The sequence below is a fragment of the Microcebus murinus genome, chromosome 5 (assembly GCF_040939455.1).
Source record: "Microcebus murinus isolate Inina chromosome 5, M.murinus_Inina_mat1.0, whole genome shotgun sequence".
Taxonomy (NCBI): domain Eukaryota; kingdom Metazoa; phylum Chordata; class Mammalia; order Primates; family Cheirogaleidae; genus Microcebus; species Microcebus murinus.
The window spans coordinates 53,074,164-53,218,342 of record NC_134108.1 but is presented as its reverse complement, the minus strand read 5'-3'; the positions used below and the strand labels follow the sequence as shown (position 1 = coordinate 53,218,342).

General features: G+C 35.5%; 1 protein-coding gene and 1 pseudogene across 2 annotated transcripts; both read right to left on the bottom strand.

Moving 5' to 3' along the window:
• Window positions 1-38,897: 38,897 nt before the first annotated feature.
• Window positions 38,898-129,536, bottom strand: HACE1 (HECT domain and ankyrin repeat containing E3 ubiquitin protein ligase 1). Of its 2 annotated transcripts, none has more exons than XM_012753184.2 (24): window positions 129,406-129,536; window positions 123,035-123,089; window positions 120,661-120,750; window positions 119,765-119,869; window positions 114,104-114,179; window positions 108,328-108,459; window positions 96,096-96,178; window positions 89,059-89,155; window positions 88,790-88,891; window positions 88,034-88,140; window positions 82,800-83,046; window positions 77,094-77,428; window positions 76,517-76,585; window positions 76,190-76,277; window positions 69,388-69,499; window positions 69,195-69,292; window positions 68,928-69,015; window positions 65,119-65,268; window positions 64,405-64,601; window positions 52,002-52,133; window positions 46,173-46,271; window positions 45,824-45,894; window positions 41,212-41,325; window positions 38,898-40,675 (listed from the first exon to the last, which is right to left on the bottom strand). In XM_012753184.2, exons 1-24 carry the CDS (start codon window positions 129,479-129,481, stop codon window positions 40,573-40,575), a joined length of 2,826 nt encoding a protein of 941 aa, XP_012608638.1. In that variant the 5' UTR covers window positions 129,482-129,536; the 3' UTR covers window positions 38,898-40,572. The 2 variants fall into 2 exon arrangements, with proteins under 2 accessions (XP_012608638.1, XP_012608639.1); XM_012753185.3 differs by having other exon boundaries at window positions 82,896-83,046.
• Window positions 129,537-137,713: 8,177 nt separating this feature from the next.
• Window positions 137,714-138,097, bottom strand: LOC105864906 (succinate dehydrogenase assembly factor 3, mitochondrial pseudogene; annotated as a pseudogene).
• Window positions 138,098-144,179: the final 6,082 nt, after the last annotated feature.

Below are 144,179 nucleotides of genomic sequence, written 5' to 3'. Positions count from 1 at the left end.
CTGGGAATCAGGATCAAAATTTGGACCACTTCCTTTAGCATTTATTTCTAATAGTTCACTAAGCTCCATATCTTGTTTCAGAACATATACAGTGGACAGTTCAATCTATGGAGGTAATCTTTAGATTTTCTTTAAGTTCTTCTGGAAGATTCACACTTTTATAGTTGAGAAAGGAAATGAATGATTTCTGTCAAGGATAGAAAAAAATATATTTATAATGGGATTTAAGGGGCAGGAGCTTTGCAATTAAAAATACCATTTAAACATTTTACCTAAATCCAATGAAACTAGAGTGTCAGCGCAATTCCATTCGTTAATTTTGCCACGATTTACTGAATATAATCCCCTTAAGTCAGAAGCTGACCTCCACAGTATTCAAGCTTCCTGTGGGATCAAAAGGAATAATAAGAAACATGTTACTACTGTAAAATAAGCAAGACTGCTGTTGTGTGCCGGCTTGTTCCAATGTTGTCAAATAGACAAGTGTGCAGCAAATACTCAGCAATAACAAAATAAATGTCCAGAGACCTTTTTCCAACCGACAAGCAGACAACTCAGCACTTCAAACAGATTTTTTCCTTTTGGAGCCAATTCACTTGCACTGTAGGCTGATAAAGCAGTATTAATCTCCTGCTCTAAATCAAGTTTCTGTCACTGGGCTCCATTAATCTCCCCCCTGTTATCAAGTGTCTCCATGGCAGGAAATTATATTTCTAAATTGAATTTTGTTCTGTTTCGATGTAGTAAGAAATATTTTCCAGACTACTAATAGGATGCATAAAGATTGTGACTCTGACAATACAGTTAGATAAATAAAAGCTATAAATTAAAAGCACCTTCATTCACTGGCTAGCATAACAGCAAAATAGAAAACATTGATTACCTGGAAAGAGTAATCAAATAAAAGATTTTAAATGAAAAGTGAGGTAGCAGATGGTTAACTTTTTAATTTACCTTTTTATAGCAATTGCCCATAAATGTAAAGAGAAAAAAAAAATCAATCCAATGAGTCTCTTGGTGCTAATAAAACACATATTGATTCTTAGTGCATATGCTTACTCTACAAAATGCTCAAACTTGGTTCTACCACAGGTAATGGAAGCAGATACTGTTTACGAGCACTTCAGTGCAGACAAATTTACAGTAAAGAAATGTCTTTGGGCTAGATTTATTACAAAAGGACAAAATCTTATAACCACAAGCAACAAAGAGATTTCATTTTATGGGCAGAGATCCACTCACGGTGAGGCCAGGACAATTCAGCCAAATGGCAGCTCAGTCTCTAGAGAAGATCTTAGAATAATAGTCTACCTTTTCATTGGTGAATAATACTGTGATTTCAATAAAGTTTAGATTTTTTTCATTGATATAAATTGCTTTGTCCTCCCTTCTTTAACATAAGGTTCTCTTTAACAAAAGCAATTGGGGAAAAGTTTGTTTAAAATGTTATTGAAAGTGTGGTCCCAAGTGCTCCTTTAAAAGTTCCCATATTTAAAGAAACACTGAATGAAAGAAGCTTTTCATTGTGCATCAATGTAAGGAGCTTATAGAACATATGATTAATGCTACCAATGTACCAAGATGCTTGAAGAATAAGTAGGATTTGACAAATGTACAAAGGAATAGGGTAGAAGTTTCCAGACAGAAAAGGTGTGAATAAACACCTACACCCCTTTCCTACTCTAACCTATAGATTTGGGCCTAAAGAGGTAAGATATGTGGGTGAAATCATGACATTCTATTCAACTTCATATTCAGAACATTTTAAACTTAGAATTACCTCAGTAGACATAAACTACTGTTACCCATACTGTTTTCATCAATTTAAGAATTTTGAAACCCCAGTAGATTAAACATTTAAAGGATATTAATAATGGATAAATGAATACTAATAATTTAAAGTCACAAATCTTAAAGTTTACAAAAATAAAACTAAGGATCTGATGGGTAATTATAAAAAAAGACCTTCATAATAATATAATAAATAAATATTAACCAGAACTGCAAAGCAAAATGAAATGGAATAAGTTACTTTCAGAAGAGGAAGAAACACCACATGTTCTTTGATATAAACAAAAGCAGTGATGAAGGGAAATCGGCATTTGGAAAACATACGTCCTCCTCCTTTACCCCTTGAGCAGTTCTTACGTATGCGTATAAGAAAGAAAGAAAGAAACTGCTGTATCCCAAAGTAGAGGTCATAAGTCACATTCCTTAAGAGCAACTGAGACTGACAAGTTTGGAAAATGGTGAAGCTTATTTTTTATTATTCTTGTTCAACACAATTGTGACAGGAGAGCAGACAATAATATGCTCCTGGGAGAAATGGCAGCAAAAGAGAATGACAATTATTATTTTTCTATATGCTGCAATTTGACAATGTATTTTGCATAAACAACACCACCAGATGTCTAGCCTCTGGACTCACTTTCTGTTAGAAAGGCCAGCCATCTCATCAAGTGTGATGTACCATAAAGCATTTACACCATAATCCATTCAACGCTTAAAGGTTTGGTGGGGTCCACATGGAATTAATCTGGGATTCTGAAATTAGAACTATTAAGGACAGTCCCAATTTTAAGCTGAGTCCATCTGCCAAAATACTGCTTCATATGTGAAATGTACTTACTGGTGGCTAATTTTCAAAAGTATCTCATAGTAGCCTCCTGGTATATAAAATGTATAACTCAATCGCTATTCATTAATAGGGGAAAAAATCAACATTGCCTAAATGGAGTAAAAACAGAAGTCACAAACAAGGGTATAAAACACTTCAGTCTTTCAGTAGAAAGATTCATATACTGCATTTATTGAATTTCTCCTGTATCAATCATTCTCCAGCCTGAATTTTCAAGATTTTCATTTTCACCATTAAATGGCCCCCTTTCAAGTGGATATCTTCACTTGGCAAAACATATTTACACACCCAGTTGCTCTGGTTGAAAGGCTTCTAGTTCTAAATGTCTACAGGAAAAAAAGAAGTTTTAGGAGCTGACTTCACTTCACCTTTTCCTGAGATCTGAAAAAGGCTGCTCCGCCACATCCAAGAACATCAGGATGTGGTCAGAGGCTTCATTCCTCCCCTGTAAGACAAAGTTTCCTCAGGAAGGAAATCTTAAGTAAGAAAAGTATCAGGAAACTAAGGCCTATGCCAGTCATCTGTAAAGAGCTCAAAATACACTTCAAAGAGCAAAATGTCCAACCAAGCTCTTTATTTGAATAAAGAAATCAAATCCTGAGATTAGCCAAGGAGAAAGAGAAAAAGATCACAAGGGATATTCTATCTTATCTCCCAAACAAATAGTACTCATTCCCAATTTTTAAAATGTGAGTATCTTCAGTCACTTCCAAGTATGGCTTTAAATATGTTGAGAGCTTGGCTTTGAATAATGGTGCTGGATTCACCACAGCTATGTTTTCCAGGCCATTCTCCCTGAATGTCAAATGCCCAGGATGCCTCTTTATGAGAACCTCATTTCCAGAAGATACCAATCCTTAAAATTTGAGCTAAATAGGAGAAGAAATACTTAATTTTAAAGTATCTCCTCAATTTCTAGCTACTCGAACAGAAAGGACAACTCCCAGGCCTAACATAAAATGTCTTTGAAGATCCAACTTTATAAATCAGGTGTAAAAGCTTAAGGAAGTTAGAAAGTTCACCGACATGGCTTCTTAATACCCACCTGGTTCCAAATAGTATTTATATTTAAAAAGCTGGACCTAATAACTTTTTTCTTATCTATGTCAGCCTTAAGCCCTAGCAAGACCTACAATCTCCCAGAATTCCTTCAATGAAATTCTTCAGCACCATCAATCCCCAATCCACAGCATGCTGAGGACAAGTCAGGATATAAATAAACTAAAAGAACGGGGTCCTTGACCTTAACAGAGTTTTTTTGCTTTTTTTTTTTTTTTTTGAGACAGAGTCTCACTCTATTGCATGTGCTAGAGTGCTGTGGCGTCAGCCTAGCTCACAGCAACCTCAAAGTCCTGGGCTCAAGCGATCCTCCTGACTCAGCCTCCCAGGTACCTGAGACTACAGGAATGCACCACCGTGCCCAGCTAATTTTTTTCTATTTATTTTTAGTTGTCCAATTAATTTCTTTCTATTTTTAGTAGAGACGGGGTCTTGCTCAGGCTGGTCTTGAAGTCCTGAGCTCAAATGATCAGCCGCGTCAGCCTCCCAGAGTGCTAGGATTATAGGCGTGAGCCCCTGCGCCCACCCGCCTTAACAGAGTTTTAAGAGTTTTGAACTTATTGCTGTCATTTAAAAATTTGGAGCCTTCCCACAAATACACAGATTTCTGTCTATTTCTAATTGGAAGATCCAGCCATACTGGGTCCAGCCAGGCTGGATCCAGCCATCTGGCAACAACTGATTCGCACTGAGTGGCTGCTGCTTAATCCTGGGTCAGATGATCACCAAAATCCTTCCAGGAACAAAATTCTGAGTGTCAAAATATGACTGTAGGAAGTTTGTTGTTAAACTCGGAATTCAAATAGAATTAACAAAATAGGCATCCTAAGCGTGAAGCTCAGAACACTTCTTTCAAGGAAAGTGAATTTCCTGCATTGTGATTATTTAAGATGATAAAACTGGAGTCAGTAGCGCTACAAACGATGGGGCAAAGATACCAAAGGAACACACACAGTCACTGAGAGGTACTTCCTCACTGGACGCCTCGATTAGATTTTAGAATGAGAGAGAGATACTGTATCCTGAAGGGCAAAGAAGAGGATGGACATAACTGAAGGATAAAAGGAAGAAGGGAACAATTCTTAAGGAGAAGTTACATCTGGAAAGACCAAGAAATAAGAAGAAAGCACTTTCAGGGATTTTTGTTTAATTTCTATATTTAAGCAAGCTCTACACATAGAAGTCCTACAGATAAAATACTATTGTATTAATAACCTATATGTAGTCTGACCAATAAAAAAAACAAACACTCAAATTATAAAAATCAGGAATAAAAAAGGGAACATCACTACCAATCTTACAGAAATAAAAAGGATTACAAAGGAATACTACAAATGATTGTATGCCAATAAATTAGATAACAGATGAAATGGACAAATTCCTAGAAAAACACAAACTATCAAAAAAACCACAAACTATCAAAACTGATTCAAAAAGAAAAGAAAATTTGAATAGATCTATAATAGGTAAAGACCTTAAATTACTAATTAAAAACTTCCCACAAAGAAAGCCCAGGACCAGACAGCTTCCCTGGGTGAATTCCACCCATCATTTAAACAATGAATACCAACTCTTTATACTATTTTAAAAATAGAATAAGAGAGAATACTTCACAACTCATTCTATGAGGCCAGTATTATAATGATTCCAAAACGAAGCAAGATTACTACAAAAAACTATAAACCAATATTCCTTGTAAATACAGATTTGAAAAACTTCAACAAAATACTAGCAAACCAAATCCAGCAACAAACAAAAAGGATTGTATGCCATGACCAATTGTGATTTATCCTAGGAATGCAAGGTCAGTTTTGCAAACAAAAATTAGTATATATAATTCACACTTGCAAAGATGTTGAAACAACCCAAGTGCCCATCAATAATAAGTGGATTAATAAAATGTGGTATACATATACCATGGAGTTCTACTCAGCCACAAAAAACAAAGGTGATCTAGCACCTCTTATGTTATCCTGGACAGAGCTGGAGCCCATTCTACTAAGTGAAGAATTCCAAGAATGGAAAAACAAGCACCACATGTACTCACCATCAAATTAATATTAACTGGTCAACATTTAAGTGCACATATAGTAATAACATTCATCAGGTGTAGGGCAGATGGGAGGGGGTAAGAGGGGATGGGTAGGTACACACCTAATGGGTGAAGTGTGCACCGTCTAGGGGATGGACATGTTTGAAGCTCTGACTCGGGTGGGCCAAAGGCAATATATGTATCCTAAACATTTGTACCCCCGTAATATGCTGAAATTTTTAAAAAAATTTTAAAAATTAGTGTATTATGATAAACCATATGAATAAAGAACAAAGACCTCATGATCATTTCAATAGACACAGAAAAAGCATTTAACAAAGTCCAATACCCCTTCATGATAAAACCACTTAGCAAACTAGGTTCAATTTCATTTATTTATTTATTTATTTGTTTATTTATTTATTCGAGACAGAGTCTCACTCTGTTGCCCTGGGTAGAGTACAGTGAGATCATCATAACTCACTGCAACCTCAAAGTCCTGGGCTCAAGCTATCCTCCTGTCTCAGTCTCCCAAGTATCTGGGACTACAGATGCATGTCATGAACCCCAGATAGTTTTTCTATTTTTAGTAGAGATGGGGTCTCATTCTTGCTCAGGCTGGTCTCAAACTCCTGAGTTCAAGCAATCCTCCCACATCGGCTTCCCAGAGGGCTAGGATTACAAGCATGAGCCACTGTCCCCAGCCCACTTAACAAACTAGGAATAAATGATGTCTCTGTTCATTTGCACTACTGTAACAAAATACCACAGACTGGGTAATTTATAAACAATAGAAATTTATTTCTCACAGTTTTGGAAACTCCAATGAGGGCCTTCTTGCTGTGTCCTAGCATGGCAAAAGGGATGAATGCTTTATCCTCACATAGCAGAAGGTTAGGGTAAAAAGGCCTTAGGTAGTTCCCCCGGCCCTTTTACAAGGCACTAATCCATTCATGAAGGCATAGCCCTCATGACTTAATCACCTTCCAAAAGGCCTCACCTCTTGATATCATTATAATGGGGATTAAGTTTCAACATGAATTTTGGAAAGGACACATTCAACCCATAGCAGAAAATAACTTCAAACTTGAAAAAGAGCATTAATGAAAAACCTACAGTTAATATCATACTTAATGATGAAAGATTGAACGCTTCTCCACTAAGGATAAGAACAAGATGAGGATGTCCACTCTCACCACTTCTATCCAATATTATAATGCAGATTCTAGCCAGGGCTAGGCAAGAACAATAAATAACACATTCACATTGGAAAGGAAAAAGCAAAACTCTCTCTCTTCACAACTCTCTCTTCACAGATAATATGATTGTGTATATGTAAAATTCTAAGGAATTCACAAGAAGCTATTAGAAATAACAAACAAATTCAACAAGTTTGCAGGATGCAGGATTGATACACAAAAACCAATTGTATTTCTATATACTAGCAATGAACATTCTGAAAACAAAATTAAGGGAAATTTCCATTTAAAATAGCACCAAAAAGAATAAAATACTTAAGAATAAACCTAACAATGTATAAGTATAAAACTTATACACTGAAAACTACAAAACATTGTTAAAATAAAGAAGCTCTAAATATATGGAAAGACATCCCATGTTTGTGGATCCCTAAAAGATTGTTATTGGTAGACAGCAAAACTCCTCAAACTGACCTACAAATTCAATGCAATATCCATCAAAATCCCAACTGGCTTTTTGGTAAAAATTGAGAAGATGATTTTAAAATTCATATAGAAATGCAAGGGACCTAGAATAGCCAAAACAAACTTCACAGAGAAAAGCAAGTTTAGTGGACTCACGCTTCCTGATTTCAAAATTTTTCACAAAGCCACAGTAATAGAGCATAGGATAAGCATGTAGATCAATGGAATAGAATTGAAAGTCCAGAAATAAACTCATATATCTATGGCAAACTGATTTTCAACAAGGGTGGCAAGATGATTCTATGGGGAAAGAATAGTCTTTTCAATAAATGGTGTCAGGACAAGTGGATATGCTTATGAGAAAGGAAAGAAGTTGTACTCCTTCCTTAAACCATACACAAAAATTAACTTAAAATGAATTATAGGCCTAAATGTAAGAGCTAAAACTGTAAAACTCACAGGAACACAGGTATAAATCTCTGTGATTTTGAATCCAACAATGGTTTCTTAGATAGAACACCAAAAACAATAAAAGAAAATATCACTAAATTGAACTATGCCAAATTTTAAAACTTTTATCCTGAAACTGACATCATCATGATAGTGAAAAGACAGCTATAGAATGATAGAAAATATTTGCAAATCATGTATCTGATAAAAGGACTGGTATTTAAGATATAGAAAGAACTCTTTTAACTCAATAATAAAAAGACAACCCAGTGTTTAAATGAGCAAAAGGTTTGAATAGAAATTTCTCCAAAGAAGATATAAAATGGCCACTGAATACATGAAACAATGCTTAACCAAAGTCATCAGCCACTAGGGAAATGCAAATCAAAACCACAATGAGATAACATTTCACACCCACTAGGATGGCTATCATCAAAAAGATAATAATAAGTGTAAGCAGAAATGTGAAGAAATTGGAATCCTCATACATTTCTGTTAGGAATGTAAAATGGTCAGCCCTTTGGAAAAGTTTGGCAGTTGCTCAAGAAGTTAAACATAGAGTGGCCGTATGACCAGCAATTACATTCTTAGGTATATACTCAAGAGAAATAAAAAATTGTATATGAACATTCATTGCACCATTATTCATAATAGCCAAAGAGTGAAAACAACATACATCTTCATCAGCTGATGAATAGAAAAATCAGACGTGCTATATTCATGCAGTGGATATATAATTCTTCGGCAACAAAAAGGAATAAAGTACTGCTACATGCTACAATATGAATGAATCATGAACACATTGTACCCAGTAAAAAAAAGATATTGAAAGATCACATATGATTCCACTCATATGAAATGTATGGAATAAGCAAATCTATAGAGGCTGAAAGTAGATTAGTGGTTTCCTGGGACCATGGGAAGGGAGATGGGAGTGACTGCTAATGGGTAGCTGAGTGTCTTTTGAGTGAAGTGATGAAAATTTTCTAAACTTAGATCATCATGATGGCTGTTCACTCCATGAACATACCAAGAGATGGCCATGGTAACGGTGTTCTTTGTCGTGAGGATAATGAACACCAAGCTCGCTACAACTGGAACTCTGTATAACCAAAGCTTTCTGTAGCCTGGGTCCATGCAAGGGTTATACTCTCAGGGGATCATACTTCCAAGTGAGGAGAGGAGCCTATCAAGTCAGGCTTCTCCTCTTCTCCAGTTTGAACATCCCAGTCAGCCTCCATATTCAAAGAGATCGAGGAACCTAAATATAAAAGAAAGCTGTGATAAAACTAAGGCTGTGTACAAAACCATCCTCTTGCTCACACTAGTCTCGAAACTCTATTTGCTGATCCACCACAGATAGATTGGATGTCAGCTTAATGTCATCTCAGCTTCCATTTCATCTACAGCTCATGCAGGCTAGCAATGTAATTTCAGGCATTAGGCTTCAATTTCACTTAAATCAGATGTTCCACTCAGTTTTTTAAGACGGGAGTTAGATTTTAGCATGCTGTTGTTTCATTCCTCTTGATGTTATTGTTTTTTCTATTAAATTCCTGGGTCCATTCATAAAGGGGAAAGAAGGAGATGCCTATATCCCAAAACACCTTTCATTTTCAACCCAGAAGACAAATCTTCTCTACACCAGTTCTACTGGTGGTCTATGTTATATGAATGTAGAGCAGAGCGGTACTTCAAACGTTGTTATTGACTGAACAGTACACTGGGCACAGATAAAGATGCTATTAAAAGCAATGTACTCCTGCCTCCCTCACATATGCCTGGGGTCACTTTTGTTTGGCATTTACGCTCCTTCACATTATTACAAAACCATACCCTGGCGTCTTTGCTAACTCAGTTTTCTCTTTACTACATTCGATGTAATTTTCACATCAAGGTGTTTCTATAGACTAGACAGAGTTAAGAGTTCAGCTTCTTCTAGCCAAAGTGTTTAAATTTGACTAGACAGCAGCAATTGCTTTTTAATCTAAGCAAACTGATCTGTCAAAGACAATCAACTCAGGGAAGTTATTCCAGGAGGATCCTAATACTCCTGATGAATCACACTGCCCTATGTGAAACTTAGCCACTGAACTCTTGACACAGCGTGTCACAAGTACTTAGAGGAATAGGTACATACAGCTGAACTCTGTGTTGACACACACACTCTAGCCTCTCGTGCATAAGTTAATAATCACCGCATTTAGTCTGGGGAAGGAGCACACTGTTGTGTGTGGTGATGTCAATTTGTGTTTGAGGATGTTATGGCAGTGAGGCTTCATGTTGCATAACTCACTGTGCTCAAAAGTGCTGATGAACAGTATGTTTGAGTCCTCCAGGTGTAAATGAAGGGTGGCTGTTGTTTTTAAATCACCTCTTATCTTTTAAACAAGGGTCTCCAACCTCTTAATGATACCTGTACCAATTCAGAGCTTTACAGAAACCAAGAACTTCAAGACCTTTACCTTGTTTAATTATTGCAACGACACTGAGAGGTCAGTAGATAGTTAATATCATTTACATCATTAGTAAATCACAGAACTGAGACTCAAACATGGATCTGATGGTTTCAGGTTTTAAGGTCTTCCTGATGCTGTAAATCATGTTATTGGAGCTTTTGTTCTGTTGATAGGGTTGTCGGGTGCTATGGTTTGAATGTTTGTCCCCTCCTGAGACACATGTTGGAAATTTAATCATCAATGCAACAATGTTGAAAGGTGGGGCATAATGCGGCATGTTCAAGTCATGAGAGCTCCGCCTTCATGAATGGACTAATGCCACAATACAAAGGCTTTTAAGAGTGGGCTCCCTCTTCTGCCTCCTGAGGAACAGCTTCAGGCTGACCCCATCCCGACGATGCAGCATTCCAGACACCATAGTGGAAGCTGAGACTACCAGGACCTTACCAGAGACCAAACGAGTTGGCGCCTACCCCTAGGACTTCCCAGCCTCCAGAGCTGTGAGGAATAAATTTCTGCTCTTTTTAAATTACCCAGTCTCAGATATTCTGTTATAGCATCACAAAAGAAACTAAGACACTGAGGTAGGTGACAGGGGTAGGGTATAGGGTGAGACAGCAGTGTTGAGAGCTCTGTCCCTGAGTGGGGTCATGCTGCTGGGGTCCCTCTGCTCCCACAGAGAACCCTATCAAACTTCATATAAGGAAATGAAGAAAGTGGGTGGGGAGTCAGCCGTAATGAGTGGGGTCTTACTGGGGCAGGTCTGAAAATTCTCCCTACGTGATGAGCCAGGTGTTCTTTGGGAATGACCTCCTCTCATTAACAGTTGGAGGACTATTTTAAGAGAAATAACGACATGCCCTCAGTTCAATCAAAGGGCAATGAAAGAGTAGATTGGTTAGAAGGTAAGTTTGAAAGAAAAAGAATAGTAATTATAATAGATCATGTATATTGAGCATTTAATATTTCCACTAGTCTAAGTGCTTTTGTATATTAATTTATTAAATTCTCATCACAATCCTATGAAGTGAGTACTATTGTTCAGATGGAAAAAAACTGAAGCAATGGGAGGAGCTTCATTAACTTACCTGTGACCCACACAGCTAGTAAATGTTAGAACCAAGATTCCAACCTAGGCAAACTAATTCTCCAACTTGGGCTCTGATTATGAAATGACAGTAATGATGAATTTGGGAAGGCTTCCTGAATTATGAGGAATTTCATTCGTTTTCTGATTTAAAAGGAATAATGAATATTTTCAATCTAGGAAGTATTACAATCTATATTGTCTATATCAACCTAGGTTGTCTACAACCTAGTTGTCAATGTCAAGATGGGATCCCTTGTGTCAAACCCAAACAAAATAGTCAGGAAGTTAAGAGGGAGGGCCATCACACACAAGGTAAAAACTATTGGTAAGAACTGTTACAAAGACTCTCGGAAGGGCTCTTATGTACATATGCCTAAAACAAAAACTTTTGCCAAGGACTTTCAAATTTTCAGCTTGCTATGTGAGTCACTAGGACAGCTAGCCAGACACACAAGAACACTTGCCTGACACATTGTCTCCACAAGTGAACTGACTTCACCTCCTGAGATAAGCTCCTATAACCAATGTTCTCTTTGTTTCAAAACAAATTATGTGTACTTCTTTGTTTGTCTTTAAAGGCTTCCCCTTGCCTTAACTGCTTTGGATCTGCCTGCCATACCCATAGTCCGCATATCGTGAATTTGCAAATCTCCTGTCACTCTGGAATAAACTCATTATCTTTGGAGAATCTGTCTGTTATTTAGGTTGATAGATGCCTGGCAGAATATTCCCACAGATAAACTACCAAAGAATAAAAGCTCAGAGCAGAATATCACCAAGCACACAAATAAACAAAGCACCATGAGTGTAGAGCCTAGAGAAATTATAAGAATCAGACCCCAAAAGACATCAGGTAATGCAATTATACACTAGAGAATGACAGACATAACCTGGGAGTGCTTTGTACTTACTTCTTGCTCTGTCCCTGGGCCCCTCTGGTATCAGGAGGCCTTTGGAAATCAAGGAGGCACTCACACACATCATGTGGAAGTACAAGGAAGCTGTCATCCTTACGGCAACCTTTGACCAATGAGGTATGAAAGCTAATGGATAAGTGCTCCCATCTTTCACCCGTTTAGTGGACAATTCTGAGACATCAGCTCTCCAAGGAATCCTGATGGAATTAAGACCCGGTTTCCCACAGTGCAGATCAATCTATAAGGCACTTTTGTGTTGCCTTTCTCTTCCTCCTTGTTTCACTTTCTCCCATCTCGTACTTTCATTCCCTGAGGGTTACTTTCCACTGTTACCTGCGAGTGATCTTCCTCAGTCCTTGTATCCGGTGACAAAGAATTGAAACCGAACACTAAAGTAGCAAGGCATAAGAAAATTTTATTTAGCAAATCCAGTCCCAAAAGCAAGCAGGGGAGAGTCCGTTCCAAAGGGGGTTGAGCAGTCACATGTTCAAGCAGACAGTGGCCTGGGGGTCCCATTAGCTTTCTCCTTTTCTTTACTCCTTCCTGCATCCTTGCCCCCCCTCCAGGCCAATGAGAATGTTATCTCCTCCCATGAGTAGGCAGGCGGAGAAGTTTTTCACTTTATTTGTTCAGACTGGGAGGTGTCATAGCTTCTAAAGCCCATTCAGGTGGGCAAGCTGCAATGCTAACCCATGGTAATGATGGTATAATAAAGTCAAGGTCACTTGAGGACAATCCTCCCCAGCATCTGTGCAGGCACCTCTTGCGGGGCTTCCCTCAAACTGGAGCAAGCAAGGTGTTTCTACAATGGTTATAAACCTGGCTTAACCACAACTTTTGTTCTCGTTGGTCCATAACCCTAATTTTGTTCCTACCTTTCTGCCCCACCTATGTTCCCCATTCTGATCTCCTGCCTCACCACAACAAACTACTTGTCTAAGAATTTAAAATATGAAAAGGAACAAAAGCCTACAAAACATGAACAGAACAATTTGGTAAAAAAAAAAAAAAAAAAAAAAAAAACAAGTAAAATTTCTAGAAATAAAAAATAATTTTAATTTAAAATTCAAATGGTGGTTAAACAAAAGAACAGATACAATGTGAGAAAGGATTAATAACCTAGATGAATCAGAATATCATACATAATGCAGACAGAGACACAAACATACAGAAAATATTAAAGAGACAGCAGAGTAGAAGTATCTACAAAAGTCAAATTGCCATTCCTGAAGGAGAGAACACGAAGACTTTGAGGAGATAATATTCAAAGAGGTAATGGCTAAATTTTCCAGATTGAATGACTCAAATATTCAGCTTCACGAAGTCCTAACTTGCAAAAGAAAAAAACATAGAAAATCTGGACAAATAAAACATATAAATTAAGATATGAAAATAAATCTAAATATATGAATAAGTACATAAATGCAAAAGGAAAAATAAACCTATCTAAAAGTTAAGATTATTAGATTGGGTAAAAATTTTAAAATCCACCTGTTAGGTGTTTTAAAAAGCAGTCTGTGACATAAGGATAACAAATGGTTGAAATTAGAAGGATGAAAATATATACATACAATACAAATAAGCAAAATAAAGCTGATGTTACTTTCATAACATCAGACCAAACAGACTTTAAGGCAAAAGGCATTGAAACAAGCTACATAATGAAAAAAGGTTAAATTCATTAACCAGATATAAAAATTCTAAGCAAAATAATACAGCTTAAAACTATATAAAATAAAATGTAAAAGAATTACAGGGAAAAAATAGCATTTCCAATAAAAAATGGTGCTAAACAATTGAATATCCTAGGTAAAAAAATGAACCTTTATGTTTAGCTTTCACCATATATAAAAATTTGCTCAAAATAGATCATATAGACTTAAGCAGAAAAGCTAAAATTATAAAACTTCTAAAACAAAATACAAGAATAAAAATCTTTGTGACCTTGAGTTAAGCAAAGATTTCTTAGGAAATAAAAACCATAAAACATTAAAAAAAACTGATAAATTGAACTTCATGAAAAATTAAAAACATATTTCAAAAAAACACTTCAAAAAATGAATAGACAAGCCCGAGACTATGGGAAAATATTTGTCGAATGCATATTTGATAAAGAATTTTCCCCTATATATATATATATACAACTCTTATGAGTCAATAATAAAACAAGCAACCCAATTTTTAAAAGGTCAAAATGTTTGAACTGACACTTCACAAAAGATATATAAATGGCCAATGAGCACATGAAAAGATGCTAAACATCATTATTCATTAGAGAAATGAAAATCAAAACTATAATCAGATACCACCATACGTCCATTCATCAGAAAAGCTAAAATTAAAAAGAAATTATAACATTGGTAAGGATGTAGAGCAACTGGAACTCTCATGCATGTCCAGTGCAAATGTAAAATGGTAGAGTCCCTTTGGAAAAAAGCATGGCAGTTTATTACAAAGTTGAAACAAACATTTACCATGTGCTCCAGCAAGTTCAATTCCAGGAATATACTTAAGAAGAATTAAAATATATGTCCACACAAATACTTGTATTCAAGAGTTCATAGCAGCTTTATTCCAAATAGCCAAAATAACTCAAAAGTCCATCACAGGTAAATGGATAAACAAATAGTGGTACATCCATCCACAGTTGAACAGCACAAGTTTGAACTACATGGATCCACTTATACGCAGATTTTTTTCAATAAACACGGTTGGCCCTCCACATCAGTGGGTTCTGCAAACGCAAACAAATGCAGATCAAAAATACAGCAGTCACAGACACCTGCATTTAATAAGGAGGACTCACTTTCAGTATCCCCAAGTTCAACAGTGCGCGCTACAAGACTTGAGTATTCATAGATTTTGGTATACTCGGGAATGCTGTAAGCAATCCCCCGAAGATACTGAGGGACAAACTATAATAGACTACTATCCAGCAATACCAAGATACAAGCAACAAAACAACAGAATCTTAAAAGCAAGGCACAAATGACTACATTCTAGAAAAGGCAAAATTATTGGGACAAAAATCAGATCAGTTGTTGTTAGGGGCTCATGGTGAGGGAGTACTTGAACTGTAAAAAAAAGGTACGAAGACTGTTTTTTATATATATACAGCTATACCATGTTTGTATTTTAAACTGTTATTATTATAAGAGGGGATGTTTTAGAGTGATAAAAATGTTCTTTATCTTGATTGTAGTATTGGTCACATGGCTGTGTGCATTTGCAAAAAGACATCAAGCTAAACATTAAAAAGGTAAACTTTATTTATATAAATTATACTTGAAAAAAAAGAAAAACAGAAAAATCTATCAGCTCATTTCACAGAAAAAAATTCACAGAAAAAGCCTAGAGGTTCTGAAACTATACATATCTAATTATTGAATAATGGCTGATTTAAGGAATGGAATAATTGCTATCTTGCTCTATTCAAAAACTTTCTTTCAAGAATACCAAAGTTTCCATGGCACCTTTATTTTTATTGTGATTTTTTAAAAATCATTGTTTAAAATACATTTAAGATGAAAGTATAACATTTTACTCAAAAGGGTGTGGCATGGGTCATTAATTATTAATGTAATGAAAGTGGCTGCTCATGAAGATGAATTATCCTAAAAAGAAAATACTTCCTTTATTAATATTTGTATCTCTTATGATATATGACATAATAAGATTATTGACACATTGAAAGGCAGCCTAGTGCAGTGGTTTAGTGAGGACTCAGAAGCCAGATTGTCTAGGTTCAAATTTTAGCTCTCGTTGTTCCCCCTCCCCCAAGATGGCAGACTAGGGTCTTCATTAGCTACCCTCATCCACTTGGAAATAGCCAAATCATGTAGAGGTTAACACTGGAAACTTTTATTTAAGATAGACAGGGATTCACTGAAAAAGCGAAGGACACACCAGATCCCCAGGAAGAGAAGATGGTGGCAGTGGCTGAGAAAAGTGAGTGCAACCCCAGTATATGAGAGGGGCAGAGAATCTCCCTCTGTGATTCATCATTCCACAGTGGATCCTTGCAACCCAGGCCACAGAAGACCACTGTGATTCTCCCAAGCCCGGGAACTTAGGGAGAGGCTGGGAGACTGTGACCAGGCTAGACACCGGGAAAAGCTGCAGCCATTATTCCAGACCTGGGACCCCGAGGAGGATGCCATTGTCAATTGGGGGTCATACCAAGCGGGTCAGTGTTTGAAAATTTGGTAGCTGCAGCTGTTGAAAGCATTTAAGTCTTGGGCCAGAGAGTCAAAGACCAGATCTGGAGGAAGGAAAGGCTCCCCACAACCTTGGATATGAATAGGATATGAATAGAGTGGCAAGTGTGGAGTGCGTTCCAACCATAGTGCTAGTACTGGGCTCTTTCCCCTGGATTGGGAGGACATTTGCAGAAGCTGCAGTTCCTCCTGGGCAGCGAGACCTGCAAACAGGGATGGCTTTGTGGCCTGGCTGGTTTGCCTGTGATATTGCTGGGCACTCCAGCCGGCTCCCTTCCTCAGTCAGGGGAGTGAACCCCCAGGGAGTGGCGCTCCTAAGGGAAATCAGAGTACAACACACCAACCGGGCACCCCTTGGGACAAGAGCCCATCTCAGCAAGGGGGGAGGATAGTTCCATCCCAGTGGCCAGGTGACCTCAGCGCTCCAGGACAGATGTGGGGAGTGGGACTTCTCCTTCTGCCCATTGCTGCGGACACAGCCATGGCTGCTCCCATGGGAGGTCCACACAAACGTGTCAAAGGATGGTCATTCTAGGGCTACAGTGTGGCCTCCTCCACTTCCCAACAGAGTCCGTGGTGCATCCTGCCACCTCTGCCATGGTTGGTGCTTGTGCCGCCATAGGGGTATCCGAGGGTGGACTAAGTGGTTCAGCTCCGCCCAGCTTTGCTCCCACCTCAGAGGCTCAAGAAGGGAGCTCAGCCACTGGGCATTTCACAGACCAGGCCACTGGTTGAAGCAGTGAAGAGCTTCATCTGGTAGACAAAGAACAAGCATGTACCCATCTGCTTCTACTGTAATCAGCTGTTACCCATAAATGCCACCTACTGGCCTAGGAGTTGAACTGCACATATCAGTACAAAAACCTGCTGACACAAGTATGCAGCACTGAGGAAAGAGACAGCTTCCTGAGATGCAGGTCATCACACAACCACAGGAGGCAGTGAGCCTGCTCAACTGCCCAGTACACTACTGCTATAGCCAGCATTTGGAAAAGCCACCACACAAAGGCCACCTATAACCAATGAACTCATACAGAAGCTTTGCCACTGAAAATACCAAGAACCAAAGACAAACGACCCTACACAACATACAATAAAATCACATCTTCCAGCGGGAAAAATACCATCCAAACAAAAGAAATTGAAATATAAGAAGAGACAGTTTATCCAGATGAGAAGGAACCAGGGAAAGAATTCTAGAAGTATTACTGTAAAGAGTGTTATATCACCCCCAAAGGATCACACTAACTCTCCAGAAATGGATCCTAATCAAAATAAAATCTTTGAAATACCAGAGAAAGAATTCAAAATATTGATTTTAAAGAGTGAGGGCCAGGTGCAGTGGCTCACACCTGTAATCCCAATGCTTTGGGAGGTAAAGGCAGCAAGATCACTTGAGGCCAGGAGTTTGAGACCAGCCTAGGCGACATAGTGAGACCCTGTCTCAACAAAAAATAATAAATCAGCTGGATGTAGTGGCACATATCTATAGTCCCAGTGACTCAAAAGTCTCAGGTGAGAGGATCACTTGAGCCCAGGGGTTCCAGGCTGCAATGAGCTATGATAATATTACTACATTCCAGCCTGGGCAACAGTGTAAGGCCTATCTCTAAAAATAAAAAGAAACAAAGAAAAAAACAATGAGATCCAAGAGGAAGTTGAAAACCAACAAAAAGAAATCAAAAAAACAACTCAGGATATGAAAGAAAAAGTTACTAAAGAGATGTTAAAAAAAAAATCCAGAACCTCTGGAAATGAAAGACTCATTGAAGGAATCAAAAACTACAATTGAGAGCTCTAAGAATAAAATAGACCAAGGAGAAGAAAGAATTTCATAGCTAGGAGATAAGTATTTCAAACTAACCCAGACAAAAATAAAGAAAAAAGAATTTTAAAAATGAACAAGGCCTTTACGAAATATGGGATTATGTAAAGTACCCTAATATATGCATCATTAAGTATTCCTGAGGGAGAAGAAAAAGTAAAAAGTGTGGAAAACCTATTTGAGGAAAACTTCCCTGGTCTTACAAGAGATTTAGATATCTAGATACAAGAAGCTCAGAGAACACCAACAAGATACATTATAAGATGGACTTCTCCGAGGCACATAGTTATCAGGCTATCTAAAATAGGTGTGAAGGAAAAAAATCCTAAAAGCAGCAAGAGCACTTCATCACATATAATGAAATCCCATCAGACTACCAGCAGACTACTCAGCAGAAACCTTACAAACCAGGAGACACTGGGGTCCTGTTTTCAGTCTTCATAAACAAACAAAAAACTGTCAGCCAATAATTTTGTATCTAAACTGCTAAACTAAGCTGTATAAGTGAAAGAGAAATAAAGTCTTTCCTAGACAAAGGCTATTAGAATTTGTCACCACTAGACCAGCTCCACAAGAAATGCTCAAAAGAATCCTAAACGTGGAAACAAAAGGTTGATCAATTCAGCATCATAAACACACATGAAGGTATAAAACTCCCAGGTTTTATGAAACAATTACACAATTGAGACTACAAAGCAACTAGATAACAGTTAGCATTATGACAGGAAGAGAACCTCACACATCAATATTGACTTTGAACATAAATGGACTATGTGGTCCACTTAAAAGATATAGATTGGCAGAACAGATTTTTTTTAAAAATCCAACCATATATTGCCTATAAAAAGCTCACCTCTCTCGTAAAGAGTCTTACAAATTCAAGGCAAAGAGGTAGAAAAATACAAACGGAAACCACAAGTGAGCAGGGCTAGCTATATTTCTATCAGATAAAACAGACTTTAAATCAACAACAGTAAAAAAAGACAAAGAAGATCATTATATAATGATAAAGTGATCAATTAAACAAGAAGATATAGCAATCATAAATATATATGTACCCAATACCAGAGCACCCAGATTCATAAAACAAATACTACTAGACATAAGAAAAGAAATTGAGAGGGGTGGAGCAAGATGGCGGATGAATAACACCGCCAGACAGAGTGTCTCTGCAGAAAAGACAGATTCTAGCAGATTAGAGGAAAGAAGCAAGAAGACGAGCATACAGCAGACGAGGGCTGGAAGGAGGGGTACCTGAGACCCCGGGAGACTCCACGGGAGGAGGCTGCGGAGGAGAACTGGAGGCTGAGACCACCGGAGCAGCCCGGAGACCAGCGGCAAGGGTAGGTGGATCTGCTGTTTCCCCTCCCCTGCATTTGGGACTGCTGGTGGGCTCCCCAGCGGGTGGAGAGACCTGCGGGCATCAGCCCAGAGACGGCCGCCGCCAGCCAGCGGTGAGCCTGTAGCAGATGTGGCACCAGGTTCCAAACTTCCTCCGGGCACCTCCGTGTGCATGGACCCGAGCCGCGCGGCAGGCGCCATATTGCCTCCTCCACCCCTCGGCCGACCCTACCCGCGGCAGCCCAGAGAGACAATACAGCCACCAGCCAGAGGCACCTCCAGGGAACGGGACCTTCCCTTTTGGGACCCTACAGCTACTCAGGGGAACTCAGACTGTGAGCTCCTTACCCACCCGCCCTCCCAGGTGCTGCTGGCATGGTGTTCCCAGGAGAACGGTGCCGACTCAGAGGCTGAGAGACATAGACCCAGCTTGGGCTCCCTGTGGGTGAATTGGGACCAGAAATCCACTCCCTGGTGGGGATACAGTATGAACTCCGGGACCCAGAGGTCGGACCTGCAGACCAGATCCCCTGCACCGAGGGCTAGCATTGCCCGGGGCACAGAAGGGTTATACGTGAACAGCCTACTGAGGTGTGTGTGCCTCCAAGGGCGGATCGGCATCCTAGAGGGCAACCCTCCTCCCAGGAGGAGGCCGTGTACCCAACCCAGGTGGTGTTCCTGTGCAGGGAACCTCCCTGCCGGCATCACAGTCCGGGGAGGCCTGGTGGCTTGTGGTCTGGCCTGCTGGCAGAGGCCCAGGAGTAGCTGTGGAGTTGGGGAGGGTGGAAAGAAGCGAGGCCCGCTCCAGACTGCGGGTCTCAGACAGCCCCACCCCCACACCCAGACTTTCTGGCTGAGTGGGACCATTCCAACCCCGCCCTGACAGCTTTCCCTGGAAGCAGAGGACAGAACTTTGACCCCTGCTAACGGCCTGAGGGCAGGCTTACCCAACCCAGCTCCGCCCAGAACAAGAGCTGTTAACAGGACACAAAATCAACAGCATAGCCTGTTCCTCCAAGCAAACGCCACCTACTGACAGGGACGGCATCTTGCACAGCCTTTCCACGGCACCCACTGACTCAATATACAGGGAGTGGTCCAATTTCACCCACAGACACCACCTAACGCCTCAGAAACTAAGCAAGGTGTGTGAATACCCAAACAATAACTTAAGGAAAGAAACAACAACTCATCGACATGGGAAGAAATCAGTGAAAGAACTCAGGAAATATGAAGAACCAAACGGAAAACACACCCCCAAAGAGGAGCACCAGCCCCTTAGAAACGGACAGCGACCAAAATGAGGCAACCAATATGACAGAAGAGGAATTTCATATGTGGATCATAAGAACACTCACCCAGCTGAAACAACAACTCAAAAACCAACACAAAGAAACCACAAAAAGCCTCCAGGACCTGGAAAAAGAAATAGACACAATGAAGAAAAGTGTAACCGAACTCCTGGAAATGAAGAGTCAATTCAAGGAACTACAAAATACAGTGGAAAGTCTCAAGAACAGGGTAGATCAAACAGAAGAAAGAATCTCAGAGGTTGAAGATAACACCCTCCAATTAAATAAATCAGTCACAGAAATAGAGCAGAGAAACAAGAGAAAAGAGCAAAGCCTACAAGAGCTGTGGGATTATGTGAAGAAACCTAATGTGAGGGTCATAGGGTTACCAGAAGGGGAAGAGGACAACACTCAAGGGTTGGACAAGCTATTTGAAGATATAATAGAGGAAAATTTCCCAGGCCTTGCTCAAAATCTTGATATACAAGCTCAAGAAGCTCAGAGGACCCCTGGGAGATTCAACGCAAACAGGAAGACGTCACGTCATGCAGTCATCAGACTGACCAAAGTATCAACTAAAGAGGCCCTTCTAAGAGCTGTAAGACAAAAGAAGCAAGTAACATACAAGGGAAAGCCAATTCGAATAACATCAGACTTCTCTAATGAGACTTTACAAGCAAGGAGAGACTGGGGCCCCATTCTCACTCTTTTGAAACAAAACAATGCCCAGCCTAGAATATTATTCCCTGCAAAACTAAGCTTCGTATATGAAGGAGAAATAAAAACATTCTCAGACAAGCAAAGGCTCAGAGAATTCACCAAGACAAGACCAGCCCTACAAGAAGTACTTAAAACAGCGTTATGCACGGAACATCATAATAATAACCCACGGATATAAAAACAACCAAAACCCAAAGATATTAAAGGCCAGATATTACAATGGCTCAAGACAGAAATCATAGCAACAACATCCAACCCAACAGAATGATCAGTAATCTACCTTACCTATCAGTTCTCTCAATAAATGTGAATGGCTTAAACTCTCCACTCAAGAGACATAGGCTGGCTGAATGGATAAGAAAATACAGGCCAAGTATATGCTGTCTTCAGGAAACACATCTAACCTGCAAGGATGCATATAGACTAAAAATTAAAGGGTGGAGATCAATATTCCAAGCAAATAGAAGCCAAAAGAAGGCTGGTGTGGCAGTTCTAATTTCAGACGATTTAGTTTTTAAACCAACAAAAGTAGTGAAAGACAAAGGGGGTCATTATATAATGGTGAAGGGCACAGTTCAACAAGAAGAGATAACAATTTGAAATTTATATGCACCCAACTTAGGTTCACCCAGATTCATAAAGCAAACCTTACTGGAGCTAAGCAAATGGATTAATAGCAACTCCATAATTGCCGGCGATTTCAACACCCCACTGATGGCACAAGACAGATCCTCCAAACAGAAAATTAATAAAGAAAAATTGGACTTAAACAAAACTCTAGAACAATTGGGTCTGACTGACATTTACAGAACATTCTACCCAAAATCCACTGAATATACGTTCTTCTCATCAGCTCACGGCACATTCTCTAAGATTGACCATATCCTAGGACACAAAGAAAATCTCAAGAAATTTAAAAAAATAGAAATCATACCATGTACCTTCTCAGATCACAGTGGAATAAAACTACAAATCAACCCTAACAGAAACTCACATTTCTACACAAAAACGTGGAAATTAAACAACCTCTTACTAAATGATTACTTCATAAATGAAGAAATCAAGACGGAAATAAAAAACTTCTATGAAGAAAACGACAATGGAGAGACAAGTTATCAACTCCTCTGGGACACAGCTAAAGCAGTTGAGAGGAAAGTTTATCTCCATAAATGCACATAAGCAAAAGACAAGAAGATCACAAATAGACAATCTAATAAAATGACTCAAAGAGCTGGAAAAAGAAGAACAGACCAACCCTAAACCCAGCAGAAGAAGTGACATCAACAAGATCAAATCAGAACTAAACGAAATTGAAAACGGGGAAGCTATTCAGGAGATTAATAAAACAAAAAGTTGGTTCTTTGAAAAAATAAACAAAATTGACACACCATTGGCTAAGCTAACAAAAAGCAGAAAAGAGAAATCTCTAATAAGCTCCATCAGGAATAAAAAAGGAGATATCACAACTGATCCCAAAGAGATACAAGATACAATTTATGAATACTACAAAAATCTTTATGAACACAAACTGGAAAATGTGGAGGAAATGGACAAATTTCTAGAAACACACAGCCTCCCTAGGCTTAACCAGGAAGAAATAGATTCCCTGAACAGACCAATCTCAACAGCTGAAATAGAAACAGCAATTAAAAACCTCCCTAAAAAGAAAAGTCCCGGTCCAGATGGCTTCACACCTGAATTTTGCCACACTTACAAAGAAGAACTAGTACCTATCTTGCAGAAACTATTCCACAACATCGAGAAGAACGGAAACCTCCCCGACACCTTTTATGAAGCGAATATTACTCTGATACCAAAACCAGAAAAGGATGCAACAAAAAAAGAAAACTACAGACCAATATCCCTAATGAATATAGATGCAAAAATTTTCAACAAAATCTTAGCTAACCGAATCCAGACACTTATCAAAAAACTAATCTATCCGGCCTGGCGCGGTGGCTCACGCCTGTAATCCTAGCTCTCTGGGAGGCCGAGGCGGGCGGATTGCTCAAGGTCAGGAGTTCAAAACCAGCCTGAGCAAGAGCGAGACCCCGTCTCTACTATAAATAGAAAGAAACTAATTGGCCAACTGATATATATATATAAAAATTAGCCGGGCATGGTGGCGCATGCCTGTAGTCCCAGCTACTCGGGAGGCTGAGACAGAAGGATTGCTTGAGCCCAGGAGTTTGAGGTTGCTGTGAGCTAGGCTGATGCCACGGCACTCACTCTAGCCCGGGCAACAAAGCAAGACTCTGTCTCAAAAAAAAAAAAAAAAAAAAAAACTAATCCACCACGACCAAGTGGGCTTCATCCCAGGGATGCAGGGATGGTTCAACATACGTAAATCTATCAATCCAATTCACCACATGAACAGAAGCAAAAACAAAGACCACATGATTCTTTCAATAGATGCAGAAAAAGCTTTTGACAAAATTCAACACCCTTTCATGATACGAACACTTAAGAAAATAGGCATAGAAGGGTCATACCTAAAAATGATACAAGCCATATATGACAGACCCATAGCCAACATCATACTGAATGGGGAAAGATTGAAATCATTCCCACTTAGAACTGGAACCAGACAAGGCTGCCCACTATCTCCACTTCTGTTCAACATAGTGCTGGAAGTCTTGGCTACAGCAATCAGACAGGAAAATGGAATCAAAGGTATCCAAATAGGGGCAGAAGAGATCAAACTTTCACTGTTTGCTGATGATATGATATTGTATCTAGAAAACCCCAAGGATTCAACCAAGAAACTCCTGGAACTGATCAATGAATTTAGCAAAGTCTCAGGATAAAAAATTAATACACAGAAATCAGAGGCATTCATATACGCCAACAACAATCTAATTGAGAACCAAATCAAAGACTCAATTCCCTTCACAATAGCAACAAAGAAATTAAAGTATCTAGGAATATATTTAACCAAAGAGGTAAAAGACCTCTATAGGGAGAACTATGAAACACTGAGGAAGGAAATAGCAGAGGATGTAAACAGATGGAAATCCATACCATGCTCGTGGATCGGCAGACTCAATATCATCAAAATGTCTATACTACCCAAACTGATCTACAGATTCAATGCAATACCTATTAAAATCCCATCAGCATTCTTCACAGATATAGAAAAAATAATTTTACGCTTCGTATGGAACCAAAGAAGACCCCGAATATCAAGAGCAATTCTAGGCAACAAAAACAAAATGGGAGGCATTAATATGCCAGATATCAAACTATACTACAAAGCTGTAGTAATTAAAACAATATGGTATTGGCACAAAAACAGGAATATTGACCAGTGGAACAGATGTGAGAATCCTGATATAAAACCATCCTCATATAGCCATCTCATCTTTGACAAAGCAGACAAAAACATACGCTGGGGAAAAGAATCCCTCTTCAATAAATGGTGCTGGGAAAACTGGATAGCCACCTGTAGAAGGCTAAAACAGGACCCACACCTTTCACCTCTCACAAAAACCAACTCACGCTGGATAACAGACTTAAACCTAAGGTATGAAACTATTAGAACTCTAGAGGAAAAAGTTGGAAACACTCTCCTAGACATCGGCCTGGGCAAAGAGTTTATGAAGAAGTCCCCAAAGGCAATCACAGCAGCAACAAAAATAAATAAATGGGACATGATCAAACTACAAAGCTTCTGCACAGCCAAAGAAATAGTCATGAAAGTAAACAGACAACCTACAGAATGGGAGAAAATTTTTGCATCCTATGCATCCGATAAGGGACTGATAACTAGAATATACTTAGAACTCACGAAAATTAGGAAGAAAAAATCAAATAACCCCATTAAAAAGTGGGCAAAGGGGGGTCGGAGCAAGATGGCGGATGAATAACACCGCCAGACAGAGGGTCTCTGCAGAAAAGACCGATTCTAGCAGAAACTAGAGGAAAGAAGCAAGAAGACGAGCATACAACGGACAAGGGCCGGAAGGAGGGGTACCTGAGGCCCCGGGAGACTCCACGGAAGGAGGCTGCGGAGGAGAACCGGAGGCTGAGACCACCGGAGCAGCCCGGAGACCAGCGGCAAGGGTAGGTGGATCTGCTGTTTCCCCTCCCCTGCATTCGGGACTGCTGGTGGGCTCCCCAGCGGGTGGAGAGACCTGCGGGCATCAGCCCAGAGACTGCCGCCGCCTGCCAACGGTGAGCCTGCAGCAGACGTGGCACCAGATTCCCAACTTCCTCCGGGCGCCTCCGTGTGCACGGACCCGAGCCGCGCGGCAGGCGCCATATTGCCTCCTCCTCCCCTCCGACGACCCTACCCGCGGCTGCCCAGAGAGACAATACAGCCACCAGCCGGAGGCACCTCCAGGGAATGGGACCTTCCCGTTTGGGACCCCGCCCGCCCTGCCAGGTGCTGCTGGCACCGTGTTCCCAGGAAAACGGTGCCGACTCAGAGGCTGAGAGACATAGACCCAGCTTGGGCTCCCTGTGGGTGAATTAAGACCGGAAATCCTCTCCCTGGTGGGAATACAGTTTGAACTCTGGGACCCAGAGGTCAGACCTGCAGACCAGATCCACTGCACCGAGGGCTAGCATTGCCCAGGGCACAGAAGGGTTGTGCGTGAACAGCCTACTGAGGGCTGTGTGCCTCCAGGCGCGGATCAGCGCCCTAGAGGACAACCCTCCTCCCAGGAGGAGGCCGTGCGCCCAACCCAGGTGGCGTTCCTGTGCAGGGAACCTCCCCGCCGGCACCACAGTCCGGGGAGGCCTGGTGGCTTGTGGTCTGGCCTGCTGGCAGAGGCCCAGGAGTAGCTGCAGAGTTGGGGAGGGTGGAAAGAAGCCAGGCCTGCTGCAGACTGCGGGTCTCAGACAGCCCCACCCCCACACCCAGACTTTCTGGCTGAGTGGGACCATTCCAGCCCCGCCCTGACAGCTTTCCCTGGAAGCTGAGAACAGAACTTTGACCCCTGCTAACGGCCTGAGGGCAGGCTTACCTAACCCAGCTCCGCCCAGAACGAGAGCTGATAACAGGACTCAAAATCAACACCATAGCCTGTTCCTCCAAGCAAACGCCACCTACTGACAGGGACAGCATCTTGCACATCCTAGCCACGGCATCCACTGACTCAATATACAGGGAGTGGTCCAATTTCACCCACAGGCACCACCTAACGCCTCAGAAACTAAACAAGGTGTGTGAATACCCAAACAATAACCTAAGGAAAGAAACAACAACTCATCGACATGGGAAGAAATCAGCGAAAGAACTCAGGAAATATGAAGAACCAAACGGAAAACACACCCCCAAGGAGGAGCACCAGCCCCCTAGAAACGGACACCGACCAAAATCAGGCAACCAATATGACAGAAAAGGAATTTCGTATGTGGATCATAAGAACACTCACCCAGCTGCAACAACAACTCAATAACCAACACCAAGAAAACACAAAAAACCTCCAAGAAATGGAACAAAGGTTCAACAAAGAGATTGACACAGTGAAGAAAACTTTAACCGAAGTCCTGGAGATGAAGAATCAACTCAGAGAACTACAAAATACTGTGGAAAGTCTCAAGAACAGGGTAGATCAAGCAGAAGAAAGAATCTCAGAGCTTGAAGATAACACCTTCCAATTAAATAAATCAGTCACAGAAATACAGCAGAGAAACAAGAGAAAAGACCAAAGCCTACAAGAGCTGTGGGATTATGTGAAAAAACCTAACGTGAGGGTCATAGGTTTAGCCGAAGGGGAGGAAGACAACACTCAAGGGCTGGACAAGCTTTTTGAAGATATAATAGAGGAAAATTTCCCAGGCCTTGCTCAAAATCTCGATATACAAGTTCAAGAAGCCCAGAGGACCCCTGGGAGATTCAATGCAAACAGGAAGACGTCACGTCATGCAGTCATCAGACTGACCAAAGTATCAACTAAAGAGGCCCTTCTAAGAGCTGTAAGACAAAAGAAGCAAGTGACATACAAGGGAAAGCCAATTCGAATAACATCAGACTTCTCTAATGAGACTTTACAAGCAAGGAGAGACTGGGGCCCCATTCTCACTCTTTTGAAACAAAACAATGCCCAGCCTAGAATATTATTCCCTGCAAAACTAAGCTTCATATATGAAGGAGAAATAAAAACATTCTCAGACAAGCAAAGGCTCAGAGAATTCACCAAGACAAGACCAGCCCTACAAGAAGTACTTAAAACAGCGTTATGCACGGAACATCATAATAATAATCCACGGATATAAAAACAACCAAAACCCAAAGATATTAAAGGCCAGATATTACAATGGCTCAAGACAGAAATCATAGCAACAACATCCAACCCAACAGAATGATCAGTAATCTACCTTACCTATCAGTTCTCTCAATAAATGTGAATGGCTTAAACTCTCCACTCAAGAGACATAGGCTGGCTGAATGGATAAGAAAATACAGGCCAAGTATATGCTGTCTTCAGGAAACACATTTAACCTGCAAGGATGCACATAGACTAAAAATAAAAGGGTGGAGATCAATATTCCAAGCAAATAGAAGCCAAAAGAAGGCTGGTGTGGCAGTTCTAATTTCAGACGATTTAGTTTTTAAACCAACAAAAGTAGTAAAAGACAAAGAGGGTCATTATATAATGGTGAAGGGCACAGTTCAACAAGAAGAGATAACAATTTGAAATATATATGCACCCAACTTAGGTGCACCCAGATTCATAAAGCAAACCTTACTGGAGCTAAGCAAATGGATTAATAGCAACTCCATAATCGCCGGGGATTTCAACACCCCACTGACGGCACGAGACAGATCCTCCAAACAGAAAATTAATAAAGAAATAATGGACTTAAACAAAACTCTAGAACAATTGGGTCTGACAGACATCTACAGAACATTCTACCCAAAATCCACTGAATATACGTTCTTCTCATCAGCTCACGGCACATTCTCTAAGATTGACCATATCCTAGGACACAAAGAAAATCTCAAGAAATTTTAAAAAACAGAAATCATACCATGTACCTTCTCAGATCACAGTGGAATAAAAGTAGAAATCAACCCTAACAGAAACTCACATTTCTACACAAAAACGTGGAAATTAAACAACCTCCTACTAAATGATTACTTCGTAAATGAAGAAATCAAGACGGAAATAAAAAACTTCTATGAAGAAAACGACAATGGAGAGACAAGTTATCAACTCCTCTGGGACACAGCTAAAGCAGTTCTGAGAGGAAAGTTTATCTCCATAAATGCCTATAACCAAAAGGCAAGAAGATCACAAATAGACAATCTAATGAAACGACTCAAAGAGCTGGAAAAAGAAGAACAGACCAACCCCAAACCCAGCAGAAGAAGTGAAATCAACAAGATCAAATCAGAACTAAACGAAATTGAAAACAGGAAAGCTATTGAGGAGATTAATAAAACAAAAAGTTGGTTCTTTGAAAAAATAAACAAGATTGACACGCCATTGGCTAAGCTAACGAAAAGCAGAAAAGAGAAATCTCTAATAAGCTCCATCAGGAATAAAAAAGGAGATATCACAACTGATCCCAAAGAGATACAAGATACAATTTATGAATACAACAAAAATCTTTATGCACACAAACTGGAAAATGTGGAGGAAATGGACAAATGTCTAGAAACACACAGCCTCCCTAGGCTCAACCAGGAAGAAATAGATTCCCTGAACAGACCAATCTCAACAGCTGAAATAGAAACAGCAATTAAAAATCTCCCTAAAAAGAAAAGTCCCGGTCCAGATGGCTTCACACCTGAATTTTACCATACTTACAAAGAAGAACTAGTACCTATCTTGCAGAAACTATTCCACAACATCGAGAAGAACGGAAACCTCCCCGACACCTTTTATGAAGCGAATATTACTCTGATACCAAAACCAGAAAAGGATGCAACAAAAAAAGAAAACTACAGACCAATATCCCTAATGAATATAGATGCAAAAATTTTCAACAAAATCTTAGCTAACCGAATCCAGACACTTATCAAAAAACTAATCCACCACGACCAAGTGGGCTTCATCCCAGGGATGCAGGGATGGTTCAACATACGTAAATCTATCAATCCAATTCACCACATGAACAGAAGCAAAAACAAAGACCACATGATTCTTTCAATAGATGCAGAAAAAGCTTTTGACAAAATTCAACACCCTTTCATGATACGAACACTTAAGAAAATAGGCATAGAAGGGACATACCTAAAAATGATACAAGCCATATATGACAGACCCATAGCCAACATCATACTGAATGGGGAAAGATTGAAATCATTCCCACTTAGAACTGGAACCAGACAAGGCTGCCCACTATCTCCACTTCTGTTCAACATAGTGCTGGAAGTCTTGGCTACAGCAATCAGACAGGAAAATGGAATCAAAGGTATCCAAATAGGGGCAGAAGAGATCAAACTTTCACTGTTTGCTGATGATATGATATTGTATCTAGAAAACCCCAAGGATTCAACCAAGAAACTCCTGGAACTGATCAATGAATTTAGCAAAGTCTCAGGATAAAAAATTAATACACAGAAATCAGAGGCATTCATATACGCCAACAACAATCTAATTGAGAACCAAATCAAAGACTCAATTCCCTTCACAATAGCAACAAAGAAATTAAAGTATCTAGGAATATATTTAACCAAAGAGGTAAAAGACCTCTATAGGGAGAACTATGAAACACTGAGGAAGGAAATAGCAGAGGATGTAAACAGATGGAAATCCATACCATGCTCGTGGATCGGCAGACTCAATATCATCAAAATGTCTATACTACCCAAACTGATCTACAGATTCAATGCAATACCTATTAAAATCCCATCAGCATTCTTCACAGATATAGAAAAAATAATTTTACGCTTCGTATGGAACCAAAGAAGACCCCGAATATCAAGAGCAATTCTAGGCAACAAAAACAAAATGGGAGGCATTAATATGCCAGATATCAAACTATACTACAAAGCTGTAGTAATTAAAACAATATGGTATTGGCACAAAAACAGGAATATTGACCAGTGGAACAGATGTGAGAATCCTGATATAAAACCATCCTCATATAGCCATCTCATCTTTGACAAAGCAGACAAAAACATACGCTGGGGAAAAGAATCCCTCTTCAATAAATGGTGCTGGGAAAACTGGATAGCCACCTGTAGAAGGCTAAAACAGGACCCACACCTTTCACCTCTCACAAAAACCAACTCACGCTGGATAACAGACTTAAACCTAAGGTATGAAACTATTAGAACTCTAGAGGAAAAAGTTGGAAACACTCTCCTAGACATCGGCCTGGGCAAAGAGTTTATGAAGAAGTCCCCAAAGGCAATCACAGCAGCAACAAAAATAAATAAATGGGACATGATCAAACTACAAAGCTTCTGCACAGCCAAAGAAATAGTCATGAAAGTAAACAGACAACCTACAGAATGGGAGAAAATTTTTGCATCCTATGCATCCGATAAGGGACTGATAACTAGAATATACTTAGAACTCACGAAAATTAGGAAGAAAAAATCAAATAACCCCATTAAAAAGTGGGCAAAGGACTTGAACAGAAATTTTTCTAAAGAAGACAGAAGAATGGCCAACAAACATATGAAGAAATGCTCAACATCTCTAATCATCAGGGAAATGCAAATCAAAACCACAATGAGATATCACTTAACCCCAGTGAGAATGGCCTTTATCAAAAAATCTCCAAACAATAAATGCTGGCCTGGTTGCGGAGAGAGAGGAACACTCCTACACTGCTGGTGGGACTGCAAACTAGTTCAACCTCTGTGGAAAGCAATATGGAGATACCTTAAAGCGATACAAGTGAATCTACCATTTGATCCAGCAATCCCATTGCTGGGCATCTACCCAAATGATCCAGTGACACTCTACAAAAAAGACACCTGCACTCGAATGTTTATAGCAGCACAATTCATAATTGCAAGGCTGTGGAAACAGCCCAAGTGCCCATCAATCCAAGAATGGATTAATAAAATGTGGTATATGTATACCATGGAGTACTATTCAGCTCTAAGAAACAATGGTGATATAGCACACCTTATATTTTCCTGGTTAGAGCTGGAACCCATACTACTAAGTGAAGTATCCCAAGAATGGAAAAACAAGCACCAGATATATTCTCCAGCAAACTGGTATTAACTGAGTAGCACCTAAGTGGACACATAGGTGCTACAGTAATAGGGTATTGGGCAGGTGGGAGGGGGGCGGGTATATACATACATAGTGAGATGTGCACCATCTGGAGGATGGTCATGATGGAGACTCAGACTTTAGGGGGGAGGGGGGGAAATGGGCATTTATTGAAACCTTAAAATCTGTACCCCCATAATATGCCAAAATAAAAAAAAAATGTTAAATGAAAACACCACTAAAAAAAAAAAAAAAAAGTGGGCAAAGGACTTGAACAGAAACTTTTCTAAAGAAGACAGAAGAATGGCCAACAAACATATGAAGAAATGCTCAACATCTCTAATCATCAGGGAAATGCAAATCAAAACCACAATGAGATATCACTTAACCCCAGTGAGAATGGCCTTTATCAAAAAATCTCCAAACAATAAATGCTGGCGTGGTTGCGGAGAGAGAGGAACACTCCTACACTGCTGGTGGGACTGCAAACTAGTTCAACCTCTGTGGAAAGCAATATGGAGATACCTTATAGCGATACAAGTGAATCTACCATTTGATCCAGCAATCCCATTGCTGGGCATCTACCCAAATGATCCAGTGACACTCTACAAAAAAGACACCTGCACTCGAATGTTTATAGCAGCACAATTCATAATTGCAAGGCTGTGGAAACAGCCCAAGTGCCCATCAATCCAAGAATGGATTAATAAAATGTGGTATATGTATACCATGGAGTACTATTCAGCTCTAAGAAACAATGGTGATATAGCACATCTTATATTTTCCTGGTTAGAGCTGGAACCCATACTACTAAGTGAAGTATCCCAAGAATGGAGAAACAAGCACCAGATATATTCTCCAACAAACTGGTATTAACTGAGTTGCACCTAAGTGGACACATAGGTACTGCAGTAATAGGGTATTGGGCAGGTGGGAGGGGGGAGGGGGCGGGTATATACATACATAATGAGTGAGATGTGCACCATCTGGGGATGGTCATGATGGAGACTCAGACTTTTGGGGGGAGGGGGGGAAATGGGCATTTATTGAAACCTTAAAATCTGTACCCCCACAATATGCCAAAATAAAAAATAAAAAAAAAAAATCAAATAAAATGGAATAATAGTGCTACCATTCAAAAAAAAAAAAACTAGAGGAAATGGATAAATTCCTGGAAACATACAATCTCCCATGACAAAATATATCTATGTAACAAATCTGCATGTGCACCCCATAAATCTATAAAAATAATTTTTAAAAAACAAATTTTAGCTCTGCCTCTATGTGTAAAATTGGCAAACTGACAATCTATGCCTCAATTTCTCATCTGTAAAATAGGTATAAAAAATCTTCAATAATAAATGTACTCCAAGACTGCCATGGGCTGTAATGGTGCCCTCCACACACACACACACACACACACACACACTTGTCCATATCCAATGCCCTGGAACCTGTGAATATGTGACATTACATGGCAAAAGGGAATTAAGGCTGCTAATCAGCTGACCTTGAGATGAGATTTTGCTGAATTACCTAAGATGGACCCAATCTAATCACAAGGTTCCTTAAATGTGGAAGAGAGAGTCACAGGAGTCAGTGTCAAGAGTAATGTGATGTGACACTCAGCTGGCCATTTCAGCTTTCAAGATATAAAAGAGCCATGAGCCAAGATATGCAGAAAGTCTCTGGAAGCTACTAAAGTAATAGATTCTCCCTCTAGAAAGAACAGAGTCTGCTAATACTTTTGACTTTAGCCCACTGACACCTATTTCATACTCTACCTCCAAAACTGTTAATGTGTGTTGTTTCAAGGTACTAAATTTGTGGCAATTTGTTATATCAGCAATAGGAAACTAATACAATATATAATTAGTTTACATCTCCATTATAAATTGTGGCAGAGAGGTTAAGAAATTTATCCAAGGTCACAAAGCTGAGGACTCTGACTCCTGTAGGAGGCCGAGGCAGGTGGATCGTTGAGCTCAGGAGTTTGAGACCTCGTCTCTACCAAAAAATAGAAAGAATTGGACAGCTAAAAATATATAGAAAAAAAAATGAGCCGGGCATGGTGGCACATGCCTGTAGTCCCAGCTACTTGGGAGGCTGAGGCAGAAGGATTGCTTGAGCCCAGGAGTTTGAGGTTGCTGTGAGTTAGGCTGACGCCATGGCACTCTGGCCTGAGCAACAGAGTGAAACTCTGTCTCAAAAAAAAGGTCTATGTGTGATTTTTCAGACCTAACTATAGACCTGAAAAAAGCTTTACCTAGAGTCCTCATGAGGGAAAACTGCCCTTCCTACATTGGACTTGATGCACAGCAAATGCAGTGCAGTCTTTGAAGGCAGTTGCAGTCAACGACTCAGAATTTCCTGTCCAGCTATGCTCTTATGCAAACGTGGGTATTTGCTTTCCTAATTCAGGCACCTTCATTCCCAGGTCTCTTTATCTGAAGCCTTGGGCAGAGGTCGTCTTTGGGCGTGCCTCTGACAAAGCCTCCTTGTGGCAGATAAGGGGAAATCTTATAGCCTTTTTTTATACCATCACAGTAAGTGATCAAAGACTTAACTCTCATTTTTTAGCTTGTTTAAATTGTCTACTCCAACACCTGACAGCTCATACTCTCCCAGCTCAGCTGAGCTCCCGGCAACAGCTAATAGTGTAAAAGCTGGAATTCAAATCCAGGCAGTCTAGCTCAGTCTGTATCCCTATCCATGATCTCCACTGCCCTCTTTTGTGTTAGACTATTGTAGTCCGAGGAACTGATGGTGGCAGCTTGGACAAAAGAAATAGAAATTGACTAACTTAAAACATATATTGGACAGGTAAATTCAACAAGAGTTGGTGATGGGTTGAATGTACTAGATGAGAGAAAGGGAAGAATAATCTTGGTTTATGGCTAGAGCAATTCGGTGGTACTCATTTGCTGAGATAGGAAAGATTGGGTTGGGATGACAGTTGGCTATGGGGAAAACCATATTTCAAGTTTGTGATTCCTACTAAACATGCAAGTGAATGATGTCGAGCAGGCTACTGTAGACAGAATTTTGGAATTTGAATATCATTTTGTTTTCTAATCATAGACATTAGGAAAAGAGAAATCCTACATAAAGGAATACTGTACAAACATCATTTTAAGCACTCTTCCCCACTCCTACAATATGCTTCTTTCAAAAAGAAATCAGATATTGCTACTCTTCTGAGAAAAATGTAGAGTCCTTTCCAAGTATGGTTGCTACAATGACACATAACAGTTTCCAAAGAGTGAAAACAACCAGGATTATCATAATTCAAAAGAAATGACCAGAACCTAGAACTGAACAAGCTAATAAATCACTAATTAAGAAGTTGAAAACCTGACTGCCACATATTAGACTTATTTTACTATAAGTTTATTATTTTTGTCCTTTTCAGTTATTTGTTCAATCAACAAGCTGATCAATTCGTCTCCAAATCTGAAGAACAATTTAGTAACCCAGGACAAATATTTAAAGTTGCCTTGGACACTGAGTTTACATCAAACCCTTTTTCACCTGCAATAATATAGTTCTGTATCAGGTTTTTACTTAAATGTATGCCATACCACATAATTTTAAACCCTGTTTCAAATATACCTTTCATCTGCCCAACTGAATTTTATTTCCTTTGAGAGTAGGAACTGGGTTACAGTCCCTAAACCAGAGTTGAGTACATAGGAGGCATTTAGTGGAATTTGTTTAATTGATTTGAAAAGTCTCCATTAACTATACATCCAGCATCCACTTAGGATTGTTTTCTATTTCAGTCAACTAGACTAAACTGACTCACAAAGTACTGCATATAATAATAGTCATTAGATTCTGTTTATAGCTTTAATGGTTTTGCAACATTGGAGGCACAACATATTTCGAAGCACCAAGTATGCTTGAAATTGAACATTTTTATAAAGATAATAAAAGTTAATGACTACCCATGATCTATGGTCTGACAGTACATCTGTTCTTTCTCATTTTGAGATGATAAAATATCCACCCTAGCTTGTTGTGGCACAGTGGGAGAGAGGAAATATAATGCTATTAATCACTCTTAACTATCATCTTATTAAGTTATAGTTTCTCAACAGGCTTGTCATACATGACTATTAATAGGCTGCAGGTGTTTTTCTAAAAGTCTTTTTATAAGGCAGTTATATCATAAAGAGACAGCATGGAGTAACAGGAAACCTAGTGGACTAAGCATTAGAAAATGTAGGTTTTAAATTCTAGTTTGGTTAACAAGTAGCCCTGAAACCTTGAACAAGTCACTAACTCTCTGGTCTGCAACTCTCTCACCCATAAAATGAAGGGATTAATTATAAATTAAATAAATGTGTGCCAATTTGCACCATACCAGTAAGCAGGTAGCAACTCAGAACCTAAGAATTTCACAAAGACATTCTAACAGAAATCTGCCCACATTGAAATAGCTTAAAGAAAACTGCAAAATTAGTATTTCTGTTGCTATTCTTAACATTAAAAGTGAATTTTGTGTTCTAACAGCTGTGGAAATGTAGAGGGACAGAAGGACCATGTTTCACATGAAAAAATCTTGACTAATGAAACACACTGATACACCTTAAATTGTAGTGAGAACAACCAAAATGTTAATATTAGCTAAGTACCTACTGATAAAGATACCTGTTACATACTCTCTGACAAATCCAAAAGCCTGTAAGTCTACTTTTGGGGAACATTATAAATGGAGGCTAGGTTTCTAGTTTAGCACACAAGCATGAGACCCTTGACACAACTGAACCATACAATTTAATAGCAAATGCTTGAGTTCTAATTGGGCTTGTGTCATATTGAAAATGAGTTTCCTCCCCTGTTCTTGGGAAAAAGACTGAAGTTAGCAATTATTAAAATAACTACTTTTGTCATACACTTCTACCTTCCTTTCTAATCCTTTTACACTAGCTGTGCTGCTACAGCAAGCCCACTTGGTCCTACCTACCAAAGGGCTCTATGTTTCAACAGCCCCTTCTTGAGCCTTCAAGCAGTAATTCTATGACCATAGAGATGGCCATTTCAACAATCCAGATAACATTGCCATTCCTAGACTATAAGCAGTTTTTAATGAGACTACCTGTTATTTATATAATAAAAGCAAAAGTATTAGAAATCTAAATGTTAATTTTAGAGACATGGTCAAGTATATGATAATTCCATATAACAGAATATTATGTTTATAAGCAAGTTTAAAATAAAATACTAAATGCTACCTTCTTTATGAACTCAACTATGTAAAAAAATACACTGCAAAAGATTAGAAGGAAATACAATTGTTGGGTAGTGAGATTATAATTTACTGCTTTTTATCAGTTTGTGCACTAATGTATGCTTTCCAGATTTTCCCATATTTAGTACCAATTTTGTTATTAAAAAAAGAAAAATCAGGGAAGAAAGTGTTAATTCAAATAAATCTCTAATTGGTAGAATTTCAGAGCACTAAAAATTACAGCTCTAATTATCAGGCAATGTGGAAATAGAGATTTGTGGGCAAAGAGCATTCCTTTTTTTGCCTGTTTACAAAAGAGTTTAATTAGGAGACTTAAACACATTAATTTAACTTGAAAAATTATAAGTTTTGTGATGAAAATATTGCTTATCACTACTGCTATGGCATTTTACAGATTCAGCCAAACCTGTTACTACTGACACCTCTTTTCTGGATTAAAGACAGCAGATGTTTATATATATATATATGGCAGGGGAAGAGAGAGAGAGAAAATAACACAGGCATATGATTTAGAGAAATAGGAAAAAAAAAGGCTATGCAGTAAAAAAGTCCATCCCATCATACAACTCCTTCCCAAATATAGCAATAGTCTCTTGCCCATCTCCCAGAAATTTTTCTTGCACATTACCCCATGTACATTGTATCTCACACTAATCACTCTTCTATACACCTTATTTCACTTAACATGCCTTAGAAACATTTACATATCAGTATGTATTGATTCATTTCATTCTTTGTAAATACTAATTAATATTCTATGGTTGTAACACATTATTAGTCAGCCCCCTACTGATAATACATTGAAATTATTCCCAGTTTTTCTCCATCACAAACTTCAGTGAACATTCTTGTACAAATATCTTTATGTCCACAAACAAGTGGATCTGTAAAATAAATTCTAAGTAGAACTGTTGGGTCAAAGACTATGTGTATATGTTTTTAAATCTGGTGCCACCAAATTGTCTTCCAAAGAATTTGTACCAATTTATACTCCAGGGGAACATTTCTGATCAACAAAGGTTCTTTAAAGGAGACTCCAATGCTTTCAAAGGCCAGGAAAAAAGTAATGTAAATTACTGAAGTAAGCTGGGATAAGAAAATGGCAAAATGGAGAGCACAGTTATTCAAAGCAGCAGCTTTTACTCAATTCCAACATACTAATAATGCTTTGCAGGAATATGTATTCAATATTGTCAGGTTGTCTTATTTCTCAAAAAGAAGCCAAAACTCCAGAACTTCTGTATGAAATCTCCAGATTTTTAAATGTTGATAATTCATTAAAAATTCTAGAATTAGCATGACAAACAAAACACACATATGAGTAAGAATCATCTCTTGGGCCTCCAATTTGTGACCTATGCTTTAAAACTTGCATTTGTCCCCAATTCCCAAACATGCTGTCACAATAGTAGGGATGCTGTGTTCAGCACAAAGCTGGGATTTCCTTACATTTTGTTTTGGGATTAACTACAAAATGGATTTTATTAACTATGTGGTCACTATTGCCTCAAACTATCTGGATAACTTAAATCTACTCTTGCCCAGATCTTTTCATTAATCAGCTTCCTATGATATGTTTCCTTGTTTCATATTTTTATTCCTTTAGAGCACTGTATTTTTGTTTTCTTCCTCATATGAAACTACCACATTTTAAGAGCTGAATCATTTTCCTACTAATATAATCTTCTTTTACCCAAACAGAAAGAAAATCTTTCTAATCACTTTTCCATACTACCTTGCATTCAACATATTCATCTACTCACAGAAGAAATTGTGGGAATGGAATAAATTAAAAAGACTTGCTGCCTCAAGTTTAAATAGTATTTTTAATCCATGTAAAAATCTTCTTACATTAACTACATTCTTATAAAAATAAAGACTATGAAAGAATAAATTCTGAAATTGCCAGATCTATATTAAAAAACATTCAAATTCATGGCTAAAATACCATGAAATACATAATACTATCAACTATTTCACACAAATACTTACAGAAAAACCAAGCTGAGAAAACCAATGTTTTGTATGATTATAAACATAAATAGATGTCTGTAAACATTAAAATTATAAGCAATGTAGTATGAAATTAGTCAATTACCTATTTGAAAATTCAAAAGGCAATGACTTTTTCTACAATTAAGTTTCAAAAAATCAGCTTCAGTTATTGTATATAAAACATTTAAATCTTCATTTTAGAGCTAACAGTAATTTTTAAAGAATTCCTAAATTTCATGTAATCTGTTAAGATATACTTTCTTAATATTAAGAAAAAAAACCAACAGTAACAAGAAAGGACCAAAAACAAAGCATTAAAGAAGCTTTATAATTTAACAAAGCTTTCAACATATATGTCTCTCAATTAAATATCACTGACAAATATACTGGCTGCTGATGAGAAAATGTGCACATGTCATTTTACCAACAGTAATGTCATTGAATATTCTATTTTTAATTTCCAGAGACAAGGTCCTAATCATTACAAATTCCGTTAGCATTTCTATGAGTGTTCCCACTTCCCATTCAAAGGTATCCTGAAACTACTCCAGTGTGTCTTTTCAAAAGAAAATTGATCAGACCACTCAAAACTTCAAAAACCCTGTATTAGGCATGTATCACTTGAACTTGATATTTTAATCACAAAAGCAAGTTTAAGAAGTAAAACATTACATATTAAACTGTCATCTGCACATCAGATTACTTCTTCAGATGTATCCTCAGCACTCACAAAGTAATGAAAAAATATGGAAAATATATTTTAATTTGACCTTCATTATAAATTAAAATAAGGCATAAGAAAAACTTTGAGACCACAATACATACATATGGAACTAACCACTGAAAAGATGCAAATAATTCACACAATATAGTATAAGCTTTAATATATACATTAGATGTCATTTTATCAGCTGTTAGTCACAATCTAAATTCTGTATTATATATTAAAATATTACAAAGCTAAAAAATCATTGCAATATAGAATACAATGTGGGAAAATACATATTTGTGGCTTTATACACAATCTAAATTAATCCATCCTATACAATAGTTTTCCAAATATAAATGGCACTTTACATGCAATAAAACGACATACCAGCAGCTGGATGTACTTATATAATTTACTATATAGAAAAATAAAGAGAAAATACCCTTTTAACAAGACAGTTATAAACAGAGGTGGAATGTAGACCAAGATTTTCCTTAACACAACGTTAGATAAAATTAAATATGAAAAGAAGAGTTTCTACTACTTTCAATTCGCATTTTTAAAAAGTCTACTGTGATTTTATATTTTCTAATTGTGTCACAGAGAAAACATAAAAAAGAAAAGAGAGAGAAAAAAACAGAAAACCTGATCCTTTATGAATTTTAAACATTGGCCCTGCCTATGGGTTGCATTTAGGCTGCTTTTCTGTTGACAGTTTCCTAAATTACTTCTGCCACTCTGAATTGTGCATCAGTAGTCAGATGAGTTTTCTAGACTTCATTATGCCATTGTGTAACCATAGCTGCCACAATGCAGTGCCACAAGAAGTCTGTCCTTGAGTATTTCTTTACTTGGGTATTCAGGTAACTTGAGCATGTTGATGCTTTAAAAGAAAAATACACCACCATTAAACAGGCAATCTATGCAATTTCTGATTGTTTTGTCTAGCAGTGAAAACACTACTCATAATTAACATAAAACCATACTCTCAAATTTGCATTCAAATTGAAAAACCCTGTAGTAGTATTTAAAAAGAAGAAAAAAACTGCTGCATTGCAGTTTCTTTTAGCATGCAAATGTAGCAGAAGAAAATAAGTTCCTTTCAGCTTAAAATAAATGAGCAATAGGGCAATTTAGTTTAAAAAAATGATAGTGTAACTCAGTGATAGTTATGACAGTGTAACTTTAGTGACACTTGAATCATATTTCAATTAAATTATAGGTATTTGGGTTTCCCCAAACATTTCCCCTACCAAAAAAGGGAAGCAAAGGACTAAAGATAAGTGATTCCCAAATTCTGAGTAGAGATCACAGATGAGGTCTTCCTCTCAATGCAGCAATACAGTAATTAGATTTCTGATCATTCCAAATTAATCAAAACAATTTGTAATACATGTAAAGACAACCAATTTAACATACCATGTGCTTGAAGTCGGTAAAAGATTGGGAGTATATGGCACAGCAGCAATTGTAAAGTTTTGTAATCCACTTCCACCCATGATATTAGCAAACCCACCATGCGGGACCCTGGAACTAAGAGTTTACATTTTAACATGCTGTGATCATGAAAGAAAAATATTTGGGACATACATATTTCAAGTTCTAAGTTACTGTAAAGAATATATTCAACTCTAGGACAATGACAACATGACATTTTGAATCTACAAAACTCCAACTCATTATTATAAATTACATTGTGATCATTTAGCAAGCTTCCATGAAGACACCCCTCCACATTTCCCTAACATACACTATGCTTTCAATTGGCCAAAGCACATACCTCTACTATTACATTTAGCATGTTACATTTACAATTATTTGCTTTTATGTGTCTCCCTATGAAACTGGGACAAATTTGAGGGCCCAAACATCTGTATTGCTGGTGTTAGCAAAGTGCCTGGCATTTAACAGATATTCATCAAATATTTGCTAAATAAATGAATGTTTGATTAATTAATTCAAGCAATAAAGGCTCTAACATGTAATTCAAATGAGTTCCCTATTTGTGAAAAATATCTAGATCTAAAGGTGTTTTTGTTCTGTTTTGATTTTCATAGTGGGAAAACTAGAAAATTCTTTACATTACTCTTTCCAGATATTCAGTATATGAAACATATTTTTTAAAATGTCACCTAACATAATGAGACCACAAGAAGGCTAACATTTAATGCATAACACATCACTACAAAATTTAATCTTAGGTACATGACTGCAGAGAATGTAATGACAACTTCTCAAGTTCTGTACATTTGAAAGAAAATTAATATTTCAAATTAGCCTGTGTATGTATCATGATTAAACAAACTGATCCTGGAAAAAAAAATTTGTTGCTTTTAAAATGAAAATGCTGTAGTGCGTTTTGATATAAATTAGAATGAAGGCAAAGAAACATTTAGTGTGTAAGTATTAAATGCATACTCAAAGACTAAAATTAAAAATGATTTCTAGCATATGATTCACAGTATGAAGCATAATTCAGTTCACATAAAAAAATGTTGAACCTCACATAGCCAAAACAATCTTGAAAAAAAAGAACAAAGGTGAAGGCTCAAACATCCTGATTTCATAATTTATTACAAAGCTATGGTAATAAAAACACTGTGGTACCAGAATAAAGACAGACACATAGACCAATGGAATAGAATAGAGAGGCCAAAAATAACCCCTCACATATATGTGGCCAAATGTTTCTTGACAAGAGTGCCAACGTTACTCAATGCAGAAAAGACAGTCTTTTCAACAAAGCATATTGGGAAAACTGAATATCCACTATTATAAAATGAAGTTGAACCCTTACTTTACACCTCATACAAAAATTAACTCAATGGATGAAAGACCTAATTGTAAGAGCTAAAATTATAAAACTCTTAAAATATAGGGGAAAGTTTCATGACATTGAATTTGGCAATGACGATTTCTTAGATATAACAACAAAAGCATACACAACAAAAGAAAAAATAGATAAGTTAGACTTCCTCAAAATTAAAAACTTTTGGCCAGATAGAGTGGTTCACACCTATAATCCCAACACTTTAGGAGGCCAAGGCAGGAGGATTGCTTGAGGGCAAGGAGTTCAAGACCAGCCTGAGCAACACAGGAACACCTCACCTCTATCAAAAATTTAAAAATAAGGCCAGGCGCAGTGGCTCACGCCTGTAATCCTAGCACTCTGGGAGGCCAAGGTGGGCAGATTCCTCGAGGTCAGGAGTTCGAAACCAGCCTGAGCAAGATTGAGCCCCCATCTCTACTATAAATAGAAATTAATTGGCCAACTAATATATTTATAGAAAAAATTAGCCAGGCATGGTGGCACATGCCTGTAGTCCCAGCTACTCAGGAGGCTGAGGCACTAGGATCGCTTGAGCCCAGGAGTTTGAGGTTGCTGTGAGCTAGGCTGACGCCGCAGCACTCACTCTAACCTGGGCAACAAAGAGAGACTCTGTCTCAAAAAAAAAAAAAAAAACAAAATTAAAAAATTAAAAAATTAGCCAGGCATGGTGGCGCACTCCTGCAGTTCCAACTAATCAGGAGGCTGAGACAGTAGGCTCACTTGAGCCCAGGAGTTTAAGGCTACAGTGAGCTATAAAGACACCACTGCACTCTAGCCTGCGTGACAGAGCAGACTGTCTCAAAAAAGAGAATAATAATAATTAACACTTTTATATGTCAAGTGACAGAATGAAAAGGCAACCTATGAAATGAGAGAATGTATTTGCAAAGCATAAATCTGATAAGGGACTGACATACAGAATATATAAAGAATTCCTACATTCCTATACCCTCAGCTTCCTTGGCTATTCTTTACCTACATCCCTCACCTCCATTCAAGTGAATATGGCACACTTCATGACAGGTTCAATAATAAACAGTGCAGTTCTTTTCAGCATTGCTAACAAGGACTATACTATTTAAAAGGGAGGGACATTTTATATTACTAATCCTAGTGGGTTTTTTTACTCTATGAGAGCAGCAAGTTAACAGACTTAATTATTAAAGAACCTGAGTAACTTTTCTGTATCTTAAAGACTCATACCAACCAAATCATAGGGAAAATATAATAATTCGTTCAATAGTTTTGTGGAATAAACCATTTAGAAAAATAATAAAAGTTACATGGAAATCTGTAGATTTAACTTAAGAAAGTTAAAAGGCAAATGATAAACTGGGAAAAATATTTGCAGAATTAATATCCCTAATATACAAAGAACACTTAAAGCTAAATTTTTTTTAATGACTATGGTATACCAAAGAATAAAGACAGGCAATTCATACTACACACACAAAAATGACATACATTATAAAAAATTATATGAAAATAGAAATCATTATACCCTGTGTGATACAAATAAAAGGAGTAAGCCCTCTCATTCCTTGCTGATATCAATACTGATACCTTTCTGGAAGGTAAATGAACAATATATATCAAGGTTGTAAAAATTCACATACTCTTCTACCTAAAGATTTCCCTTCTAAGAATTTATCCTATATAATCAGATTAGGCCCCTACAAGGATATAAGTACAAGAATCCCTTATTTATATACAGCATTATTAACAAATGGGAAAACTCAGTAATAAAGGACCAATTAAAGGTAGTCTATGAATGGAAAATAAAAAAAGAATTTTAATTACATAGATCTATAAATGGAAAAACTTTTAATAACATAGTGCTAAATTCAAAAAGTTATAAAATAATAACAATGGTTTTAAAAAGTAAAAAGTTATATATGTGAGAAAAGTTCTAGAATAACCAAAATGTTATCAGTGATTATTTTTAAGAATTAAGAGCCGGGGTGACTTTTTTCCCCCTTATTTGAAACGTCTAACCTTCCTACATAGAAAATATAATTATTGTTTAATTCTTTTTATTAGATTACTCAAATCTCTTGAGTATTTCTTGGCACTCAGAGGCAAAATAACAAACAAGAAAAAACTAACAACAAGGTTTTCTTTCATATCTTTAGCCTATAATCAGTTAACAGTCAAGTTTTATTCTTCAAAATTAGATTTATAGTGTGACTCCAACTATTTTCCTAATTACATAATTAAAAAACTAAAACAAGAAAACCAAAATGCTAATTGTGGTTATCTCTGAATAGTAGGATTACTTAATGAGATTTTCATTTTCCTTTATTTTCTCCAGTTTTCAAATTATTATATACTACTTTTAACCAAACAATGGTTATGCACTACTTTTAAAATTAAAGTCTTTAAAAATTATATATATGTGCATTTTATACAGATACACATTCACAATTCTGTTTTTAAATATGCAGAAAAACTAGCGAAATAAATACAACAGATTGTTTATAGAGGTAATTGCTGAGGGGCTGTGGTTTTCCTTATTCTAATTTTCTGTGTTTTCAAACTTTCCTAGATGATACCTGTACATTCATAAAGAAAAAAACTGAACGACATTTTCATAAGTAGAAACACATGAAATCCTAAGTTACCAAAAATGAAAATCAGACTTTTTTTTTACATCTTTCAGAAATATAAGTTAAAAGAGAGTTAAATCTTTGAGTTTTCTAATATCTATTATGTTTAATTGGCTCCAAAAGTAGACTTTTCAAAAAAGTGTGGTATCAAAAATTATTTCTTAGGCCATGAATCTTGACACTTTAAAGTGTGATAAGAATTACAGAAAAAATGCTGTGTATGGGTAGTAATATATAGTGTGTGTATGTGTTATCCAGGGCAAACTGAATAGCCTCACTATTAAACCAAACCAGCAACAAACAAATATTAAAAATTTGGCTACTATCACTGACCTACCTGCAGAATGAAAAGATTACTACCAAATTATAAAGTACAATACAAGTATAGCCCTGATTGGAACTATTTTTTTTTAATACATTAAATAAACATTTATGGAGCATTACTACAAATGTTTTTTAAATACCTAAATGAATCTTTGTTTAATACCTAAAACAGTGGAAAGGGAAGTAAGATACCAACATTTTGGTTATCTCTAAGCTAGTAAAAAAGGAATGCTTTAAATTCTTTCCATATTATCATAAAAATACTTCTTACCTGCCAGTAACAAACTGCAAGAGAAGAACTCTCTCCTCTTGAGTAATATCTTCCACAACTTCCCAGAACCACTAACAACAAGAACAAAAAACTTAGCTCATGTTTTAGTGCAACTGCAGACTTAATATCATAGAAATATGCAATATTCATAAAGCATATTTTATTCTATGAAATTCATTTATCAAAAATGATTTCATACAGAGCTTTCATATGCAATATTCCCACAAGAATAATTTAGGGAAATATTTTGCTTTGTTAATTAATGTAGGTCTTCATCCAACAGTGCTGAAAAGCTTACAAAATTAAATGGCAAAACTTAACTTCATTCTAAGCTCTAGAGAAATTTTACCTGAATAACTGGATCTTCTCTTTCATAGCCACTTGTGTATTCTGTATTTTTTATCCAATCACTCACATCAATTTCTGGCATGCCAGAAAGCAGTAGCTCCTTTGGGAAAGAAGGAAAATGTTTCAATAATCTTCTTTGGGAAAAAAAGTTATTACATTTAAATGGTAAATTTGCCTTAATTGGAAACTAATCCCATGTAAAACTGCTATGTTTTTGTGACAGTTCCTGCATGTCATCAATAACAAGCACTACTTGGGAAAGAATCCTTGACACTGATAATCTCAAATATTGTGAGATGTGGAGACATTTCCACATTGATACAATTTAATTAAAACATAAGAAAATATCACAGTTTACATGTTTAAATATAAACATATGCAACAACAGTTTATATGTACAACAATTTTATGAACATTATCTTTGGTTTACTTTATGTTTATTTTTATTTTATGATTTTTTTGCACATTTGTTAAATTCTATAAGGAGACAGTATTCTCAACATGAAAGTGACAACAAAGACCTGAATAACTACAGGATTAAACGAGGTAAAGATAATCAAGAAATCTTTATCAATAAGAAAAAGGAGGTAATATAAAATGTTACTATTTAAAAAAAAGGATTTAGGCCTTTTAGAAATTCTATTCTGGAATAATTTGGATCCTTTAAAGTCAACTTTCCCCAAAGTCAGAAAAAAATGCAAGTTTCCTAATGACTCTTGATAGGTTTCTTTGTTCCAGGAAGATTATCAAACACACAAAATCTCAATCATATAACTAAAAATAAAATTAAGAATGGCAAAGTATTTACCATTATGCTTTCCAAGGGAACAAGAGAACACAAAAAGAACTTGTCCACAACTCTGAATTAGTTCACATTTCACATTTGGATATGCTTACACAGTTGGGTGAGACAATGATTGACCTACCCTTACTTATACTGACAAGCTAAAACATCATGGTTATTACAAGGATGTAGACACACATGATTCAAAATCATGTCTCCTACAGAACTACTCATAACATATACCTGACCCTGTGCCCTGAACAAGACTTATATAAGGCAATGTCTGAAAACTCTTGGGGATTTCTGAGATCTATTCAGTGGGTCTTCAAGGTTCTCCCTTTGCCAACTTATCTGTGTGAGGTTGGATTTTCTTCGCATACTTCAATCAAACAACACACCACAACAGATTATATGCAGAGGCAGTTATGAGAACCCATTTGTCTTCTATTAAGCCAGATAGTAAAACAATTTGCAAAAATGCAGAACAATGCCACTATTTTTGTTTTGTTCTGGGAAATTAAGTTTTCATTTTTTAAATGTTATGTTTATATGAATAAAATATTTTACATTTCTGTTTTAATTTCAAGTACAGTATATATCCATTGATGTAACTCACATAAACAAAACCGCTTTTGTTGCAAGTGAACCTAAGACCAAAAAGTTTAAAACTGCTGGTATAGGGCTTGTTTTAGTCCTCCTTGCCACAGTACTATAAAATACTCTCACTGGATGAAGATGGTCTAAGTAGTCTCCATTTACTACCCCCAAATACATTTTCTACCTTCCTTTGCATTGCAGACTGGCTCTCCTGCCTGCTGACTCCCTTGCCTGCTGCATTTGGGTTGGGTTTGGCCCCTAGGAAACACAGGCTATAAGTAATCTGGAGGTGAGGGTATTCTCCGCTCCTTCCCTGCCTTCAGCACCTCACTTTTGCAGTAGCCATCATTCCTCAACTATGGCCACGAGGTGGCCCCTCATTAGCAGTTCAGGCTCTCACAGGGCTCTAAACAAAAATTCCTCTACCCGTTTCTTCCGTCCTAGGATGATAAAGGCTTTCCAGTGTTGCCAGTATCTGGATGTCTCACCAGACCTTGTTTATTCTTAACACTGTTCACACTGCCTCTTTAATAGTCCTTTTGTTAAAATTTCTTTATTTGAACCATATGGGGAAATTCTTTTCCCTGGCAGGACCCTGATACAGATCTGTCAAAAGGGAGTAGGGATGAATTTTACCCTTTTCTTATAATTCATGAGTTTAATCCTTTTCCCTTCTAGACTGAAGACAAGCTTTTAATAATATTAATATTATTGTACTTATTGTTAATAAGTACAACTAAAAATGACTAAAACTATATTCTCTCAAGAAATGCTTTTTCAGAAGAGGAAGAAAGATCTTTATTATGCCACTTAACTGGGCAAAAAATGTTACTAAATTAACTGAAAACAAACAGATGAAATGGTAACTTCACAATAAAAAGTATATATAACAAAAATATTTTAAGTCTCAATCATTAATTTACTTGTTTTTAAAAATATAACAAAATAACTGAATCCATCTGTTGGAATTGGGTGTAATGTATACAACCAATACTAAAGGTCAGAAATGGAATCATGCAAGTATTTATAGCCATCAGCTTACCCAGCATTCACATAACTCAATGTTTTTATATTCTGGTACCATCATGGCTAAACTCATGAGCAGCACAGTATGAAAGAACAGTCCATAATCACCTCATGACTTAGGACCGCCTTCTATCTATAATGGATGAATATATTTCCAGTTTAGAACACTGGAGATACTAGATATCACCTCCTCATTAAAACTCTAGAATTTAACCTGAATCCTTTAACTCAGATGCACATCTAGCTATTTCCAATAATTTTTTCTAAAGTTTCCTGTATCAGTATAGTATTGCCCTTTCCTATGAGAGTGACTTTGTCTCTCTCATAGGAAAGGTCCTAAAACCATGTCTCACTTATTACTCGTGCCATCAAGAAAAGTTTGGCAATATGGATGAAGAGATTGAGCTCTGAGGTCAGAGACCATGGGTTCATAGACTGGCTCTAACACATAGTCTACGACCCTGAGCAAGTTCCATACCTTCTTTGGCATCTATAAAATAAAGATAATAGTACTTACCTCAGAGGTTTGTTGTGAAGAATTTTAAAAGTTAATACATATAAATTGCCTGGCAAATACTAAATGCTTAATAATAAGTATTATCACCGTATAAATCAGGGCCACACCTATAATAATGCTCTTTCCAAAATAATCCCACCATATAAATCAGCTCAATCTAGTAAAGCTAGAGTACAAGACAAGCTAGGAATCTTGACCTAACTTCTAATATAAGCACTACAATTAAAAACTTACCAGTAGCAAAAGTGAATTTGAAAGATAAAGGAATAAAGCTTTTAGAAGAAAACACAGGAAATTATCTTCATGATCTTGGAATAAGAAATAGTTCCTTAAGCAGGACACAAAAATCTCCATCCATTTAAAAAAAACCAACTGATAAACTAAACTGTGTTAAAACTAAAAACTTTTATTTACTGAAAGACACCAGAGTAGAAGATACTCACAATACATGTATCTGACAAAATACTTATATAAAGAATAAAGAATCCTACAAATCAGTAACAAAAACATAGAAAAGACAATAGAGAAGTGGACAAATTAGTAAGACACTTCACAAACAGGAGTACACAGAATAGCTATAAACATAACAGCTGTGCACCTTCATTAGTCATCAGGGAAACACAAATTAAAATCACAAGGAAAGACAACTACTTATCCACCAGAATGGTAAAAAAGAAGAAGACAGGAAATATCAATGCTGATGAGAACAGGGAACATTCGGAACTCTAACACATGCTGGTGGGAGTGTAAATTGACACACCATTTTAGAAAACTATTTGCTAGTATCTACTAAAATTTAATACATGCACATCCTACATCCCAACAATCTCATTCCAAGGTATATAACCCACAGAAAGCATACATATGTTCTCCTAAAGATAAACACTACAGTATCTGTAGCAGTAGTACTTAAAACAGCTCAAAACTGAAAAGTACCCACTAAATGTTCATCAAGAGTAGAAAAAACAAAAGGAAACTGATACAATGAAATACTATACAGCAATTAAAATGAATCAATTACAACTGCATGCAATAATGAGTCTCACAAACAAAAAGTTGGGCTATTAATAAAAAAGCCAGACATGTTCTATTTACATAGTTCTAAAATAGGCAAACCTAATCTAAAGTTTAGAAGTCAGGAGAATGGTTACCCTTGAGGAAGGATAGAGATCAAAAGGAGACGTGAGTATGACATATGAGGTGCTAGGATTTCTCTGTTTCTTAGGCTGGGTGCAGGTTTCATAGGTGTGTTCAGTTTGTTAAAACTCATCAAGCTATACATTTATGATGTGTGTACTTTTCTGAGTGTATATTATGATTCAATAAAAAGTTTCATAAACTTACTATCAGTAAATCATAAGGCAGAGTTTTCATCAGTTATTTTTGGTGTTGTTATGTGTTTTTTACATACACATAGGTCCAGAAAATAATGTAATTCTCTGTTTTGAACTTCAAAAGGCTAATTTAATCCAAGTATAGTACAGAAAAAGTAAGCTTCAGTCATGTCTAATTATAGCTAATAAGAGTCCTTCATTTTTAAAGGTTAAAAATAACTTCTATTGTTGCATAAAAACTAGATGAATCTGTGCTAACTGAAGCCATTACTCTTACAGATAAAAACACAACAAAAAAATCTCAAAATTTATGTTTAATGAAACTAAGTCAAAATGAACTTCAAAATTAATTTAGCAAATTTTGTTTCCTACTATACTAAGATATACTATGAGTGAAACATTAAAAATACTGATAGATATGTAACATTAAAGGCATATATTGATATCCTTATTGATATATTAAAATAAAAGGCACAGTGTAAAACTAATTTTATGAGACATATAAATACCAAAGAATACTTTTCTACTAATCTGGAATTTACTATTCCAAATAATATTTTTTAAATGTAATGAGAAAACATTTATACTTTATTTAAAATATTGTGTTTTATTAAGGATATAAACAACTCAAAGAGTTCGAAAATAATTTATTATCAAAAATAAAAGAGAAAAAGAAAATGGAGAAAAATACAGACATAAACCATATAAAATTAGAAATCCTGTTCGATTACAAAAGAAACAAAACATTCATTAGGGACTAGAAGATAGCAAAACAGTGGACTATAGATAGGTTTGAAATATAGAATTATAAAATTATACATATGGCAAAGTAAGATGCTGGAGAAGATAACATATACAACAAGAAAAACTCTCAAATTCTCTGAAAGTACAAGGAGCTAGTATCAGTACTCTTTACTTCATGTGGTCAAAAAAAATTCAGAGGCCGGGCGCTGTGGCTCACGCCTGTAATCCTAGCTCTTGGGAGGCCGAGGCGGGCGGATTGCTCAAGGTCAGGAGTTCAAAACCAGCCTGAGCGAGACCCCGTCTCTACTATAAATAGAAAGAAATTAATTGGCCAACTGATATATATATAAAAAAATTAGCCGGGCATGGTGGCGCATGCCTGTAGTCCCAGCTACTCGGGAGGCTGAGGCTGGAGGATCGCTTGAGCCCAGGAGTTTGAGGTTGCTGTGAGCTAGGCTGACGCCACGGCACTCACTCTAGCCTGGACAACAAAGCGAGACTCTGTCTCAAAAAAAAAATAAAAAAAAATAAAAAAAATAAAAAAATTCAGAAATAATGTGGAATACTGCTTATGGAAAGACTAGCCTTCAACATCTCCCATGTAGAATATATAGAAATATATTCCATTTTTGTTTATTACCATCTCACCCTATTTCACATTAAGGAACTGCTAATCTGGTTATTGAGCTTAAGAGAACTACAACCACAAGCAAATCTCTAAAAATGAACATTAAACCATAATGTCTCATTATACATTATTCCATTCATTATAGTATTCCAAAATTATTTCTGAATTACATCAACTAAAAAACTGATGTTTTCCCTTACCAATTCATATTCATCAAAAAGCTGTATGAGGGAAGGTGGAATGAACATATGAAAGCCTTGTAAAAAAGCATTGATCTGAGGCTGAATGGCTCTTGTCATTCGAAGTTCAGTAACAAGCTGGACATACTCCGCCTATAAGAAAAACAAATTTTTGTGATTTGCTTTTTAAATTTCACATACTTAAGATAATGTTGATATAATCATTTCTCATTTAAGAGGTAAAGATTTAGAATAAATTTGGCACCAATATTCATAAATCTCAGCAAACCAGTATACAAACCATCATTCACTAAGCCGTTTAGACCAAAATCTTAGCATCATTACTCATGGCTGCTATCAAACCCTACATCAGCTGGTATTAACAGATCTACCTTTAAAAAATATTCTCAATCTGACCTTGTTCTACTATCTCCACTTCTAGCACCCTTGCCCAAGCCATCATCATCTCTCACCTACATTCCCACAACGTCTGGTGTTCCTGTTTCCATTTTTGCACCTGTACTACTTCTTCTCCATCCCACAGCTGGAGTGATTTTTTTATAATAAATAAATAAGTAAGTATAAAATTCAGATCAGGTAAAATCCAAATCTGGCACTAAAGATCTGACCTCTGCCTTGCTCTCTGATCTCATTTCCTTTCATTCTTCCCTTAGCTCACTCACTCAATTCTAGTTTCATTGGCCTTCTGGCTATTCCCCAAACACAAGCTTGTTCAGGCCTCAGTGCCTTTATACTTCCAAGTCTCTTTCACTGAACTCTCACTGGAATGTAATCTCTCTGCAGGCAGGAACTTTGTTTTGTTCACCAGTACATATCTCCAGCTCCTTAAAAAATGGCTGCCACTTTCTAAGTGTTCAACAAATATGTGATGAATGAATGCGTTACATTCATCAAATTCACTTAATACATAATTAGAACTTGATCAAATGGCTCATTTTGGCATAACCAATTCAATTTTGAATTAATAAAATTATTTCACAATTTTATTTTAAAATACATCATCATCACAGAAAATATTGTCACTTAAAATTTAACTGGTAATTTAAAAAATGTGTTTTGGCTTAGATCAGAATGAATTACTATACACACACAGAGTATATATTTATATATATATATAGTGAGAGAGACACTTTATCAGATGTTATCATATACATATTTTTAAATTACTTCTCATGAAACTTTATGAGTTAAGAGCAATATGCTGTATAGGTATATAGTTCCCACCTACTGGGAATGAATATTCTAAACATAGAGGAGAGAAAGCCTGTTTTAGCTCTCTTCCTTTAATCTTTTTTTTGGCACTAATTTGATGCTCAGTTAAAAAAAAAAAAAAAAAAGACAAAAACAAAAACAAAAAAACAGGAACTAAGGCAGAAAGCATACCTGTTGGCTATGAATTCTCCATACCATTCAGAGCTACAGAAGTGTCATAGTGAATTCCTCACATCTCTCCCCAAACCCCATGCAGCTCCTTGTGCAATTCGGCACAGGGAAAGCTACCATATCTGCTATTCAATCTATTCCCACCCCCAAATCCCACGTCCCACCAACCAATGGTGGAAAGGTTTTTCTCCACTATATAGGAATTAATCAGTTACTAAAAGTTACATACAGGTAGTTCCCAAAGAGGGAGACAGAACTGTATACCAAGAAATCAAACAGAAACATACTAAATTTCCAGAGTCCAAGCCAAGAAATAACATGTTTTATAAACACTTCCAAGTGATGACAGCAGTGACTGCAGCATTAGTATATGACTATTTTTTACTTTATGTCTATTCTCATTAAAACTGTTTACTACATGTACTAAAATTTTTCTGTCCCATTTATCATTAATTATACACCTGTATGTTTAAGGTGCTATATGAGACCTTATCTTCCCTAAACAAGAATGACTATTTCCCAAGAGGTTTTGGCTTTATAATCTTAAAGTGCTATTCAATAACCACTATGCAAGACCTTAACAAATTATGAAGCATGAAAATAAAATATTTCTGAATTGCTCAAGTGAACTTTACCTATTTTAATTGTATTCCATATCTATCAGAATAGTATATAATCTTTTATCAATTAATTTCTATTATTTCCTCCTACATTCTATTTTTATAAATTTTCAAATATAGTACTCTATCTTCACTTTTTCTTCTATTTCTTTAATAGTAATTATGTTCCACATTTATGTCAGTAACCCAGTCCAGTTACTGGACATCAGTTTGTGAAAATCAGCTCATTGAAATCTCAGTTTTCATAATAATTAACTTAAATGTAGATGACTGTCGAAATAAATTATTTTTAAAATAGTAAAATCCTAGTCATCACAAACCCCTCTGAGCTGTTCAATAATTTAAGAATTTTCCAGAGAGATGAAAGATAGCTATGTTCAAAAGAAAAATCTAAACCAAACTGCTTCTAAAATATGTTTTCCTGACTCCATAAACAGTACACCTTCAAACACAGTAACACAAATTAACATTTTCTTGACAATACAATTATTTCTTATGGCTGAAAAGTGTTCCATTTTGTCTCTGTGTGTATACATATATATATCATTTTCTTTATCTAATTATCCTCTGATGGACACTTAGGTTGATTCTAGATCTTTACTATTGTGAATAGCATAGCACTAAACATACAGGTGTAGTTATTTTTTTGACATCATGATTTCCTTTCCTTTGGGTAGATCCCTAGTACTGGGATTGCTGGATCGAATGGTAGTTCTATTTTTAGTTCTCTGAGAAATCTCCAAACTGTTTTCCATAGAGGTGGTATAATTTACACTCCCACCAACAGTGTAAGAGTTCCATTTTCTCCACATCCTCACCAACACCTGTTAATGTTTGTCTTTTTAATAACAGCCTTCTAACTGGGATGATACTTTGTGGTTTAAATTTGCATTTCTCTGATTAGTGATGTTGAACATTTTTTCATATGCCTGTTGGCCATTTGTATGTGTTCATTTGAAAAATTCATGTCCTTTGTCTACTTTTTAATGGGATTATGTGGGGTTTTTTGTTGTTGAGTTCCTCATAAATTCTGGATATTAGTCTCTTGCTGGATGCATACTTTGCAAATATTTTCTCCCATTCCGCACATTGTCTGTTCACTGTTATTTCTTTTGCTGTGCAGAAGCTTTTTAGTTTAATTAAGTCCCATTTGTCTAATTCTGTTTTTGTTGCCTGTGCTTTTGAGGTCTTAATCATGAATTCTTTGCCTAGAACAAAGCCCAGAAAAGTTTTCTGTTTCCTTCTAGTATTTTTACACTTTCAGGTCTTACATTTAAGTTGACTTTTGTATATGGTGAGAGATAGGGGTCTAGCTTCATTCTTCTACATCTGGAAATCCAATTTTCTCAGCACCATTTATTGAAAATGTTGTATTTTCCTCAGTTTACATTCTTGTCAACTTTATCAACGATCAGTTGGCTGTAAATATGTGGCTTTCTTTATTTCTGTGTTCTCTATTCTGTTCTATTGACTTATGTGTCTATTTTTGTATCAGTACAATGCTGTTTTGGTTGCCATAGCCTTGTAGTATAATTTGAAGTCAGGTAGTCTACAGCCATACCACCCTGAACACACCCAATCTCGTCTGAAGTCAGATAATGTGTTGTTTCCAGCTTTGTTCTTTTTGCTCAAGATTGCTTTGGCTATTCAGGCTGTTCTCTGGTTGCATATGAATTTGAGGATTTCTTTTTTAATACTGTGAAAACTGAAGTTGGTATTTTTGATAGAAATTGCATTTAATCTACAGACTGCTTTGGGTAGTATGGTCATTTCAACAGTATCTATTCTTCTGATCCATGAGCATAGGAAGTTTTTCCATTTGTTTGTGTCATCTACAATTTCTTTCATCAGTGTTTATAGTTTTCCTTGTAGAGATCTTTTATTTCCTTTGTGAAAAATACATATTTTTTTCTGTAGTTATTGTAAATGGGATTGCCTTCTTGATTTGGTTTCAGGTGAATCATTACTGATGATTAGAAATGCTACTGATTTTTATATGCTCATTTTGTATCCTGAAACTTTACTGAATTTATCAAATCTAAGATTTTTTTGGTGAAGTCTTCAGGGTTTTCTAGATATAAGACCATATCATCAGCAAATATGTATAAATTGACTTCCTCTTTTCCAATTTGGATGCCTTTTATTTCTTTCTTTTGCCTGATTGCTCTGGCTAGGACTTCCAGCACTATCTTGAATAGAAGTGGTGAAACTGGACATCCTTGTCTTATTCCAGTTCTTAGAGGGAATGTTTTCAACCTTTTTCCATTCAGTATGATGTTGGCTATGAGTTTGTTATATTAACATATGACCTTTATTGTTTTGTTTTGTTTTCCTAAGGCAGGGTCTTGCTCTGTTACCCAGGCTAGAGTGCAGTGGCTTCATCACAACTCACTGCAACCTCAAACTCCTGGGCTCAAGTGATTCTTCTGCCTCAGCCTCCTGAGTAGATGGGACTACAGGCGCATGCCACCACACCCAGCTAATTTTCTATTTTTTGTAGAGACAGAGTCTTGCTCTTGCGCAGGCTGGTCTCAAACTCCTGGCCTCAAGCAATCCTTCCACCTGACCTTTATATTTTGAGGTTTGTTCTTTCTATACCTAGTTTGTTGAGGGTTTTTACCATGAAGGGATGCTGAATTTTACCCAAATGCTTTTTCTGCATCTATTGAGCTGATATGGTTTTTGTCTTTAATTCTATTTATGTGAGGTATCACATTTACTGATTTGTGTATGTTGAACCATCCTTGCATCCCTGGTATAAAGCACACTTGATCATGGTGTATTATCTTTTTGATGCGCTGTTGCATTCAGTTTGCTAGTATTTTGTCGAGAATTTTTTTGCATCTATGTCCTTCAGGGATATTGGACTCTAGTTTCCTTTTCTTCTTGTGTCCTTTTTGTCCGTTTTGACATTAGGGTGATATTGGCCCTGGAGAATGAGTTAGGGAAGATTCTTTCCTTCTCAAACTTTTGGAACAGTTTCAGTAGGATTGGTGCCAGTACTTCTCTGCACATTTGGTAGAATTTGGCTGTAAATCTGTCTGTTTCTGGGGTTTTCTTTTTTTGGAGATGTTTTTAGCACTGACTCAATTTGCTACTCATTACTGATCTGTTCAGTTTTCTATTTCTTTCTAGTTCAATTTTGGGAGGTTATATATTTCCAGGAATTTATCCATTTCCTTTAAGTTTTCTAGTTTGTTAGCACAGAGATGTTCACAGTAGTCTCTGATGATCTTTTGTATTTCTGTGGTTATCAGTTGTAATGTTTCCTTTTTCATTTCTGATTTTATTTGGATCTTTTCTTTTCTTGGTTAGTCTAGCTAGTAGTTTATCAATTTCGTTTACCTTTTCAAAGAACCAACATTTTGTTTCATTGATCCTATTTTGGGAGGTCTCGTATTTCATTTTAGTTCTACTCTGATCTTTGCTATTTCTTTTCTTCCATTAACTTTGGGTTTGGTTTGTGCTGGATTTTCTAGTTCCTTGAGATCTGATGTTAGGTTGTCAATAAATATATACAGTTATAATTTGTCAATTTACAATGAAAATAAAAATTTTAAAAATAAAAAGAACTGATGTAGCTGCCAGTAGGAAATCTTTTATTTCCAATAAATGCCATATCCTAGGAAAGCATATCGGTTCCCACCAGAGTTGTCAATTCTTTGAGGGCATAAAAAATCAGATGCTATCAAATTAAATTAGGGAATTAACCATATTAAGGAATATACAAAATGCTAGAAAGCCTCAGTATAGATAAGAGTTTAAAAAAAAAAAAAAAACAGCCTTAACAACCTTTTCTAGCTCAACCAATGAGCATGACAACTGACATAAAATAGGTAAGTGAAAAGTAACTGCAAAGGGAAAAGATAAAAACACTAAGACTAAGGAGATTCAACTTTCAGACGTTGTGTATGAGCTGAATTACATCTCTAGTTACAGAAATGTTTTAAGAATCTCCTAATCTTCTAAATATGTGGAATGAATAGCATCATTCTTTAAAGATCTTCATCAATATTTTAACTTCTTTTCAGGCTCTGAACCTAAATTATGTCTTTGGAGAGTCTGAAAATTGGCACATTTTTGGAAGCTATTTTCATTCTTGAAAATCTTTTTTCACTGTTTCTTAAAAGAGATCTTAATAAACCATATTTATTTGAATAATAGTTAAACAATTTTCAATAGTTAGTGAAAATAATGAAAATAAGATACTCTTTTCTCCCCCTCCAGGTAGACTGATATGATTAGCCACATTTGTAAAACTGTTTGGATTTTTTTATATATAAATTAACAATTTAAATGCCATTATTATTGGCATAACTCAGATTCACTGTTTGACTATAAACCCTTTGGTAATAAAAGCTTCCTTCATGGGTTAATGTATTTGATTAGTACTCTCTGGTATGTTAAGAGTTTTTACTGAAAATTCCTCCACTGAGAATTCAAAAGACTATCATGTTTCTTTTACAGAAACAAGTAGACAGAAAAAGGAGAGAGATGTTTTTATGATGTACCATTTTTCAATAATTTATTCTATACCAGTAGAATTTTTTTTGAGACAGGGTCTTCCTCTGCTACGCAGGCTACAGTGCAGTGTTCCAAGCACTGGCAACAACATAAATAGCATCCTTCATATAAAGGATATTAAACTCCTTTTGAAAACCTTTCACCCCAAAACTCTGTTCACTGCTGCTAGGATGCTGTGTAAAAAGTGCTTTTCCATTTACTATTCATTGATCTGAGGATATCCTGGTCACATGGCTGAATTAATGAAGTCACATTTGGGGGAAAGTACATGGCATAAACATAATTTCTGATGAGAATTTCAGTGGGACAATGAGCAGAATAGTTGTCAAGGAATAACAAAATCTAAAAGTTGTCATCCAGCCCACCTTCTCTGCAGTGAGCATGAGCCACTGCTACAAATGTTTGTGAAACCAGTCAGAAAAGATATCCCTGGTGACACATATGTTTTTGTTAGTATAATGGACTGGTAAGAAATTTACTCCTTGAGAAGAACGAGGATGAAAGCTTTTGCCTATCAGAGCAAGTTTACATTATGTCTGCCTGCTGCATTAGCATATCCCAGCACAGTTATTCTGTCCTCGGCATCCTTACTTCCTGTAGTGGCTATCTCATCAGCTGCAGTCAGTGTCTTTCTAGGGCAATGACAAAACAGTGATGTTTCATTAGCATTATAAATTTGTTCTGGCACCAGAGTTTCATTAGTGATAACCTTGGCAAATTCATCAATCAATTTCTCCCCTGCTTTGTGAGCAGCAGATGTTTTATCACCAGAAATCTTTAAAAACTTAATGCCATGTCATTTCTTAAATTTCTGCCACCAGCCTGTTGAATATTTAGTTTCCTTCAACATTCAGTCCATTGTGATAGATCTTTGCATGTTTCATGATCAGCCTACCATTAAGTGACATGTGGTTCATTGCTATGCTGACAAATCCCCCCTTTCAATACATGATCGAAAGCTTCACTTTCAGTTTTATAAAGTGTTTTCCTATTTTTCATTAACTTCTATTCATCACTTTCTACAGAAAACTTGAACAATTTATCCTTCTGTTTCTTTAGGTCATATAGGGTAGTCATTAAACACCATAAAATTCTATAAGACATTTCACACTTACATACCACTGTCCAGTTTCTCCAACAGTTTGATTTCCGTACTATAAATACAAATGCTTCCTCTTTTTCTTATACCTGCTATCCATAGCGGTATCCATAGGCCTTTTTGACATTCCCATCAATTATCTTTATATTGCAGTGCAGAGAATAAGCTAAAAAACACAGTGAGGTTGGGTACAGTCTGACTTTGAGAGGCCAAGATGGGAAGATTCCTTAAGGTCAGGAGTTCAAGACCACCCTGGGCAACATAGTAAGACTCAGTTTCTACAAAAATTTTAAAAATTAGCCAGGTGTAGTGGTGCGAGCTATACTCCTAGCTACTCAGGAGGACTGCTTGTGCCCAGGAGTCCAAGGCTGCAAGGCTATGATCATACCACTGCATTCCAGCCTGGGCAACAGAACAAGACCCAATCTCAAAGTAAATAAATAAAATGGATAAACAAACAAACAAACAAACAACAACAATATATATATATATATACACACACACATACATATAAATTTTTAAAAATTTGGAAAAAAGGACAGTGAGTAATCCATGTAGGTCTTGGCCCCTTGACAAACTGTAGATGAAGGGGACTGAGAGGGTATTTTTTTCCCTTGAGGATGCTGAATAAACAGTGTATTGTAAGCCTGTGTTTTGACTGCAACCCATCACATACAGTCAGGTGTAGAATTTGCCACTTGTGGCATCATGTCAGTGCTCCAAAAGTTCCAGACTTTGGAGCATTTTGGATTTTTTGATTAGGGATGCTCAACCTGCAGAATTTTCTGAAAATGCATATAAGGAATCCACTTTAAGTCAATAATATATAGCTATAAACCTGTGTTTTGTGCCTGTATGCTCATAAAAATGTATTTTATTATGTGAAATAATCAACTGAAACTACCAATAAACATTTACCCATATCAAAATGAAGTGGGGAAAACAGTCTTACATTGTAAGAACCTAATAAATGTCAGATGTTTTAATAATAAGGCTGTTTCCACACTGAATAAAGAGAAATAACTATCTCAAAATGCTGTTATAGTAAATGAGAAATGCACAAAGAACATGGTTCAAATACATGAAGCATACACAAAGTACTCAATAGGCAGTAGTTATTATTATCACTAGAAAACAGAACTAATGGTAATGAGGTCAACAAAGAGAAGGGTGGCAACAATACAAGTCATTAGGTAGCCCAAAGCACTCAGGGAGTCATCCTGAGTCCTTCCTCTTTCTTGTCTTCCTAAACAATTATTTACCAAGCTCTATAAATTCTACATCCTTAAAAGCTTAAAAGCTACCCCACTTTTTTCATCCTCACTACACTGCCTTACATAATTCTTCATGTGTGCTCCCCGAGACCAATGCCATAGCTTATCAGTTGCCCTGACTCTAGTATTGCCCCATTTCAACCCATTCTTCATTCTCCAAACTGAGTTTGTTTCTTTGGTTTTTTAAAAAACAGAAATTTGATCAAGTCACTCCCCTCTTTAACATATGCAATCAACCCCACAACATTCAGATAATTTTCAATTCCTAATTATAGATGCAAAGTTTTTCAGGATTTGGCTCCTGTCTACCTCCCCTATTTCATCTTTTTCCACTTGCTTACTTTGCAATCTAAGCTAATCTCCACAACTCTGCTCTACTTGTGGTTTCCCATACATGCCATGCTGTGTCACCTCTGTGCCTTACTGTGAGCCTGGAACAATTCCTTCTTCCCTTCTTTATTCCTATCTCACCACTTAATACATCTCTATCATTCAAATTCCATGCCATCTCCTTCATTCCCTGGTATCTTGCCCCATCCCACTCCCATTTTTTCTTCTCACAGGCTGGATGAACTTTATGATTAGTATTGTAAATGTAATGCTAACATTTAAAACCCATGTAGCTTACCATTCAATGCTAAAAGCTAGAACTGAGGATATGAGCAAAAAAGGCCACATCTAACATAAGAATTTTATGATTCTATAATTTCAGCTTTGGGTCAAGAATAAATAGTGAAAGCAGAACTTTTTTAAAAAGATGAAAAAACTTTAAATGTTAAATTTTTAGGTCTTGGAAATTGAGCCATTTTTAAAACTGAAATCATGGGGTTTTTCTCCTAGGTTTTAGAACAAATCACTGACAGATACAAAATTAAGTTTAAAAGAGCATTATATTTCAAATGTAGAACTAATTTATATTCTGCCTACATTACTTATATTTATTTAATATACTGCTTTTTAAACAAAAGTTGTTTTAATCTGTTTGGTTTCACTACATGTACTAAAGCCTTTTTTAATAAAACTTAGAAACAAATGACTCCCCCATGTGGAGATCAGCTTACATAGACCCTCTCTTAACAAGTCATTTAAGTTTCAATATGCTTAAAATAATAAAGTTGAACTCTAAAAATGACAATTACAACTCTATAAAGATAAGTATGTAAAAGGCTGACTCTAACGTAACAGAAAGTTCACGACAAAATGTATAAGTTAAAAAAAATATTTCTAAGAAATAGAGTATAATATTTTAAATTAATATTCTATAAATTGAATACTTCAACAATTTTAAGCTAAGTGATCAATTTAACATTACATTTCTAAATTTACATTTCTAAAATTTTTTTAAACATTTTATATGAATCAGGTTGCTTATTAAATAAGTATTAAGTATTTAAACATCAATAATTTGATATACAATTACTATACACATCTGACTCTTATTGGTAACATTAGAAGGTGAAGAGGGTCAATTTATTGTGAGAAATATTTATATCTAAAAATGAAAGTTGAGAATTGTTAATATATTTGTAAGATCCTGATATGATCAATCACAATCGTTTTAAAAAGTTAGCCTGTACTCAACCAAGCAATTAGCTAAATAAAAATATAAGCTTAGAAACAAAAGTTTCAAGATCTTTAATAGTACGATAGTCTTCTAGTCTCAGATGAGACTCACAATGAAGGGCATATACTCAGTGTGAGCATATTCTTATTTTTTATTATTCATTATTTTCTTTCTTTCTAGATTTCAATAAAAGACACAAATGCAAAAAAAACTAGTATTCTAAAAATCTAAACAAAAATCATGTCATAGTGAGAGGGGGGCTGCTGGGAAATAGAAATATAAATATAGCTGTATATTTATTATGCAAGTGTTAATGGATCCTTCCACACTGACATATAAAATATATCTGAGAGGAGTTACAAATCTATTCACCAGATATAGATTCACACATAAGAATCATGTTACAGTTCTCTCACCAAAAGCAATCATTTGCTTAATAAAGATTATATAACTTTATTACCCTTAACTGAGGGTAGGTCTCCAGTATAAAATAAAATAATAAATGCACTACAAGGAGGACAATCTAACAATTAAAGGTTTAAAAATATTTCATTCATTGGCAAGTTCATATAGACTTAAAATTAATTCATGCATGTTACTATTTTAACCTAGTCTACAGCTTAACATGATTCATTAAAGATCAAGTAAGTTCTTCCTTGACATAATTAATTTTGCATGTAGCATGAAGAATATTAAACTTGAAATTAGATTACTTGGGTTTTGGCCCTAGCTTGCCATTAAGTTTTGACTTCAGTGTCAATGAGTAAAATGTGTAAAATGAGAGGGTATAATAAAAAATTTCTAAATATAAATGTGTAAAAATTTAGTTCCTGATTTTATTTCTGATAAACTTCTTGTTTTGTATACATATGGTATCTATTAAGTTGTAAAATTATGTAGCTTAATATAGGTTTCTAATTCTCTTTATGTATATGTAACAAAGAGCCTATTTTTATAGAATACTTTCCAATAACAACTAACTTTTGTACTGTGTTTTCCATTTTACAAATGCTAATAACAATTAATTCTGTATAGGAGGTATTATTATCCCAATTCTACAGAATAGAAAACTGAGTTAAAGAGTTGTTAAAAGAATGGCTCTTTTTAAAATAATTCATATTTTACTAAATCTGTAGTCTATAAAATGGTCCAATGGACATTGTTTCTCATATATTAATAGTTGATTCTAAAGGTGCCTTGGAATTATAATCTAACTAAAGGAAAGAAAAAAGGTTTTATTTTTGTTTAACCAGAAGTTGCCACTCAAAAGCAATACTAGAATTCATACCAGATTTTCTGAGTCCAAATATGCTACATATCAAAACATAAAACTATATTATATATTAAAGTCACACTATGACTTTCAACAGTGAAATTTAAAATATATGCCAAGATCTAAAAATAGCATGTACAAAAATAGTATGTACTATCTAAAAATAGTATGTACAGGAGATGTAATAGTAAATAAAAGTAATCAAGTTATAAAGTTTAAAAAAATAATCAAAAGGTCCGACAGATTTACTGGATCCTAAAAGCATGCACAAAGCTTAAACATTAGCATTTCTTTTTTTCTGCAGTAGAACTCTTTAATGTCATGCTTTTAAAAGCATGAAATAGCAATTTTCACTAACACTACCTTGATTTAAGCTTATATTTCTAAGCAAATTTTTCAAAATGCAGATGCCCAATTTACACAATCAACTGAACTATGCTTTAGACTTTTTCAGAAACAGCCTCGGGATAGCTAGCACGATGTTGAAATGATCTTTTCTAACCAAAGTTAGATTTTTGATGGTCTTGTTAATTGAAATGTTTTATCTGTTATGAAACTACAATTACAAAGGTTTTTCTAGCAAATGCCAGAAGAACTTAAGAGTAACGAGCAAACTATTAGAGTCAAGTTACAAACAATGGCTAAGGTAAAAATCTGAATACTCACTTTGTTATTTTGTGTCACAAGAATACTTCCACCTCCAGGTTTCAAAGGCACCTCTTCCATTGCTCCAAATACATCAGTCTCAACAGAAAAAGTTAGTTCTAGACCTAGGTCACTAATATCATTATCTAAAATCCATTGCAAATTTTTGGCATATTCTGGATCAATGGATGCTACATCTTGGTAATTTACAGGAATACCTAAAAAATGCAAACACACACACACAGCCAGTTATAGTTTAAATGTTTGTCTTTCCTTATCTGTTTAATGGTAAAATACTGCCCTCTACAGATACTCTGAAAAACTGCAAAATATAATCCAAATCACAGCATGGATTTCTGAATTTCGAAGTCTGTTAAATTAGCCTGTGTTTCTTCCATATTTTTACAATGTAATCTTTCTTTAAAAAAGCTATTCAGGAAGTTATTATAAACTTCAAAAGTACCAATGAGTATACTCTTAAGTATACTCATATTAAAGTGCATTCTTAGCATAAATATACACACATTAAAATGAAAAAGCTTTTAGCAAAGACTGTTTTTAAAAAGTCATTTTTCTCCCATTCAAGTCCCCAAAATGCCTTACACACACAATGGTCTTCAATCAAAATAAAAATTATCTCATCCAAAATGCTAACGCTTATCTCCTTAGTTTTCCCTAAAAACCAAAGATAAATAATGTAAATAAATATCTACAGAAATAATAATAAAGCCATACCAAGAATGTGCTTGTAGAATGATCGTGTGAAGTAAATATTGACCAGCTGCCTATGGTTCAAAGCTAATCCCAAAATCTGCCCAGCAAACCGGAAATAGTTCAAGTGATCAGGATTTACATAGGAGTTGCTATTAGGCTGAAAAGTTGTTCCTATTGAAATAAATTATAAATAGATAATTTATTTTTAAGAATTAATGAACAGAAGAGAGATTATTTCAATGCAGATGAACTAAGTCACATACAACTTCAGCAAAGCTAATGTTACATTATGTATAAACTTCCAAAGGAATGTTTTTGTGGAATATTTAACAAGCAGAATTGCCAGGTACAGAAGATAATCATTACTTCACTTACACTTATCATGACAAGTCTATGTGCAAAGAGAAAATTTTAGAATACTGAAAGTAGTTGGGTGATTATCAGAGAGACCCTGGAAATAATATAGTAAAAGATCATATATATATTCACACACATTTTCCTAAGCAGGACAGTGTCTAGGACACTGTGAACTAGGACACTGTGAGCTAGGACAATGTCCCACTCTTTATGTGCTCAGTGTAGTAGGTATTCACTAGTTTTTGCTTCTTTAGGAATAAAACACTAAGAGAATAACTAAAAATCTTAAATGTACAACTATTCTTAAGTGATAGACCTAGTTAATGAACTTGATGCATGTTAATAATGATCAGAAAATTACTTAAGTCCACAAGTCAACCAATTCTTCCTAATCACAAATAATCAAATTTAAACAATTACCACTGAGGTGAAAGTAAAAATGGAAAGGACAATAGTTAGTGATACTGTCAAAATTAGTGCAATGGAATATGAATGTACTTTTATGAAGTATCTAGAATAGGCACATTTATAGAGATAGAAGGGAGAATTTAAAGATACTGCTTTATGGGTACAAAGTTTCTGCTTGGGGTGATGAAAAAGTTCTGAAAATATATAGTGATGATGGCTGCACAACACTGTCAATGTACTTAATGCCAATTAATTATACACTTCCAAATAACTTAAAATGGTAAATTTTATGTTATGTACATTTTACCCCAAAAAGTGTCTCAAAAAAATCTAGTGCAATGGAAAAACCTAATGCCATGATCTCAGTCGAGATTTACTTTAACTCTCTTTCCCTATTTTTCTGTGATGACCACTAACTCACTTATTAAGTCTATGAATATATAATGAGCTCAGTCTATGTACTACTATTCTAGGCATCCGGGCTAAAAGAAAGAATAACTGATAAACCTAATGAGATAGCATCAAAGAAAAATAAAGAAAAAGTGGAAAAGTATTGGAAAGTGAAATGTTGGTCATTTAGTATACATATTTTGACAGTAATTCACTTCATGTTTCATTGGTCTTTATCAGTTTTGACACTGGATTAAATTGCTGTGACCAGTTTATTTAGGTACAAGGTACAAATTTGGAAACTTATGGCTGAATGATCTAAATGAGCTATGTGATGCTAGACATCTTCTGTTAAGTACCTTCTGAGAAAATTCCCTGACAAGAGGCAAGACTGGGTATTAAAAGCCAAAGCAAAGCTTGGAGAGATGAAGAACGATTTCAAAGACAAACATAACTATAATTTGAAAAATATAATATTCTGAGAATAACCACAAATATTTTTTACCTGTTAAAAAGTGAATTCTTGGGGCTAATGATGAACCAACAAAGATTTTGGATGACTACTTTCCTCGCCTAGCTCTGTGTGTAATTCCTTCTCTATCTAAGTACTTTCTGAGAAATCTGGGTTCTTAAAAGGAACAAATAAGGAGAAATTAAAAGAAAAAAAGGAAATGAATGGAAAAAATCTTCAGGTAAAGAATAATAGTTTTTAACTTAACAACTAGTTAAAACAGAATATAACATTTATGTTAAATTTTAAGTTCAAAATAAGCATAGTAGTGACCCTCCCAGCTATTTTCATGACCTCAGAAAAGTCGTACTGCACAAAAATTATCATTTTCGCAGAATAAATAATACCAGCATCTAATATTCATTTCATGCTTTCTATATGGCAGCCATTGGGCTAAGCACTTTCACATATCAGCTAACTGCATTCTTACAACATTATAAAACACAGGTAATTATTACCATTTTCAAATGAGGAAAGTGAGGTTCAGAAAAGTTAAGTTTACTGGCCCAAGATCATACTAAAAGAGTGGCAGAGCCAGGATTTATACCCAGTATAACACCAATGGCCAAACCTCTTAATTGCTATATTACCTTACTTCTCCACAGAAAACATATTAATTTGATTAGAAAACAAGTTTTTAAATAATGATTATAGATATTAGTTCTACCCAAACATCTCCTACATTTAGAAATTCTTAATTTTTAAAATGTAATTCCCTTCATGTCAACTAAACATAAGAACAAGAAAATATTTTACCTAGATTTTAATTTATAATACTATGACTCCAACGAGAAGACTTATATGCCTTACAAGAAGGACAAATAAAAATCTTTATAGTCTATGTGTTTCAACATTTGCTCTGTTATAAATCTATAGTAGTAAAGAAGTATCTCTACTAATGATTCCACACCAAATCACCAAATCTGTTTTTCAGATATGAAATTAAATACACTCAGAATAAGAGACTATAAAGAAAAGAAGTAAGTCTAAAACACAATGCTAAAACTAGCTTTAAAGATTAGGCTAAAATAATTAAACTTGGTGCTTCATCGAACTGATTCACAAACACATCAAATTAACGTCAGAGCAAACAACCAAAGGTTACAGAGTTAAAGCAGGCAGTCCCACGTTCCTAATTTCAAATACTCAAGGTGTGTCCAAGAAGCCCATTAAGATAGATGAACTCCTGTAGCTCCTTGCTTCACTGCAACCCACCTCCGCTTGCCTCCCCTACAGTCATCCCTCTTATTAAATGGGGGCTTCCTGCTAGTTTGGTTGGAAGCAATCACAAGCTACAATTAATGAGAGATTCTCTCCTACTAAAAGAATATAAACACTGAGGAAAGAAAAGATTTTCAGGAAAAACAAGCAACTGTACAAAGCATTTAAAAACTGAAATTCCATCTTTACTTCAAACATGTCTTTATTAAGTTAGAGAGCTCTCAAATATACCTCACACAAATGAGTGTAACCATTTCCATTTAGTCTACAATATCAAATTACAATTCAATAGGTCACAAGCACCATTTCAACAAAGAGAGTTAATTATCTATATTTTATAGTTAAATAAGAGCTTTTTAGTCACCAGTCTCTTAAAATAACTAAAAATAGTTTACATAAAGTATATATAAATAGATTATGAGTTAAAATTTTACATCATGATTTCTAGACTTTGGTTTTCATGACCAATAAATTTTAAAACTTGGAAACTCAAGTAGGGTTAGCAAATTTTTATTTTTCCAAATAAGGACTTTTTACTTTTTTAAGTCCACCTACAAGCACCATTATTTTATGAAAGGGAATTTTGACTCAAAAAATAAAAGTAGACTAAAGGACAATCCTTAAATTGAATAAACTAGTTTAATTTTACAAAAGACTAATGAGAACTTCCTCAGGGCCAGCACTAGTTGTTGAGGCAAGCATTTGGAAACCAAATGTTTAGAAGAAAAAATTCTAGAATGAGTCAGGTTCCACTTAAGATTTTGCCACTCATTAACTATGTGAATGCAGATAATAACTCTGAATTTCAGTTTTCTCTTCTATAAGAATGGGAATATCCCACCTAGCTTACACGGCTACTAAGGAAATCAAAGATAAAATATACTCAAGTAGTTTGAAAAATGTGACAAGTCACAGAAAAAGTCATCTAAACCATACAACTTACCATCAGCTGACTGGGTAAACAATGCATAATCAGGATTGACTATCTCATTAGACAGAATATCAAACCACTCACGCACAACACCTTGACCCTGAGTTCAAGAAAATAAAATTAAGCATCAACAGAAATACAGTGGGAAATATTGTTCTAAATAACAAAACTGAAATCACATTAAATTTCTTCCCTTATTAACTAAGTTTTAAACTTTATTCAAGTACATTTCAATCTATTATATACAGTGATTTCTACATGACTTAATTTTATACCCACCATGCCTTCTTCTCCATGGAACCGTACAGCAATCCCTTGCTTTAGCTTTGCACAATTTGCTTTTGACACAACTTCACAGCTACTCCTAAAAATAGAATCTAAATATGTAGCATTGGTTAATTTTACATATTAATATTCACAATAACAAGTACTTTGTGCCTCATGCACATATATGTATGTTTGTTAAACATACCTCTATGAACAAGCAGGATATCATTTTCATTCACTGGCCTGTGTACCATGTCTGAATCTGGTTGTCCTGAATGCAAATGTTCATAGAACCATTCACAGCGGTCTTTAAATGGCTAGCCCAAAAATAACAGTAAAATATGTTAGCAGTATTTCAGTTACCTAATTACCAGAGTTACTAGCACGCTAAAGGCCCTTTCTACAAATAATCATTCTTAGACCTTTATTTATAAGTAGTTATTAGATAATGTTTTAACATTTTAATAACTAGTCACAAAAAGGCAGCTCTTAGCTGAAATACTTTGACTACCTAGAGAATGTATTTTTTAAAACTGACATTTTTAACAGAAAAGACTTCATAAGTTAGGTTATATCTCAGAACTTATTATTAGATACGTAATTGAACATATTTACTCTCAATTTCTTTTAAATATAAGGCTTATAAAAATGAATTGTCAAACACTCCCAAAAATTATGTTGCATGTTCCATTTAATTTTTCATGAAAATAAAATACCTTTTATACCTAACTTAATTCTTACTTCTATTCTTTGGAATATATGCAGGAAATATAAAGGAATTTGCTACCCATTTCTCTTCCCTTCTTGAAGAGTAAGATCTCTTGAACAGTAAAGAAAGTCTCTACCTTTTGTTCATCTGCCAGGTAAGCAAACTGCAAGTGATCTCGATTTTTATGATTACTCAGAAAGTATTACTGATTAATAATCATAAAGTAACTATGTTCCAACACTTCAAGTAACATAAAAGCAGTAAAAACATCTCAATTTCCTTGCTAAAACCTATTTATTACAGCTAAAGAGATGAGACTAACATAGAACAATACAATATATATAAAATGCCAAATTCTAAACAGTAAAGTATGAACTATAGATTTACTAAGAAATTAGAACTATGCAGATGAGTGTAGTACAAAGGCTTCATCGGGAAACAATTTGAGCTAGGATTTTAAAGCTCAGTAGGACATGCTCAAGCAGGGAGAAAAAAGGGCATACCAGGTTAAAGGAGACAGGAAAATGGCACAGAAGGAGGAACTGTGTCTCCCTGGAAGATCTAGTGAAGGGACACTGGCATAACCGGAGCTGTACCCTTCACGTGTTAAAAAAAATACGTTTGTATAAGTAAACTGAGCACATAATTAGGGATCCTGAGAATCAAGTAAAAGATACAGGGGCCATTGTGGTTACTTGGTCAGAGGAGTAACATGATAAATACAGGAATTAAAATGAGTTTGGCTCCAGCATAAAGGGAGACCATCCAGGCAGCCATTGCAATAATAGGTATTAGATGATAAGGTCCTGGTCTTGGTCGGAAAGAGTAATGATGAAGTAAATCTAAGAGACGTTACTCCTTTGAATAAACATTAAAAGAGAAGCTCTCTAGAATACAATTTATTAACAGAAATAACTCAGAGGAAAAAATCTTCTCCCCACAACTTAATCCCCACACTCTTAGAAGGTATTAGTAGAAAGATAATGAATAAGGTTTTATATATCCTGAATTTAAAGTTATTGTGGGGTGTTAACTCTTAGGAAATAAATACTGAACTATGTTGCAGCTGAGACACTGGAAATAGAGCCATGAACAAAGCTGAAGTTAGAGACAGGTTAAGGTCCTTTGTTCAAGAAATTAAAGATATAGAAAACAAACAACAAGAATGAAGAAATTTATGATCACAGGTCAAGACTAAGAATTTGCTTGGCAAATGATACACACAGCTAGAAAGTCAAAGGAAAACCAGGGTAGTGCAATACCACAAAAACTAAGTTTCAAGAGATAAATATGACCAATACTATCCTACATCACAAAAAAGTCATCTTTCAGGTGGTTTTTTAGGACATCAATAAATTTCTTCATCTGAACTAAATATTAATTTTACTTTAAAAGACTTACATATCACTTTTTCTTAATTCTTAATAAAAATAATAATTAAGATAACAAGAGATGAACAGATTCTGCCTTTTAATATCTTCTTTCAATAAGAATAAATGTTCCCCCTTTAAAAATTAAGTGTAATTTTTTCCACACTTCTAACAGTCTTCCACACTTTGAATAAAGCACTGTTATTATATGTTATTATATGTGCAATACAGTGCATATAAATTAAATACGTGATTTTTAGTAAACAGACTGCAATATACAGTATTTGAAATTTTAACACTGATTATTTCTAAAACTTTGGTAAAAGAGGAGAGAAAAAAAACATTACACAGAAGCAATGTATTTAAGTGAAGTCAGATAAACATGGTTTGAAATCCTGGCTCTATCACTTACTAGGTTTATCTTAGGGAAATTATTAATCATCATAGAACTTTAGTTTTCTCACCTGTAAAAAAGAGAAAATAATACCTGCTTCAAGGGCTAATTGTGAGGATTAAATGAAATAATGCAAATATAGAATATAATAATCATAATTATAATCATAAGGTAACATTATTAAGCTCCTATAAGACAGGTACTGTTTTAAGGACTTTACATGCATTACCACATGCAACCCTCACAGCATTATGAGAAAAAGGAATTCTTATCCCCATTTTACAGAAGAGAAAAATGCAGCACTACGAGGTTATACAAATACTCAACACCCAGAATGCTCAATAAATAGGTGTTCTTATTATCCTTCACAATAATGTTAAAATTATTATAACTACTTTGTAACTATTGACAGAAAACTTACTTCCCATTATAAGATATTAAATAATGTCCTTTATCTATGAAATGTGAACCAAGAAATAAAAACAAATGATAATTTTTTTAAGTAATCCAAATGGAACATTAAAAGGTACAAACTGCTACTTTCAAAAGCTAGTAAGATCAAAACAAACACATATATACAAACACCTATACAGCCAAAGGGCACATTTTTGTACGTAAATTTTCTCAGTACTTGTGTTTCCATAAATAATTCCCAAACAGGATTGATTGCAGAGGCTCCTTTTAATAGCATTTACATAGCAGTACAAAACGTCTCTCCCTTTAACTACTAGCCACCTGAAAACCACCAACAGAAGTCAATCCCTTAGCAGAGGTAATTCTTTTTTAACTTTTGGGAGAGGAACAGTCTGCAAGTTACAGAAAATTTCCAAGAACAACACTTTTTCCCCCTCTGATATTAGAGTAAGTTGCCAACATGATGCCCAGTCACCCATAAATACTTTAGTGTGTACTTCCTAACAAGTAAGGGAATTCTCCATAACCAGATAACAACCACTGAAATCAGGGAATTTCACAGATAGCATTACTACTCCTAATCCTTAAGCCCCATTTCAAGTTCTGTCAATTTCCAAAAAAATGTCCTTTATAGCTGCAGTTCCCAAACCCTGGGCTGTGGACCACTATCAGTCCATGGCCTGTTAGGAACTGGGCTGCACAGCAGGAGGTGAGTGGCAGGCAAGCAAGGGAAGCTTCATCTGTATTTGCAGCTGCTCCCCATCACTCTCATCACCACATAAGCTCTGCATTCTGTCAGATCAGTGGCGGCATTAGAAGCACAAACCCTACTGCAACTCTACTTTAAACTGTGCATGTGAGGGATTTATGTTGCATGCTCCTTATGAGAATCTAATGCCTGATCTGAGGTGGAGCTGAGGCAGTGATGCTAGTGCTGGGGAGCAGCTGTAAATACAGATTATCATTAGCAGAGGTTTGACTGCACAGTTAATGGAATGCACTTCAAGCATCCCAACCCAACCTCATTGATGGGAAAATTGTCTTCCATGAAACTGGGCCCTGGTGCCAAAAAGGTTGGGTACCACTGCTTTACAGCAAAATGATTCATGAACTGCCTTTAATTGTCCTGTCTCTCTCAGTCTCCTTCACTCTAGTACAGTTCTTCAATGTTTCTTAATTTTCATGACCTCAATACTTTTAAAGATTGCAGGTCAGATAATTTTGTAGAATGTCCCTCAAGTGAAGTTAGTCTGATGATTCTCTGTGATTAGATTCAAGATGTACATATTTGGCAGGAATATCACAGAAGAGATGTCTTGTTCATCTCAGTGTATCCTATCAGCTAGCACACCCAGTATGTCTGCTTTGATCACTGCCAAGCTTCTCCACTGTAAATCTCCCTTTTTTCTCTTTGTAATTACTAAGTATTACATGGAGGGATACTTTGAGATTATGTAAATATCCCACCATTGAACTTTCCACTTAGTCATTAATTTTTTCAGTACAAACTCATGGGCTCCTATTTTATTTATAACATGTTGTCATCATTATTTATTTTGGTGTCCAAATTGTTCCAAATTTGGTAACAGGAGTCCATTCAAGCTGGCTTCTGAGTCATTTTGACATCACCCCATCATCTTTTGAATATTTCCTTACTTTCTTGCACAACAAAATGTTCCAAGCTCACCTTGTACTTTCTCTGACCCAGCCCTGGAATTAGCCATCTCTCCAACGAGCCCTGGTTCATTGAGCATGGTAGAGATCAAGAGCTCAGTGCCAGGTTTGCTATGATGATCTATGTAGACTGAAAACTAAGTTCACACTAATAATTCCAATTCAAATTCAACAGTATACAGTTTGTTCTATTTTCCTCCATTCTTTAATTCCTTCCTCCAACAGAGAGAAATCAGGCTCTCGCACTTACTTATGTGATCAATCTTCACTCCTCCTCACACTGCACCCCGTCGGTTAGTGACTGATCTCCTGTCAGTGACATAGCCCCTTTACTGCATGGATACTCTACCACCCCACTGGGGCTCCAACAGACAACTCTGATCACTGCTACCACCCCTCACATGGACATACCCCTTATGCCCATCCAACTCACATAATGCAAGCTGGGGCCCTCTGCTACACAGATACTCTCTTTATCACACCCAAACTCCAAAACCCCACACTAGGCTACCACTACACATGTGCACACCCTCCTCACCTTGCTCAGGCAAAAAATAAAACCCTCTCTGGGTCAAAAAGGTAGATACCTTAAATGCAGGTGCTATTTGACTAAATTGTTCAGGAAGGAAAAAGAGAATAGGAAGTAAAAAGCAGAGATAGTATTAAAAATAGCTAACTAATTCTCTTTCAAAACTATTTAATAAAATCTTCTTTAAACCTATTATCTTATTTGTCCCAGAACAAAGTCATATAGTGTAGATTAAACAAATGAACTTGAGAACCACACAGATTTCTAAATTCTGTTTCTCCCACTTAAGCAGCTAAATGACTCAAACAAGTTACTTAACCCCTTCAGCTTAGATAAGAGTACCCATCGTATATTATTAAGAAAATTAAAAATTCAAGTAAAGCAAATACATAGTAAAATTAGCATTTGATAAATATAAGTTATTATTACTGCCTTCTCCTTTACACTATCATTATTAAACAAGTCTCAAAAGATCCACATATACATGTACATAAATATTTTAAAAATTAGTCCTTAGCTCTTTAACTTCTGGAAGGTTCAGTGTCCCTAAAGGCATTAAAAACCACCTATGGGGGAGGGGGAGGAGGGGAGAGATAAAAACCTACCTAATAGATAAAATGAATATTATTTGGGTGATGGGCACATTAATAGCCCTGACTTAAGCAATATAAAAGCCATCCACGTAACAAAAACATTTGTACCTCCTTAATATTTTGAAAATAAAAAACAAAAACCCTATGGTATAATGTATTTATTATTTGACGAGTGCTAAACAAACCATAGCCTCCAGTCTGTCCTACATATGTGACAAATTATCTTCTAAAACTTTGCTAGGATTGTCACTCTTCTAAAGCAAAGTTATCAGTGGCTCTTAACAGCCTAGCAAACAAAGATGATTCTTCAATCTGGCTCAAAACAAATCTACCTTTCTATAACTGTATCGCACTCTTTATCAACACAAAATTTCTGCTACAACCACTATAGTTTTAAATATTTTCCCACCTATGTGCCTTGACCCATATCTCAGCTAGAATGTTTATCTTCCCCGATTTATTCCCATCAAAATTTTGGATGTTTTCAAGCATTTTCAAAGTAGTTTAAAATCTACCCCCTTTGAAAATTCCCTTGATTACAGCAGCCAGAAGCAAGCTCTTCCTCCCTTAAACCCCTGAAGAACTAGGTAATACTATAATTTCTACATTATAGGTATTATTATCCCCTCTGCTAGACTGAATTAAGATCCTTTTAGAGAAAGCAAATATGCTATCATTAAAACAACTACCACTTATTGAGCATATATAAGCCAGTCATTCTTTAAAGTTTATTCTTCACAATAGTTCTGGGAGGTTGGTATCATTATCACTATTTTATAAATGAAGAAATCAAGGCTCACGGATATTAAGAAGTGTACCTGAAGTCACATAGCTGATAAGCAGCAAAACAAGGTTATTTTCCCTAGCATGTTTCACGACACATGAGATATGTGGAATGAACAGTTACAACCCTGGTAGTGGAAAGGCTGTCAACTAAGTTTGGAGAATCAACAAAGTTAAATCACTGTTTTTAAAGGGCTTCTCAAAGCTGATGTGCTTTATAAATTTTCAAAGAGTATATATTTCCCAAATGTATTTGGAGATAAAATCCTTTTATCAAGGACCATCAGCCTCATAGGATTAATGCTCCATGAAACTCACTTCAGGAAATGTGGCAACTTGTTCTGTTATTTTTGCACAGGCCTTTGTACATAGTAGGCATTCAATACACATTTTTTGAAAAAAATTTACTCCTCATGTTAAAGTAATGCATAATTTCATTCATCTTACAGGAGGTCTTACGTATAATAATTAATCTCCACAAAACAATATTAAAATTTTTAATTAATTTTATTAGACTAAAAAGATGAAGAAAAATTTCTACCTGTGCTTTTATGATATGCATGAATCTTGACATCAATTCAGGACATTCAAGGAGAAAGTGAAAGTGGTCAAATATAATTTTGGGATTTCTAAAAGAAAAATATATTTTGTTTAAATGGACAGGAAGGATGAGTAGCATTAAGTGAAATGCAAATTGAGATCTATAGATACTGAAACAGAAGAAAAACACAATAATCTACACCTACTTTCACTTCTTATTAGCATATTTTGAATAGTAACAGAAATAACATTATTTCTGTTGAGATGAAATTTTAAGTGAAGAGAGGAAAGGCTACCAGGGCAGTCGATGAATCTTAGAAAGCCTTACCTGTTAACAAAGCATTTTAAAACTTCATCATGTTTGCAGACAAATTCAATGAAACGGGGTGAAGTCATTCTGTAGGATGTACAAAAACAATCAGAATATATAGACAAAAGTTTGTGATATAGCAAATTTGATAAATATGTATTGAATGGATTGGGTTCAAAACCAAAAAGAATTTGAGTTTGGATCTTCTTAATAAATTTAGAAAACTGAGGCATGCCTAATGAACTTGTAAAATGAGACAATACATATATTGTAATTTCTCATCAACAGATGGTATCAAGTAACTTTTTAAAAACTCTTGAAATTTTGCACATCTCTGCTATATACATTTCAAATACATAATCAAGAGATCTTTTACAAGGTGACATTCACCACTCGACCTAGTAATAACGTATATATATCATTTGCTTAAAAATTAAGTATTTTGTACTAGATCTGGATTAGCACAAGGAGTATCCTAAAATAAAGATCAATAGAATATAAAATCAACAAATTATGTTATTACTGAAATTATAAAAATATCATTGCTTTTCTTCATCTATCAGAGAAAAAAAAAAATAAGCCAAAACTTTCTTACCCTGGAGGCATCTGACAAGAACAGCACATGTAAAACGCTTGAATGACAGCACTTAGCCGGTTAGCTGTCATAGAAATAACATCCTGACAATCTGCACTGGCTTCCTGTTTCCCTGCAAGAGCATCTGGTTTAGATTCCCCTGTGCCAGTGGAGAGATTTTCATAGCTCCCAGGTCCTGGAGGTTCAAATGGAGGAATGGAAGTAGTATCTTGATCTTGGCCTTTTTGTTTCAGTAAAATAGAAGTGATATCTGTTGAGTTCTTTTTGTTTTTCATTAATTCTGTAGCTATTAAAACTAGCCATTCATCTAAAGAGTGCCAAAGCAATTCCAGAGGCTAAGAGAAAAAGAAAAGTATTTTCTAATATCATTCTTAGAAAATTACAACAGGATAAAAAAAGTTCACACAACCAAATATTATTAATATAAAAGAGAAAATTTCTATCTTCCCAAGTTAATGTGACAGTAATGTCTAAAAGTAAGTATCAAAAACACATAAATGTCATATAAATGATAATTTTTTCACTTACAGGAAAAATTTAATTTGTATTTATGTATACCTTGGAATAAAAAGGTAAAACTATAATCTAACAAAAACTCACAAGCAATCTTTCTTCTTTTAATTTTCAAATATTTAGTTTTAAAAGCACACATTACTTCTATATATAATCACTCTAACATTTATTGTATTAATATGATAAATGTCAACAATTTTCAATTAAGTAAGTCTTTTTCAATTAAAAAATGAGAATTCCTAAAAACCTAATAAACAGCTTAGTTTACTGTGCTCCTTTCTTTACATATAATTCTTAGAATTTTGATAATTTATAAGAAATTATAAAATGTGGCACATTTATGTATATACCTACATATATATGAGTACACACATAATCCATCTCTAATAATTAGTAATTTTTAAAACAAGGAATGTAATTATCAAACCTCTATCAAAATACCGACTAGCAAATTCTCAATTCCAAGTAATGATTAACAGGTTTAAAGAAAAAAAAAGTGGAGGTGGAAGAGTAAACTGTTTCTTACCCCTACAAATTTAAAATATTCTTATTTTATTTATTTGAGAATAATGAAATGTCTTTTGTAAATTAATAGCAAATGACATTTTGTTTTTTAAATATGTTATCACAAATACTACAATAGAATCAAATACTAAAGAAGATGAAATATAAACATGATCTCGAATAATTAATCATTTTTAAAACAAGCCAAAATACAAATGTGTGACTACTATTAAAAGACCTGGTAGAATATTCAAGTAAAGATTAATAGTTCAAAAGGAGGGTGAGGGTTAAATGGTCCTTCATCCTATAGTTTTAATATTTTAAATATTTCTGTTGAGAATGAATATAAAACAATTTTACTTTTTGAATCTTACATGATCACAGAAAGCTACAAAGTAGACCATGTACATCAGAAAGACCCACTCTTAAAATATTTCAATGAAAGAAATAATCTTACTTTTAAAGACCATTATGGAAAGAGAATATATAACCATATCTGAACCTTAGAAAATGCTTAAATAACCTGTTCTGCCAGGAAATTCTTTCCAATTATCTAACAAATGCATACACTTCATCTTCAGCCCTTCTTTAGATTTCTACAACATTCTCTTTTTGAGAATATTTTACTTATGGAATTTACAAATAATTAAGTCACCCCCAGTCTTCATTTACACATTAAACCAAAATAGCAAAAAACAACACAAAGCCACCACCACTAGAATCAACAAAAACCTAGTTCACTCACTCAACGAAGAATTAGTGGGTATACTCTAGATAGGCAGGTAAGCACAGTGTTCCCCTTTTTAAGAGAAACTAATTATACTCTCTTTGAGGGGGAAATGAGCACCCCTCTCACCACAAAGAGGGCTTTTCTATAGTTAGGCACAACAGTTGGAAGATTAGGGGTCCCTGATCTGCTTTAAAAAGGGCAAGAAGCACCAAGAAGCACCAGGGTTTATCCTGCCATAAACCCTGACAGGATACCTTCATGGAAAATGTCTTAAAATTCTAATCATGATACAACTTTGAAGCTAGTTTCTCTTCATGAGCAAAACATTGTAGAAAAGGAAAAGGAACTTTATATGTCACCAAAACTATTTAGCTTTGTATCAGAAAACGAACTTCCCAAATGGAAAGAACAGGTGGAGATGTCAAGTGCTTGAAACAACGAACAAAAAAACGAATTAGCCTCTAAATGAGAAAGTACAAAAGCTAGAAAATCCAATACACTGGATGGAGATGAAGCCTAAGGCAAGGTATGACACATGCTGAACATGCAGATGAGCACTAAGTTTAAACCTGCAGCAATCCTATTTTCAAATACTGAACATGTATAAAAATTAAAGGCGAATTTTTAATAATGCAGAATATTAAAAAAAAAGAATATGTGTAAAAATGATAATGATAAAGATTGAAAAGCTAGAGTTTTCAATAAAGGAGCACAGCAAAGCATTAGAGGAGAATGAGGGGAAAAAAGCAGCAGCAAACTATGTTGGGCCTTTTTTTACTTTTCTCTGTTTTCTCACCTTTTCTTTCTTCAATCACACACATACTAAAACTAAATCCTAGCTTCAGTGACTTTACCCAGGGAGTTGTCTTTGAAGATCTATTTAGAAAATTCATTCCTCAATCACAAAAAAAGAATACTGTGAAAGTAACTTCAGCAGCCACAGACAAAAAAATTAAAATAAATTTTAAAAATTAAAAATAAAGCATTGCATACCATATCTAGGACGCTTTCTACATTCATAAACAAAGATACTTTAAATAAGATACAAAAAATTATATATATATCAATTGTTACTGAACAATGAGTCAACTACTTTGGAAATATTAGCAGGTTTCTTGGCACTGTGAAAATACTTCTTCATTTCATATTATCAATAATATGAACCTTACCACAGAATTATACTCTACATATAGTTAATAATGATATGACAAACAATAAATATTTTAAGTTACATTTCAAAACTATAATATACAATCCCAAACTTGAACAATTTTTATAAATTTCAAGATGTATCAAACTAAGGAAGAATCTGGCAGGAAAGCATTACTAACTCAAGTTTATTAACAGTACCTTGAAATCCTGTTAGTCTGACTATTCTCAATTTGATAATGACAAATATCACGACCCAAAAGATAAGATCCTAAAGTTAAAAGTTTTATAATCTTTCTTTACTTCCAAGTTTTCCAAATTACAAGTCTATAAAACAGTTAATAGTCACAGTTGACGATTCACACACAAAAAAGAGCACATCAAGATTCAGGAAGCCTAAATTGTCTTCCCATGTTCACCCTGCTTCAATAATAAAAATGACCTCCTTCAAATACCCCAAAGTTCCCAAGGCACCAGATAAAAATCTCTTAACACCAAAAGAATGGCTAAGTGTTAAGACTAACTTAAAGAACTTCTAAAATAAATCAGAAAACTAATAACAGGATGTTAAACAATTTCACCTACTAAAAACACATGGCCTATAAACCCCCTCATTCTTAATGGAAAACCCATTAGTTAATTCTAACAATAAAGTGACATGTTAGAGTACCTAGTTAATGAAATGGAAAGTAGGGATCAATCAACATTTTGCTACCTTAGACAAAATGTGGTAAGAATTAAAATGGTATTTCCAGTCTAACATTGCAGCAACTCTGCAAATAGTAAAGATTTTTACAACTTGCATCACCACACAATGAACAGGAGACCTTATACTGATGGATAACAATGTACAGTTTCTATTTTTACCCTATGAGTAGGAGAGCAGATCACTTTGCCATTTCCCAATGATTTTAAATTTAATTCATGAAAAGAATGGATGGAAAGAAACTAATAAACTCCTTAAGAATTAACACTTGTTAATGTTTTTAAAAATTAGCTGAGTTTTGGAATAAGAATGTTTCACCAAAATGAAAGTTCAAAATTTTAAAGAAAGTAAGTGGCCTGAGGCAAAAGTAGTTGTCATTGATGTAGAAAATGATACCTAAAAAAAATGCAATAACGATACTAACAAATTAAAACAAACAAGAAAAAAGGAACTTTATATATTGTATATATCATTTATATATGACAAAACACAAAGTCTGGATTCTATTTTTTTAAAAAAAGCTAAAAAGAAAAAACAGTGATGTCCTTTTCTAACCTGTTAAGTCTGTACTGACTGCCTAGACAGAAAAGTAACATTTAAATCAAGCATTAAATGACTAGAGAGTCTACTTAGCACATACTTATGATATCATTAGCAAGTAGGTAGCAGATTAAAATTTTAACAAAAATATCAGACAATAGTAAATATACTCTAACTCAATTTGGAAAAGGTGACCATATGTATGCCTAATTTGATTTGCTATTTATAATTATAGAGGAGTAGAAAGGATGAGTAGGAAGTCAAATCAGGGATAGATGTAGTCACTAACAGAGTGAGCCATACCAGAACACATTAAGAACAACATGTGCTGTGAACATTTGAGCACTAAAACTCACTTAAAACAGCACTGACAACAGAGTAGGGTCAGTAATGTAGATTTTATAAAGACAGCTATATTGTCACTCCTAACTAGTGTTCAAGGAAGGTAGGTGAAAAGACAAAATTTGAATTACAAAAAGATGCATAACTTTGTTCTTCCAGGAGATGGCACAATAAGGAAAAAAAGAAGGGGGAAAAATACACACAAATACAGCTGAAAATTTTCCTACACTGATTTAAAAAAAAGAGTAAAACAAAAAGATGGCCAAAAAGATTATCATACCAATTCTAGGTATTAAAGAATCTACTAGTGTCAAAATTCTTGCCAATCATTTATTTTTAAGTATTTGCCCAAAATTTTTTATGTAAGAAAAGAATCATTTAGCATAGATCATTAACTTAGCTTTGAATTTTACAGACAGTAAAGCTGTCAACCCCTAACTAATTTTCAAGAAAGTGGCACATAACACTTATTATACTTTTTGGATAGATAACCTATACTTATACTCGAAAGATTTTAAAGCAATATAAGTCTTCATGAACCCTAAAGCAAATTTTATACTATAAAAATCTCTTTAAAAAATTACCTTTAAAAAATAATATGAAAAGTTATTACACATTTTCCCAAATATGAGTTATTTTAAAACATGTCACCAAGAAAATATTAACAACAGCAATTATAGCCATATTCATTTTGTTTACTTCATAAAATTATAATTTAACATGAATAGCAACACTGCTGTGGGTTTTATATGGAATCATTCCTCCAAGGATTCCATCCATATGTGCAGCTAAAGCAATATTTTAAGAAAATAATCTCAGTGATTCTTCCTTGAAGTGATCCTAGGAATTAACTGTTAATAAACCTAATAAATAAAAGTAACCTTACTTTAAAAACATATATACATAGACACACACCTAACATAAGCACACGATAATAAAATCTAAATAAAAACTGGATGGTTTCTTTCTTTCCTAACAAGAAATATATATATTTTAAAAGCATGATGGCTGAATAATACATTTAATAACTATAATTCAATAAAATTAAATTTAAACACTAAACATCTCTACCCTTAGAATAAAACATTAATGGAATAAAAATCTTATTTGTAAGAAAAAATATAGAAAGCTCACCAATTAAGACTTGCTGTTGATTAGACAGAGTTGAAAGGAGAAAGGTGTGCCTAGCTTAAAAAGTGATATGGGTATAAACCAAACTTACGTCCTGTTCATGAGGTTTCTGATTAATGAATGCATGCTTTGTCAAATTCATCTCTTTTACGTCTATCTTCCTAACAACGTCATATACTTTTCTGACCTTGAACACCTGGCTTCTTGGAGTTTTATTCCCATTGTAGCCCATGTCGATTCCATTACTAGGAGAGGATGGACCAATTCGAAAGACGTGACAAAATATTCTCACAATCCTTAAAAGGCTCTTCATTTGAGCATCATAATTGCTAGATAGGCTGAAAAAAAAAGTATGAACAGATTAGATGGAGTAAAACAAATTATATCTTAAAACACTTATTTTAAAACATTTTCATCCCACTGGCCATCTGTTTCATAATATAACTAGAATAAAATTTCTTTCCTATCATGACAGGAGATAGAATGGTTTAACAGAAAGTTACCAAATATACATTATTTGAATTACATATGAATGAATTAGTAATTTTTAAGCAACCAGAGTATAACATGATCAAAGAATAAATATAATCACCCCTATAGAATAGTTGCTTTCTTGAGGCACCAACTTCAAAGCAATCCCCAATTCTTACTTCCAAAAGTATAACTGTTAATTAAACTGAGTATTTAAAACTCTGAATATATTTCACAGAGAAGCAACGGTATAAATGATTATGTTCTTAAGCCAATCTACAACTCAACTGTTTTAACTAAGAGGCTCTCTACTATTATAGCCAGAACCCCACAACCCCTTCCTACCCTAGAATAGTAACCAATTGTCCACCTAGAGAACATTCACAATTGAATGATTTTAAAGTCACTATGTGCATCAGGATTATTCACTATATAATGGCTTGACTTATGACTCTACATAAACATAGGAAATATACCCCACCATAAAAAAAAAAAAAGACTAAAGTTGAATTAACACTAAGTTATACTAAATACAACATAAACTAACTTTCACAAATCAGAAAGCCCTTCAGAATCCTAAAGTACCTTGGCATTGGTCATTGTCAAGAATATAGTCATTACTCTTCTACAGAGAAACTATAGAAGTTAGACTAAATTTGTACTGAATCTAATAACGCATCTTTAAACAAATTTTTTATAGTTGTTAAGGAGGTGGTTTTATTTTGAATATCTCGAACATCTGTTATCTTGTATTAAAATGTTACACAAAAGCAGAGTAAAGATTGCATAAACTTTTGGGCAGAATGGCACGATTGTCTCTGTTATGAACTTAATTATGAAAAGCTTACTCTCCTACGTATATTTTACCTAGCTCACTGAAATTTTCCTCTGTTACACATTTACATATCCTTTAAAATTAAAAAAAAATACGGATTACTTTATACAACTATTTGGTACCCAAAATAATTAAAAATAAAAATTTTCTAAATAAAAAAATTAAAAACAAATAAGGATTGGTAAGGTGGAAATAGCAAGTACCTACACTTCCATATATTTCAGTTTGATAAGTGCCAAATTAGAGGGCATTTTCAATCCTGGTGACAAGTGAACCAAAATTTCTTGACATTTTCACTTCAATATTCATTGTTTTCTCATTCTAAGAATTATTAAATTGTTTTTAAAAACAGTCTTTAAAAATTAGCTGTCCTCTACCAGTGTTACTAAAATATAATGGCTAGTGACATTCATACTATATTTGAGACAGCTTTGGAAAAACCTTTTTTTTTTTTTTTTTGCTTCAGTAACTTTGAATCAAATGTGCATAGAATCATTAATTTAGCTTGCATTGATTTTTACATATTTGTCTTTAGGAAATGTTCCTAATTTTGTATCATAAGATTGTTGATGGTGACAAAATAGAAATGTGGTTTAGTTGTAACTATTTCCTTCTTTTACTGTGTTGCAGCTTTAGGAAAAGTTAACTACAATGACTCTCAAATTTCATGAGAAAAGAGTGAATTTGATTTCCCTGTGCAAAATTACCACATATAAAAATATTTGTTTTAGGCCGGGCGCGGTGGCTCACGCCTGTAATCCTAGCACTTTGGGAGGCCGAGGCGGGCGGATTGCTCAAGGTCAGGAGTTCGAAACCAGCCTGAGCGAGACCCCGTCTCTACCAAAAATAGAAATAAATTAATTGACCAACTAAAAATATATATACAAAAAATTAGCCGGGCATGGTGGCGCATGCCTGTAGTCCCAGCTACTCGGGAGGCTGAGGCAGTAGGATCGCTGAGCCCCGGAGATTGAGGTTGCTGTGAGCCAGGCTGACGCCACGGCACTCACTCTAGCCTGGGCAACAAAGTGAGATTCTGTCTCAGAAAAAAAAAAAAAATATTTGTTTTAAATATCTGATCTAGGGAATATTTCATGAGTTATCTTGCTTTAAGGTACAAAGTATTTTCTTAAACAATGGAATCTAAATATCATCATAGATTAATAAGTGTCTAATAATTTTATATTACTTTATCCAGTTGAATCTTCTTCCAAGCTGAATCAACTGGTCTAAAAAATGTCATTTTCTCACTTTCCAACCAGTGAAATGTCTCTTTTGTATCATACAAAAGATCATAAAATGCAAACTTCATCATAATCCTTCTCCGGGTGATCGTGAAATGATCATTTCCTCAAAAGCTCCCATGTCTCAATATAAAAGTTTAAAAACCGAGTTTCCTAACTCAAAGCCCTATCAATGTACTTACCTTTGGTTTATATAAAAGTATACTCTTTTTCAGTGTCTTACTTAGCAGATAGCTGTAATTTCTCTGTTAATCTGCATATTGATAACTATTTTTACTTTCAATCATAAATACACAGAAAGGAAAATAACTCATTTCAATACAAACACAACATTACATGCAAAAGTACTCTCAGTAAGTGTTTATTGTCTTTAGAATCAGTTAGAAAATAGGTTGCCCATTTTTCCAAAAGTATGCTGGATAACATCTCAGTCATCACTAGTTAATATATATTTGAATCAGTTATTTTCTTAGTGAAAATCTCTATTAAAATAGGTGGCCAAAATTACCCCACGTTGTGGGTTAAGAAACATAAAATGATTAACAAGTAAACAAAAGGGAGATAAAGGGAGATAATCTGCAAAAATATCATTATTTTTATGTTTATAAATAGACTGAGGGAAATAAATTGTATTAGAGATCCTCTTAAGAATTTACCTTGGTAAGAGTAAAATAAAGTCTAACATAATACTAATAACTAATCTCATCACCCAAAAAAGATTATGTTTACAGGCCAAAAATGGCAATAACAACAGATTCTATAAAGCATTTAAAGGATAGCATCATAAATGGTGCAATAGTACAGTTTAGCAGAGTAGTTTTAAAACTTTTTGGCCATGAATCCCTGTCTCCTACCCTGTTTCTCTTGTTCCACTAATCTCCTTGTCATATTTGGAAGCTAGATTGGATCTCAGAATTTGCTCTTTATCAATGAGGATATGAATCCTAATTTACTTACTAACTTGGCAAATCATTTAACTTCAAATTTTTTTAATGTAAAATAGGGATAACATCTAAATCACAAAGTTATTGCAAGTTTTAAATGAAATAATGTATTTGAATGTTCCACAGCTTAGTACCTGCTTAATAAGTGATAAAGGTAAACTTAAAAAAAAATAGGTATGTAAAGACATAAATGCTTTCTGATTATTATGGAAGTGAAGACAATACGACAAAGATTTAAGAAGAAAAAAGGTTTTCTAATATAGGAAAACAAGTTAATTTGTATTAGAATGTTATTTAAAATAATCATCTCCACCATTTTCCACTTACATAATCATCATCTCTACCAAGTGCGAGACACTTTGCTTGGCACTTTAAGGCATCTTATTTCATTCTCACAACTCATTAGGATATTGATACCATTTTCAAATGAAATGGAATAAAAATCCAGTAAAACCCTGACTAGACTGTAAATTCAACATAGGGAGAGATCTTGTCTGTTTTATTCATGGCTTAGTGGACTGCAGGCACAGATGGCTTAGTGGACAGCAGGCACTCAAAAATACATATTAGATGAATGGGTGGATGATGAAGGGAAACTCCAAAAAGTTAGTTCCTAAGATCACACAGTAAATGGTGATGTCTGGATTTAAGCCTGAGTCTGGCTGACTCCAGAGCCCATGCTTTTAATTAGCATGTCTGAATCTTAGAAAGGCTTCATCAAATAAAAGGATTACTGGGAGTGACTAAATAAAAGCAAAGCATTGTAGAAAGCTGGAATTCAATGAATCTTAGAAGACAGAGTCTAAAAGTAGTCTCAAAGTCAGAAGTAGAATTTTTAAAATGAGCAAATGGGATATTGAGTATCATTGCTGAAGAAAGACTAAATGGTTAAAAGAACACAAGAAGGTAATCTTGGTACCATGGAGTATAAGGAACCTAGCAAAGGGTCTTTTAAGTAAATAGTACAGAATGTGATTCTGAAGTATAAGAAAAGTTCCAAAGAAGACTTAAACATAGACTAACCTAATGAATTTGATAATGCAGCTAATTTAGAGAAGTGGCATGGTGATGGAAGGAAAAAAGTTCAGTTGCAACCACAAAGGTAGAGGAAGATAATGACCTGTCAATGTATTCAGAGTAGAAGTGATTTGTAAAAAGAATAATACAAAGGGGAAAGCATCCAAATTAGAGGGGGATCAAATTTGTAAGCTAAACAATAACAATACATTAACCATTTCTCAAAGGCTGCTTACTTCTACTTGGAGTGGCTAACCACATAGAAAGAAGTATAGCTGCAGGAAAATGCTACATATATAAATTCAAGTATTAATAATATAAAAGCATGAACTCCATGGACTTTATGATGAGCCATTAAAACCAGAGAATCTTTTGGAAAGAATAAAGAACTGAACTGAGGGGGACAGTGTAGGGAGAACATTTAATGAGTCATGAGGGTATACTGAAAAGTTAAACAGTAGCTTATACTTAGTTTTATACATAAATAATCAAGATTCCTGAACTTTCTTGATTCTTCTTCATGTACATTTCCTTAACGTGATTGTCTAAGTAATTACATTAGTTTTTCATAAAATTCTAGGCACATATGCTGAAATTCATTTGAAGTATGCTCTATTTTTCGTCTATTTAGAGAGACTAGTCTCTTTAATAAGAGTTTACCCTGGTCCTTTTAAACAAAACAAACCATGATAAGTCAGCAAATTTTTATAACATCTTACCACTAACAAAAGGCATCCCACAGAATAAACTATTCAGGAAATGAAGCTGACAGATACTACTACCTACTAATTTTCTTTTATTTTGAAACACTTACCTAAGCAGTTTATGACCATTTGTTGTAGCAACTTCAGCCAGACTTGTTAGAATCTTCAGGTACTGGCTTTCACTTTGCTGAGACAAATGTTCCAGAACTTGCCGTAACTAAATTTTTTACAAATAAAAAAATGCAATTACATAGTAATCCATTAAATTTTATCCAAAAATTAAGTATCTATTACTTTAATAAGTATCTTCAAGCCAATCAGCTGAAATAAAGTCCTTTACGGTTATTTTGCTTTGCATAAATTTAAAAGCTAACATAGAGAAAAGATGAATTAAAATCTTTGCTCAAAATCACCCAGTAAAAAACAAAATATAGATAGGATGAAAAAAAGATCACCCAGTATTTTTATGGAAATTTAATTCCAAACTTCTAAAATTGAAGAGAATTTTAAACTCTGCAATTTTTCTAACAGTAGAGCTATTATAAATACAAACCTCAGTAAATTAGTGATTACCAATCATAACACAGTCTTGACCCTCAGATTCTTTTCTCTTCCCATAGGGAATACTCTAGTTATATTAAGGAGAGATCAAAGACTCAGAGCACAGAAGATTCATAGGGCCAAATATTAGCACAAAGTTTATTATTATATAACTCATACTTACCCTATAATGCAGATAGGCAAATTTAAATTATTAAAATATGTGTAATAATAAATGGACTTACTAATAAGCACATTTGTAAAATGTCATATATGCTAAGCATGAATAAAGCTTGTTCATTTACAAGCTTACGAAATTACAGTACCATGTTTTCTCGGAGGTCTTCATTCTGTGTCATTTGAATAATAGTCTGGAAAAGCCTGGGGTGATACTGAATTAATACTTCACAAGTCTCTCCATATCCACCCTAAAAACAAGACTTAAAATTATCCAGGTTTAAAAATAAAGCCCCTTTAAAGGTCATTATTATTCACAGAATAAAAATCTTTGCAGCCATCCTTTCATTGAAAAAAAATGATTTTATCATTCTCAGTTTCTATGATAAAGAGCTCAGAATATGTATTTTAAAAATACCTGTACACATAAATCCAGAGGGGTTACTCCATTTTTATCTGGCAAATATTTGGCTCCTCGTAATAGAAGAATCTGTGCTGTATCTCTCTGACCATGACTGTATAGAAATAGAAACAAATTAAAAACATAATCTTGCTAATTTAAAGTCTTTCTCTATGAATTATGGGTAGTTAATATGAATCAGTAGAAGATCAACAATTTAAAAAATTACAAAAGGAAGATCTGAACTACATCCTCAGTAATCAGGAAAACTTTCCTCAATGTTCAGTCATACTTTCAGTATGTAGATAAGAAAGTGACCTATTAAATCTTGGAACTGAACTTGGGTCACATTACCTATAGTAAGTCACAATATTTTGAGATAAGTAATAACTACTCAGGCTTCTGCTTTATTTTTTCCTTCACTCAATTCCTAATCCCTTTCTCAACTCTAGCTTGACCTTCCTACCATACATATCCAAGTCTCTAGACTTCTTAATGCAAAAGAAACTCAAAACTCAAAACAAGAGTACATTTTATGGCACTGTAATACTTTCTTAAAAAAAAAAAAAAAAAAAGGAAGGAAAGAGTAAAGAAAAGTGTCAAAGTAAGAGAATTACTGGGAGCAACACAATGCAAGTTTATTGACAAAAAAATAGTATCTAGCTTTCAACCTTCATTTTATCAACCCACTCAGTTTGGCTTCTGCTGACAACTATTCAATCTGGCTTAAAATGAACAGCTCTCCTATCCATATACCTCATTCTCTATAGAAGTGAAATTAGTAACCACTCTTTCAGCTAGGACCAAGCTACTTCGGAAGTAGTAACCACTACAGTCTAGGTCTCATTATTTATGAGCTCATTTGATCTTAGATAAAGGCTTAAATAAAAAATAAATTTATAATCCAGGGAGGGGCATTAAAGTTTAAGGCTGATTTCAAGAAATGCCCAAGGAGGCATACAATCTGGAAGAGCACCTAACCAAAAACTTTACTTTGTAGATGAGAAAAGTAAGTAATCAAAGCACTGGTGAAAACAGAACTCAGATCTGTGGGCTTATGGACCAATATTCTTCTCACAATAACAATACCTAAGAAGGAATGTCATTTCACAAAGAGAAAGACTACACAGATTTCTCAAGAACTTATAAAAACAATCAAAATACTATTCACTCTCTTTCACAAAATGGCACTGTACGAAGAATAATTTATAGTCAATTAGAATTAAACAGTTAAAATATAAAATGGAGTCTGACTATGAGTCTAGCTAGAATAGCCTACATCAGTTATTACAGGCACATCACTCTCCTGATACTATACACTATATCTTAGCTAAAAGGGCAAGAAGCAATCTTGATTGATACTTTATTATAATGATTACCTTCCTTAATACAAATAGCAATAGGCCAGGACTAACTTAAGAACAATATCTAATTTACTCCAGAAAAAAAAACAAACCAGGAAATCAAAAAATCAAGTAAATCAGCAATCCCTCTGAAAGCAACAATAATTAGCTTTACTAGTGTGGAGCAAGATGTCTTCATCAAGTATTATTTGTGATCAAGCTGGGAGTGCTGGTCAGGACATAGTACATTATAGCTAATGGTGATTACTTTATAATGTACACTGTTCTATTCTTTATCATGCCTAAAAGTAAAGGCCAAGTGAAAAGTACCTAACTTGAATTGAGCTTAGTTTACTTAGGGAGAGAGTGATATCTTTGCTAGTAGCCAAGGGTCTAAGAAATCCATTTAATAAAGCTATTCTGTTCAATTGTAATGATATCTCTTTCACAGTTATTTAATATCCATGTGCCCAATATTTCCAATTAAATTATAAACTTCTTGACAGATTTGTTCCATAGCACCAAGAATGGTAGTTGGCTCATAACAAGTACTCAATACAATTGATGAACTACAGTATAGGCTTTAACTTTAGATAACATTCACTTGACAAATAAAGACACTGCATTATAGAAAACAAGAGGAGACCTGAAGCACAATTTATTTAGGATCTACCACATGACAAGCATTATGCTAAGTCCTTTATCCAACATCTGACTTAATCCTGATAGTTATAAAATGAGTATTCTTAAATTAAGTAAACAGGGCCATTAGCTTAAGGATGTCTCTGTACTTTTGAGTTCCTCTGTAACAAACTGCAACCTAACTTAGTAAGTAAATAAATGGAAACCTAATTAGGAGTATATTTTTTTGCAACAAATATCCAGTTTCAGCCCATCAGAGGCAGCCAACTCATCATATCATGACCAAATAAGGCAAATACCCCATCACATCATTTCCAAATAAAGCAAACACATACATATATAGCCTATCAGGTGATTTCTCTACTTTGCTTTCCACATTTGGCCTTCAAAAGCTCGCTGCTCACATACTGCTGGGCAGAGCTCTCTGAACCTCTTCTGGTTCTGAGTGCTGTCTAATTCATGAATCATTCTTTGTGTAAATAAACTGTTAAATTTAATTTGCCTAAAGTTTTTTCTTTTAACAACAGTATTCGCGCAATTTTTCAGTTGAGAAAACCATAGCTCAAGAGTGTAATGGAGCAGCTCAAGACTAACAGTTACATGGCAGAGCAGAATTTGTATCCAGAAATCCTTCATCCTTATCATGCTGCTCCACCAAGATACATATACATAGAGTTTGCCCTCTGTGTCTTATACCCTCAAAGAGTAAATAATTTATTACTCAAAAGAGTACACAGAGGTATATGTGCTATGAGAATACAATGGGGATCACACAGATAAGCAGACAAGATCACATGTACAAGTGGGACATTGTTCCATATATGGGATTTTAAAAAGCCTCAAAATAATTTTGTACTATATATAGCAAAAAAAAGATGGTATGAATAAAAAGAATACCAATACAACATTTTTAGAAAGCTGGAGTAACTTATAAAACTATATAGAAATCTCACTTAATGATCAGATGACATTTCATTTCAAAAATAGATTAAAAGCAAGAAATAATAGCTAATAATATACAAAATATGCATAATGCAATTAGGGCCTTAAGTATTTCATCTATAACACTGCAACAGATTAAAACTATCCTATTTCAGACTTAGAGTGTTGCATAAAAGATTTTTCAGTTCAAATAACTGTAAAAATTTACTCAATAATCATTCTTTATAATTGAAGCTATTTTTATATTGATTATGATAATACTGTCTTCAAGAAAATGCTAATGTATTTTATGGAAACTTAGACACTGGTAAATATTTAACTAATAAGGAACTTGCAGTGACTTCTAAAGTACTTAGAAATAATTTTTCAAATATTTTCAGCCTCCTAACTTTGGGTTCTTTTCAGCCTTATGAATTTCAGAACTTGGCCAACGTAGTATATATATAGTGTATAGCTGTAATATTTTTTGGAATTGCTTATGAAATAGACCATATTTTCTAAAAGTCTTTTCCTACTCTAAACGTTGACAATTTTTAGTTTGAGAGCTGTTTTACACAGCACTTTATGTGGAGTTCTCTAACTGAAAGGAGTTGCTTGGCAGTAGCTACAAATTCATGTTCTGAATCTTAGTTCTTTCTGACTCTATTAGAAACCTCTAAAAACTCCATAAACATCTCACTAGTTTACCATATCTGTACAATCCCAACTAAACCCTTAGTTTTCCTAATAGAATAAAAGTTATCTATAGATACTACAGAAAATACCTGAAAATCATTATACATCCAAACCTTTATTTGAAGAACCCAGTTGAGAAAACAGGGAGCATTATGACTAAATGTAAAACCAATCTAATAATTTAAGGATTTGAAGTATTTGTAGCAACCATATAAAAGGCCTGAAAACAAAGGTGCATAAAGATGGCAAGAGAAAAAAAAAATCAATGTGTGCCTTTTTTTACTTGACAAAAAGCATGAATTCATGAATTATAATGTCACATCCAATGTGTCAAAAGAAGAAAAGTGGCTGGAAAATACTTTCTGTCATAATTTTAGGTCACAATCAGTTTGAAAATGACTCGTTCACAAAAGCACTACATTATTAAACAGTGCTCAGAATAAGAAAAGAAGCAACACAAAAAATCTGCATAATACGAGAATCATATTTCTTAAAAAGAAAACGCTGTAGAATAAAGAAATTAAATGAGGACAATACAATTTTATGCTCACTGGGGAGAAGACAACTGTGCTAGAGCTCAGTGAGCACTTACCAACTACTAAGTGCCATATACTCTGCAGGCTGCTTTACATAAGCTATCTCATTTAATTCTCACTATAGTCCCACAAGGCAGATATCAGCATTTCCATCTCACAAAGAAAGAAAGAAAGCTTCAGAGGTCAAGAAACTTGGTTAAATTTCCACAGCTTTGTCTTGGGACTTGAACCCTACCTCTAAAACCCAGGCTCTTCCCCCTATATTTCAATACCATCTAAATTTAATTGCAGAATTCAAATAAAGTATGATGATATATCTAATATTTCTCAATCAATAAAAACATATTCAATTTAGACTTTTATCTTAGAACCCTGTAATTTATCTATAGGCGTTAACTTGTTATATTTCCCATATTTCTTTCCCTTTTATTTATCAAAGACAATATATTTGGAATAATTTATATTGTTAATTTATGCCTACATCTAGATATCACAAGTACAATTAAAAATCTGCCTGTAGATGAACCACATTCCATATCTACCATCTTTCTACAATGATGAACTTAGTTTCTGTCTTCACATCTCATCACAGACTTGCTTAACCATCTTTGTTCAGAGATGTAATGTTTGCTAGATTAAAATTAAATGATAGTAATATAGTACTAGCAGAAAGTACTTCTAAAATATCCTTTTACCATATCCCTATGCTCAGACTAACTATAGGAATATCCCAGTTCTGTACAATACTGCCATACCTATATTTTTTAAATTATATAAATGGCATTGTTTTGTATAAGATATTTTTCATAGTAACTCATTCATTCAAAAACATTTACTAGGCATCTAAGTGCAAAACACTGTACTACACATTGGACAATAAAAAAATAAACAATTTTGTGTTCACTGAGCTTTTAGTCATTAGCAGGGAGACAAAATATAACCAAGTAAATGAACAATTACAAAATATAAAGTGCTATGAAGGACAATCACTGTGATGCTCTGATAGAAAATTTGGGAACAAGTCTACTTTGGTCAGGAATCGCCTTCCTAAAAAGCAGTAACATGAAGAATAAAAAGGAGTCAGCTATGTAAAAAAAACCTAAGGAAGAGTATTTCAGGCAAAACAAACATCATGTAGAAAAAGCCTGCTGGAAAGAGTTGATTACATTTAGGGAACTCAAAGAGAATCAATGTGGCTAAAGCACAGAAACTATGCAGGTCTCACAGGCCAGGGCAGAATTTGGACTGTATTTGAAATGCAACAAAAAGGCACTGAAAAAGTTTTAAATACAGGGTTTAAACATGAAGTGACAAAAGCTGATGCTTTTTTTTTTTTTTTTTTTTTGAGAAGATGACTTTGACCGCTAAGAAAAGAACAGATTGTAGGGAAGCAACAGCCTAGGAATCAAAACCAGTTGAGGGATTACTGCAGTACTCTAGGCAAAAGATAACTTTAAGGTAGTTTCAGTGAGTTGGAGAGAAATAGATTCAGAACATATTCTGAAGGTAGAATTTATATAACTTACTAATAAATTCCAAGTTGAAAGTCAGAGAGAGAAAGAGAAATAAAAAATAATGATCTGGTTTCTAGTTTAAACAACTGGGAGGATAAGGATTCCATTGATTTAAATGAGAAAGACTAGAGGAAAGGTTTGATGAAGAAAATTTGAAGCTGTATTTTAGACATGTTAATATCTGAGGACTCTATGATACTTCTAAGTGATGATATAAATCAGGCAGATAGACATTTAATTCTGGAGCTTCAAAGAAAGGTCTAATTTAAAGATAACCCCTCAAGATAGGATATGACTTCAGGGAATCAAACAATGATAGTATTCATAAATTCAGGACACTAAGGAAGGAACTGGTTTTCTAGTCAAGCAACCAAATCCTAAGGATAATGTCAGAAAACGACTGGATTCAGATAAGATCTAGAAGTCTAAAGATCCAAAACTACTTGTATTCTAATACAAGGTTGTTCAATAGATTATATAAATTGGTCTGATCAAAGTAACATCAGAGACCCCAACAAGAAGCTAAACAAGAAGAAAAGCACATCTTTCAGTATAAAACAAACTTCCAAAAAAATGACATAAAGCAGGAAAAAAGAAGAAAAAAAGCTTTCTAGAGAGCTCTATATTTGTATATAACAGCATAAATATAATTCATATAATTAAAACAAAAGAGAAGAATCACTATAGTGTTTTGTGAACTACAAACTACATTTACATAACACACGTGTATATGTGTATATATATATGTATGGGTGTGTGACTGCATGTTTATAATTATTACATTGTGAGCTCCTTAGAGACAGGGGTTTCTTTATTACTGTATCACTAATGGCTGTAACAATGCATGGCACACAGTAAGTGCTAACTTAATGTTTGCAAATTATATGAATAAGTGAACAAAATGTACACTTTAAGAAAATGAATCAAGACAGAAGTACAAAAACAACTTCATGAATAATTTAATACCTAAAAAGACTGATTCAAGAACTTGATTTAAGTTATAGACACAGAGAAAGCAAAGATATAGCTCAGGACCAAGACATACTTCAATGGCTTATCCCACTGGCACTACCTTAGTTACTTAGTAAAGTGAACTATGGGAATTGGTGGATTATTATTTGTCTTTTGTTAATAAGTAATTAGTCTAAAATTGAAATAACCCAGTAAATCAAAAGTTCTCATCTATAGCATAAACACACTGACAATTAAATATAACAGAAAATACTTTTCTTCATGCAGTTAAGTAACAGAACCATAATGCTGTATTTCATCTTAAAAGAGAGCACAGTATTTGTGGGAAAACAAGAGAGCTTTAGAAAATATACAGAAATGTTTGTGTCTGGAAATATAATGTATATACAACATTCTTTAATGGGAGCATCTGGAAATATATAATATCATACCTGCAAGCAAAGTACAATGGAGTGGCTCCTGATACATTTGGCCTGTTAATATCAGCACCACTGTCTAGCAAGCATTGCACTGTCTGGGGGGAAAGAAACAATTAAAAGTAAAGTCAGAGGAGTCAAACAAAAGACATAGTTATCATAATTTTAATCCATATGAGGAAAGTTCTTCCCACAACTTGAAGCTTTAAATAGGAACTGAGTTGGCATGTGACAACTGTGATGGCTGAACATATTCAACTTTTTGGTAAGCCTGTTAAGCCGCTCAGGTACTACACAACACATATGAAATTATCAATGTAATATAAATTATGTTAACCTGGGAAGGCTTTATAGTTGCACGATAGCATAGGTAGTCGGTGTTCACATGTGGCCACTAAGCACTTGAAATGTGGTTAGTACAACTGAGGAACTGAATTTTTAATTTTATTTAATTATAATTAATTTTAAGCTAAATAAACATACATAAGGCTTGTGATTGGATAGTTAAATTTAAAAACTAGAATATTTTTACCTCTAAAACAAAAAATAAGTACCAGAGCTATAACTTTCTCAAAGAGCATAATAAGGGCCGGGCGTGGTGGCTCACGCCTGTAATCCTAGCACTTTGGGAGGCCGAGGCGGGCGGATTGCTCAAGGTCAGGAGTTTGAAACCAGCCTGAGCGAGACCCCATCTCTACCAAAAAATAGAAATAAATTAATTGACCAACTAAAAATATATATACAAAAAATTAGCCGGGCATGGTGGCGCATGCCTGTAGTCCCAGCTACTCGAGAGGCTGAGGCAGGAGGATCGCTGAGCCCCGGAGATTGAGGTTGCTGTGAGCCAGGCTGATGCCACGGCACTCACTCTAGCCTGGGCAACAAAGTGAGACTCTGTCTCAAAAAAAAAAAAAAAGAGCATAATAAGTATAAAATGTTAAAAACTAAGAAGCCCTTTTGCTATTAACAGTAGCAAATACTGGCTCAGCTACTCTGACAGTCATTCATACATACTTTTTCCCCTCTAGTCTTGTAACCATTTGACTCAGACTAAGATAAAGTAAGCTAACAGAAAATCTTAAAAGTATATATCTGATGATTAAGGATGGGACAGGACCCAACTGAAAACCTTAAAAAAAATCTTTTCTGTTTTTATTCCTATGATCCTCATCTGAGTTTATCCTGCGAAAAGGAAGAAAACGTGTAAAAATATAAATTAGTTTTTGGAATTAGACTGTTTAATATTACATCTGGGTTGAACACACCAGTATATCTTCATTGCTGCTCTAAAACACAGTGCAATGTCAGTAAAATATAAGACTATACACCCACAGGAAGAACAAGAAAGAAAATAACAGCATACTAGATAAAGTCAGAAAGTTCTGAAAAGATGGCAAAAAAATGGAAGAATAGTAATTAACTTACTAGCAGATCAAAGAAACCTGAAGTCTAAGTGCCTACAAATGGGGATTCCAACAACAAGCAACCTATTCTCACTATAGAATACACACACACCCCCCACAGTAACTCGAAGTACCAGGTACCTTGTAATATAGGCATGGTTATGCAGAACCAAAAACAGGAGGAATAGTTGAAAGCCTACAAAAGAGACAGACCCTCCTCTAGGATCCTTCCTTCCATCCAATACAGTTAGTCACTATCCCTCTCTAAACTATCTCAGAAAATAGGAGGTTTAATCTCCAGACAAAGTAAACACAAACACAGGCCAAGAGCAAGGATGAGGAGCCATCAACTAATTAAGTGAAAACCACCAGCCCCCATATTCTGCTAGGTTCCCACAAACCCAGCAGCCAGGCTTAATATCTCAAATAGAAGGAATTAAAAGTTTCCACTCTAGAGGCTGGCACCAGAGAAGAGTCCTATAGATGCCAACATTACAGAGCCCCCAGTGAAACAGCCCAGTTCAAGACAAAGGGTCTACAGCAGTAGTTCTCAACCAAGAGAAAACTTCCCCACAGGAGACATTTCGCAATGACAAGAGATTTGATTTTATTGACTGGGGAAGGGAGAATGCTAATGATAGCTTGTGGGTAGAGACCATGGATGCAGCTAAATATCCTATGATGCACAGAACAGCCCCACAACAAAGAATTATCAGGTCCGAAATATCAGCAGTGCCAAAACTGAGAAACCTTGGTGTACAGTGAAGCCAAGCAGTCAACGAACTCAGTCCATGTACACAATGCTTCCAGTCAATGTTTTAGTGCCTTGCCATTATACATACATTGTCAAATATTTTAGATACAACTGAAGCAGGCCTCAAAAATGAAAAACAAAATTAAAACTAAAACAAAAATTAAAACTAAAAAGAAACTCAGAAAAATAGACAATAAAGGGACCAACGAAAACTACAAAAATGAGAAAACTAACTAATACCCTCAGAGAGAAAAGAAATACCATGGAACAAGAATAGGATGCTGGGGGTAAATAGTCAGAGAATAAGAAATTTAAAATGACAGAAAAAATAAAAATTCAACATAAATTTAGAAAAACAATGTTGAGTAACTCTACAAAAAAGAGTGAAAAGACAAAAAAGTAGAAAATAGGAAAGATGAGAAAATTAGTGGATCAATCCAGGGAGACATATGCAGAAACTGAGATAAAGAAAATGATGGTGAGAGACAAAAGAGGAATAACCGAGAAATAATACCAAAAATTTCCCAGAACTAAAGGCCACGAGTTGCCAGATTTAAAAGGCTCATCAAGTGTCCAGTCTAATAAAATTAAGAGACCTTCAACAAGGCACAAAGTGAAATTTCATAATACCAAGGATGTAAGATTCAGAGATAAACAGAATGGCATTAAACTTCTCAACAGCAACACTGACGTCTAAAAAGTGAAAAGCCTTCAAAATTGTAAGGCAGATGAATTTGAATGTGGAATTCTATAGCCGACCACACTATTATCCATCATTATGATATAAATTAAAAATATACTTAACTACACAAGATTTCAGGAAAAAAATTACCTCCAATCCACCTTTTTGCAAGAAGTTACTGTAGCATATCTCCTCCAAAACAAGAGAATAAACCAAAATAGATATGGAATCCAGAATACCAGAAATTGAACACAGGAAAGACTTTAAGAAATTTCCAGGTTTAGAGGGGAGAAAAATGGACCTGACAGATTATCTCACAATTGTATCTTTGTAGAAAATATTACTGTGAGACTTTTTCCTTTTCTTCTTTTTAGAGATGGGATCTCACTATGTTGCCCAAGGTGATCTTGAACTCCTGTGCTCAAGCAATTCTCTCACCTCAGTCTCCCAGGTAGACTACAGACACATGCCACCACACTCAGCTATACTAAGAGACATTTTATAGACACATAGAGGAAGAATTGCTAATTCATACAAAGAAAACTGAGCAAAGCCAATTATTAACTTCAAGAAAAACAGTCATCCTAAAAAGAAAATATTACTATAATGTACTACTTGACTGAGCAGGAAACAATGTTTTAACTGCCCATATATACAACTAATATTGTCTAACCAAAGTTTATAAATCCTCACTTACCACAACAAAAAATAATTAAGTTATATCTAAAAGTTATAAATTGAGAAAGAGCCAAAGAAGCTTATTATTTGGAAATACATACCAGAGTAAAAGCTAAAAAGGTTGAAAACCATTGCCTCTGGTGATTATGAATTGACAAAGAACAAGGATGGTTTAAGGCACTATCATTTTTTATTAAAAAGATTTTAATAATAAAGTATTTGTAGTATAATATTCATATATTGCTACTTGAATTTACTTCTATTCCAATATAAATTCTAAAATCCATGCAATAGAAATTTTGTTATATAAAAATATATTATTAGCTATATAATTATTTTAAACTAAAGACAAGTAGTCAAGTATAGTTTTCAAATATGAAAACAATAAGCATTTAGGTCACCATTTTATAAAAGGCCTATTTGAGCCTTTTGACTACGACTTTCCTCTTTCTGATTTTTGAGCTAGAAGACGTGTCCTAAAGCAGGAGTGAGATGGACAGTAGCAATAGTATTCATTCCTGTTACAGAAATTATAGAAAGTAAGTCTTCCTCCTTCAAAAGGCTCAGGAAAGATGAAGGCAAATACATCGAAAATATGTATTAACATGCAATTAAAACTGAGTAATCCAGAGAGAAACTGTAATAAAGTAATTTTTAAAAAAAATCATGCATTCATATAAACTAGTTAAGACTATATGATATAATATAAATAACATTAATATGTATTCAGACACTGTGCATTTATCATTTCATTTAATGTATCCTGTGAGGAAGGTGATATTCTTTCCACTTCTATAAGCAGGAAACTGAGTCTCAAAGAGGTCAAGTAATTTGCTCCTTGACATACAAATAAACAGTGAAACAGGGATTAAAACCTAAGCCCATATTCATAATCACTATTCTATTTATCAAAAAGTAGGCATTCTAATTTTCCTGAATTCAGATTACTAAATAGTATTATAGCTAATCTGACATGTCTTCATAAAGTACATTAATCATAGATAATCTGCTAATTCCCTACTAAAGAACTATTAAAGAGTTAAGCTCAAGTGCCTAGACAACTATTTGTGTTTAGTTTTAAAATAATGCCATTTTTAAAACCTATGACTTTTTACAGTACCTCTACTTTTATTTGTACTATAGAGCTTACAGTATAAAAACAAATGAGCCATTAGACTAACACATTCCTCTACTGTTCTCCATGAAGTGGTGAGATGAACTTTGAGCAAATCACAGCAAAAAAGCATGATTTACAATACAAACTGCTAAATGTTCCTGGCATATCTTTGCATATCCTACAAAGACATTAAAAATCATTCCTTAAAAGAGAAAAACACTTGATTAAGAAATTGGAAATCACTTGTTCCAGCATTTTATTTTCCATTCAGAAATCTTTCTGTTTTCTGTTTTAATAAAATTATCCCAATTAAGAGCCACAAAATATGCAACTATTAAAAGAACACAGTTTTTAAAAGCCTTCAATTGCTTCTCCTGCAGATAAAATGTTACCTGAAGAAAAACCTACTTCCCTTAGAGTAAGAATAAAATGTATAAAGGAATTTGAATGTGAAGAATAAAAAACTTTCTCGCAACAAGCCTAAAATAAGTACAAAATCATCAATATTTGTGGTTTAAAAAAATGCGCTTGCTAGTTTCTTTTTGTAAAAGCTCTGAAACAGGAAGGGAAAGATAATGTAGGATTTTCAGTCAATTATTGATTAAATGGCATAATAGAAGCAGCAGCTAGAAAGTCACAAACAACTTTAATCACAGTGTAAAGAAAAACCTCCTGTCATTTCTCTGAGGGGGGCAAGTAAAGATAATTCAAGTGCAGAAGGGACCTAAGATGTACTCACCTCAACAATTAGCAGACTGCATGGTGGTGAGTAGTAAGGGAAATAAACCAGGTCTATTTGGTGTTGGACCAGGGGCACAAAGGCTGTAACACTTATCCAACTCACCCTATTACTATTCTGGCAGTTCCTACTGAGCCCTGTTGGGGAGGTGAGCCCTCCTGGGTTCCTTACTCACTTTCAATTGGACATAGGCCTGTGTGCAAAATGGGTTCTCATTCCCAGATAATCCAGAGTAATAACATATCAATGGTAAAGCAAAAGTCTAACCTCGATAACAAATTATTTTCTTGCTGACAATATACATATCATCAACATGAAATATCATGAAGGATTAACAGCTATACAGAACTATAATGTATTTATTGCTTGGCCTTAAAAACTGGAATTTTAGGCCGGGCACGGTGGCTCACGTCTGTAATCCTAGCACTCTGGGAGGCCAAGGCGGGTGGATTGCTTGAGATCAGGAGTTCGAAACCAGTCTGAGCAAGAGCGAGACTCCATCTCTACTATAAATAGAAAGAAATTAATTGGCCAACTAATATACATAGAAAAAAATTAGCTGGGTATGGTGGCGCAAGCCTGTAGTCTCAGCTACTCAGGAGGCTGAGGCAGAAGGATTGCTTGGGCCCAGGAGTTTGAGGTTGCTGTGAGCTAGGCTGACACCATGGCACTCACTCTAGCCTGGGCAACAAAGCAAGACTCTGTCTCAAAAAAAAAAAAAAAAAAAAAAAAACTGGAATTTTATTAATATCAACAGAGTTTCAAGACTCGGGTATACACTCTTCAAAAGAACTACAGAATAGCAAGTGTTTTCAACGACATAAAAACTGTGTATGGTATACAAAGGGTAAACTCAGGTGGAGGAAAAACATTCTCCCAGCATTTATTAAGTTAAAATAAGTACATAAAAGCTCTTGACGAAACAATACTATTTGATGATTTTTATTTATACCAAAACATAAAGCACAACATAATTGAAGAGAAAAAAATTCTGGATTCAACTTTTAGAATCCCTAAAAATTCTCAGAAGTGGAGATTTTCAGCAATCAATACAAATAAATCAGATACAACTTTTTGTAAGAATCAGCACTATCAATATACACTCCAATTAAAAATACAAAGGAAAAAAGTGGCAAACATTCAGAAATGCAAAGAAAACACTGGTCAAAATTTGAGTGGTACAAAACACTGAATTTGAGTGGTACGTTCCAACTTTTAACAAAAATTTCACGTCTATTATGTGCTATGTCCTACTTTAGATGCTAGAGTTACAACAATGAGCAAAATGGACAAAAATCCCTACCTTCATAGTTTGCATTAAAATGGAAACAGAAGACCAAAAGGCAAAATATAAATAAGCAAAATATGTAATGTACTTAGATGGTGATCAGTGCTTTCCAGAAAAATAAACAAGGATTCCCTTATGATTTGGATTCAATTTATTTCAGCAAATTTCTTGACCCTAAAACCTGACACACAAATATTTCTATACCCTGTGCTCTGGACAATAAACCACAAAGTCCAAATAACATAATAAATGTGATTTACATTGATGATCATAATTTCTTCTGTTTTCAAAATTTTATGGCTTCCCATTTATTTGTAAAACTTAATCTCAGTTGCTTATAATTTATTAAATGTAAACATGTAGAAGTATACAAACATAAATATCTATGACTGGTAGCTGATTACCTACATATTTTTCAAATTAATACAACACACACAATTTTAAGAGCTACAGTGAACTGAAATCATTTTGTGCCTAAAATTAGATCAGCAAAACAATACGTTTTAAAAATTTCAGAAGTTTGAATTCCCTGTCCAACTCCCCACCCCAACCATCACCATTAAAAATAAAAATTCTCCTAGTCCTTGATTATCTAGAATGGGGTTCCCTTCTCCTAGAGAATAAGAAATTGCTGAGGAGGAACCTAGAAGGAAAGCACAGGGGATTTTCATACGGCCTTCGGGAGACTTTTAAGAAGAAACAACACATTCAAGACTTCATAACCTTTCAAGTAATAAAACAATATCCTGAGTGGAAAACTAATGTACAAAAGCTAATGTGTGGGTCAATCTCAAAAGTTATTTAATCGAAGGCAGTGACTAACCAAGACCACCTGCGCCCAATACACTGATAAATTACAAAGCAAGAAATCCAAGGCTCTACTTTATCAATGTCAACTCTCAAAATAACACTGATCAAAGTAAAAAAGAATAGATATTCAATAATAAAACTATAAGTAAAAATCAAAATTATGGTATTATCATTTGCTAAAAGGAGACCAAACAAAAAAGCACCTTTATTTTACTTTTTATTAAAACTAATTCTGATGACATGATTTATGGCAATGCACAAATAATTTATACACTAAGGGAAATTGCCAACTCACTAATCCAGTGACCAGTTTACACAGGTCTTGTCTAAATCCTGTCCACCTTAACCTATTGAGACTTTGAACCCTTACATATTTAATAATATCTAGCAAAAATCATTATTATCCAGTGTGTTAGAAAAGTAACAGTGATAAGAGAACTTTCTATCATTTCCTCCAAATTCCAAGAAGTGATTAAAGAAGAATTCTAGCATTAAAATAAATAAAATTACTCTGAACCTAAAAATACATTCTGAAATGTCAGTCTACATACCTTGGTGCCTCAAGGCTGAATCCAATTAATGTTTTGCAAATACTTTCAATTAAGTTTGCATGGCTGTCCTGTAACTCTCTGGATGAAAAGCTTGGAAGCTGGCTAAAGATATCAATAGAGCTGACTGAATGTAGGTGACCAGTGTTCCTTAACAAGTCTACAATTTCAGTAAAAACTGCAGTCAGTTCTATCAAAGATAGCCTATTATACCAATGTCATACAACTGCTTTTATGTTTCAGGAGCTTAAATCTATTCTAACAAGGATTCAACTATCATTTTATATTGCTTGTAAAGCTTCATATTCATATAAATTTAAGAAAATAAAGTTTATTCTGATAAAAATAAAACTTCATTTTAAATGAATTACAGATTAGTCCCTAAACTAATCCTGCTATATAATCTAACTTCTATAAATTTAGATGGAACCATTTGACATTTCTCTAGGGTTTCTAAATCCAAGTTTATCCAAAGAAGATAGTAATTAATCATCTGTGGCAATTCAACACATTTACATCTTAAAGATCTAATAACAAAGAAAAAAGTAAGTTCAATTTATGGTCAAAAAAATTTGAGTCAATTATACCAACACAGAATAATGTTATGTTTCACTACATTTTCTAAAATTGAAATTAAAAATAAAACACCACACTGGACCTAGCTTCTTACATAAGAATAAACAAATAAAGGGTCCAAATATTGACCTCTGTACTTTTACAGAACCACATCATGCATATTAATAACAATAGTAATAGTAGCAATACATGTTATTGTTTTTAAATGTCTTCCAAAGTATTCACAACACTTTCCTTAATTATATCATCACTAAATATAGTTTATGAGACAGATAAGGGCAAGGGAAGAAAAAGTTGCCAAAGACTATATAGTAAGCTAGCTGAAAAATCAAACTGTGAAATGATTTTTTTTAAATCAATATCCAAAGACAAATCATAATTCTGGTATTATATAGCTATTAAGGCAGTATAATAGCTGATCTAAGTAAACATATAAAAATAAAATTATTACAGAGTTATGATCATTTCCTTCACCTGATTATTATTAAATATGAATAGAAGTAGTTTAAAGCCATAGTGCTATTATGCTGCAAGGACAAAAAAAACCAGAATGCACATTTCAACTGCCCGAACCACTTCCTTCCAACTAGAGGATGAAGACGCCTTTAACATGTTTACCTCTAATGAAACAGCAGTATCAATATGAAAGTATGATAAAGATTGCTCAATTTTGTAGATATAACTTCCAAATCTTTCACCTCTAAAAATAATTAAAGCATTTCTTGTCATCAAAGCAAGAATACAGTATTCAATTATAAATTCTATAGCGCTTTAGGACTCTCAGCCACTTGCTCAAAATCTTTTCATGCAATCCTGAGATTTACTCTAAAATGGCAAATTTCAGAATTTCGTTATTATCCCGTCTCTGAAGAGCTGATAAGTTTTTAAAAATATTTTAACAGTTTCTTTCCCCCTCTAAAGTTTCATATTTTATCCTATAAAATATATAATCAATCTGTAAGCTTTTAAGCTTAAAAATAAAATCTTGAAACCTACATGTTCTGGTCTATGTCTATATAGACACAAGTCCTGAAGACTTTGTAATGAATTTATGCAAGAACTGGCTACTTTGAGACAACAGAAAGGCTCTTTTGCCACAAAAATAAGTCACTAGGATATTTGACAAAGCACTTTAGACTCAGTGTTCAGCTTATGAAAAGATATACAAAGGATTTAAAAAAATCAGTAATCCCTGCCCTATAATATATTTCATAGCCCAGTAAATCATATCCAACTCAAGATAAAAAGGATATGCTCAGCCACTGAGATTCAAACCTGTCACAGAATAAAGTAATTCTAAAACACAGGCAATTATTAATACAAGTATCAACATGGATTTTACAAGTATAATTCACCCTTGGAGGCAAAGAGATAGACTAAATTGTTCAGGATTCATTCTTGCCCTGATTGAAATAGGATCAAAGATATATACAATGATTGAGGAAAGAGTACTAAGCATTGCCTTCATCTGTATATTATCACTGTAGATAACTATAATTGACAAACTATGACAGAATCTCACTGGAATACAATCAACCACAAGTCAAAATAACTTTCTGTACCCTTCCTCCTCAACCCTTTCTGCAAAATCTCACCCTGTGAAACTCATCACTGCAGTGAAGTCAGGCTCCCTATAAATCTTCTAAGAATACAATTGTTCAAAGGCATCTTACTATGAGGAATTCTCCATTACTTTACCACACCTGCTTTAGGTTGTAAACCATATGGAGTATATTATAGCTATACCAATAACTTCAGAAGGAAATCCTAAATTTTTAATGCAGCTTGTAATGCACATGTTTTAAACCAAGGTTTTCTTAGTAATTCTTACTTCCATTCTGGTTCAAGGCAGCTAAAATTACCTTTTATAGATCATTTCTAATCTGCATCCCAGTATTTTTCCTACACAAGTTTCTGGCAAACAGGTATAATTTGCAAGTTCTAGTAAATGACACTCTGCTCATCTCTTATAGCAGAGAATGTTACTATTAAAGTAGGTACCTTTCTGTCCTCTGCAAGCTATCAGCAGGACTCTTGCTCTAATATGTAATAGTGCCTGAAAAACCTGACTCATTCAAGATTAGGACATTTCAGGTCATTTGTTTCACACAGAATACCTTTCAAATTTAATAATGCTGACTCTAAGAAAGTAAGAACTATTGAGGAGGAATACTTAGAAAACACTGCATTAGTTTTCAGATGATAAAAAACAAAACACACAAATGAACATTGGTGTTCAGAAAAAAATTCCAGGAGAAAGTAAAAGGATCCTATATCCCTTTTTTTTTCCAATCCCTATTAAACATAAGACAAAGTCAACCTTTGCTTCACTACCTTGAAGAAGTCCAATATTCTGGAAATTGTGATCATACATAAAACATGTAAGCATCCAGGATCATACATCCTGAACCCAAGTTAGGGGAAAAGTGTTTGAAGAGATAAAAATCCAAATTCCACTAGGAATTCTCCCAACACAAGAGATAAACACTCACAGAGCTCATACCAAAAAATACAATTAAATAAACAAAGTATGTATCTTTGTAGTTGTTGGCAGTGATTTTTTGTTTTCAGCTGGTTTTGTTGCTGTTATTGTTATGGTTAGCAAGAAAATAAATTCTTTTTTTTTAAAGAGACAGAGTCTTGCTATGTTGCCAGGCTGGAGTACAGTGGCTATTTACAGGCTCAATCCCACTATCAATCAGCACAGGATTTTTTACCTGCTCCATTTCCAACCTGCCGAGTCACCCTTTTTTAGGCAACTTGGTGGTCCCTCACTCCCAGTAGGTCATCATATTAATGTCAAAATTACCACGGACACCAATCAGCATAGCACATTACAGCACAGAATCCTGTGCTCAAGCACTCCTCCCACCTCAACCTTTTGAGAGCTGGGACTACAAGTGCCAGCCACTGCACCTGGCTAAATTACATTCTATTATCAATAATGTTCACTGTGAAAAAAACCCTAAATGTATATAGGATAGGAAATTTTAGCAAAACATAAATTCAATCTAAAATCTTAAGTTCTCAATCTTTATATTAGACAGCAAAGTTTCTTAATGAGAAAACTATTAGCAATTTCAAAAGCCAAGTGTTTAGACAAAAGAATAACATGAAGCATTGCCATAAAACAAATATGTGATTTTAAAAATCAAAAGAAAGAAAAAAACTGTCTTTCTAGTACTTGAATCACATATCAAGAAAATAGAAAAATATGAAAATCTGACTTGAACTATTTAAGTGGTGTCCATGCACGCTTTCCTCACTATCTAATCTGAACAATTTAGGCCAAATGGCAATAAATTAATAAATTATGGAAAAGTTATTTGCCAAAACTGAGAATAAACATTGTAACTGTTAAAATTATATATAAATATACTACACTTAAAAATTGACTATATTCAGCTATTAAAATCTATGAATTGAAAATAAAATCAAAATCAAAATTATAAATATTTTGAATAAATTTAAAAGCACTATTTTCTATTCACTCTACCCACAAAGAATATATTAATCAGTCCACATGATGCAGAAAATAAGATTTTGCTATAATGTATCATGTTCCCAAATATGCACAGTGAAAAACTCTTCAAGAATTCAAAGTTTTCAAGCACAAACACATGCAACTTAAAGTCCTCATGGTTGAATTTACCGTCTTGTGACCATTCTGGCAGGCCACATGCAGCGCTGTCTGTCCCATAGCATCCTCAACATCCACATCACTGACATGCTGCACAAGGTCATGGAGTAGTTCTGTCCGCCCATTCACAGCCAGCCAGTGTATCTGTAAAGCCATTCAGTTACTTAACATTTGCACAAGAGTGTTTTATACAAAAACAACAGATAAATAATGCTATTATGTCTCAACTGAGCACAATTTGCGAACTAAAGATATTTTAAGTCCATACAATTTTTCCTACTTTAAAAAAATTTGTTAGCTTAATTTTTTTTAGAAAAAAGATATCTCACTGTGTTGTCTAAGCTAGACTCAAAACTTATGGGCTCAAGGGATGCTACCACTTAAGCCTAGCCTCCCAAGTAGCTGGGACTACAGGGGCATGCCACTGCACCTGACTAAATTACATTCTGTTATCAATAACGTTAAATGTGGAAGAAAAAACCTTAATGTGAACAGAATAGGAAATTATAGTGAAGCACGAATTCAACCTAGTATCAATCTTAAATCAAATACCCAAGTAGATCACCCTACACTGAAGCCCCTGGTAAGAAACCTCACTCATGCTAACAGGTTTCAAATAGCTTTTTCATGTTCCACCAAATATCTGACAAATGCATGTAATTTGAAAGACAAAGTACAAAACAAACAAAAAAGAAACAAGTGGGGGAGAGGGGAGAACTATGAATATCCCAAGGAAAAAACTGTATTTAATCTCTCAGAGAGAGAACATACTGATTCCATCCTTGAAATGAGAATAGGGCACTATTTTTTTTTTTTTTTTGAAAAGGACAATGCAAAAGAAAAAAAGAACTCTTGGCAATTAATACTGTGATAAAGACATGCAAACTCAAAATATTTAGAATGTAAAGTAAGTCTCCAGAAAGTACACAAAAATGAAGAAACAAGAGAAAAACTAAGAAAATTAGTTTAAATTAGCAAAAAAGAGAACAGAAAAAACAGGAGTGGAAATCACCAAGTAATAACATAAAAACTTCTCATGAGTTCCTATTACATAAGTTTCCAGACTTCAAAACTGAAAGAAGACAATAAAGCAATGCTTTCAAAACTCTAAGGAAAAATTATGTTCAGCCTAGAGTTATACTGTCATCTAAACTGTCAATTATCAGAAAGACTCAAAGATTCAAGTCATATTCAGATATGCAAGTTGGCAACAAACTTACCTTCCACACACCCATTCTCAAGAAACTGCCAGAAGATGTGCCCCAAAGTAACAGAACAGTTATCAGGAAAGACAGATATGGGGCCCACATATCACAGAACCGAAAGCAAGAGAAAGGCAAATGTAATCTCTAGGATAATAATGAAGAGACAATCCAGACAACTGCACAGGAGACCTAGAAATAAGCCAATCCATCCTATACAGAAGTCTCCACTAAAAGACTCCTTTCAAGACATAACCAAAACATGAAAGGTAATGAATATATACTAAGAGGGTATTTACAAATCTGAAGGAGAGTTTGGTAATGAATTAGGAATAAGTACTTAGAAAACTTAAAAAACAATTTCAAATAGCTGCAATAGGCAAGAAACAGATATAAAAAGACATATAGATTAGAAAAGAAATAAAATTATGTCTATTTGCAGATGACATGATTGTCTATGTAAAAAGTCCCAAGGAATTTACAAAAAAACTCGTAGAACTAAAAAGTGAGTTCAATAAGAACACAGGATATAAGATCAACACACAAAAAACAACTGCATTTCAATCTACTAATACCAAATATGAAGAAACTCAAATTTAAAACATACCATTTACAATTGCTCCAAAGAAAATCAAACAGTTATATGCTAACTAACATATGTGCAAAATCCCTATACTGAACAGTACAAAATGCAGGTAAAAGAAATCAAAGATGTAAATAAGTGGAGAGACATCTGTGTTTGTGGACTAGAAGACTCAATTAACATAGTAAAAATGTCAATTCTCTCCAAATTGATCTATCCTAATGTAATTCCAATCAAAATCCCAGCAAGGGTTTTTTGCAAACATTTTGCAAAAGTTTACTCTAAAATTCATAAGGAAAGGCAAAGGAACCAGAATAGTTAACATAATCTTGACAAAAAAAAAAAATAAAGTAGGAGGAATTACTCTCCCCTGATATTAAGACTTATAGCTATAATAATCAGGACAGTATGGTATTGGCAGAGGGACAAACACATAGATCAGTGAAACAAACAGAAAGCCCAGAGGTAGGCCCACAAAGTATATCCAAGTGATTTTTGAGAAAGATGAAAAACCAAATTCATGCAGGAAGGATAGCCTTTTCAACAAACAGTGCTAAAATAACTGGACATTCATAGGCAACAAAATACACTTTGACCTAAACTTCATCTTATGCAAATATTAACTGAAAAGAGATCAAAGACTTATTGATAGATGTGAAACATAAAACTTTCAGAAAATCTTCAGGATCTAGGCAAAGAATTCTTAAATTTGATACCAAAAGCATGACCCATAAAAGGAAAGACTGATATATTTGACTTCATTAAAATTTTAAAATTTTGCTCTTCAAAAGGCCCTGTTAAGAATTCAAAAGGCACACTAAAGAGTGGGAGAAAATATTTGCAAATCACATACCTGACAAAGCACTATCATCTTAAATATGTAAAAATTCTCACAACAGCTTTAAAAACCCAATTAGAAAATGGACAAAGACACAAACTGACATTTACTTCACATAGAAGGATACAGAGATGACAAATAAGCCCATGAAAAGATGTTTGACATCATTGGAAATTAGGCAAACGCTAACTAAAGCCATAATGAAACATCACTATATACCCATCATAATAGCTAAAATTAAAAAAAACAGTGCTAACACCAAATGCTGACAAGGAAACTGAAAAACTGGATCACTCATACATTACTGGTGGAAATATAAAATGGTAAAACTACTCTAGACAACAAGTAGTGTATTTTAAAACTAAACATGAGGGCCGGGTGTGGTGGCTCACGCCTGTAATCCTAGCACACTGCGAGGCTGAGACGGGAGGATGACTCAAGGTCAGGAGTTCGAAACCAGCCTGAGCAAGAGTGAGAACCCGCCTCTACTAAAAATAGAAAGAAATTAATTAGCCAACTAAAAATATATAGAAAAAATTAGCCGGGCATGGTGGCACATGCCTGTAGTCCCAGCTACTCGGGAGGCTGACGTAGAAGGATCGGCTGAGCACAGGAGTTTGAGGTTGCTGTGAGCTAGGCTGATGCCACAGCACTCTATCCTGGGCAACAGAGTGAGACTCTGTCTCAAAAAAAAATAAAAAATAAAAATAAACATAAAAATATCATATCATCCTGCAACTCCATTTTTGGACATGTATCCCAGAGAAATGAAAACTTATGTTCACACAAAAACTTTGACACTAACACTTATGTTTATAGCACCTTTACACGCAATAGCCCCAAAACAGAAATAATCTAGATGTCCCTCAACAGGTGAAGGGTTAAACAAATGGTAGTACATTCACTCCCTAGAATATTACTGATTCATTATAAAGGAACAAACTACTGACAAATGCAACAATCTAGATAAACCTCCACGGAATATGATGAACAAAAACAGCCAATCCCCAAAGATTCCATACAGCACGATTCCATCTATATAACATTCTTGAAACAACAAAATTTTAGAAATGGAAAACAGATTAGTGGTTGCCAAGGGTTAGGCATAGGGTATGAAGGAGAAAGGGAAAGGTATGTTTATAAAAAGGCAACATCAGTAGATCTTTGTGGTATTGGAAATGTTCAAAATACTGACTATGGTGGTGAATACACAGCCTACACAGGTAACACAACTGTATAGAACTTAATATATATACACATATACACACAAATAAGTAAAACTGGCAAATCTCAGTAAGATGAATTGTATCAATATCAACATCCTGATTGTGATATTATACTATAGGCAAATGTTACCACCAGGGCACACTGGGTAAAATGTACAGGGGATCTCTCTGTATTATTTCTTAAAACTGCATGTGAATCTACAACTACCTCAATTTAAAAAAAAAGAAAAGGCAAGATCATTAACTACAGGAAAAACAAAATGTTGTGTAAGAAAGAAAAGTAACAATAGCAAACTATTTGGCTTAATTACGAATAATCTTTATATAGTCAAAAAATAAAAACACTGAAAAAGTATCTAACTAAAATTATAATGACTACATTAGAAGGATATGAAGGAAATGTGCATATACATGATGGGATGGAGGAGGGGCTGAAAAAAAGAATAATAATCTCATCTTCCAGAAAATCAATAGGTGATGCTTAAAACCAAAATATCAGAAAGTAGCATTTAGCATGTTATTTAGATATATAAAGAGAGAACATTTTAAAATCCATTAAAATAGCTGAATAGCTGAGAGAAGTTGCCTAGGAAGTGGGAAATTTGGAAGTTGGGGAGGAAGGCCAAGACACTGTTTTCTACAACAAGCCTTGCAGAATCATTTGATTCTTTAAATATATACATGACTGATTTTACTAAATAATTTTATTAATAAAAATTTTCTACTCTACCTCCCTTAAAGGGTGAAGGGGACAAACTAACAGACAAAAACTTACATGATAAAACAGATTACATTAACACTGAACATCTTATCTTGCCCAAACTGGTAAGTGTCCTAAGGAAATATCGATGGCATTTCTAGGGTTTTATAACCCTGTGGCATCTACCACATAACTAAGAATCCTATAGATACTTTAAATAAGTCTTTCCTTTCAGAGTATACAGTATGATATTACTAATGTGAAATAAAATGTGAATTTTTATAGAAATTACAGATTCCATGTAATAATCATGATTGAGCTTATTCTGTAATGAGCCATTCAAAATCTTAGGGAAGTTGTTTTTCCATGCCCTCTTTCCAAAACTTTTTATCATAAAGGCCTTGAAAACTGGCATGGTAAGTAAATATTCAAAATATTTTTTTTATTCACAAATTAAAAGCTTCAAAATCTACAAATACTATCAAAGAAAGGTACAATTTAATACGTAAAACTTAACAGCTTCTGCCATGACTTCAGAACAATTGTTCAACAGTCACATAATTTTATTTTATCTCTACTTCTAAAATGAATGATGCTCCATTAACAAATAACAATTTGGATAAAATTGGGGGATTTTAACAATTCCTTCAGCAATATCCCATACAATTTCCCTATAATATCTAAGTGAATCAAAAATGTTAACTTATTTTTACAACAAAATATGGCAAAATGGATAAAAACATTAGTGTATAAAAATATAGTAAGTCTAAAAGAATATAGGCCAACATGTTAACAGTAATAATCTGAGCACAGAGAATACAGGGAGTGTTCATTCCCTATTACCTTTTTTATTTCTTTCTGCCTAGCCATCCAGTTTTCCTACAATGAATATATTAAAAGTACATAATGAAAAACAGCTCTCCTGATAGTGAACTCATAAACACCTCGGCATAAAGGCTCCTAAAAAGTCCTTTGAAAGTCAGTGACAAAAATTAGAGGAGTAAGACTTCAAAATAAATGAAAGTCATAAATTTAAAAAGTAGCAGCAAGAAGCACAGTAAACCATAACTTCTCTTAATAAATATAGCTGAAAACTCTATTTCAAATCATTCTGCACCTTTTTAATTACTATCAAGTAACTTCCAGTAATACTTGTACCACACTTTGCAGTACCATAACATTCAATATTATTTTCTAAAATGTATTTTTAAAATCTCAGATAAAATTGATAGCACTTACTGCTGTAAGGCCTTCATTATTACAAATATTGACATCAGCACTGTATTCTAATAATTTACTCATGCATTTCTTCTGCCTGAAAAGAAAAAGAGACCATCATAGATAATTGGTACTAGAAAAATATACAAAGACATTTACTAAAATATAACTACAATCAACATTAGCTGATAATGGCATAATATAATATCTACATCTGCAATATCAATCTATATTTGCAATATTTAAATAAACACTATGTGAAATAAAATACAAAACTGTTTCTACAACTCAAAGATAACAGGATAAAGAAATGGTGCAATCACAATCAGGTTTTCATGTCAGTAGGACAAACTCATCATTCAAACTGCAGAGAAATTTCTAGTTGACTAAATATATGAAATAGTAATCTTCATTAGAAATATAAGTCTAATGTCATATCCATAACAAAATGATTTCTCAATGTTGTATCCTATATTCTTGATTATACAATATTTAAAAGGTACTGAGTTATAACATAAATGGAAAATGAGTAAAATACACATCTATGCATTCCCCCTACCCACTTCATTTTTTTCAGTTATTTTTATTGTGCAAAAATACACATAAAACTTGATATCTTAACCATTTTTAAGTGTATAATGGTGGTAATTTACTTAGGGGTAATTTACTTAGCATAACTGTCTTCAAGGCTCATCCATGTAGTATATGTCAGAATCTCTTTCCTTTTTAAGGCTCAGTAATATTATATATACCACATTTTGCTTATCCACTCATTTATTGGTGGACTTTTGGGTTGCTTTCATATTTTGGTTACTGTAAATATAACTAAACTCATGTTCACTCTCTGAACATGAGTGTACAAACACATTTCTTCGAGACCCTGCTTTCAGTTATTTTTGGATACATACCTAGTAGTGGAAGGTACAGGAGCCATCATATTGTTTTCCACAGCAGTAATGTTTACCATAATGTAATATGTTTACCATATTACCTTCCCACTAACAGTACAGAAGGGCTCTAAATTTCCCCATATCCTCAACAATACTTGTTATTTTCTAAGGGTTTTTTGCTAGTAGATATTCTAAAGGATGTGAGTTGGTATTTCATTATAGTTTTGATTTTCATTTATTTCCCTAATTAGTGATGTTGAGCATCTCTTCATGTGCATTTTAAGCCATCTGTGTATCTTCTTTGGAGAAATGTCTATTCAAGTATCCTTTGCCTGTTTCAATTGTCTACCTACTTCCTTTTGCTCATAAAGTTTCCTATCAGCCTGATCCATTTTTAGTTAATATTCAATATTCATCTTAAATTCCCCTTCGTTAATGAAAATGTATAGATTCCTGTAAATTCCATGGAAAGCACATATTCCTCTGAAGATTCATCTTTTATTGGTATCACTCCTTTGGCAATCAAGTGTGATAAAAACATATGTTTGACTATGTTCAGAACTAAACTGATAAAGGAAATGTAATATAATCTATAACATTAAAGTGTTTATGCTCTAGTGGAGTAAAAGGTAATATATATAATATTGTACATATATATTATGTACAGTGTACATATTACATAATATATGCAGTATATATGTATATACTGTCTACTCCACTAGATCATAAACATCTTCATGCCATGGATTATATCATGTGTCTTTTATCAACTCAACACTAAGCACAGCCAGGCACATAGTAACTCACCATAAAACTTTATTAATTATTGGCCGGGCACAGTGGCTCACACCTGTAATCCTAGCACTCTGGGAGGCTGAGGTGGGCAGATTGCCCGAGGTCAGGAGTTCGAAACCAACCTGAGCAAGAGCGAGATCCCGTCTCTACTATAAATAGAAAGAAATTAATTGGCCAACTAACATATATATACAAAAAATTAGCCGGGCATGGTGGTGCATGCCTGTAGTCCCAGCTACTCGGGAGGCTGAGGCAGGAGGATTGCTTGAGCCCAGGAGTGTGAGGTTGCTGTGAGCTAGGCTGACGCCATGGCACTCACTCTAGCCTGGGCAACAAAGCAAGACCCTGTCTCAAAAAAAAAAAAAAAAATTATTAATTATTAATTAAAGGTTCAATCTTATAAGTCAATAGCTAAGATTTTTACTGATTGGCCGGGCGTGGTGGCTCACACCTGTAATCCTAGCACTTTGGGAGGCCGAGGCGGGCGGATTGCTCAAGGTCAGGAGTTCAAAACCAGCCTGAGCGAGACCCCGTCTCTACTAAAAATAGAAATAAATTAATTGACCAACTAAAAATATATATACAAAAAATTAGCCGGGCATGGTGGCGCATGCCTTTAGTCCCAACTACTCGGGAGGCTGAGGCAGTAGGATCACTGAGCCCCAGAGATTGAGGTTGCTGTGAGCCAGGCTGACACCATGGCACTCACTCTAGCCTGGGCAACAAAGTGAGACTCTGTCTCAAAAAAAAAAAAAAAAAAAAAAAGATTTTTACTGATTAAATAAACCTTTAAAAGAAAAAAGAACTGGCTGGTCCGAAGGTAGTGAGTTATCTCACGTGATTGTTCACAGTCAGTTACAGATTGAACTCCTTGTTCTACTACTTTCCCCCCTCCTCACTACTGCACTTGACTAGTCTTAAAAAAAAAAAAAAGAAAAAAGAACTGACAAATTAGTTTTCTTTTTTGATTTTTGTACCTGAAATTGAGTTAAATGTCATTTAAAAATAAGTATTATAATCAAAGAAATGGAAGAAAATAAAGTTCTGAGTAAACTTTTAAAAGCAAACATTTAGAAAGTTCCTTCATCTAATAGATTGTTATGAAAACCTTAAGAAATACTCAATAATCATGTAACAAGAGACTGGATAATCCTATTAAAATAAAGACATTATTTAAAATATGTGTGTGCTTGTGTGGCTGGATTTCTAAAACTTACTCAGAAGACTGACATAGACCATTGGCCTAGTGCCAAAATGAATGGTTAAGTGGGAATGGGCCATGGAAATAGACCCAAAAAAGTAATTAGAGTAAGGGCTGCTGAAGAAAAGAAGTAATCCATAAGGCTTCCCCTCCAAAAATGAATTGCAAAAGGTAGAGGACAATATAGAAAAATAAATAAATCCTATTTTCCACCATTATTACTACTTTCAGATGCTGAATACATCAAAACAATAAGTGAGAAGCTGTTTTGCTAAGAATTAGAACTAAAATATTAACTAACATATGTTTCAAATCTGACCAATACACAACCTAAGGAGACACAATAATTTCAAAGTCTTCCCTTTTAATATTCTCATACAATCGTGAGCAATGCTGGATGCCCCTGTACAAGGAAGCAACTATTTTCCTGCTCAGATACTACAACAATTTTGGTAACCCAAATGACACAGGGACCAGTGGCCCAAGTGCTCTGTGGAAACTTAATGGTGCTTCTATTAGAAAAGAGAGCAATCCAATACAGCACTAATGGTAAGAGAAATGTTAAAGCAGATCAAGAGAAATATACTACCCATCTGACAATGGCTCAGAGAGCAAAACAAAAAGCCAACCTCAACACACAGATGGACCAGCAAAATGGGCAGAATTCTCTATGACTTCTACTTCAGTCTGGACAAATTTAAACTCATAAAGAAATTACAGTAAAAAACTATTTGTGAAAACATCAGCAGCTATAGGAAGTAACAAGTACTCAAGTCATTTAGCAAACACTGAGCACCTCTAAGTTGTATAAGGTCCCCAACTCAATAAATCATAAAAATCAAAATATAGATATTGAATGTCAAAAGTAATTTTTATAGAAACAGAAAGGCATCCAAATTAGAGAAAAGGCTATGAACTCTCCTTATTCCTTTTCTTCTTGCTGACTTGCTATGTCAATCATGTAATATCTGCCACATTGCTTCATCTTTAAAATGTAATTGTCTTCTTCAACTACTGTTCACAGAAACAGTGATCAAAACTATTACTTTTCTATGTGCTACTTAAAAGGCCTTTATTTGTGAAAAACAGTACATAAAAAGTCTTTTCAGCAGACCAAGAACATTCCATCTTTCAAGTCTAGGAACTATTTCTTGGTCCTCACACTGAAGTCTTATGACTAAGTCTCCTACTACAACGGCAGTAGACTTTTTATCCCTGCCCTACACCAATCTCTCATTTCATTTACAGTTGTTGAGACAGAGTACTAAAGATATTTTTCTACATGTAACCTTTCCAAAGACCTTTGTCACAACCTACCAACACTTGGGATAATGTATGTGGATCTGATATCAATTGAGCAAGGGAATGAATCATTTATTCTATGTCCTTGGGTGTGACGCTCTATCAAATACAACATACCTAATGTGGCTAATTATTATAAAAACAACTGTTTAATCAGCACAGTGTTACCTATTTAGAACAGTGGACAAATTGGTTCACATGCTAATTCAGGAAACGGGGCACACCATACAGGGTCAAAGAATTATGTCTTTCCCCTGCCCAACCTAGACATCAGTATGATTCTTATCTTTTTGGTTCTACTTTAATCCATATATGCAAAAATATGGCCTCAGATTTGTGATGGATAATTTTAGCTTTCTATTCATCTCACTTAGGCAGCCACCTCAAATAGCAAGAATCCCAGTTCAGAATAAGAAACAAAAATATCTTCAAGAGTAATCAAAGAAATACAGTAAGAATATACTTCCATAGAGAAGTTTTACAGCATTTGAAAAAAGTTTATAAAACGTTAAGTTCCTCAAGCCCTGAATCAAAAACTACTTATTTTCATTTTAAACATAATTCCAATCATTTTGGTCTGATTTCTCAGACCAACAGAATTTTAAGAAGTGACAAACAATGGTAGAGGCAGACTCTGAGAAGTGTCACCGGAAATTCCTGGTAGAAAGGAAATCAAAAAAACCTAAAAAGTATACTAGGACTTAAAACAGCATACAATAACATAATGACATTCATTATGACCAGAGTTAGAAAGAGGTAAAAATATATTTAATATGCCACTTTTAAGTTTTTCACTTTTTAGAAATATGACTTTAAAAAAAATTCAAGCACATTATTTATTTTAAAAACTTTTGTCATAGTTAAAATGAAAAATAGCGTTAACCTGAAAAGAATAAACTACCCCTAGCATCTAGAAAGCTTACTTTAGTATAGTTCATTCTCAAATAATTATAAATAAACTGGGTACTTTATATTCACTGTCTTTAATTCCATTAATAAAATTAACTAAGCAAGCAATTTAAAAAATAAGCCATGGAATTAGGAGTGACAAAAGATTAGCAAGAAAAAGCACACCAAAAAAGAAGTAAAAATTATGCTTTTCAGAAAATGTCAATAAAATACAGGTAAAAAATGATCTTCCACAAATATATTTTCAAGAAGAAAAATATTAGTGAACAATTTAATAAATTATTCAATATGATAGTTATTTAAAAAGTGAATATAATGACCCAAGACCCACTTTAAAGAGGAAGGAACACACAGACTTATCAATAATATCCTTGAGAGACAAAAATTTACAGAAAAAAAAACATAGACATTATTTTTGTAGTTTTTCCCAAGGCAAATACTGGGCGGGGGCATGGGGAAATCATCAAATTAAGGTAGAGTACTGAATACTATTACTAGATACTATACTAGTATAGTATACTATACTAATACTAGAGTACTGAATACTATAGTCATAAATGATAATAAGGAAAATGAAATATTTACCCATTCCTAGCTGCCAAATGAAGGGGCGTACAGCCTGAAATATCTTGATAGTTAGGATTTGCTCCTTTCTTTAACAGTAGAACCAAGCACTCCACTGATCCACAACTAAAACAATTTAAAAGACAGTTCAGATACATTCAATGAACAGCCATATTTAACATAGCTTAATTAAAAAACAAAAAATTCTATTAAACACATTATTTTTAAGGTTCATATTTCACCTAAATTTGATTTAACTTCAGTCACAAATAGTAAATATCCTCTACTTTCAAGATGGTACACCATACTACGAAAACTATACAGTATTTGCAAAATTCAAATAAAGTAAAATAAAGTGTTAGTTTGTAAAAGAAACTATATAGTATTCTCAACTTTTTCACCTTCCAGAAGCCAAATTAATCATGAACAATTAATTTCAACACACCTATTAAATTCTGAAAAGAAGATAGATATCAATTAGTTAACTGATCGATTTACACACTGAAAGACACACTAGAAGACTAAGGATAAAAATCCTCTTCCCACCTAGGTAAAAAATATAAAACCAATGTCTTCACATGCAGTTAGCATGTGAAAATCCATACTGGTGGGACAAAAGGAAAATTTTGGTGAATGTACCCTCCAAGTACATCCAGGAAAGACAATGCCCATGCCTAACCTACTTTGATCCGATTTAGAACAAGCTAAGACAATGGGGACATGAATGAGACTTGAGTCCAAACTCCAAGTTAATTTTTCAAGAGACAGAATGCATAACACACTATGCTCTAAACAGGACAAAACTCATACCTCTGTTCTCATCTCACCCCATAAATACTGTGAGAAAATGCTGACTCAAAGCTTATTGATCCTTGCTCTAGACTAGAGTTTAACCCAAAATATCTTTAGAGTCTTACTTTGCTGCAATGTGAAGTAAGCTTCTTTTCACACGTCCAAATGCATAATTGACATCAAACTTTGAATTTGATAGCAGTTCAGAAACAGACCTATGCCCAAAATATATGAAAAGAGGAATCAATGTTAAAACACAATAAATCGATTAAACAGCTCTTTACTCTTACTAATTCTTCAAACAGTTCTGTTCCATACCAACTAAAAAACAAGGCTATTTTCTAGCCTGTTCACTATTCTCTTGATGTAGTAGCCAACACAGTATCATTCAAAAACCAAATTTGTTGACCAATAAACTGGCGCTGAAGGTTTCCTCATCTCCCACTTGGCCAGTGCTACATAACCTGCTCTGAAGATACCTAACAGAGAAAGTTAGCTTCAGTTCTCCCCAGATGCTTGAGAAACATAGGGTATAGGCCTGGCTGCTTCCATTTCCAAAAGCTGAGCAACCTATTTTAATGTTCAGCCAAATAAAATCAGACAAAAACATTTTTAATTATACTACACAGGAAATTTATACAAAAAATAATTTATATTTTCAACTTGTTTCAAAATACAGTTTCTCTTCACATTCTTCTCATTATACCAAAATACCCAATGGCTAACCACAGCAGGGCCAACTGCTACAAGTATAAATACCCCCTCACAAAACTAAATAACTGCATCTCATTCATGCCCCTGTAAAAAGAGGGTCAACACAAAATCAATAAAAAGAACATCAACACAGTAGCTCATAGGGAATCCCTCAGCCCTAATCTTTTGCTATAAAGACCAGTAGTGTGACCTCTAAAAGAAATCATCCCAATATTTTGTTCTATGTCAGTAACCAATAACAACAAAAATATTAAGTCATTAAATATGAAATGCCCAATTTCAAAATAAAAGTGTTGTTTATTATATCTCAAACAAGAAGCAGTACAATTAATCAAAGTATGCACCTAAACTATCAACACAGTTGTGCCCTCTTAACAGCAGCTTCTTTATGCTAGCAGCGAAGAAGCCTGGAGAGTGAGTGGTGATAAAACTGTGAAAGGTGTTTTCCACACCTTGTTGAGAATTGAATATTTTTCCTTGCAAGAAGTGGTCCAAAGCCTGGAAGAAGTGGTAGTTAGTTGGTGCAAGGTCTGGTGAATACAGTGGATGACAGAGTCTCCAAGTTTAGCCTCTGTAGTTGAAGCAGTGTTGTTTGTGCAACATGTGGTCAAGCATTGCCTTGCAACAGGACTGGCCTGTCTGTATTAACCAATCTCAGCTGCTTAATCACAAACATCATCATCGTTTTGTCCAACTGGTTGCAGCAGACATCCGCTGTAATCAACTAACCAGGTTTCATGAAGCTGTAGTGGATAATACCAGCACTGGACCACCAAACAGACACCATTAGATTTTGCTGATGAATGTTCAGTTTTGGACTATGTTTTGGTATTTGCTCTTTATCCAACCATTGTGCTGAATGCTTGTAATTGTCAAAAAGAATCCATTTTTCATCACATGTAACAATACGGTATAGAAATGGTTCACTTTTATATTATGACGGCAAAGAAAGGCAAGCTTCGAGATGATTTCTCTCCTGAAGTTTGTTTAATTCACGTGGTACCCATCAATTCAGCTTCTTTACCTTGCCTAATTGTTTCAAATGGTCCAATATTATTGGAATAGTAATGTCAAACCTTGCTGCTAACTCACATGTAGGTTGTCATGGATTTGCTTCCACTACAATTTTCAGCTCATCATTATCCGCCTTGGTCTCAGGTCACCCACTTGGCTTACTTTCAACATTAAAATCACCAGAACGGGACTTCTCAAACCACTGACGTACTGTGCAGTCATTAGCCTACATCCTTCCCAAATACTTCAGTGATATGTCAAGCTGTCTGGACTGCACTTGTTCTACAATGGAACTCATATTCGAAAATAACACCAATTTTTGACTTATCCATGGCTTCACAAAAATTACTTTAAAAAAAAGTGAAAGGTAATCAAAAGCCAAACCATGCATTTGAAAGAATGAGGATATACCTTCACAACAAAGTAAAACAAGAAGTGACAAAGTGAAATGTCAGAGATATCAACTATTGAACTTAGTATTTAAGGGAATCAGACATTTCATACTTAATAACCAATACTTGACTTAATATCCAATACTTAATATCTGATTATTCATTCAGAAAATATCTTACTATACAATTTTACAGCTAACATGGATCTTAGAAAAACGTATTCTTTATTTCACAGACAGAAAATTGTAACTGAGAGGTCAAATAACTTGCCTCAGGCAACATCTATGTCCAAACTGTGCCTGTGTGTTTGCCTGCATATGTGTACATATTTAGAACTTATACTTCTTAAAAAGCATAAATTTATGAAACAAGCACTCACCTGTGTTGATCAGCCATAACCATTGGCATTAATGTATAAACAGCAGTTTCATTATCTGAGAAAAAAAAAACAGAAAAATAATTATCTCTTCCTTTTTCTAAGGGGTGATACTTACAATTACTTTAAAGACTTCTTTTTACATAAAACATGACGAGGAGATGTATAACAGGAAATAGTGCGGAAAACCAAACGTACAGCAAACTGCTTACCCCTTAGCTTCTGGATGTAAAAGGAAAATAAAAGACCTAATATTTTCTGTAGATTTAACAACTGAAATTTCTTTTACTTTCAAAGGGGTGTTTATAGACATCACTTATATATAGTGTGGGAGAATTTTGAGTATATATGGATATTAAAGATATATATGGTAAAATAATTTTAAAACCTTAATATGCATAGTACTTGCTTCTTGCCATTATTGTAAAAAACATTATTTTAGAAGCTTTAATGAAACAGCATCAAAGTCTTAATTTTACATATCACTTTATACTACTTATAATATTTTTATTCATATTTGCTAAAGTTTGAATGAGCCCCCAAAAGTTCATGTGTTGGAAACTTGACTGCCATTGTGGTGATGTTAAAAAAGCAAGGCCACTGGGAGGCAACTGGCCCATGAGGGTTTTACCCTCATGAATGAATTAATATAACTTAGTCATCCCATGAGTTTGGCCCCTTTTCCTCTTGTCTTTCCTTTCTTGTCCTCTCTTGCCCCTCCACTTTCCACCATGGGATGGATGACCCTCACCAGATACTGGCACCATGCTCTTGGACTTCCCATCCTCCAGAACTATAAGAAATAAATTTCTTTTCTTTATAAATTATCCAGTCCATGGTATTCTGTTATAGCAGCAGAAAATGGACTAAGACAATATCTTTAATAGAATTTACAAAAATATAATCTAAAAGAAAACATTAAAAATCAACATCTATGATGCCATATTATACTTATGTACTTTCTAGCTAGTGTTTTGATATTTATATATTACTAATGGTCATTTCTCAATTCAATGCATTTTGGGAAGTTATGTTTTTAATTTTTAATTTTTTGTTTTTAGAGATGAGATCTTACTCTTGTCACCCAGGCTGGAGTGCAATGGCCATAGCTCACTGTAACCTCGAAGTCCTGAGCTCAAGCAATCCTCCCACTTCAGCCTCCTGACTAGCTGGGACTACAGGTGTGTGCCACCACACCCACCTGATTTTTGTATTTTTTACAGAGAGAAGGTCTTGCTATGTTGCCCAGGATGGTTTCAAATTCCTGGCCTCAAGCAATCCTCCTATATCAACCTCCCAAAATGTTAGGATTACAGGCATGAGCCACTGCATCCAGCCCAGTTTATGGTTTTTAATAAACTATTTACAGAGAAGTAAACCTGACAACCCCCACCAAGGTCTTTAAAAGTTAATACTGAGACCATCTCTAAATAAATAAATAAATAAATAGTTAATACTTACGCTAAGTTAATGGGTTAAAGTTTGAGAAACAATATTTGCACGGTATCAAAGTATCTGCAAAAAATACTAATTATGAAAGAAAAATAGTAAATTTAAAGTGAAGAACCCAACAGCCACCACTTTAATCAACTGATAAAGGGTAATACCACTAGAAATACATATCAATATTAAGTAGCTACTGATATGATCCAATAGCACATCACTTTTGTAGTATAGTGTTCCTTCTTAGTATAATAGTTCTTACCAAAAATGCCTAACTTCGATCTAATCATGAGAAAACATCAAACAAATCCAAGCTAAAGGGAATTAAACAAAAATGTGCAGGGGATACATTGCAAGACCCCCAGTGGATGCCTGAAACCATAGATAGTACAAAACTCTATATATACTATTTTTTCCTACATATACATACATACATACCTATGATAAAGTTTAATTTATAAATTAGGCACAGTAAGGGATCAACAATAGCTAGTAATAGAACAATTATAGTAATATACAGTAATATACTCTAATAAAAGTTATGCAAACATGGTCTCTCTGTCTCTCAAAATATCTTATTGTACCATTCCATGAGTAAGTGAAACTGTGGAATGAGAAGCCACAGATGAGGGGAGACTACTGTTTTGTCCAAAAATGCATGCATAACTTCGATCTAATCATGAGAAAATATCAGACAAATCCAAACTAAGGGGAATTAAACAAAATACCTGACCGTTCCTCTTTAAAAGTCTCAAGGCCATTAAATACAAGGGAAGACTGAAGAACTACCTCAGCTTGGGGAAGACTAAAGAAATATAACAACTAAATGCAACGTGGTATCCTGGATTAGATCCTAAAATAGAAAAAAGACTGTGGGAAAACTTGTGAAATTCTAATAAAGTCTGCAGCATAGCTGACAGTATCGCGCAAATGTTAATTTCTTAGTTTTGATAACTGTGCAATATGTTAACCTTAGGGAAAGCTGGGTGAAATGTATATGGGAACTTTACTATTTACACAACTTTTCTACAAGTCTAAAGTTACTTTAAAAAAATTTTTTTAATAAAAGCAGAAGGAACTGCTATAGATTAAAAGAGTCTTAAGAGACAAATCAACCAACTATAATGTGTGGCCCTTGTATAGATTATAGTATCCATACAAAAAAACCAACTGTGAAAGGACATTTTTGAGACAATTTTTGAGTGGGGGGAAAAACTAAACATGGACTGGGTATCTGAGGATAGTAAAAAATTATGTTAATTGTATTGACTTTAACAATGGCATTATGATTGTATTTGAAAAACATAATTTATATATTTAGAAATACAAACTGAGTTATTTATAGGGGAAATGGAAAAAAGTTACCATTTTTCATATTTTTGTTCATTATTTTGCTGTGATTATAAACGTGAAAAGCAATTTAGTCACAGTCAACATTCACAAGTTCAGAATACAACTTTTTCACTATAAAAATAAAATACTAATAAATCCTAATAACACTAATAATTAATAACTAACATTTAGAAACCATTATCTTAAATATATACCATGTTGTTTATCCTCACAACTACCTTATGGAGTAGGTACTATAATATTACCCTCTCATTTTACAAATGAGAAAACTAGAGCACTAAGTAACAAGCTGTGTAACGGTGTCATTAAGTGGCTGATTCCAAAGACCCTGCAATACTACACCTTACAGTGCACTCAGTATACATTATGTATAATAGACCTTTTGGTTATTAACAATACTATTCTTAATATGTATAACACACTCTAATTTGTTTTACCCTCCTCTTTTTTTAAAATGCTGATTGCAACCCACTAAATTGTTCTCAATAACTATCAATGAGTCACCACCAGGAACTGAAAACACTGCACCAAGCCTGCCTTGGCATGACAACATTCTTTATGTATCCTATAATACACACCCCTGTAAAAACCTAAACTTCTAAACCATGACAATTTCAATTAAGTCACTCCATAACAAAGTCATAAACAAGAAATACCCTTATCTGTGAATTTAAACTTATAAATCAAGATACTACATAATTTTAAATGAGCATTAGTAAGCATCATAAGGTTTATACTGGTTTTATTTATAAGATTTTTATTTAGATAAAATTTATATGTAGATCTTATTTTTAAGGACACATACAGCCTTATAAAAACATAGGTCACATAGATTAAAAGGCAAGTATAAAAATACATATAACCACTATGGTGCTAGGAGACTATCCAAGAAATACTATAATAAGAAAGGACAGAATAAAATTTGTTGTGAGATGCTTCCTTCCTCACCCTCATAAAGACACCTTGAGGATTAGGTATATAATTAAAGTTTCCAGAGTGATAAAAAAAAAAAGTTTAATCTCTCACTTTATCAGCTATGTTGGCCATTTTTATTAATACAGTTTTGGAACTCAACTGGTAAAAGGAAAATCTTAAAGAACAACGAGCTCAGATTCAATATACTGTATACAAATTCTCCTCAAACTATCAGGAGTAATGTTTTAAAAACTGGTAATTATCCTAATCATCATATATGCGAAAATGGGCTCAAATTCTATTACTTTATTAAACAAACTACTTGCACTATAAATGCAGTAGTTTCAACTTTTCTCCATGTATGTAAACAATATACATCAACCTTTTAAAGTCCACTATACTCCATAACCCTAAAGTAATTTCTTTCCATTCACCTCTTTTTCTCTCACAAGAATATTCCTGTTAGTCTTACTTAGGATGACTCAACAACATGTACTACATTACTTAGTGGTAATACTCAGGTTTTCACCACCCAAAGGAAACATAAATGTGTCCCCCTAGCATCCAATTCAGTAAATCAAACATCTGCAGTTTCATCCTATTGACAGTAATCAGTTAATTTTAGAGTAAAAGCTGACTAAAAACTTTACAACTTTAATAATGTGAAATTAGATGCTTACTGGTTGCTTAATTCTATCAAGGCAAAAAAATTCTAATTATTTTCTAAATTTAGAGAGACCTCAGAGCTTCTGTAAAATGTAAGCACAACAATGTGGATTTTTATAATTAGAATGTGTTATATACGACAAACTTGGAAGAGTCAACCTCAGAGAACTCAAAAAGAGTCATTAGAATTTAGGGACAAAGATAAATTCAAGGAACAAAATGAACAAATTCATTATAATCAAAGAAAAACAAATGTAAACAAATTGCCTAGGAACACGAACAAGGGAAAAAGTTTTATTTTGATTTCCAAGCACCACCAGACTGCTGGTGGAACTTTCCAAGGAGTAAACTGAGAAACTGATACCTAGAGCCTTACAAATGTTGACATAATTAGATCCTATTCTTATTTTATGAGAATTTACCCTAAGGAAAGATTCAGAGAGGCAGCCTAAATTTTAACAAAGCTGTTCCTCATAAAATCAGTTATAAAAAAAAAAAAACTAGATTCAACATTTGTTATATGCATCCTATGAAATTCTGCCCAAGTCATTTAGCATATTTAGGGATATAAAAAAAATTGGGTATGTTTTCTAAACACAAAATAAAAGACTATGTGCTGTATGATCTTAATTTGTTAAAGAAAGAAAAAGAAATAACAATGAAAGAAAATGCTAACACTGTTTGTTACTGCATGATGGAATGACAGATTTCTTTTCCTATTTTTCTTTATTTTCCAAAGTTTCTACAATGAAAACATATTACTTTTAAAATGAGGTGACATCATCAAAGTCTTCTAAATCACATTTATGTTGAAAAACTATCTAGATTCAAACAAACTAAGCAATATAAACTGCAATGTCAATAAAACTATTAATATATTTGCAGTCTTCTTCATCAACCTAAACCAAAAATTTGACTATGGAAAATAAGTAACCACAGAACTTAAGAAATGGATTCAAAGGTGGAAGTTGGAAACAAAATAAAGAAAAAATTTAAGATGGAATCTAGTTACTAAAGTAAGGGTTATTCTACATCAATTACTTTGCTAATGCAAAGTAACAAATACAAAATTATTTTCTAGAAACAGTCACCACAAATCTTCAAGAAAATTATCTCCAAAGTACCCAATCCCACATTTTTTTCATGACTCACAGGGCCTCCTTCTCCAACCTACAAACCTCCCCAGAAGCAATTCAAAGTAAGTTTTAAAAAAAATTAAATAAGATAAACTACTACAATTAAGAAAAAGTAATTCACAAGCCATAACCCCCTCCTAACCCTTCTCTCACTCGGATGTAAGCCTCTTAAAGACAGCACTGCCGTCTCCCACCGCCACTAAAACGTCTTAACTCATGAGGCTGCAAATAAAATGGCTCAATTTTTTTGCCTCGTTTATTATTCGACTTTTACCTGTCCTGAAGGAACCCTGGCACACAGAACTAAGAGTCCTGAACTGCAAGGACCATGCCTTATTCCTCTTTGTAGATGCGTCCCGGTTTCCCTCTAGCCCACTCACAAGCCTGATGAATAAATGAAGAAGGAAGGCAGTCAGGCATATTAAAGAAAAATGTATGTATGCTGACACCCACAGTGCTTCAAGAGTACCAGTTTGATTTCTGACAACCTTTTGTCTATTGTCAAAGCAGCACCCTTACATTTAAAAAACAAAAAGAAGGAAAAGAAAAGCAAGCCTAACCTTCCCTCTGTAGCTTAAAGTAAATACTGTCTTCCGAGCATCTCCATCAAGCAGCGAAACCCCCCCAATCGATAGTCGAAGAGACCCCGGACAGCAGGACTGGCACTGACCCAGCCCCTCTGGCAAACTCCCACCTGCCAGGGTGCGTGGGAGCGGGGGTCCAGGGAAGGCCGGGGTCCGGGTCCGCCCCTCCCAGCTCAGGAAAGTAAAAGTGGGCGTATTCTCAGCTTTCGGTTAGTTTTTCCGCCGGACCTTGACGTGGCCGAGCCCCAGCCGCCCGGCCGGCCCCGGCCCCGCTTACCCTCGGGCAACTCCACGGTGCGCGCGCGGCGCAGAGAGCGCGTCAGGCGGTTGAGCTGCTCCATCGCTCTCTCCATCCTCGGCGCGCCCTCCGCGCTACCCTCGCCGCGGCGGCGGCCTCGGCACCCAGAGCCCTACATCTCGCCCCGGGCCCGTCCAGCGGGCGGAAGGACGGGCTGACCCCGGCCAGAGCCCGGGGCTGAGGAATTTGCAGGGCCTGCGGGGGCTGCGAGGGCTACGAGGGGCCGCGTCCTCCGCCGGGGGACCGAGCTGCTGCCCGATAGACCACCGAGGGGACACCCGCCGCCGCCTCCGCTCGCGCCTTTCCTGCCGCCGCCGCCGCTTCCCTCCCGATCTCGCACGGTCTTCTGGGAACTGTAGTTTGCAGCCGGCGGAGCCGCGCGCCCTGGGCGGAGCCACGCTGGGTGCGCCGGAGCCCTGCGCCCCGGCCGCGCCGCCGCGGGAAACCTCGCCACCGCCACCATTGGGTGTGCCATGCAGTCTCCCGAGAGACTTGTTGGGTACTCTGAAGCTCCGCTCCTCCTACCCTCCGAAGTCGTACAGGAGCAGCTTCCTCAAACTCTGTCACTCTCCTCCTATAAAGCAGATTGGGATTTGCACAATTGTTCTGAAATCCTTCACCACCTTCCTAGTACTGTGTTTGTACGTTTGTTTCCAGATACATAAACTGTTTAAATGTTGTATTTTCATTTGTCAAATTTGAAGAGTAATAAAATCAAACAATGAAAAAGCAAAATATGCTTTTTCCATCATTGTAAGTAACTTCACAATAGCTTAATTACTTGTCTCTCCTTGGCGACTTCATGAGGGCAGGAACACCACTCATGTTGCACCTTGTTATATCTCTGTACTTTCCAGGGCACGTGACATGAAGTTGAAACACTGAAGAAGATATGAGTGATGATAGCCTGAAAAAAATTTTTAATTTACTTGCTACAATGCTAAAGTGTCCATGTAATGACAGATCGCCATGGGAACTCCAAAGAATTTGACTTTTGTGAGTTACAAAAAATCTTGGGTACCTACAAAGTGTAGAAGAAATTAATGGAAATAAAATCAGTGGGGAAAAATCATATTTGTAAGCTCTTCACAAAAGTTCAGTACAGGCCAGATTAAAAATGAAACTTGAGAGGCCGAAACTTGAAAGAAGTAATCCAATCGGGATAAGTATGAGCCTGACTAACTCCACTATGAAAAGTTAAGGAAGAAATTTTTCTTCTTGGATCTATTAGCAGTGCTAAGATGCTGCTGAAGTAAGAGAGAAGCAAAGACTTGTCTTTTTCAGCTTTTCATCCCTCAGAGGCAAAGCTGTCTGTGCAATGAATTTAGGCCCATGTATATTGATAATGTGTGTTGGTGAACCAAGAAGAAGAATGAGAGAGTCTCTCTGCCCGTCCAGAATATGAAGGGGCAGATGATGGCTGGCATGGGTGTTTCCTGCCAGTGCCATCCTAAATCAATTCCAACCTGTATCTAGGGACCACTTGTGCCAGTGGTGCCACAGGCTCAGAGCAGACCTGCATAATCTTCACCTACCCAGTTGGTTCAGATGAGACCTAAACCAGTCTGGCAACAATGTGGGAGAGGTCAAAGCTTCAAAAGATTGTCAAGTATTATAGGTCAAACTAGGCCATGCCCGATCCTTTGCAACCTGGCTTCAGGTGGAAATGTTCCAGCCTTGCTTGGCCTCCCTATATGATTCAAAAAGTCAGAATCCCACTGCTGCACAGAAGTTAGTCCCTCAGCCCCTGTTATCACCATTGCTCTCTAGGCTGTTGCTCCATATAAATCAATGTCCTGTGGGCATCAAGCCTGGAGTATCTGTGTAAGGGCAGGAGCTCCTGATAGCCACCATGGTGGGCTTTGCTCCTCATGCTGGTCACTGTTAACCACTGGAGCAGAAGATACTGGAAGAACATTACAGAATGCTGCCGTAGATTGTGAGTTCTAAATTCTGCAACATGATCTAATCGCCCAAATAGCTCTGCCCCAAGGTATATGAAACTGTAGTACTACTATAAGCTTATCACCTCCTGTCCAACAGAACTTTCTGCAATGATAGACATGTTCTGTAATCTGCACAGTCCAAAATAATAGCCACTAAGCAAATAGAGATACTGGGTGCTTGAGATATATAGCTGGTGCAACTGAATTTTATATTTGTATTTAAGTATAATGAATTTAGTTCATTAATTTAAATTAAATAGCTACATGTGCCTGGTACCTACCATACTACACAGGGAAGTTTTTCTCACCAAGAAGGAAGTTCCCCAGGAGGACACTAAAAAAGTGTCCTCTTCTTATAGATAATAGCTTCTTATAGATTATGAGCTAAAGAGTCGAAGACATTCTTACTTGTTCTGTGGACACCAATACCAAGAATATCAAATGGAAGCTTTAAAAGGTCACTTTGTATCACAAGTTCCATTTCAAAAGCATAGAGTTTTTCACTTGTAATAACCTAGGTTTTTCTGTGGCCCAGACAGTTTTAACTTTCTTTTTTATATCTGTTTTTTTTTTTATTTCTGGAAATTGGTTTTATTGGAGGTACCCAAGCTTAAATTTCTCCATTTGAAAGAAGAAGAAAACAATCAATTCAATAAAAGGCAGGAAGAGAGAATGAAAAAAAGCAAAGAAAAATCATAAAAACAAAGCACAGAATAATTTGATAGAAATAAGTCTAAATCCATTCATAGGCACAGAAAATATGAACATAATAAACTCATCAGTTAAAACACAAAGGTCTTAGATTGTATATGTTAAAGGAAAATAAAAATGGAGGTCACAGTGTATGCCCAAATCCAACTGTTCATATCCATGAACCAAAACTTAAGCCATCTTCATTTCCCCAAAACATTATCTCTATCATAAACACAAAATGTAAGCTTTATATCCTTGTTAGCATTATTCAGTTAACTTAAGCCAATCAGCTATAGACAAATACAGACAAATCAGCCTAAATAATTGGTTGCCCTAAAAAAAGTTAATGTATAACAGCCAATCATGAAAAAGTTCAAAGTACTTTCTCTTTTATGCTTTATAATCTGTGCTGTAACTGCAGTAAGGTGAGCTTCTTACTGCTGGTTCAAAGTCTCCTAGATTGTGCAATTAAATTTTTCCTGACGATAAACTTATACATTTTTCTTAACTTGATCTGATTTTTAAATTTAATTTAATTTATTTTTTAGAAGTGAGGTCTCCCTTTGTAGCACAGGGTGGATTTGAACTCCTGGGATCAAGCAACCCTCCTGCCTCAGTCTCCCAAGTAGCTGGGACTACAGGCAGGTGCCACTGCACCACGCTTTTGATTTTATTTTTGACATATGAAAAAGCAAAACAAAGCAGCTATTTACTGTTTCTAAGAAACCACCATTTCCAAGAGGAAATGAAAAAAAGATATACCTTAGTAAATATGAATCAAAAAATATGGTGTAATAATGTGTTTGTCAGAGTTCTCTAAAGAAACAGAACTAATAGAATGTGTATATATAGAAAGAGATTTACTATAAGGAATTGGCTCACATGATCATGGAAGCTGGCAATTCCAGAATGGGCCAGCAGGGTCAAGACCCAGGAGAGACTCAATGGTGTAGTTCCCATCAAAGGCTGAAGACCAGGGATAGCCAATGGCAGAGATCAAGGCCAGAATCAGTCTGCTAAAAAATTCCCTCTTCCTCTAAGAGGCCAGTCTTTTTGTCCTATTCAGGCCTTCAAGTGATTGAACAAGTACCTCTCACAATCTGCTTTACCCAAAGTTCACCCATTTAAATATTAATTTCATTCAAAAATACCTCAGAGTTGACATGTAAAATTAGCCATCAAAAATAATATTAATATCAGCAAAATAAATTTTAAAGCAAAAAACATTATGAGAGTCAAAGAGAGTCACCAGAAAGTTTATAATAGTCCCGAACCTATACCTAACAATGCATACCAAAAATAAAGCTATATTTGACAGAATTATAAGGGTAATCACACCACAGTACACAGATTTTTAACACTTTTATCTCTGAAACTGATAGTGCTAGCAGAAAATGATAGCTAAGGACATATAAGATTCAAAAAATTCAGTTACAAGCCTCATCCAAGGGCATGTGTGAACATTCGCTTCACTTGACAAAGAAGGAATACACATTCTTTTAAAGCACATATGTGACAGTTACAAAAACACAGAGTCATAGTACTGTGCTTCAGAACAGTGTCAATGAGGAGGCAACTAGGAAAATCATGACCAAAGCCAAGCTAGGTAGGATGAGAACCCCTAAGAATGCAGTAGACAGAGGCAGCTATGAAAGAAAAACAAAGAGGGCTGCGGGTCTGGAAGTAGCTCCAAGGAAGAGAGGGGACACATAAGCCAGTACAAAGAACCTGATATTGAATGACGAGATGCAGCCACGGGTCTCATTAAACCATATTCTCATTCAGTACCCATGCTACAGAATTTCTAAATCAAAGGGCAGGATTCTACATTTGTCCTGCTGGATTTCATCTTAATTATTGAGTTCAATATTATGACCCAAAAAGATCTTTTTGGATCCTGCATGTCTTAATCAAGTATTTGACATCTTTCTGTGCTGTATATCCTGTGCAGATTTGACAAGTTCCCTCTCTATATAGAGATTTAACTCACAGATAAAAATGCTGAAACAGAGAGGGCCAAAAACAAAACAAAAAAAAAATCAATGAAATTGCCACCTAAAACTTAACCCAGATTATCTTCAATTCATTAATGGGTTCTTTGTGGAGACTCTTTCATCATATATTAATATATTTGTCTATGTATTGAAAGCCATTTGAATGGTTGTGCACCTTTTAACCTATTCACCTCTGTGCATATAAGCCAAAGAAATAATCTGAAATAAAGACAATGATTTATAAATAAATATATTCATTTATTCATATGAAAGTATATATTAAATTCCTTCCATGGTCCAGGCACTATGCTAGTAAACAAAGACACAAGCATACTACCTATTTGGGTGGGAGGGGATAGAGATATTTCTTAAATAAAAATTTACAAATAATTATGTCCATGGATATATAATTACAATAGAGATAAGTGCTCTGAAAGAATGGAAAATCAGTCTGTGATAAACTGAGGACATCTAGAAAGGATTTCCAAGAAAACAGACACTTAATGTAAGAATCAAAAGATGAATAGGAGGTATCTAGGCAAAGGAGATAGGGTGACAAAGAATGTTGTCCATGGAGAGAATGGAATTTGCAAAGATCCTGTGGTGCATAGAATGCTCAAGGAACTAAAAAAAGTTGCCTTTTGGTTATGTCACTTAAAGTCAAGGAGTAAAAGGGAGTATTCTGTGAAATACAAGAGAGAAAACAGTCCATGCAGGGCTTTTGATGGCTATGATAGGACCTTTAGCATAAGAGCAGTAGAAGGTATTAAAGGATCTTATGTAAATGGGAGTAATATGATTGGATTTGTGTTTGGAGAAGAAATTCACTTCACCTCAAGTACAAAGAATGGGTTGGATTGGCAGTTGAACAGATAAAGAGAGACTTGTTTGTGGACTACTAGTTAGTCCAGGTAAGAGATGACTGTTGCATGGACAGCGTAGTGGCTCTGTAAGTAGAGAGAACTGGAGGGATTAAGAAATGTCTTTGAGGCAGGACGCAGTGGCTCACGCCTGTAATCCTAGCACTCTGGGAGGCCAAGGCGGGCGGATTGCTCAAGGTCAGGAGTTCGAAATCAGCCTGAGCAAGAGTGAGACCCCCGTCTCTACTATAAATAGAAAGAAATTAATTGGCCAACTAATATATAGAGAGAGAGAAAAAATTAGCCGGGCATGGTGGCGCATGCCTGTAGTCCCAGCTACTCGGGAGGCTGAGGCAGAAGGATTGCTGAGCCCAGGAGTTTGAGGTTGCTGTGAGCTAGGCTGACGCCATGGCACTCACTCTAGCCTGGGCAACAAAGTGAGACCCTGTCTCAAAAAAAAAAAAAAGAAATGTCTTTGTGAAAAAATTAGCAACACCTGATTATGGATTAGATATAGAAAATGAAAAAGAGAAAATGGCTTATGAAATTGCATGTATGATGGTATCATTCCCTGGAACAGAAAACACTGAGTAGAACCAGGATTGGAAGAGGAGATCGTGTCATGGAAAGTTTGAGGTGCCTTTGAGATATTGAAGTGGAAATGTCAAGCAGATGATTGAACAAACAAGGATATTCTGGACTTGAGATATATATTTGGAGATATAACTATAAAAATGGTGTTTGAAGCCTAAGGAGAGAGTATAAAATGGAAAAGAAAAAGGGTCCCTTGGCTGGGCATACTGGCTCATGCCTGTAATCCTAGCAGGATTGCTTGAGCTCAGGAGTTCAAGACCAGCCTGAGCAAGAGTGAGACCCCGTCTCAACTAAGAATAGAAAAATTAGCTGGGCCTCATGGCAAGCACCTATAGTCCCAGCTGCTCAGAAGGCTGAGGCAAGAGGTTCACTTGAGCCCAGAAGTTTGAGGTTGCAGTGAGCTACCAGAATGTCACTGCACTCTACCCAGGGTGACAAAGCAAGACTCTGTGTCTGAAAAAAAAAAAAAGAAGAAGAAGAAGCGTCACCTCATTGGAGACCAGTCCCTGTAGATTGACCTCCCAAAGGGAGTTAGCTTTCTGAAAGGCACAATAGTCAGACAGCCTATCCTAGTAAGGAACAGGCTATGCAAGAAAGAAGAGTAATAGGGAGGTAGCTAGAGTAGGATTGAGGTTGAGGGAAGATTTTGGGGTTTTTGTTTTGTTTTTTCAAGTTATTGGGATAGTTAAGGATTTTTTTTTTTTTTTTTTTGAGACAGAGTCTCACTCTGTTGCCCAGGCTAGAGCGCCATGGCATAGCCTAGCAACCTCAAATTCCTGGGCTCAAGCAATCCTACTGCCTCAGCCTCCCATGTAGCTAGAACTACAGGCATATGCCACCATGCCTGGCTAATTTTTTCTATATATTTTTAGTTGGCCAATTAATTTCTTTTTATTTTTAGTAGAGACAGAGTCTCACTCTTGATCAGGCTGGTCTCAAACTCCTCAGCTTAAACCATCCACCTGCCTCGGCTTCCCAGAGTGCTAGGATCACAGGCGTGAGCCACTGCTCCCTGCCAAGGATGTTTTGACTGCTCTGGTTGAGGCTTGAACATTTCGGAAAGAGAGAAATAATTGATGATGTAAGACCTAGAGCTCAAGAGCTTTGTAAATAAATAAGTTAGAACTGCATAAAAGCCCAACAGTAAGAAAATTGCTCAAAAATCTGTGGTATGTTTATATAATGCAATATTTTACAGCCATTAAAAATGGTGTATATCAGAAAAGGGCAGCTATGGGGTTGGAAAACTAAGTAACAAGGGCAAGGCATGAGAGGGAGACTTATCATTGTATATCCTTTTAGATCTTCATTGCTTAGTCACACTTGTAAAAATAAATAAAATAATTTTAAATAATTGGAAACAATGATAAATATGAAAAGTATTAATAGAGTGGGCATTGTGGTTGCCTCTAAAACATTCAGTCTTCTTATTTTTGGTAACAATCCCTATTTTTATTTTTTTTAGGTGGATGACTTTTTAAGTATTATTAAGAAATTTTCTACATAAAAGTAAAGAAAATAACAGCATGAAACACAATATACTCATCATCCAAATGATCTTGTTTTGGCAATATCCCCATTTACTCCCAACCTTAACAATGGGTTTCTTATTATAAATTCCAAACACCATAGCATTTCATCTGTAAACATTTCTTATGTATCTCTAAAAGATAACTCCAAAAATAATTACAGTACTATTATTATTGCAATTTATTACAATATGCAGAGAATGTTCAAATTTTCTCAATTGTCATAGACATTTTTAACAACTGGTTTATATGAATCAATCTTTTTTTTAACAATTACTTTGTTGGAATTCTACATCTATCATTATTATCAGGATATACTAACCTGATAAAGCTAAAGAAAAGCCAGGAGGCTAATGCTTGAACAAGCACAGCATTTTAAAAATTTACATATAAAAAAATCTCAGCAACATTCTGGAGGTCTATCCATTTTAGAGCCATTCTTTCATGTTTAGTCCAAAAATCGAATTCTACCCAAGTACTGTTATTCTGATAATGTCATAGAGTTCAACTGTCACCAGCAATCCTGATCCATATATTGCATTCATAACATCCAAAAATAAATGAATATTTTGTTAACATAGGCATTCTCAAAACTTAAATCATTTTAAAAACCAATGACAGTTTAAAAGGGGGGTTCTGAATTTTACATGCTGTGTTAAGCTTTATTTATTGCATAGACTAAAATTTTGGTTTTGTAGACTCAGGAATACTAAATTGCCTATTGGGTTTAGTAGCTTCTTGCATCAGCTCCTGCAACTGTCCAATCTGTTCATCACGAAAGTCATTAAGTTTTTCTTCTGGAAGGGAGATGCCAAAACATGCTTTCTCAGTTGAATTTTGTCTGTTTTCGTTAGGTTGTTGCCATAACACTGCTCCATACATCTCCCATTCCTGCAAGAAACTCTGGGCCTCCTCAGAACCAACAGCATTATGTCTCCTAAATTCATCCTTCACATACTGGTCGCCTAGGCTTTGAGGTCCAGGGGTAGAACCCGGTGCAGCTGCAAGATGAGCCTATACAAGGCCCAGACTTGGGAAATGTGCCACCCTGGCATTGCGCCACGCATGGACCTATATGAATCAATCTGAATAACACTCACATATTTTTTTTATTTCAGCATATTATGGGGATACAGACTTTAAGGTTTCAATAAAGGCCCATTTTCCCCCCTCCCCCCACAAATCTGAGTCTCCAGCATGACCATCCCCCAGATGGTGCACATCTCATTCATTATATATGTATATACCCGCCCTCCTCCCCCCTGCCCAATACTGTCCCGACCCGCGGGACCTTCTGTTACTCGTGGGGGTCAAGGGGGACCTTGCCTGAAAGAGATGGGCGAGAGAAAGGAACGAGACCAAGCAAATGGTTGTCAAGGTCTGCTTTACTTAGATTCTTAGTAGGTTTTATAAGCATACAGAAACAAGGAAGTAGAAACAAAAAATGCAGTGGGGTGACGGTGAGTCTTGGGTTTGGGCTAATCAGCCCCAATCAGTATCTTATCGGTATTGAGGTTTGTTTGTGACTGATGACCCAACCTCAACCTGGCAGGTGGTCGGAACAATTGCAGTTAGCACACCCTGGAGCATTCTGTGGTCAGCACATCATGGAATGCATTCTTCTCGGAGCTATAGCTGGAGGGTGGGGTGCTGTTTTTGTCCTAGGAATTTTCCAGGGCGAAGCCCGTGCTTAGGACGAGTCATAGGGGAGTTGAGGGTCTTTGAGGGTCCTTGCCTCCAACACTATACCCTATTACTGCAGTACCTATGTGACCACTTAGGTGCTGTTCAGTTAATACCAATTTGCTGGTGAGTATATGTGGTGCTTGTTTTTCCATTCTTGGGAAACTTCACTTAATAGTACGGGTTCCAGCTCTAACCAGGAAAATATAAGATGTGCTATATTGCCATTGCTTCTTAGAGCTGAATAGTACTCCATGGTATACACATACCACATTTTATTAATCCATTCTTGGATTGATGGGCACTTGAGCTGTTTCCACAGCCTTGCAATTATGAATTGTGCTGCTATAAACATTCGAGTGCAGGTGTCTTTTTTGTAGAGTGTCATTGGATCTTTTGGGTAGATGCCCAGCAATGGGATTGCTGGATCAAATGGTAGATTCAGGCCGGGCGCGGTGGCTCACGCCTGTAATCCTAGCTCTCTGGGAGGCCGAGGCGGGCGAATTGCTCGAGGTCCGGAGTTTGAAACCAGCCTGAGCAAGAGCGAGACCCCGTCTCTACCATAAATAGAAAGAAACTAATTGGCCAACTAATATATATAGAAAAAAGTAGCCGGGCATGGTGGCGCATGCCTGTAGTCCCAGCTACTCGGGAGGCTGAGGCAGAAGGATTGCTTGAGCCCAGGAGTTTGAGGTTGCTGTGAGCTAGGCTGACGCCACGGCACTCACTCTAGCCTGGGCAACAAAGCGAGACTCTGTCTCAAAAAAAAAAAAAAAAAAAAAAATGGTAGATTCACTTGTATCGCTTTAAGGTATCTCCATATTGCTTTCCACAGAGGTTGAACTAATTTGCAGTCCCACCAGCAGTGTAGGAGTATAGAATTTTTTTATTTCCATCTTGATTTCTTCATTTATGAAGTAATCATTTAGTAGGAGGTTGTTTAATTTCCACGTTTTTGTGTAGAAATGTGTGTTTCTGTTAGGGTTGATTTCTACTTTTATTCCATTGTGATCTGAGAAGGTACATGGTATGATTTCTATTTTTTTAAATTTCTTGAGATTTTCTTTGTGTCCTAGGATATGGTCAATCTTAGAGAATGTCCCGTGAGCTGATGAGAAGAACGTATATTCAGTGGATTGTGGGTAGAATGTCCTGTAGATGTCCGTCACACCAAGTTGTTCCAAGGTTTTGTTTAAGTCCATTATTTCTTTATTAATTTTCTGTTTGGAGGATCTGTCTTGTGCTGTCAGTGGGGTGTTGAAATCTCCAGTGATTATGGAGTTGCTATTAATCCATTTGCTTAGATCCAGTAAGGTTTGCTTTATGAAACTGGGTGCACCTAAATTGGGTGCATATATATTTAAAATTGTTATCTCTTCTTGTTGAAGTGTGCCCTTCACCATTATATAATGACCCTCTTTGTCTTTCACTACTTTTGTTGCTTTAAAAACTAAATTGTATGAAATTAGAACTGCCACGCCAGGCATCTTTTGGCTTCCACTTGCCTGGAATACTGATCTCCACCCTTTTACTTTTAGTCTATATGCATCCTTGCAGGTTAGATGTGTTTCCTGAAGACAGCATATACTTGGCCTATATTTTCTTATCCATTCAGCCAGCCTATGTCTCTTGAGTGGAGACTTTAAGCCATTCACATTTATTGAGAGAACTGATAGGTAAGGTAGATTACTGTTCATTCTGTTGGGTTGGATGTTGTTGCTTTGATTTCTCTCTTGAGCCATTGTATTATCTGGCCTTTAATCTTGGGTTTTGGTTGTTTTTATATTCGTGAGTTTTTATTATGGTGTTCTGTGCATAACACTGTTTTGAGTACTTCTTGTAGGGCTGGTCTTGTCTTGGTGAATTGTCTGAGACTTTGCTTGTCTGAGAATGTCTTTATTTCTCCTTCATATATGAAGCTTAGTTTTGCAGGGAAGAAGATTCTAGGGTGGGCATTGTTTTGTTTCAGAAGAGTGAGAATGGGGCCCCAGTCTCTCCTTGCTTGTAAAGTCTCATTAGAGAAGTCTGGTGTTATTCGAATTGGCTTTCCCTTGTATGTCACTTGCTTCTTTTGTCTTACAGCTCTTAGAAGGGCCTCTTTAGTTGATACTTTGGTCAGTCTGATGACTGCATGTCGTGACGTCTTCCTGTTTGCATTGAATCTCCCAGGGGTCCTCTGAGCTTCTTGTACTTGTATATTGAGATTTTGAGCAAGGCCTGGGAAATTTTCCTCTATTATATCTTCAAATAGCTTGTCCAACCCTTGGGTGTTGTCCTCTTCCCCTTCTGGTAATCCTATGACCCTCACATTAGGTTTCTTCACATAATCCCACATCTCTTGTAGGCTTTGCTCTTTTCTCTTGTTTCTCTGCTCTATCTCTGTGATGGTTTTATTTAGTTCGAGGGTGTTATCTTCTAGCTCTGAGATTCTTTCTTCTGTTTGATCTACCCTGTTCTTGAGACTTTCCACTGTATTTTGTAGTTCCCTGAATTGATTCTTCATTTCCAGGAGTTCGGTTAAACTTTTCTTCATTGTGTCTATTTCTTTTTCCAGGTCCTGGAGGCTTTTTGTGGTTTCTTTGTGTTGGTTATTGAGTTGTTGTTGCAGCTCGGTGAGTGTTCTTATGTTCCACAGACGAAATTCCTCTTCTGTCATTTTGGTTGACTGATTTTGGTTGGTGCCCATTTCTAGGGGGCTGGGGCTCCTCTTTGGGGGAGAGTTTTCCGTTTGGTTCTGCATATTTCCTGAGTACCTTCGCTGATTTCTTCCCATATCGATCAGTTGTTGTTTCTTTCCTTTAGGTTTTTGTTTGGGTATTCACACACCTTGTTTAGTTTCTGAGCCGTTAGGTGGTGTCTGTGGGTGAGATTCGACCACTCCCTGTATAATGAGTCAGTGGGTGCCGTGAAAAGGCTGTGCAGGATGCCGTCCCTGTCAGTAGGTGGCGCTTTCTTGGAGGAACAGGCTATGCTGTTGATTTTGTGTCCTGTTATCAGCTCTTGTTCTAGGCGGAGCTGGGTTGGGTAAGCCTGCCCTCAGGCACCACCAATGTTGTTAGCAGGGATCAAAGTTCTATTCTCTGCTTCCAGGAAAAGCTGTCAGGGCGGGGCTGGAATGGTCCTGCTCAGCCAGAAAGTCTGCTTGTGGGGGTGGGGCTGTCTGAGACCTGCAGTCTGGAGCGGGCCTCGCTTCTTTCCACCCTCTCCAACTCTGCAGCTACTCCTGGGCCTCTGCCAGCAGGCCTGACCACACGCCACCAGGCCTCCCCGGACTGTGATGCCAGCGGGGAGGTTCCCTGTGCAGGAACGCCACCTGGGCTGGGTGCACGGCCTCCCTTTGGGGGTAGGGTTGCCCTCTAGGACATTGATCTGAACACCTCGGCAGGCTGTTCACAAATATCCCTTCTGTGCCCCAGCAATGCTAGACCTTGGTGCAGGGGATCTGGTCTGCAGGTCCGACCTCTGGGTCCCAGAGTTCAAACTGTATCCCCACCAGGGAGAGGAGTTCTGGTCTCAATTCACCCACAGGGAGCCCAAGCTGTGTCTGTGTCTCTCAGCCTCTGAGTCGGCACCGTTCTCCTGGGAACACCATGCCAGCAGCACCTGGGAGGGCTGGCGGGTAGGGAGCTCACAGTCTGAGTTCCCCTTAGTCAGCTGTAGGGTCCCAAAAGGGAAGGTCCCGTTCCCTAGAGGTGCCTCTGGCTGGTGGCTGTATTGTCTCTCTGGGCAGCCGCGGGTAGGGTTGGCGGAGGGGAGGAGGAGGCAATATGGCGCCTGCCGCGTGGCTCGGGTCTGTGCACACGGAGGTGCCCCGAGGGATTTGGGAGTCTGGTGCCGCGTCCGCTAGGGGCTCTCCGCTAGCTGGCCGTCTCTGGGCTGGTGTCCGCAGGTCTCTCCACCCGCTGAGGAGCCCACCAGCAGTCCCAAATGCAGGGGAGGGGAAAGGTGATTTATCCACCTACCCTTGCTGCTGGTCTCCGGGCTCCTCCGGCGGTCTCAGCTTCCAGATCTCCTCCGTAGCCTCCTCCCGTGCAGTCTCCCGGGGTCTCAGGTAACCCTCCTTCCGGCCCTCGTCTGCTGTATGCTCGCCTTCTTGCTTCTTTTTTCTAATTTCTGCTAGAATCTGTCTTTTCTGCAGAGACACTCTTTCTGGTGGTATTTCTCGTCTGCCATCTTGATCCCTATCCAACACTCACATTTTGTTGATATGTCTGTAAAGCCTCCTTTATTCTATAGAATAGCTCTCCTCCCCACTGCCCTTAATATTTATTTATAAGTCCTAATTTCGTTCAGGTGTCCACACTTCTTCACAGCCTCTATGCTGACTCTATCCCTGATTCTAGGGGTATGTGGGTCAGGTGTAATCTCATCCCAGGCCACTGTGGATATTTGACAGTTCAGAATTCAAACTAATTAGAAATTAGGAGAAATCACTGAGGACATTCTGGAAAAAAAGCTTCCTCATCCTTCTGAAAAAGCTTCCAGAACTGAATATTCTCTCTGCCCTCCTCCCTTCTCACTCTCCTTCCCTTTTCTCTATCTCTCTCTCTGTCTCTCTTTCTATCTCTGTGTCTCTCTCTCTCTCTCTCTCATAGTAAAATATTGATTGCTTTCCTTCTGAGATCAGGAATAAGGCAAGAATATCTGTTTTCATCACTTCTATTCAACATTGTACTGGAGATTCTAGTCAGTGAAAATGATACTGGAACAATTGGATATTCATTTGAGAGGAAAAAATATCTACATCATATCACATACAATTTAATCTAAAAAGGGTCATAAATCTGAACACAAGAGCTAAAATTGTGAAGCTTCCAGAGAAAAATATAGGATACTTTTTTCGTGACCTGGGAGAAGGCAAAGACTTCTTAGAGGGCACAGAAAGCAAAAAAGCATAAAAGCAAAAACTTGATGTTGACCTTAAAAAACTACTTAGCCTAGGCAATAGTGAGACCCTGTCTCTACAAAAAATTTAAAAATTAGCTGGGCATGATGGCACACACCCGTAGTCCCAGCTACTCAGGAGCCTGAGGCAGGAGAATTGCTTAAGCCCAGGAGTTTGAGGTTGCAGTAAGCTATGATGATGCTACTGCACTCTAGCCTGGGCAACAGGGCAAGACTCTGTCTCAAAAAAAAAAAAAGAAAAAAGAAAACTCAACAAAATTCTTCTTCTTAGCAAAATATACCATTATGAAAATGAATAGGCAGATTCTCCAATCAGAGAATATATTCACAAAGCATATATCTCATAAAGAATTTGTATATGAATAACTATCACTCAAAAAACAAACAACCTAGTATATTTAAGATGTTCATGCTATAGTATTCAAGAAATATGATCTAGACCTTGGAACATAAAGACATCCTAATATCTCTTGTGACACACAAAGTTGATAAGTGCATATTTCATCAATGCAAACAGCTTCTCTAAAACAATGATGAAGTAATACAGGG

Bases quoted from the DNA above. Each gene is read 5' to 3' on its own strand.
- HACE1 (XM_012753184.2), bottom strand. From the start codon at position 129,481: ATGGAGAGAGCGATGGAGCAGCTCAACCGCCTGACGCGCTCTCTGCGC. The intron at 120,751-123,034 runs GTGAGTGCTTGT...TTTTGGGCATAG, and splicing joins GTTATGGCTGATCAACACAG to GTCTGTTTCTGAACTGCTAT. The intron at 52,134-64,404 runs GTGAGTATTCAG...TTTTTCTTATAG, and splicing joins TTGTGACACAAAATAACAAA to GCGGAGTATGTCCAGCTTGT.